General features: G+C 33.4%; 8 protein-coding genes, 1 long non-coding RNA gene, 1 other non-coding gene and 1 pseudogene across 13 annotated transcripts; 4 read left to right on the top strand and 7 right to left on the bottom strand.

Annotated features, from left to right (window-relative positions):
- Nucleotides 1-16,074: 16,074 nt before the first annotated feature.
- On the top strand, nucleotides 16,075-18,268 carry LOC121246975 (transcription factor MYB14-like). Its single transcript, XM_041145305.1, has 3 exons — nucleotides 16,075-16,301; nucleotides 16,484-16,613; nucleotides 17,317-18,268. The coding sequence occupies exons 1-3, from the start codon at nucleotides 16,169-16,171 to the stop codon at nucleotides 17,906-17,908; spliced, it is 855 nt and encodes a 284-aa protein (XP_041001239.1). The 5' UTR covers nucleotides 16,075-16,168; the 3' UTR covers nucleotides 17,909-18,268.
- A 4,066-nt stretch (nucleotides 18,269-22,334) lies between these two features.
- Nucleotides 22,335-24,529, bottom strand: LOC121247427 (annotated as a pseudogene). The gene is made up of 5 exons (XR_005937249.1): nucleotides 24,338-24,529; nucleotides 23,410-23,688; nucleotides 23,161-23,296; nucleotides 22,964-23,075; nucleotides 22,335-22,662 (listed from the first exon to the last, which is right to left on the bottom strand). The product of XR_005937249.1 is annotated as a malate dehydrogenase, cytoplasmic-like (transcript).
- An 88-nt stretch (nucleotides 24,530-24,617) lies between these two features.
- LOC121247426 (receptor-like protein Cf-9 homolog) lies at nucleotides 24,618-29,046 on the bottom strand. The gene is made up of 3 exons (XM_041145779.1): nucleotides 28,990-29,046; nucleotides 26,230-28,675; nucleotides 24,618-24,796 (listed from the first exon to the last, which is right to left on the bottom strand). The coding sequence occupies exons 1-3, from the start codon at nucleotides 29,044-29,046 to the stop codon at nucleotides 24,618-24,620; spliced, it is 2,682 nt and encodes an 893-aa protein (XP_041001713.1).
- Nucleotides 29,047-38,236: 9,190 nt separating this feature from the next.
- Nucleotides 38,237-43,544, bottom strand: LOC121246974 (malate dehydrogenase-like). The gene is made up of 7 exons (XM_041145304.1): nucleotides 43,366-43,544; nucleotides 42,242-42,400; nucleotides 41,939-42,114; nucleotides 39,308-39,585; nucleotides 39,061-39,196; nucleotides 38,864-38,975; nucleotides 38,237-38,554 (listed from the first exon to the last, which is right to left on the bottom strand). The coding sequence occupies exons 1-7, from the start codon at nucleotides 43,406-43,408 to the stop codon at nucleotides 38,460-38,462; spliced, it is 999 nt and encodes a 332-aa protein (XP_041001238.1). The 5' UTR covers nucleotides 43,409-43,544; the 3' UTR covers nucleotides 38,237-38,459.
- A 1,184-nt stretch (nucleotides 43,545-44,728) lies between these two features.
- Nucleotides 44,729-46,440, bottom strand: LOC121247425 (receptor-like protein 19). Its single transcript, XM_041145778.1, has 3 exons — nucleotides 46,388-46,440; nucleotides 45,797-46,289; nucleotides 44,729-45,556 (listed from the first exon to the last, which is right to left on the bottom strand). Exons 1-3 carry the CDS (start codon nucleotides 46,438-46,440, stop codon nucleotides 44,729-44,731), a joined length of 1,374 nt encoding a protein of 457 aa, XP_041001712.1.
- Nucleotides 46,441-48,142: 1,702 nt separating this feature from the next.
- Nucleotides 48,143-48,272, bottom strand: LOC121247927. The gene has a single exon (XR_005937328.1). It is a non-coding gene; the product is annotated as a small nucleolar RNA snoR80 (small nucleolar RNA).
- Nucleotides 48,273-56,715: 8,443 nt separating this feature from the next.
- Nucleotides 56,716-76,489, bottom strand: LOC121246973 (receptor like protein 27-like). The gene is made up of 2 exons (XM_041145303.1): nucleotides 76,337-76,489; nucleotides 56,716-58,737 (listed from the first exon to the last, which is right to left on the bottom strand). Exons 1-2 carry the CDS (start codon nucleotides 76,389-76,391, stop codon nucleotides 56,921-56,923), a joined length of 1,872 nt encoding a protein of 623 aa, XP_041001237.1. The 5' UTR covers nucleotides 76,392-76,489; the 3' UTR covers nucleotides 56,716-56,920.
- Nucleotides 76,490-91,655: 15,166 nt separating this feature from the next.
- On the bottom strand, nucleotides 91,656-96,140 carry LOC121245797. Its single transcript, XR_005937000.1, has 3 exons — nucleotides 95,900-96,140; nucleotides 91,868-92,281; nucleotides 91,656-91,782 (listed from the first exon to the last, which is right to left on the bottom strand). It is a non-coding gene; the product is annotated as an uncharacterized LOC121245797 (long non-coding RNA).
- Nucleotides 96,141-98,518: 2,378 nt separating this feature from the next.
- On the top strand, nucleotides 98,519-108,099 carry LOC121246257 (PH, RCC1 and FYVE domains-containing protein 1-like). 3 transcript variants are annotated; one of them, XM_041144365.1, is made up of 9 exons: nucleotides 98,519-99,028; nucleotides 100,333-100,419; nucleotides 100,827-100,916; nucleotides 101,056-101,142; nucleotides 101,233-101,337; nucleotides 103,416-105,458; nucleotides 105,590-105,736; nucleotides 106,650-107,116; nucleotides 107,532-108,099. In XM_041144365.1, exons 1-9 carry the CDS (start codon nucleotides 98,981-98,983, stop codon nucleotides 107,764-107,766), a joined length of 3,309 nt encoding a protein of 1,102 aa, XP_041000299.1. In that variant the 5' UTR covers nucleotides 98,519-98,980; the 3' UTR covers nucleotides 107,767-108,099. The 3 variants fall into 3 exon arrangements, with proteins under 3 accessions (XP_041000299.1, XP_041000298.1, XP_041000300.1); XM_041144364.1 differs by having other exon boundaries at nucleotides 103,389-105,458; XM_041144366.1 differs by lacking the exons at nucleotides 100,827-100,916; nucleotides 101,056-101,142 and having other exon boundaries at nucleotides 103,389-105,458.
- A 656-nt stretch (nucleotides 108,100-108,755) lies between these two features.
- On the top strand, nucleotides 108,756-116,102 carry LOC121246261 (putative E3 ubiquitin-protein ligase XBAT35). The gene is made up of 10 exons (XM_041144369.1): nucleotides 108,756-109,011; nucleotides 109,118-109,232; nucleotides 109,970-110,050; nucleotides 110,168-110,256; nucleotides 110,372-110,463; nucleotides 110,710-110,791; nucleotides 113,038-113,140; nucleotides 113,241-113,291; nucleotides 113,561-113,646; nucleotides 115,276-116,102. The coding sequence occupies exons 1-10, from the start codon at nucleotides 108,910-108,912 to the stop codon at nucleotides 115,948-115,950; spliced, it is 1,476 nt and encodes a 491-aa protein (XP_041000303.1). The 5' UTR covers nucleotides 108,756-108,909; the 3' UTR covers nucleotides 115,951-116,102.
- An 11,606-nt stretch (nucleotides 116,103-127,708) lies between these two features.
- LOC121246262 (protein LIGHT-DEPENDENT SHORT HYPOCOTYLS 4-like) lies at nucleotides 127,709-129,043 on the top strand. Its single transcript, XM_041144370.1, has one exon. The coding sequence runs from the start codon at nucleotides 128,251-128,253 to the stop codon at nucleotides 128,845-128,847; it is 597 nt and encodes a 198-aa protein (XP_041000304.1). The 5' UTR covers nucleotides 127,709-128,250; the 3' UTR covers nucleotides 128,848-129,043.
- The last annotated feature ends 465 nt before the right edge of the window (nucleotides 129,044-129,508 follow it).

Raw genomic sequence — 129,508 nt, 5'->3', positions numbered from 1 at the left:
CATCAATTGGAAATCATCAATCGACTATACGGAGTAAATTTTATTATTTAATTTATATAATAATTCTAATTCTTTTAATAAATAAATTTAATAAGTAAAATATTTAATTAAATAATATAAAGTATAGAGTCAAAATTTAAATTTAAGATCTTTACTTTGTTGGGAAGCATTTTTAATGGTATTATGGGAAGAATTTATCATGGAATCAGTATAGAGGTATTGATTTCGAATTTTAGGTTACGTTAAGAGCTGGGTGCAATTAAGTTTGTCTAAGTTGAGTTTAAATTTAAGTTTAACTCAATATCTAAATACACAACTTATAAATTATTAAACATCACTCAACTCATGACTTTTTTATACGTGAAACTCACAACCTTTTTTAATTTAAAACATCTTTACACTCGGGATCCATAATCTTTTTAAACTTCTCATAAATGCACCTAAACTCATATTAGGTAGGTCTAATAAAAATCACTTTACTATCTCAACTCACTACTATTTATAAAGAATTAGACTTATTTCAGTTTAGCTCAACATCCAAACGCAACCTAACTCTATACTATATTCATTTAATTAAATATTATACGTGTTAAGCCTACTCATTAAATTGGAGTCTGGCTCACACGTAAGAAGAAGTGTTAAGATAAGAGCTGAATAATAAAATTTCTTTCTTTACATCAATTTAAATTTTTGAAGAAAAATTAATTTCACTATAGCGGTCTAAGGACGGGCGGTGGCTTACCCATCAATGGCCAATGTGTGCACAAGATAAAACAAACAATCAAATAACAAAAGGTCATAGGTGTTTAAGGAGTAATGTTTATGTAGTGAAGGGGTGTCATAGGGATTATGAAGTGACTTAATATCCACTTCATGAGTTTTGATAGCTGGCCTATAAGACCAACCGTGGGCTACAGTTGGAGGCTCAGAGTGCACCCGATCTATGATTTGTCGCTCAAGGTAAACACTTTTGTTATGTACTTTGATCAAAATTTTCTAACAGTTTCAAAATTTCAATGCATGCAAAACCATATTTTAGGAGGAAACTAAAGAAGGGAAGAGCAAAATCAAGAGATAGAAAGAGAATCAATCAGGTCATCAAAGTGAACAAGATTTTGATGACGGAAGATCATCACCTTTGGGTTCTTACTACTGTTTCTCTAATTCATATGGAATTGTAAGAATCTTTTAAAGATGAAACTGTTTATCCTCAACTTTGGGCAAAAAGAAGTTGGGATTCTCAATTTCTTCAAGGATCATTCAAAACTTCAAATTAATAGACAATTAATGGGCTCAAGGTCTCGGGCCAGGAAAAACGGGGAAGATGGAACACAAATTCGATCCCACCTTGAATGTTTTGTTGGATCATCAATATTAAGCTTAGAACGGGCCTCCATCCTGGGCTTAATACTTTAATTCTACTAGTGTTGGGATTTAATACTACGTTCTACCACTTCATCGACCGATCCTGTCACCCAACATTTGTAGTTTCTTTTGTCCATTCTTTTTACTATTTATTGTAAAGTGCGAAAAGATATAGAATATATATATATATATATATATGAAAGATGACATATAGATGTAAGGAATGGACTAATTCTGCTGCTGGCATGGGAGATACTTAATTTATTTTGACCATTGCTATTAATATAAAGCTGGTCTTTCATCCCCACTTTTGAATATTCCAATGTTACCTTCAACCAATGGACGTGCTGCAGTCCGAAAAGGAACCCCAGCATAGTACGCACGTACGGTTGGATATATATGTGTGTGGTTGTCTGCAAATTGCCAATATATATATATATATATATATATAGAAAGATGAATTTATATATATGTTTCGATGCAAGTTAAGTGTTTTGCCGGTGACAGCATCAACCAAATATAACCATTAAAAAAAAAAAAAAAAGTTTATAATTTTGGGAGACGAGTTTGGATGGCTCGTGGAATCGTTCAACGTATACCCATTTGAAGAGGTCTGCATGTATGTCATGATCTGTGGGTCTGCAAAGTTCCAGACACTAATATAATGTTGGGTTTGGAGAACAAGCTAATTGTCACTCTCAGAAGTCACTGTTTCATTCACTTTGCTAATTGTCATACTACACCTACTACTTGATTCACGTACGCAGCACTCTCAACGTCACTAGTCTTGAGTTCATTATTTTGAACAAAATGGATCCTTGAAACTGACCTTGTCCCCCTCATCGGCAGGTATGCGGTGAGGAGAACTCAGGTGCGGGAAGAAGGAAAAAAAATGAAAAATAGAAAAAAAATAAAAATAAAAATAATTTTGTGATAACATGTCACTATGCCACGTAAGGTTGTTGGACATGATTTCTAGTAAGTTGGGATTTAAAGAAATATAAAATGCGTTAATCCAAACTTTGACATTATATACCAGTACCATCGAAAGTACTACTTAACAAGATTTTTATTTTAACTCCTTACAGCAGCATGAGAAGGACCTTCAGTAATTTAAAACATATTGTGTCGTGCATCAATAAATGAATATGATTTTCTTACATCAACGTTACCAACCCAATAGTTGTCGCCTTAATATTTACCATATTTTATAAATTATATGTTGAAAGTGACAAATTTTGTTATAACAAAATATCAAATCATGTTTAATTTAACATTAATATTTTATCTTTAGAGAATAGATTATAGTTTTGCTTACAAATTCTAATTAAAAAATGATCACCTTTGATGCAAGGTAACTCACCGGGAAGAAGAAAGGAAGATACCTGAATAGGATCATGTGACTCGGACAAGTTAAACACCTGTAATGTACGTAATCTATACCGCTGTCCCTTTTTTTTTTTTTTTTTTTTTTTTAAGGTTTCCTTCCAAAAGTAAGTTGTACTTGCCTTCGTAATTAAAAGGATGATTTATAATCTTGAGGCATACAGTATACCTTTATAAAAAAAAAAAAACAAAGACACATCTATATATAGAATCAGTACTCTTATTAAAAATATATATTATGAACGATATATTTTATTATTTTTAATTATACTTAATTAATGATGTACGTAGTACATGATTTTAAATGATTTCATGTGCAAACCACTTAATAGCAACGAGTACTTAAACTATTCCACGTAAAACATATGATTAGTAACGATAAATTTTAAAATAAATAACAGTATATCTCTCTATATATTTACACCATACTCTTATATATATATATATATATATATATATATATATATATATAATTCGGATTCAAGAAGTACACACTCTAAACTTCATGATTTATATTTTATTATGCAAAATGGAAAATGCTAGTTGAGCTAATAAAAGTGATGGATAAAAGTGACTGATTGACTTTTTTATTTTTATTTTTTTATTTAATAGTTAAGAAAGTGAATATTAATAAATTTGTATTTTTTTCTATTTTTTAAAATATTTAAAGATATATAAAAAATTATTAAAGAAAAAAGAAAGATAAAAAAGTGCTTTTGCACTTATCAGTTTGAATCTTGATGTCCTTGTAGCGCTATCCTATGCAAAATATCGTCCGTCTTTTAAGGAAAATGGTGGGCGGGATTATGATGTTGCTCTAATCCAAATTTGTGCCATGATCAGTTAATTACCAATCATTGAATTCACATTAATTCTTATAAGAAAGTTATATATGATTTGCATGGGTTTGTGGTAATGCATTATGTCTCCCTTTCATTTTCACTCTCACTCGTCTATTAATTCTCTTTCTTAATTTATCCATCGTAATTAATATATAAATGCATGAGATCATGTATCATGTGGCATTATTTAATTAAGACTAATGACTTGGTAATTAACTTCAGTACAGTATATAGTAGTACTGTCTCTTTTGTATTCATGTGTCGTTGCTTCATGGACAAGAATAAATTGCTTGACACGTAGAAATAAACTATGATGAAAACTAATAACGGCAAAAAGAAGAGCCGTAAAGGAAGAGGCATATCAATATGATGACTAATATATATATATATATATACACTAGATAAGAGCTTACGTGCAAGGCACGTATTTATTATTGAAAGTGCTACTGCATTTCTAATATGGTAGATATGAATTTTAAGATGTATATCAATTAAAACATAAAGATAATCATTAATCTATGCAAAAAATTTTACAAATTATTATAAATATATTTTAAAAAAAATGAAGAAAACAAAAAAGGTAAAATTATTGAACACATAACAAATCTAATATTTAAAATTAACTAATTATATTGAAATCATAATAAGACATGCACTGCTCCACTCGTTATAAGACCAATTAGACATGTACATAGTAATAACAACAACAACAACAATAATAAATGAAAATAAAATAAGATAATAATATTTTTAATTTTTCAGAAAACTACATAGATGTAAGCGTTATTGGAATGATAAAATGTAAAAAGAGAGTATTAATTTGAAATTTTAAAAAGTATAATTTTTTTTTCAAATGAAAATATTATTAATTTAAAAAGTGATTTATTATGATTAATTATTACGAGAAATAATACGAAGCAATTATTATTTTTTTGAAACGATATCATGTAGTAATAAAATATTATTCTTTAAATTTAAAGACAATATTTTTATTTTTTAACTTAAATATAATATTATTATTCTTTTTAAATCTGGAATTGCAAAATAAAAGTATGTTCTTATCAAAATAATTTTCAAATGATAAAAAGTGTTATTAATACTTTTAATAATATTATTAAAAATGCATTAAAAAATAGATTAATATGGAATGCGTTATCACAAAAAATAAAATAGTAAATATGATAAATTAAAGACTAATTATAAGTTGATGCAAACCTAAAAATAAAAATTTCATTTTGTAAAATGAAAATATTATTAGTCCAATGACTATGATTTATTTTTATGAATTACTACGAAAAATAATATGAATATAATTGTTAATTTTTCAAATGATAGTATATCCGAAACATACTATTATTTTAAAATCTAATTAGAAATATAAAAAAAAAATCCTAAGTTGTTAATTTGTTTCACAAAAGTTTAATAAACAAAAATCTTTAATTGAGATTATTTGTAAGATATTAATATTTATTATTATTATTATTATTATATTCTAATTGATATTAGAGGAACAAAAAATCTAATTATATTTTTAAACATGAATTAGACAACAATAACGTGATTATACAAATGAGGACAAAAGCATAGTTGTGCACATGCGCTGCGACAAAACCGGTTAAAAAAAAAAAAAAAAGGAAGAAAAACGGATGAACAAGAGTTACTGTTTATCATTGTTTCGAATCGATAGCCACTTTCTATCGGTAGCTGTGACCAAAGGAATTAATATTATAATCACTTTGAATAAGTGGGATCGATCGATGATGACTAGCTAAAGTACTGAGAATTAACAGTAAAACTTTACTTGTAAATTGTAATTAATTATACTCTGACTATATATTCAAGGTTAATGAAAATAGACCCTAGTTTATTATACATCTTATCCTGCAATTCTTCGATCCATATATAGCTCATAATCCACATTTTTTTTTATCAATTTCATAAACATTAAAAATATTTCTCAATATATAATCTTATATGTAAGTATTGTTTTCCATTTAATATATAGATGGATCATATATATTACTCTGCTTCTTTTTGGTAAAAAATTAGGATATAAAAAGAGGTAAATTTAATTATTTATATTTTATCTTAACATTCTTCTTCATATTTGGCCAGCCAGATCAGTACCTTTCAACAAGTGTGCTAACACGTAAAGTATTTAATTAAATGTGATATAATACTATGAAGTCAGAATTAAAATTTAAAACCTCTATTTTAATATTATGTGAAATTATCACTTATCTAAAAACTTAAGCCGATGACAATACATATAGATATATTTAATTATTTATATCTTCTCTTAATATAAATACAAGTAAATTCAATTAATCTTGAACTTTTGACCAATCCAATCGATCGTATGTGGACGTGTCAAATTAGCTAGTGTAGCAAATTATATAGATCAAGGCATATTCATCCAATGGGAAGGGGGAAGGTATCTTGCATGTCATGTAGTCTTTGAAGTTAGCTTGTGGCGCCGTCTTTGACTTTCAGGCTGCATCACGAATTCCAGTACATCAACCTAGCCAAAGGATTCGTGCATATATGTCTTTTTAATTAGTTTTAATTTGCTCTTTAAGCAATATCAAATTTTGACGCATGCATTTATAACAACGTGTGCGTGCATGTATTTTGACGCATGCACTAACAACAAGCGTATACGCAGCAGAAAAAGAAAAAGAAAAAAAAAAAAAAAAGCAACACGACGAAGCACATTTATATAGGTAAACTTTTCCATAAATTGAAATTAATTATATATGTTGATTGTTTTTAGTGTTTTCGTTTTCTGGCTAGCTGCTATTCGGAATTCTGTGCACAGGATCGAATATAAAAAACACAAGGAAGGGGCAGTATTGTTATATATCGTATATATGATCTGATTTCAACCTAAAAAAGTGGTTATTATACAGAAGACTAACACATGTTGACCATGACTTAGTAGCCTACAAGATTGACTCTGACCATTGTGTAGTACAAAATACCTACTCTCAATAGGAGTTATTCTACTCAGCAGCTGATGTATATATCACACACTTGCTAACGTGGATATTTATTTATTTATTTATTTTTCTTCAGCAGGTATGTGATGTAAGATTACTGAGTAATATTTTTCATTCCCAATTTTTAATTAAGCACTTGTAATTCTGTGAAGAGAAATATTTTATGTACACAAAATCTTACATGATAAAGTTTACACATTAACGTGATTTAATGTGATTTATCAAATTATATATATTTTTTTTAGTATAATATAAAGTAAATCTAACGTATTATATTAAATCACGATAAAAAGAAATTATCATCCTAGTGTAAAATTTTGGTATAGACCTAACATTTCTCTTTCGTTAACTATTCATTTGCTATAATTGACCCAATTATGAGTACTAGCGCACAATTAGCATCGGCCGGCCATTGATCAGGAGAATCAATAATTTCTCTTTATTTTTTGTTTCTCCTTCGTTGGGATAAGTTCTGCAATTATTTGTATGATATTTCTGATAAGATTACAGAGAAAAAGAAAATACAAACATAAAAGATTAGGGGCTAATTTAGGCATTAATGTAATTGATTCATGGGATCTTGTTTTGCATGCATGCATTATATATATATATATACACACACATTTCTCAATGAAAATCCTTAATTATGCTTAACTTGGTTTCTTTTTTTATTGCTAAGTTTTGTAAGACAATGTCAAGGGGCTCTCAAAATTTGAAAATATACAAATCTCACACAATTAACAGCTGATCATGACTTGTTACAACACATCTCTAAATCTGAATTTTCTGACAAATTGTCCCTAAACTATATTAAAATATATCACTTGTACACACACACACACATATATATATATATATATATATATATATAATAAAGACAACAATTGTCATCTACTAATAAAAAAAACATTGTTTTTTTTTTTGTTTAAAAAAAATATAGTAATCATTGGAGCCACATGCCAGTGCGACTTCCGCAACCAATTACACGGAAATTTAGTTACGTTTGGATATCAAGAGTATCTCAAGTATTCTTATTATTATTTTTTATTTTATTATTACTTTTCATCTACTTCTTTTACTATTTATTACTTTTTACCTACTATTCATTATTCTATTATTACTTTTTCACTAATTTTTTACTACTATTTACAAACATTCTCAACACTTCTCAAGTATTCTCACTATCTAAACGTAACCTAATTGATCTCGTGGCCGGAAAAGATTCGCTCCATTTGTGAAATATTTTTATTAGAAAAATGATAATTAAGTGAATTTATAGTTTAATTAATGCTTTGATCGATTGTGTTTTTTTTTTCTAAAAAAAATTATTAATAATTACAAAAAATTATTAATGAATTTATATATATTTTTAAATATTTTTAAATATTTAAACAATAGATAAAAATTAATAAAAATATACTTATCAGTCTTGCTACGTTCCTGAATATCGATATAGTAGGATTCTATATTTCACATACATGCATATGGTCGGTTCTACCTCTGCTCTTAATTGTGCATACTCTTATCTATTATTTCTTTCATTTCCTGCTTTATCCATATTATGTTATTTCCAGTTATATGCTTATATACTTCCAGTTATTTGGTCCTATTTATTTGATCTATCTTTGATCTCTTTCTTCTTTGTGTTTCATTATGTTGTCTATTCTTCTCATGCTATTATTATTTTGATAAAAAAATTCTTCTCATTAATTATTATTCACTATTTCACACTCTACATTTTATAAAAAATACATTCACATCTTATAAAAAAATTATAAATATGAAATGTGAAAAATGAATAATGATTGATGAATATAATTCTTCATATATATAATATATTATTTATATTAAATTCACACCTCATGCAAGCGATGCATATTATAATATGTATTTGTGTGCTGACTTTAAAGTTAAATAAACGGCCTCACTGAGCCTTGATCCCGACCGATTAATTTCCATGACCAACGTACTGTTTCCTTGATCGATGAGTTCAGTAAATTCAAAGTATTATATGTATGATTTTTTGGTCAATGGGACCAGGCTAGTACGCGAGTTAAGAGTCAAGACCCAATTAAATATGTCTGGTTATCAGTCTTACGATGACTTTATGAGGCAGCTGATGGATGGCCAAGCCTGCCGTCATAGACGACACTTACTTCGATTGTGTCCTTTTGTGCCTTTTTCTACCATATTCTGATCAAATGATTTAACGCTAACATTATAGGCACATGACTCACATGTATCTACTAAGTAGCCATTCTTTGTCATTAATTATTTTCTGGCCGACCAATCTTAATCCATTCCATATATATACTACTTTTGATCAATTTAATTCAAAAAAAAAAAAAAATTATTCACATCAATAACTATTTATCATTCTATACTTAACATTTTATATAAAAATAAATAAATAAATTGTCAAGTCATGTGTGACAATCTTGTAGCAAAACTCTTAATTGAAATATATATATATATATATACACAACTAACAATCTTAGAGACGAAATAATATCGATAAAGTGCTGTTTAATTTTATAAGAAATAGACTCGATTAATAATTAACGTGCTTTGACACAATTATTTGCAAACAAATATGCAACGAGTTACGAGTCAAATGTGACGCGAACGATATGAAAAAGACAACATTCAATAATCAAATTTGTCAATAGTTGTTTTATTTTTAAATTCGTGTGGAGAGTACGCCATTTATATTAATTTAATAATAAAATTTAATTAATAAAATTTAAAATTTATTTTTTAAAATAAATTATATCATGTAAACATTTCACTAGCTTACGTATTATATACCCAATAGTCTAAAAATAAAATTTTTGATTTATCAAATGCATTTGGGTCGGACTCAAGTTGAGATGTAAAAACAGTACTACTCAGATATAAGCCGGACTTGATCACGATACAAATTATTTATATTTATATACAACATTTCCAACGCACGGCCGATCCTGGCCGACCCAAATTCAGGTAAGAAAAATGTTACTACGCTCACTTAATTTGTCCGTTCATTGTGATATATTATGTATTTTAATTTTTTTTAATTTTTTACTTTACTTATTAGTTAAAGAATTAGTTAAAGAATTGACTATTAGTATATTGTTATATTTATATATATATATTTTATATATTTTAATATGATAAAAAATATGAAAAAAATTAAAAAATAAAATAAAATAGACCAACTTAACCTAACAATCAAATAGAACGGTGCTACTCATGCGGTAGTGTATGAGGGTAGCACCGCTCTTTCAGGTAATTTATTACTACTCAAGTGGTTTAAAAGGCGAAGGGTCTGTTTGAATATTAAGTTGAGTTGAGATGAGATGAGTTCTTTATGAATAGTAGTGAGTTGAGATGATAGAATAAGTATTGTGAACTCCACCTAATATGAGTTTAAATGTGTTTAGATGTTTGGATGAATTTAAATGTATTTATAAAAAGTTAAAAAAGATTATAAGTCTCGCGTGTAAATATGTATTAAGTTAAAAAAAATTATGAATTTCATGTATAAAAAATTTTGAATTGAGATAAATTTAATAATTTAAAAATCAAATATTTAAATATTAGACTTAACTTAAAACTAAATTGAATTCAATTAAGTCTAATCTCATCATTACGTATTTTTCTAATCTTCATATAAAATATAATAAACCATTTAATTTTTTCAAATCTTAATTCAACTTTTTCAAATTTCAATACAATAATAATATTAAAACATAATATTTTAAACTTTTCAACAAAATACAAAATTTTCATCACACTCCAAACCTGACATCATTCAACGGGTTATTTCCATTATTGTTTGTTTTTACTTTTTTTAATTAATTAAAAAAACCAGTCAAATTCATCGGCTGCATGGTGTGTACAGTCCGTGCACCTAGTAATTGGAGTAGGCAACCAAGTGGCATTAAGACAATATTATTAATATTAAATTCAACCCATAAGTCCACAATATTTGACCATCCAGTTCACATAGCGACGTACGAATACTGCATAGAAAAGAGTTTCACAAAAGTTAATTAATTAGGAATGTACGTGGGCTCTCGCTCTTTTAATGGCTGTGTGCTCAGAAATTGGCACGTGTAATTTGATTGATCCGACTAGTCAAACTTAAAGGCAGTACTTCTAAATGGAGTTTCTGGCGTGCAGGTCTCCTGTAATTTATTCGAAAGAAAATTGAAATTAAAACTACGTATAATAGAATTTGTAATTGATCTGTAATCGTTTTAAAAAATAATTAAATTTATTATTAAAAAGTTATTTTTTTTGTACGTTTCGTATTTATTTATTTAAAAACATTCTAATATTTTATAATTATAAATATCATTATTTTTAAATTAATTATAAAAAAAAGACTCTTTTGCAGGACTCTCGTGCATGCCTCCTCATTATTATTATTATTATTATTATTTTTAAAAATGCTTCACGAAACTTACCTAATCAAATATTACTATACAAATTATTTCTCAGCTTTAATTAGTTTTTTTAAGATGTGGTTTTCTTTATGAATATAAGGCTCCTTACATGTACACTCTTAACCAGGAGTAACTGTCTCTTGTTTTTTTTTTTTTTCTAAATTTTAGTATCTAGTATTTAGTATGGAATAAATAGGCATATGAAATGGTCATATATATATATATATATATATATATATATAAACACACAATATTTACTAAATATTAGATATTATTAGAAAATATTATTTATATTAACAAATATTTAAGGACTGATCAATTTATATATGTATTTTTTTTACAAGAGATCTTCAAGTTCGAACAGGTTCTTGCATTTTATTGTATGGATTAGTTAATTTCTTAGAATATATGGTACCTTTTGTAGGGTTTTGATTTCGAGATTTATGTAACCTTCAAAATTCTTTTCCCATTTGTAAAATGTATTATTATGTCATAAGTGAAGATCAATAAAATTGAGATTCTATTTCTTTTCTTTAAAAAAAAAAATCTAAATTCCTCTTTAAGCACCTAATTAAAACCATTGACATTAATAAATGAGAACCTTTGTAGTCCTACCCAACTTACGAGTTTGGATCACAAACTCATATCAACTCATCTTATCTAATCATTATAACTTTATCAAATTTCAACACAAAATATAATAAACAATTTAACTTTTTCAAATTCTAAAATAATAATAATAATAATAAAATAATATTCTAATAATATTTTATTCAACTTTCATCTCAACTCAACTCAACTCAATTTAACATTCAAACGCAGCTAATACTTGACACACCAAGATCATTTGGATCAATTGGCAATATCTTATTTCTCACTAAAAGAACCAATGAAAGGAATTCCCCTCCCCATGTATAAAAAAAAATAACCTCCTGACACATCACTAAACTATTTGTGACGAACTATACATGTTTAAGGGTGGCGATAAACCACTCTAAAGGTTGCCGATCACACACCAGCCAAATAGAGTGGCTGGCTACCCTGGGACGGCAAGCACACTCCTCTCTCTCTCTCATTAAGAATATGACGGTATCTCAATTTTATTTATAACTTCATTTATGACGGTGGAAAATCGTAGTTATAACTAGACACTGGGGTTACAGATATTCATAAAAAACAAAAACCTATGCATAAAAAACATAAACACCAAACCAAATTACATATATCTTGGGGGTTACAGATAATCAAAAAAATTAAAAACAGATAAAATAGAAACCTGCAAAAATGGAACAACATAAGCATAACAATTAATAAACAAGTTAATCAAATCAAATAAAAGCAATACCTCATGGCGAGATCTGCAAATTGGGAAAACCAAGTTGATCCATGTGAAGAAGGCCTCTTAGAGTACTGGTCAATGGGACTCGATCTGCAAACCAATCCATATTTAAACCCCTAACTCCCTGTTTAACAAGATAATCAACAACAACATTCTCTTCACAATAGAGGTACCCCTCTTGTTTGCCATGTGTCACCATGTGTGCTTGTGTGGGTATTCTTACCAGGGATTCCTCCTCATTTCTACCATGCTTCGATGTTGAAGATGATTACTGCGCCAATTGGGAAACTCATTCGGCTAGATAATCCAACTACAAGTGCTACAAGAATTGGTGGAGCAAAGGTTTGTCTAGAGGTCGATGTTTCTCGCGATCTAATCACCCACTTCTTGCTTGGATGCCCTAGCTTGCCTAGTAGTAGGAGACAGGAGGTGGTTTATGAGACTTTTCCTACTTTTTGCCGAAAGTGTAGGCAACAGGGTCATAACTTGAGAACTTGTAAAACGACCCATACTACTTAAAAGAGAACTATCACGGGGGATCAAGTCTGGGTGAAAAAGGGTGAGAAAGTGGTTTCAGGCATGGAGAATGAAGGAGCTTCGAAACCATTGGAGGTTGTTGAGTTGTCGGCAGGGCCTCAAGGCAACATGGGAGTTGTTAAGGTGGCCACCACTTTGGTGGCCCCTCCTGATGATAACCAGGCAGTTGTTGAGCATGATGGGAGTTATGTCCCACCACCTGTTGTTGGCTCTACATTGGATCATTGTGGTGACATGCAGGCTAGTGTAGAGTTGGCTCTCGAGCCACCTATTTCACATGGTGAGCAGACTATCGGTATCGATGAACCAATGGGTGGTGGTTTGTCTCATGGAGTCATCATGCAGCTTGTGCAGAATTGTAATAAGTCGAAGATGGTTGTTCAAGTCATAGTTGAGCCGTGCATCATGCAGGAAGGTTTTGTGACCGATGAGGGAAGGGGTGGAGGAAGTGGTGAGTTTAGATGGATCAGTGGAAAATGTTGGTAATGTGGGCTTTCCTTTTGACAGTGATGCTCCTAGAATTAATCCAGTTAAAGATGTTGTTTATGCGCAAGAAATTCCCACTGATTGTGAAGTCAAAAGATATAAGTTGAGGTCGAACTTGCAGAAGGACTATAGCACTGATTCCGAAGTTCCAAGAATTGCAAAAGGTACTTTCAAGAAAAAGAGTTCCACTAGGGCGGTAACCCATCATTCTAAACTTAATTTATGATAAGCCCTATCAATTTTTGGAACTTACGGGGTGTGGGTACGTCTCAATCTTGTTTGAGGAAGATCATTAAGAAGTATAGCCCTAATATCTTAGCTTTTGCTAGAAGATCGTTTCCCTAGTTTGTTGAGTAAGTTTAGATGTGATTTGTTTACTACCAATGAAGTGAATGGGGGGGGGGCGGGAGGGGGGGGGGGAATTTGGCTATTATGGAATTTGACAGTTACTGTACAAAGGTTGACTGCATCTAGCCAATTTTTGTCTGTGAAAGTTGTGGTTTGCTATACATGTGCTTTAAAGGATCACAACTGACTTAGTGCAATGGACAAGGCGGCTTGGCAAGAAAGTGGGCAAGGATAGATCATTGTTTTATTGACTCTAACTTTCTTAACTGTTTCCCTAATGTTTATTAACAGGTATTGGCTCGTATTACGTCAGATCACTGCCCCTTGGTGATTCAAATGGAAGAGGACCTTTTTAGGTATGACCCTAACCCTTTTCGATTCAGTTTATGTAGACTGATCATGCTGATTTTCTTAGTTTTGTGGAGAGGGTGTAGAAGCATGAAGGGATTGGATTTGGTCTTTATAAATTGTCTTTTAAACATAAAAGGGTTAAGGTTGCATTGAAGGATTGGAACCAACGTGTTTTTGGTAGGACTAATGTTGTTATCCATGATTCAGAATGTCGGATTGAGTGCTTAGAGACCAGTCTTCAGAATAATTTTAATGTTGCAGATGATTATGATCTCATGGTGTCCAAATTGGAACTTCAAACTTGGTTGGAAAGAGAGGAGACAAGTTTGTCTCAAATGGCCAAGAACAATTGGTTGAGAGATGGTGTCAAAATTCTAAGTTCTTCTATGCTATTTTGAATGTTAAAAAGCATTATCGGGTTAGTACTATGCGTTTGGCTGATGATTCCTCTTTACATTCTCCTTTTGATATTCATAATGTTGCAGTAGAGTACTTTCATCAATTTTTGGGCCATAGTAATAACCGTGATTTGCTTGATTTAAGTTCTTTAATTTCTCCTGTGATTTCTGATACTGAGAACCTATTGATTTGTAAAAATCTCCCTCTTGAGGAGATTAATGATGCTCTCTTTAGTATCCTCATTGATAATAGTCCTGGACCGGATGGTTTTAGTTTTTTTTTCCTTCGTGTCTGTTGGGACTTTATTAAGGAAGATCTTTTGTAAGCTACTTCTGAGTTTTTTCAATATAAGTCTCTTCCTAGGTTCTTCACCACGGTCCGCTTCTTACATTGTTCTGATTCCCAATGTGGATAATTCGTCTGGCTTTGATAAGTTCACACCAATTAGTCTTTGCTCGATTTTTTATAAGATTTGTGCTAAGGTTATTCTGGCTCGTATGATGATTATGTTTTCCAAGATAATCTCCCAAGAGCAAGGAGTTTTTATTTCTGGTAGAAGTATTTTTTTAAAATATCAGCTTTACTCAGGAGATGACGCATTATCGTAATAAAAAATATTTTGGGGAGCAATGTGTTGATTAAGTTTGATATGTCGAAAGTCTATGATAGAGTTGACCGAAATTTTCTTTTACATGTTTTGGGTGCTTTTGGTTTTTCGGATCAAGTTTGTGCTCAGATTAATCTTGTATTTCTCCGCCTTGGTGCTCTGATTGGGTGCTCTTAATAGCATGACAAACCGGACAAAAAAAAAAAAAAAAAAAGATTGCAATGAATCGTTGTCAATGGTCTCTAATATAATAAATAAAAAAATATTTACAAAGATTCCTATATTAATTTGTCGTTGCAAAGTATATAAACATTTATAGAACAAAAATAAAAGAATTTAAAAAGTATATGTCAAGTCATCGGCCTACTATATTTTTGGTGGTGCTACTCCACGAGGGGTGCTACCTACGGAAGCCACCGAACACCCATTTTTTTTCTGTTTTTTTTTTAATATTTTTTTAAACTCTTTAAATATTTTTAAAAATAAAAAATAACAAGCACAAATTCATTAAAAAAAAATTCTTTAACTATTAAGTGGTAGTAGTAGTAGTAATAATAATAATAATAATAATAATAATAATAAATTTAATCGGTGATTTTTATTAGTAGATTTTGTGGGTGAAAGTAGTCTTTTCTTTTTATTTTATGTTCTTTGGTACACAATTATTCTATAAAAAAAAGATAAACATAATCTTTGGTCTCATCGGCTTCCTCGTAGGATTTACTGGTCATTATATTGCGTTAATTAAAGAATTATCCGACGACTCCCCAGTCTTACCCATACTCATCAGCTGCTTACTAGCTATCATATTTTTTTAGTAATTTTTCATTTTCTTTAATGGTTAAGGAGAGAGACTTCTTCCTTCCTGGAAACTGCCAAGTGAGAAAGACATGTGCATGCACTTCTTCTTCTACTGGACCATTCAAGCGACTTTTATGCTCTGTGGAATATCTGATCTATAAATACCCAACAAAGACCTTGGGACATTTTGAGCTCAAGGATCCCATTTAAAAAAGAAAGTGAGCTGGGGATCAGTATTTGGAGTACTACAGATCAGTTAAAAGACTTGGAGAACAAAGATGGTGAGAGCTCCTTGCTGTGACAAGGTGGGATTAAAGAAGGGGCCTTGGACTACTGAAGAAGATCAGATTTTAATGTCCTACATCCAAAAATATGGCCATGAAAATTGGCGTGCGCTTCCAAAGCAAGCCGGTAACTACAAAATCCTGCCTGTTTTTTCTCTGTAAATATGTCTATAGATAGCCATATCTTTTTCAAGGATTCAGTACTGCTGCTCGTTTTAGGTGTATGAAATGGAAGAAGAGTAGTTATCTTAATGCTGTCGTAATGATCTTTATTTGTTTAATTTTTCCCGTTTTCTTTGTTTGGTTTAGGTCTGTTGAGATGTGGGAAGAGTTGCAGACTCCGGTGGATAAACTACTTGCGTCCAGATATAAAGAGAGGAAACTTCAGCACAGAAGAAGAGGAAACTATCATGAAATTGCATGAAATGCTTGGAAATAAGTATGTATCGATCGATGAAGAATTACCAACTTTAAGAAATTGCTCTATTTCTGGTGGTTTCATATATAATTTAATTGCTGCTTACATGAACCATTAAAGAAATCATGACAATATTTGACCATATTTCACTTTCAACATCTTTTCGAACATCGCCAAGAAAAAATTAAAATAAATCTAATTAACGTGTTTAGTCACTTTAAACTTGCTGGAGATTCTAAGGTGTGTTTGGCAAGTGAGAGTATTTGAGGTACTCTCACTACTATTCTTTATTTTATTATTACTTTTCACCTACTTTTCTACTATTCCTTACTTTTCACCTATTTTTTAATATTTTATTATTATTTTTTCATTACATTTTTACTACTATTCACAAACATTTTCAATACTTTTCAAGTATTCTCACTACCCAAACGTAGCTTAAAACGGTTTTGATCAAGTGGTCTTTTTAATTAATCGTTTGGAGGGTATGCAGTGGGGACTAGAAGCCATTGTTACCAAAAAAAAAAAAAAAAAAAAAACAAATCAAGAGTACTAGCTCTAGCTACAGCAATATTTTTGCTGCGCATCTGCGCATGCTCACAGCCATGCATTAATATAAACACATGAATGTCTATATATATAGTCTGTGCATAATTAAGAGAGTTAGAATCAAAATTATTGCATCATTGATTCATTAACGAAAATTATGTTCCTTCGTTTTCAGGTGGTCAGCAATTGCAGCAAAATTAGCAGGACGAACCGACAATGAAATAAAAAATGTGTGGCACACCCACTTGAAGAAAAGATTGAAACGTAATCAGGCCAACCCGGAAACAATCCTACCTACACCAACAAACCATTCCAATGCCTCAAGTAAATCACCATCCTCCAGCTTGAATCTTCCGGCCCCACATGATCAAGAGACGTCTGAGACTGATCCATCATACACATCATTGTCACCACAGACATCTTCAAGTGATTTTTCATCGGTCACAGATGCCTCTCTTATAACCATGGAACCAAACAATCAGTACATGGACCATATAATTGAGGTTGAAGATATGTCGGAAAATTTTCCGGTGATCGATTACAGTCTGTGGTCGGAATCACCTTTGCCCGAGAACATGACCAGCGTGCCATCTGATTTATTTGCAATTAGTGATCATGAATCACAAACGTCTCAATATCTTTTCAATTCAGTTGAAGTAGTGGAGCCAGGGTATGATCATTTTGGTTCGATTATTGATGATGGCATGGAGTTTTGGTACAACCTTTTCATCGGAGCAGGGGGTTCACCGGAATCATCGGAATTTTGAAGAGGCTTTGCTTTCTGTTTTGTCGGCTTGGAATATTTGAATGCCTTAATCTTTGTCACGTCTTTGACCGTTAATTGCAACAACAAAAGGACAGCAATTTAAAGGCAAATGTGTCTCCAAGTCCTAGAGCCAGAATTAATCATCCATTGACGAACTGATCGATCTTGGCAATGAGGTTAAAGTTGAAAAGTATCTAAACTGGTGACAGGAAGAGATCAGTAAACTACGTAAAAAAAAAAAAAAATGATCGACACAGAATCAATATCACTGTAAAGTGATAGAAGGAGTACTTCATAAGAATGGAGTGTATTTTTTTGAATTCTAAGATCTTTCATTGAACTAAGAAATTATGTTTCTTCAGTACCTTAGCCATGTCAATTCTTTTGATTAGATTTTAATATAATGAAGATGACAGCAATATATAATTATATTCTTACATTAATTTACATTAATTACCTTAGCATGCTGGCTGTTATTAGGCATCCCTAATTAATTAATTTCCATCGATGAGAATTAATTTTCGAGCAACTTGCTTAGTAAATTAATTACTCAAATGTGATATTGATCTCCCGGCCATAGTATGCCAAATCGGTTGAAATCAATTATAAATTAATGAATAATTTCAAGGCGTACTGGCTGCATGACTCACAACTTGAATAATACATATCAATATATAGCGCTATGATTGAGAATCATTATTTATAATCTTAAAAATGGGACACATAAGAAGTCATTCGTTATTCGAATATATGCCAATTATGACGGCCATGCTTGTTAAAAAGAAAATTAGAATAAATTAAAAGCACGCGTGTAGATGAAGATCAGGACTGGATTAAAAAATGTGCAGCCAAGAAATGGAGGATTAAAAAAGAAAAAGAGAAGAAGAAGAAGAAGAGAGATTTAAAAATGAGAAAAATACGGATATAATAAATATATTCTCATCGTATACTATATATGACAATTAAAGATCAGGTTTGAATAGTGAGATGAGATGAGATAAAAAATAAAAATTGAATAAAATATTATTTGAATATTATTTTTATTTTGAGATTTGAAAAAGTTGAATTATTTATTATATTTTGTGAGAATTTAAAAATATTATAATGATTAGATGAGATGAATTGAGATATTCTGTTAATCTAAAGAAGGCGTAATGACTTGCCAAACTTTTCTGATCCTTATGTAAAAGGGTGTACAGTATCTGTGATCATATAGAAGAAATATGTTGAATTAAAAATGGAGGCATTTAATTCAAAGAAAGTACTATGCAGTTGGTCATTGCATGTAAGCTGTACTCCACCTTCTAATTACTAGTTAGAAAAATAAATCGCTTTCTATTTTTTCTAAAACAATTTCAAATTTTCGAGCTTTCAATATTAATGCATTATTAAGTTCAAGGTGGTGAAGATCAAACGGAAAAGGACAGTACTACAGTTATTGCTCAAACATCCCGTTTGAACTTTCTGCTGTACGTGACATGTCATGTGTTTTAAAATCGTTTTATTAAAAAAAAAATAAAATTTTGAGCTTCCTGCTATTCGTGATATGCCACGTGTTTTAAAATCGTTTTATTAAAAAAAAAAAAAACTTTTGAACTTCTTGCTATATACGTGACAGTTTTAAAATCGTTATATTCAAAAAAAAGAAAAAAACTTTATCTCTCGCCCAACATCCCTTCCTCATTTTGTCTTTAAAAGTGAAAATCTCAAACCTGACATTCATTTCATCAGAGTTAGATGTTTGACCCCAACTGTATTTTAAAACCAAGAAAGCTAACCACTTTCTTTCTGGTGCCGTCTTCCGGTTCGTCTACTGAAGATGAAGAACAAAGGTTGAAGATAAAATGCTAATAGGTGGCTTTAATTTTTAATTTTTAAATATTTACAATATAACATTTCACATCAAGCAGAAGAGAGAACTGGAAGGGGGAGCGGAATACATAGCATTTTTTTTATCAGAAAAAGAAAAGATAAAAATTAGGGGGTGAAAAGTCATGAGGCTGTAGTAGTGGTGTACGTACTGTGTGGACAAACAAGCCATAGGAAGAACTTTTCACAAACCAAGTCAAACCTCCGTATATATATAAAAAATGATATATTTTATTAATATCCAGTGATATTTTACTAAGCACAAACCAAAAATACTCGTTGTCAGCCAAGATGGAAAAATAGTTAGAATGAGAAGAAAATAGCATTTTCCTTTTTTAATCTTCAGATATGTTCATCCGGCCGCTGCTTTCACGTACCCTTTCACATCGTTTACCGAAATTTTCCAGTCGTTGCTACTAATTGTCCGTGTGCTTCTTCCTAATTCTTTCCTTTACGTTTACTCTTCAACGATTTCTAAGTCTAGCTTATGTAGGGAGCGATATATGATACGATTTATCAATTCAATACAATCGAATAGATTTGAAATTAACGAGTTTGAGGTAGATGTTAAAGGGTTTGGACCGAAAATAGTTGACCCGTTAAATACGAGTCATAAACGGATCAATAACGGATCAATCAGTTTAATCCAAATCAATCTATTTTGATCTGTTTAGATTTTATTTCAACATTACAATTTTATTATTGTTGAGTTGTAATATTGATATTTCTCAGTATGCTTATGGTTTTATGATTGGGATTATAATTTTAGACCTATACTCATATTTGTTATTCTAGAATTTGTAATATTAGTTTTATTATATATTAAAATATTGATATTTTTTGTTACTACGTAACTAGTCTTATTTTTTTAAGATATTGTGGCTACTAACTAGTGAAATTACATATACATTTTAAGTTTTATGTGAAATGATGTTAATCAGGTCAAATAGATTATGCGTGTTAGTTTAACTCATTTACATAAAATGGTTTAAATAAGTCGTGTTGTATTGACTTATTTTTAATTAATTATTAAACAAATCAAAATATATTGACATGACCCTTATCTAATAGGTCGTATTAGAGTTTAAATATTTGACACGTTGAGTTTAACGGGTCAGTTGGGTTGACCTATATAGTCGTATGTTTATAACTTGATACAATTCAAAAACACGATTTGACACCTCTAAATTTACACTATATTTTTTCTTTTTTCTTTTTTCCTTTTTAACAACACCGATTACTCATTTCCTAAAAAAATCCTTTATAAAAATTAATACTATATAATATTTCTTTTATAAAAATTCCTCAAAAAAATATTTGTTCGCACTTTTCGAAAACTTTGGGGGTTTATGTACTTCAGCCTCTATTTGAGTTGTAAAAAGAGAAAATAATGAGGGAAAGAGAGAGGTTGATGACATAATAAAATACTCTTATCTAGTATGAACAGTAATTTACCAATTTTAGAGAGTATTTAAGAATTACTGTAATTCATATGTTGAGTTTTAGACTATTGGCTAGTCCAATATTAAAGCTTTTTGACAAATATAACTAAATTATCGATTTGTATTGACATTTAGTTAGGTCATTACCAATACTTTTAAAGGTAAATTTTAATAACAAGTTTTTATTTTTAATTTTATTTTTTATTGACATACTCAATCCATTATCAATATTGAAGCCTGTCACGTTAACTAATATAAAAATGTTATATTTTAAATGTTACTATAATAATTTTGATTCCTTAACAAATTATGAGTGTGTTTAATAGAGAATCGACTCGTAGTACTGCTGCGTCCGAGTCACATTTTAAGATAACTAATCCTACATTCCACACTAACATTAATTACTCAAATGTGATGATCTCCCCCATAGTATGCCAAATCGGTTGAAATCAATTATAAGTAATTATTGATTGAAGATCATTATGTTGTCTTTCATAATTATCCCTACTCTATCCTCTTTCACCATAATCTCTTAAAGACATGTTTGGGTAATGAGATGAGAATTTTATAAATAATAGTGAAATATTTAGAATTAAGATTTTTATTGAATTTTGAGAAAAAAAAGAAAGATAAAAAGTTGTATAAAATTATTATAAAATTAAAATATTGTTATAATATAATTTTTGTCTTAAAATTTGATAAAGTTATAATGATTAGATGAAAAAATTGAAGATTTGAAATTGAAAAATATTTTATATTTAAAAGATTTTAGAAATAAAATTATGAAAAGTTTTGATAAGTCCCGGCGTAGCGTTTTTTCACAAGTCCCGACATTTTGATCTCTTCTAAAGTTGCTTTTGCTTATTTATTCGAACGCACATTTCGTTTTAGGCCCACGTGAATAAATTATTGTTAACACCTTGGACGTCGGCATCCAATGGTGCTTCAGATAGGAATCTAGACAACTTCTATATCGAATTATATTTCAACTAGTGGCTAAAAACCATGACCATGTCCTCGTAATCAGGTTTAACAGTAATGCATGCAGGGAGAACCAATAATAAAAATAAAATAAAATAAAAAATTACATCTTATGGATCCACAGAGCCTCTTCCATACATTCAAATATTAAGTTGATAAAATCCATTAATTAGGATGATAGTTATAAATTCAAGCATCCAAGTAGAAATGCAAGCCGCAAAGAGTATAAAATACATAGAAGCAGCTTCTCCATCATTAACAGTTCCTCTAAATCTTTAACAATGGCATTATTCAAAACTCCAGCTACTTCAGTTGACACACAAGAAAGAGCCGGACGTACTACCACATTAGAGAAGGAACAAGAGCATTCAAGAGAGGCATGAGTAAGCCAAGGCCTTCTCCTCAGTGAGCTCCTCTGCTGTCAAGTCCAGCTTCTTCCTCGAGTATTCATCGATTGAAAGTCCTGGGCAGATAGAAGACAACAAGGTCAAGAAACAGGTTCGATTCTCCAAGAGAATCCTAGACTGAAGATTAACAAATAATGTAAATAATCTATTCTTTAATAGTTTGGTGCTTATATACTCATTAAAAAAATAGTTTGTTGCTGATCAAAGCCGTGAATTTTTCCCTACAAGTACAACTCAATATGAACCAGATTTATCTGTCATTCACGGGTAACGATGAAGCAGCACGAAGAACACCCCCCCACCCAAAAAAAAAAAAAAAAAAAAAAAACACAATTAGTAGTGCATGATGAAAATTACCCTGGACTATCGTCCACTCTCCATTGCGACAAGTGACAGGGAATGAATAAATGAGTCCGGCTGGTACATTGTATGAACCATCAGAGTATACTCCCATGGAAACCCAAGTGCCCTGAAATTGCAGAAAAAATGGTCATTGTGTAGGAAACGAACTTTTGCACATTATACAATCAAAGAATAGACAGAATGATACCAACCTCGGGGGTTCCAAGCACCCAGTCACGTATGTGGTCACAAGCAGAACTAGCAGCAGACAATGCACTTGATAGTTTCCTAGGTTTGATAATTGCAGCACCACGTTGTTGAACGATAGTTATGAATTCTCCCTTCATCCTTAGGTAAAGAAATTCATATCAACACTTCAATGAACTCAATACAAACATACTAAATTAACTATTTTTTTTTATAAGTAACAAACTAAATTAACTATTAATCCATTTTCATACCATGCATCATCATCAACAAGCTCGGGGACTGGCTTCTCTCCAGAATATGTTTTCACTGTTGCATGGCTGACATCAGGATACTGGGTTGATGAGTGATTGCCCCAGATAATAACATTTTTAACATCAGAAACTTGAACATTTAGCCTTTCAGAAATCTGGCCCAAGGCTCTGTTATGATCGAGTCTAGTCAAACAAGTAATATTTTTCTCAGGGATTGATGGTGCGAATTCCTTCAATATCAGTGCATTGGTATTTTGCTGGGTTGGCAACAACCAAAACCTGCATAGGAAGTAGAAGGAATCTAAACATTGTGCTTGCTCATTTTCATATACAGTCGTTGTGGGGACATGGAATCATCTGGAAAGTTTTACTTAGAACTTCAAACTAATTGGTTTAGTACATAACGAAATGTTCCATGTTCCCAATGGGGACAACTATAGTCTAGGCCAAGCATAGTCTATGCCAAGCATCATGACTTATAAAAATAAAAATTTGAAATTGCCCGACTCTAAGTGATGATTCTTACTGTTACTTACACCCAGTGGATCTTCAACCTAAAAGTTGACTCTCCACCCTGTGATTACAAAGGAAGGAGGTGCCATTCAAACTAGAGCTCATTGATCTAAGTGATAGATCAGTAGATGAAATCTAAACAGAAATAAAGCCATCTAGTTCTCATGGTGCATACATTCACACCTAAGTTTTTCAGAGCATTTTAGATTTAATATGTTACATGTATGGAATTAATTTCAGGATGCCAGTCAAGAAAAAGGGAAACAGAATTAAGGCATGATTTGATTCTAACTTTTATTAATCGTCATCCATGCAGCTTGAGGATTTGGGATTTAAAACGGCATAGACTATATGATAAGGTGAAGCAAACAAAAATAACTAAATTTTATTTCCTGCTCTTACAAATTTCACTCACCTTGCAGTTTGCAGCTGCATGCTTTTCAAGGGCAGAAGCCTGAGTCTTGTAAATTGACACATTTTTTGACATCACATCTTTCCTCTCCATGCCTTCTTTCCTTGGAAACCCACCAACCATGATTGCAATGTTAACCCCAGTGCATGCCTCAACAACATATGTTGTAGCAACAACATGTGCAATATATACCATATCGTACCTCGTACCCTAAAAGATCCTTAGCAAATTAAAAAGCAGTGTATGGCTCATGCTTAAGTGATGTCATCCACATTTGACAGATTTAAGAGGCCATAAACATACCTTTAAGTAGAGGAAATGCAGCATCCACCAACTCCATTTTCACCCCATTCAATGCCTCTGCAGCAGGTGGGATATCAAGCATGTGCAGGATCACAGGATGGTTGGGACCCAACATCACTCCCCTAGCAATCATAGGCACGAGAGCATATCCGATTTGTCCTGAAAGTCCAGCAACAAATCATCAAAATATAAATTGTAAAGAAATGCTGTATAGTGGATAACTACAAAATTAACCACATAAGAAGGAGAATGTGCTAAGGCTACATTTTCTATGAAGAGGATGACATAAGTCACAAAAAAAATCCCAATATTATGACTCATGAGCATGGTATTAACAACATGATATGCATCTTCAATGACTCGTTATGAAGATGTAGCTACAGCCAAAGAACGTGTTTTAAAAACACGGCTACAATGTGGACTAACCATTCATATGCCAATTCTGACATTTTATTGACTTAAACAAGAAATATTTAGCTCGCTCAGTATGTTATTGTGGAATGAACACTCTATGTGTGAGAATCAATATGAGAGTAACACTTTTATTCAACTATGGATAATTAATGGATTTGATTGTGGGACAGCCAATACCATAACTTCAACAATTTGGAAATTCAAAACACGCACTGTAAAAACTACCATTGTCACATAAACCAAACATGGTACCAAAAGCTTAGGTCCATATCAGCAAGTCAAATGACAAGTCCGTGAGGCGACCTGTGCAATACTTTTCTGCTTAAAATGGTTTACGTAGATGAGGTTATTTTTCTCTAACTAATTTTCACGGGAGGTGGAATCTTTTGTTCCATTTGCATTCAATAAGAAAAATGTAAAGAGTTGTTAAAATTATAAACAAGTTGTGAAAAGAATTATACATCTATTACAGCTACGGCTCTTTAATATTATCAAAGGCACAAAAAAGTTCTGAGAAACTCTTAACAAATTCTTATCAGATATGCCACAAAGCATTCGAAAAAAAAAAAATGAAAAGATTAGGTAATAAAAGAAAATGATTGGTTCAATCTTTTGTATTTCTGTACAAATATCTGTGAATGGAGGAGGTGGTTCAGACAAGGTGCAGCAGAGTACAGTAGTAGTAGCTCAAGATGAAGATGAATATGAAGCTCAATTCTCCAGATTAACAGACTAACACTCTTTATTTTATCTTAGGTATATCTGTGCACATTACCTCTCTCTAATCATCATATACAGAACCCAAGTGTAACGATTACTATTAATTGGAATGGAAATACACCAGAGCTGGGCATGATCTCTGCTTTCACTGCCATAAATCTCTGTGGTTAATTTTCTTTCACAACACTTGTTTTATTGAGAGCTTGGTTGGAAAATACAACAGATTCTTTTCAGTACAAACATCTATCCATGGCCCTTTCCTATAGCATCTAAGAGGAGGGGGGGGGGGGGGGGGGGGGGGGGGGAGAAGGAAATAGAAAAAGAAAAGTAAAGCCACAATAATAGTACGTACTACAGACATTGTGCATGGAAACATTCTTATATTTCATTTCTGTGGCCCCTCCAATTCACCCTTGTTCGGTTCGGCTGCCCAATTGCAAACGTCTTCATAAACCAACCATACTTCTTTGTGATTACGATTTGCCCAGACATAGCTCCAAACAAGAATCCACATCCATATCCAATCGCGACTACTTTCCAACCAAATTCAAATGAGAATTCTGAGTTGTGGCTTGAAGATGGAGGCGGTGAGTCCTCAGGATTCCCACATTTCTTTGACAAAGGACTTCCACATAATTCAGAGTTCTCACTAAACGTACTGTTGTCGAATGTGTCGAATTGTTTCCCATGTGGTATAGGTCCTTCCAAACGATTATGGGAGACATTAAAGTATGAAAGGAAAGTGAGTTCCGTTAGTTGCAAAGGGATCGCACCAGACAAATTGTTTTGAGACAGATCCAATGCTTCTAGCCTTGTCAAGTATGCCAATGTAAATGGGATAGGTCCTGTGAGAAAGTTTGAGGAAAGGTTGAGCAAATTAAGTCCTTTCAGATTCCCCACCACGTCTGGGATTTCTCCTTCAAATCTGTTGTTCGAGAGATCAATAGCTATGAAGAAATCAGGAACTTTATGGTATACAATTTTCGTGCCTTTATTGATCATTGTCATTGAGTAGGAGCAGATATGGTTCATTCTATCTCCTGCAAGTGTCACTAGAATTTGGTTTTGCCCTATGTACTTCAAGCTCTCGGCATCGACGATTTGCATGGCTTTCCAATTTTGGAAGTGTTCAGAGGGCAACTTGCCGGTAAGATCATTATTTGAGAGGTCAATGATGTGCAATTTCGGGAAATCTAAATTGCTATCAGAACTTCCTATTGTACCATAGAGTTCATTAGATCTCAAAATGAGAATCCTCAACTCTGGAAGAATGCCCAACCAGGAAGGAAAAATATCATGAATCTGATTGTTACCAAGATTAACAGCTTCAAGCTTGGTACAATTTGCCAATGATCTCGGTACACGCCCCTGTAAATGATTTTCGCTGAAATCAATCATCATCAATTCGTTTGCTTCACCGCAGATCCGAGGAATGGTTCCATGAAAGCTATTGTTGTGTAGATCCAATTTTGTGAGAGAAGCACTCAAGTTGCCTAAACATTGAGGAAGATTGCTACTCAAGTTGTTGCTTGACAAATCGAGCTCAGTTATTAAACTTAGATTGCAAATCAAATGTGGAATTTCTCCGGTCAGTCTGTTGTTTGAGACCGTATAGAAATCAATGGAAGGTGGCGGGATTGGCAGTGACCCTTGAAGCATGTTAGAATCAAGCTTTAGTGACTTTAGATTAACGTAGGGGAGTACAACCGGAAGTTGGTTGAAACCGGTGAGAAAGTTGTTTTCCAGATCTAAAAGCCAGAGAGTTTCTATACTTATATTCCCCATCCATTTTGGAACTTGGCCGTGAATTTTGTTTCCACGAAGATCTAATAGCTCCAGCTGATCTTGGTTCCTCAGAAACTCTGGGAACTCACCCAAGTCACAATCAGCTATAAATAATATCCTAAATTTTGGAAAAGTTGAGTTGGTACTCGGATTTGTAAGCAATGAAATATCGTTTCTAGATAACTGCAATTCAACTAGCTTTCCGAGTCTCAGAAACAACTCAAACTCCACCCTGCCACTCAAATAGTTATCATTGAGATACAGAGTTTCAAGATTTACAAGCCTAGATATTGACTGTGGAATTGAACCGTGCAACCTACTTGATTGAAGATCTAAAACAATTAGATTGGTAAGGTTACCTAGTGAAGATGGTATTTCTCCATAGAAGCTCGTGTTTCCAAGTATCAATAAATTAAGGGGGCTGGTTCTGTGAAATTCTGGGATACAGCCCTTGAGGTTTTCATTATCCTGTATATTAAGACGCTGAAGCTTAGGTAGATGGAAAATTCCCACGGGAAACTCACCATGCAGGTCACACTCACTTAGAGATAGAACTGCTAAAGAAGATAAGTTTGCCAAGATATTGGGAACGTTGGATGATATGCCAACCTGTTTAAGAGATAGTACTTTCAAGTTTGTGAGGTTTTGAGCTATAACTGTTAGGCCAGATTCTTGGAGCTTCAACAACGGATTATATGAGAGACTCAAGAAAACTAACTTGGAGAGCTCTAAGATTTCTGTAGGGATTTGGCCAAAAAATACAGAGTTAGCGAGGTTGAGATTTGTTAGCCTTGAAAGCTGCCTAAAACTAGTTGGGAGTGGAGAACGCTTAAAGTGATTGTCGGCTAGATTTAAGCTCTCGAGGTGAGCAAGGCGGAAGAGGCTGCTATTGGAATTGAGAAAACCTTTAAGACAGCTACTACTGAGATTGAGGCCGATGACATGACCAGTGTCCTTATTGCACTCTACACCGTCCCACTTGCAGCAATCACTGATTTGATCAGGCTTCCACGATAAAACTTTCGGATAAGCAGAGAGATCTTCGGACGCGGACCGATTGATGATGAAGCTTTCCTTGAATTGCAACAAGGCAAATCTCTCATCATCATGGCACAAGGGCTGCACGCCAGAAGAAGAGGCAGAAAGTATAAGATAAAACATCATCAATGAAACAAGAAAGCGCACGATCAAGATGATGAGAGGAAAGGATAAATCCTTTGTCTAAAATATTGGAGCTGGGGAGAGATCAGAAAAGAAATGGAGGAAATGAATTTTAGATGATTTCATTCATTCAACGAGTAGGTGCTGAATTTAAACTAATCTTGAATGAGTTGGCAGGGGACCATATGTTTAAATTAGTCAAGTCGTCATCTCGTGTGCATGCTAAGCTATCTCACTTTCCAAGTCAAGTGATAAAGAGTTCAAAAACTCACCTTCCAAGTCAAGTCGTTTCCGTGAAATTGAAGGCTTGTGAAAGTAACCGTCGGCATTGCATGAACCGCGTGATGATCTTTCTCTCTTAGGAAATATGACGAATTAACTAAAGAAGTTCTGAATCCGTATGGATTCACACTTAGAAGAAAATGAAAAGTACAACTTAATATTATAATTAGAGTTTTTTCAACGTTCATACAGATTGTAAAATTTAGCAATTGGCAATTAACTCCGTAAAAAGGCCGTTTGTCACTTGACGAAGCCTTTTACAGTCCGCAAATCAAAACTTGACATGTGCCGTTCCTATTAATTTTTTTTCATTTCAATTTAGAAAAAGGAAAATTTTCTTGTAAGAAATTTCGTGCATCAAATAGCGCACCAATATTAAATTAAGGTATTTATTTAATAAAAAAATATAAATTAAAGATGAAAATAATTTTTATGAGACAGATGACCTTATTTTGCTCTCAAAAAATTTTTTCTTTTATTTTTTTTGTAAAAAAAAAAATTATATGAGTGTTTGTACACGGTTTGATACGTCAAAGTATTATGAAAAGTTAATTAAAAAATTATTTGAATTAAAAATATTATTAAGAATATGTTGAAGTTAAAAAAAATTTAAAAATCTGTTCAACTTAAAAAAAAAAAAAATCATTTTAATTAAAAAATTCAAAAAAAATTATGTTTAGCTGATTTTTTAAAAAGAAATCTGGTTTAAGTAAAAGAATTATAAAAATATCGTTATCTAAAAAAATGTGAAAAGTCGTTTTAACTAAAATTCCTTATAAAAATAGGTTGTTTAAAAAACGTTTAGAAAATCAGTTTAATTAATTTAACCAAAAAAATCTGTGTGAATAAGAAAATTCTGAAAAAACAGTTTCACTAAAAATTTAAAATACAAAAACTACTTGAGTAAAGCCTAAAAATTATAAATATTAAATAAATTCTAAAATAAAGAAAAAGAAAACTCTGCACGGTGGAGAAAAGAAAACTCAGCACGGTGTAGAAGTTTTGAATTAAAATGATTTTTAATATAATTTTCTAGTTAATATATTTTTGTGGTAATTTTGTGATTTGTTATAGTAATTTATGATGATTTTGTGAAGAGTAATACTGTGAAGATGTAGAGAGAGGCGAAGAGAGAGGCGAAGAAGGAAAGTATAAAATAAGATTACTGTTTATCGGATGATAGAGACTTTTAATTATAAGGAAATATATAATGAGATATTTTATTATCCATTGATATTTTACTAAGCACAATTAAACCAAAAATACTCGTTGTCAGCTAAGATAGAAAAATATGTTCATCCGGTCGTTGCTTTCGCGTACCCTTTCACATCGTTTACCGAAATTTTCCAGTCGTTGCTACTAGTTGTACGTGTGCTTCTTCCTAGTTCTTTCCTTTACGTTTACTCTTCACGATTTCCAAGTCTAGTTTATATATATATATATATATATATATATATATATATATATATATTTCAAATCTAGTTTATATAAGGTGGAAATATATGACATGATTTGTCAATTCAATATAATCGAATAAATATGAAATTAACGAATTTGAGTTTGATGTTAAATAGTTGGGATCGAAAAGAGTTGACTAATTAAAACACGAGTCATAAACGGATCAATAACGGGTCAATTCGCTTAACATGAATAAACCTATTTTGATTCGTTTAGATTTTATTTCAATATTACAATTCTATTATTATTGAGTTCTAATATTGGTATTTTTCAGTATGCTTATACTTTTATAGTTGAGATTATAATTTTGGACCTTTGATCATATTTGTTATTTTAGGATTTGTAATATTAGTTTTATTATATGTTAAAATATTGATTTTTTTGTTACTAAATAGCTAGTCTTATTTTTTTAAGATATTGTGGTTATTAATATATATAGATTATAACTTTCATGTGAAATTATATTAATTAGGTCAAATAAGTTATTCGTGTTAGAGTAATCCATTTATATAAAATGAGTTTAAATGAATCATGTTGTATTGATATATTTTTAATTAATTATTGTACAAGTCAAAATGGATGACATAATAGGACACGTTATTTAATAGGTTGTATTAAGGTTTAAAAGTTTAACACGTTTACCTTAAGGGATCGAGTTGAGTTACCTAGATAATCGTATATTCTTAACTTGGTACGAACCAAAAATATGATTTGACACCTCTAAATTTCATTATAAGAAAATTTTTTATTTGTAATCATATATTTTCTGTGAAAATAATTATTTCCTGTTAAAATGAGTGTTTTTATCGCAAATAATTATTCTCGTCGTAAATAATCTGTCACAAATGCTCATTTTTCTTATAAATTTACACTACTTTTTTTAACAATACCGATTACTCATTTCCTAAAAAATTCCTTTATTTATAAAAATTCCTCAAAAAAAATTTTTTTTTTTGCACTTTTCCAAAATTTTGGGGCTAAAGTACCCCCAAGTAACCATGTAGTTCAGCCTCTGTTCATTTACTCTCTGAAAGGAAAATTTTAATAGCAAGTTTTTATTTTTATTTTTATTGACATACTCAATCCATTATCAATATAGAAGCCTGTCACGTTAACTAATATAAAAAATTTATATTGTAAATGTTATTATAATCATTTTGATTCCATAACAAATTATGAGTGTGTTTAACAGAGAATGGACTCGTAGTACTGCTGCGTCGGAGTCACATTTTAAGATAACTAATGCTACGTACCACACTAATATTAATTACTCAAATGTGATTATCTCTCCCGCACTATAAGAAATTAGACATTTTTCAACACTCAAAATCGTCGCAAATATTTTTAATAATCACTGCATTTGATCATTTTCGATGATTTTCCATGAAATAAAGGCGCCACTTCTAATCAATTTCAGCGATAGGACAAAATCGTCAAAAAAGCTACTATTTCCGACGATGTTAGTCCGTAGCAAATGTCCCAAACAACGATGAAAATGATGTTTATGTTTACCATTAAATCGTTGAGAAAAATCAATTGCAGCGATATATATCGTTGCAAAAGGTTACTAAATTGCCAAAAACGCTTTGATTTTTTTCCAGTGGTTATGAATTATTGTCGCAATTATGCATTCCCAACGGGTAATTGTCGCCGAAATAGAGCTTTTGTGACGATAAGTTATCACTGCAAATAAGTTTAATTGATAAAAATAAATTCTCGGCGAATTTTACTCGTCGGAAAAGGTTTTTGACAAAATAAAAATAAAAATAAAAAACAAAAACATAATACATATAAAAATATAACACATCCAAATTAGGAATCTCTCTCTCTCTCTCTCTCTCTCTCTCTCATATTCATGATAGGGGGTACCAATAGATTAGAGATCCACAACTACCATCTCCATAGTTGCACACAAGAATGGATAAACCTTTTGTACAATCCTTTATTAGATGTACACTGCAACTAACCAACCAAAACTGATCTAAAAAGATATTTCCTCACCATAATATTAATCCAACTGACTTCATTCAGGCCCTGGATTTGTATTAAAATGTAATTTTGTGCGTAGTATCTTTAACCAACATGTATTCATCTAAGTGATGACACTTTAAAAAAAAAGATTATACAAATAATCTACTTGGTGGTTCGGGAGGTCCTAAAATGTAAGATCAACCAAACCAATTATTCAAAATGTATTTATGCAGTTTCTTTCTTATTGGTTTGGCTTTTACGTATTAATAGGGTAATTTGACCAATTGTCGTACACCCTAAACACTGAACACATTCTAGTGTTAGCTTGGTACCAACTTTATTTATATTGAAAAATATGGAATATTGCAAGTATTGAACAATATGAGAAGTCGGTGTTTAATGTTTTCAGGTTATCTCATTGGTTGAAGAATACCCAAATTAAAGACTATTATGAATATGGTATACAAACAATGGATCTGATCAAAGAGATCATCATAAGTGTTGGCTTTAATATGATTATGTTGTAAAACTGAACAAAACCAAAGAAATCCTTCCCAATCAGCTCTTCCAGGATCATCAAGATGTCATGGCTTCCATGAACAAAACCAAAGAAATTCACATTAAAAAAATAATAATATCTTATTTATATTTTTGCAAGCAAGTTATCTTATTGATACAATCAAATTGACTAACCTCTTATGCACTGCAAATTACAGCCCAACTAAAGAACTACATGATAAACAACTTACAACAATATAGCATAGGGTTTAATGCAATCATCCGTGCCCTGGTCATGGGGTTTCATACCATTGCATAATGAGTAGGGTGAGTTTGCTACAAGAGATATGTACATCAGACAATAAATACAATTCAAAGGGCTCGTCTATGGCTACATCTGAAACACAATTTCTGTACAGGATTCTAAGATGTTTGAACTTTGATTCAGTTGTTGAGCAATCTGGTTTGACGTGGCCTTATCATTGGTTCTATAATCAACACTATACAAAGGAGAACATTTGAATGGACTCTGTTTTGCTTTTTGACATAATCAAAGTTGCAGTACCTCACACTCTGAGCCAAAATTTTATTAGCTTATACAGTGCGAAAATGTCACGTATAATTAGACAAAGAACTTTGCAAATTAATGCCTTTGGCCGGACACAACCCAAAATACGGCACCAAATCTATGCAACCATTTATTATGCTCTCAAGGTGAAGAAATATACAAGAAGGAAGAGAGAGCTTTCACGACTTACACGTCAATCTGGCCAGGCATGACAACAGCCTCTCCATAATCAACTACATGTCCCTCCTTGGAATTCCAATGTCTATCCTCTTCTTTAACAATGGATACAATCTTCCCTTCCTTTATTTCAACTGCCCATTTACAGATTTCATCAAGAAAACTGTATTAACTAAGTGGTTGAATGATAAGCCTAAAAAAATCTTGGTTTAACAAAAGTTCAGTAATGCTATTTCATGAATCATAATCTTTGCTTATCAACTACCTCCTCTTGTCCAGGTGATATGTCTCATCTGCTTGTAGTTCTAATTGCTTTACTTTTACTGTATGCATAACCTCTGTGGAGATACATACTATTGATAAATACCAGGTTAGGGTCAAGTATGGCTGTTGTCTCTCTCTTTTGTTCAGACATGGTCTTATATAGTTACTTATAGTTAAATTTGAAGCTATACCACAGCGAGTTATAACCTTTTTTTCCCATTTTTCCCTTTGGTCTAGGGAAGAGACAAGGACTGCATGCTGGTGTCATATGTTAGGTCAAGTGAAAATCCAAGGCATACTGGTGACTTTAGAGAAGTTTAGTCATTTTGGAGGAAGCTGTCATTTCTAGATTTCATGTCCTACATGAAATCTAGTTTACTGGTTGCTGTTTGAGGCATCTAAATTCTGCTGTACTGGCTGAGATACTTTTTGACGCGGTCTCGAACAAGGTAAATAAGTGACTAAGGTGATGAGAGTTGAGAGGAAGGAAGGTTGAAGCTATCAGGCTGAATATTTTTCTTGCTACTGCAATAAGATTTTCTGCTGCTATTGTCCATGATGTTGCTGCCTTATTTCTACTAGAGGTCGAAATGGTGACTTATTCCACTTCTCATGGTGGCCTAAATCATAGTTCTACAAGTGACAAGTGACTAGAATAGAGGACAAGTAAAGATAATAGAAGATCAAGCTGAAATGAAAGGTATGCATGTGACAAGTACGCAGCTGAGTTTTCTGTTTTCCTTTGATGTTTCCCACTACCATTTGGTGAAACTATAAGCTTCTAATGTGTCTTGTTCAATCATGGCTAACAAATAAAGTGATGATGATGAAAACTAAAGGAAATTAGTGAGGCTGAAGTTTAAAAAGTAGATCTGAAGGTATAAAATGCTTACCGCAGCAAGCATTGATTCCCTCTGTTTTTACTTGCATTCTAATGTTGAAAGCTCTTAAATTTGCAGCTATAACTAAAGATTTATCATATAATAGTCACTCTACACTTACTTAAGAAGAAAGAAAGAGGATTTGTTTAAGAGAGAAGGCCTTAAACCATCGGTTTGGAGCTTACAAGGTGTAGGTATGAAAGCTGAAAATTCCTGTTGCAGCTGTTGCATATTTCTGCTATTGTTGCTGGCATAAGGTTATGGTGATGAATCTCACATTCCAACACTTACTATATGTTGATGGCTTGAAAAGAGGAAAAAAACCTCATTAAAAAAAAGAAATGAAAAGAAAAGTTTCTTCCTCTAATTTTCTAATGCTGGACAGCATTGATACATGATAAGTGTCAATTTATCATTTAAAAGTTCAGAAAGAGAAGATAATAAATATATGATCCAAAAATCTCTGTCATGAACTCCTGGCAGAACAATTTCTGATTTTCTTTTTCATTTCATGGTAAAACCAATGTAAAACTTGTTCACACAACTCAACTCATTTTCTGTCTATTCACACATTAATACAGAGAAAACACCTAATATGCATGCGGAAAATAAACATATGGAAGGGATATCCACATACAGTGCATGGCATAAACACAAGAAGAGTTTATTGTGGAGTGATGCATAACAATGTAGTCTACAAGTTCCTGGATAATCAAGACTCAGGCCATACCTCTCACCATAGATCAGAAATTGTCTACCTATATCTTCGGATGCAAGGATCTACAAAATACACATATATATTACAAGTTATAAAATAAAAAGTACTTATCAGGAATAAATAAATAATATTGATGTAGAAGCATCTGTTGCCACTTGCACATTAGTATTATTGCCTATAAGAAATCAAATTCTCAAGGAATAAATAAAATAAAATAAAACAAAATATTTACCTGCTGATCCTTGAAGACACATTCTCGGATGACATAATCACCACTGGTATGTTTCTCAGGGATGAAGACTCCTGCAAAATGGGAAAAATCCCATAAATGAGAAAGACCCATGATAAAGCAAACAAATCTTTGGGAACATCATGAACCTGACTTGTTTGGGTGAAAAGTTGGTGTGAAATATGCCAAAGAGATTTTTATTTGAGCAAGTGCTGACACAAGGACCCAGATGGCAAATCTTCAAAAGTATATCAATTTGGAATGCAGAATTTCAATTTGGAAAGAAGACAAAGCAATATAAACCAAAAGCCTAACTTGATTTCCCTGAGCAAATCATAGCCTGTCATGCCACAACCCCACCCCAAGTTTTTGTTAATAATATTATGACTTGTAACATGAGAAGCAGTATGATTATCTGGTATGTGAAGTTGTGAACAGTCATTTGTGTGTACAAATACTCATAAAAGTAGTATTTTCATTATTCACATGAATAGATATGGAGGTGTTTGAAATACATTCCAAGAGCACTAAACCCATAATAAATGTTATAAGATTTCTTTCTAGTATTTAAAGTTCTCAAGAATTTAAACCCATAATATGATATTAAATCAGCTTGTCATTCAAATATAAACCATTGATAGCATTCATATATTTATATATTATCAACTACATTCATATATTCAATTTGATTTATTTCTATGACTGATTTGCTTTCCATTGTATTATCACTATACATTTCACAAAAACTTTTAGACAAAGAAAGGCCAACTCATTGTATTCTATATCAAAACATTTGATTACAAATCAGATGCAATTTTCTGAAATAAATCACTCATGAATGCAAAAAGACGGAATCTGAGACTGAATATTGTGTCATGAATGCTAAAAGTAGATTTTTTCATGTGGACACCAAATTTATTTTCTTTTCCGAAGGTAGTGTTTAGATTTACACAACTAAGACTGTACAAATCATTTTTCATATATTGGCAATCTGTCACCAACTCATCAATCACATGGAATTAGTAAAAGTTTTTTAAGTAAAATTTGGCATTTTCCGATCCATCTGTTTTTCTATAACTTAACTCATATATATCTTAATTAATGAGCATAAAAATGGCCATTTATGTCCTGCTCACCTGAGAGGTTAAATGACAACTTCAAAGTAGTTTAAATGCCACATCATAAAGAGTTAGTAGTTTTTATTAAAAGAACTCGATTGTTCTTTTTTTTTTTATTACACCTTAGGTACATGAAGAAGAAGTTGATCATTTCGCCAAAATATAAATCAAAAGGCTTAATACATGTCAAGGAAGTGCCATAAATCAATGAGACCTTTAAGATAAACGTCAGACTGCTCTTACAAAGCAAACATCCATGCATGCAATGAGTGTTGTTCTCATTAAATTTCTGTACGTGCCTTCTCATACTAATTTATATATAGGAGTATTTATAGCCATTTATAACTTAAAATTCTCAAAATAGATAGTCCCAATTAATGAATGAACAAATTAAATTCATTGGCAACTGTAAGTGCTTGATGAAAAAGATTGGGAAAGAATATGTAAAAGATGTATGCATGTTCTAAAAGAAAAAGGATAATGCTCAACACCTGAAGGTTAAGTTTAGAGAGAATTTCCTTCCTCTTAAAACTGTGTCAGTTTTAAGCTCGATCACATTAATGGGCGCAACACATCTGTACAAAATCTAAACCAAAGAAACTAAGAATCTTAACATAATGCAGGGAAGGTTAACGTGCTGTGAAATTTCGCGCTAGCGACAAGTCTGAGAAGGTTGGAAAATGAAAATTATATATGGAAGCTAGCAGGATCGAAAGAGTACATGTTGAAATCGGTTGAAATCAATTATAAATGATTATTGATTGAATATCACTATTGCTTTTGCTTGTTTATTCGAACGCACATGTCGTTTTAGGCCTAAGTGAATAAATTATTGTTAACACCTTGGATGTCGGCACCCTATGGTGCTTCAGATAGGAATCTAGACAACTTCTATATCGAATTATATTTCAACCAGTGGCTAAAAACCATGACCATGTCCTCGTCATGCTAATCTTCCGAACCCACCAGCTCTTCCCTTTTACCATCTGCAAAGGGCCAAGTTGATTCTTTTCGTCAATTAAAAGATCGCCACATGACATATTGGAATTGATGATCTGCAATGCGAACAGCCGAAGTGCACGCAGAATGTCTATTACACTATTACGGTGTGTGACCACAAATTCTAAAGAGGGTTGTTGAGTTCAGAGCCGACGAACCATGCTAGAGCTAATAGCCTTAGATTTTTTGGTTATTTCGTCATGTTTACATAATAAGAAACTTCAAGACTTCAAACCAAAAAAGAAATACAGTAATAAGAATAATAATAATGATCAGGTTTAACAATTATGCATGCAGGGAGAACCAATAATAATAAATAAATAAATAAAACATTACATCTTATGGATCCACACAGCCAAATATTAAGTTGATAATATCCATTAATTAGGATGATAGTTATAAATTCAAGCATCCAAGTAGAAATGCAAGCCGCAAAGAGTATAAAATACATAGAAGTTCTCCATCATTAACAGTTCCTCTAAATCTTTAACAATGGCATTATTCAAAACTCCAGCTACTTCAGTTGACACACAAGAAAGAGCCGGACGTACTACCACATTAGAGAAGGAACAAGAGCATTCAAGAGAGGCATGAGTAAGCCAAAGCCTTCTCCTCAGTGAGCTCCTCTGCTGTCAAGTCCAGCTTCTTCCTCGAGTATTCATCGATTGAAAGTCCTGGGCAGATAGAAGACAACAAGAGTCAAGAAACAGGTTTGATTCTCCAAGAGAATCCTAGACTGAAGATTAACAAATAATGTAAATAATCTATTCTTTAATAGTTTGGTGCTGATATACTCATTAAAAAAAATAGTTTGTTGCTGATCAAAGCCGTGAATTTTTCCCTACAAGTACAACTCAATATGAACCAGATTTATCTGTCATTCACGCGTAACGATGAAGCAGCACGAAGAACACCACCCCCCGCCCCCCCAAAAAAAAAAAAAAAAAAAAAAAACACAATTAGTAGTGCATGATGAAAATTACCCTGGACTATCGTCCACTCTCCATTGCGACAAGTGACAGGGAATGAATAAATGAGTCCAGCTGGTACATTGTATGAACCATCAGAGTATACTCCCATGGAAACCCAAGTGCCCTGAAATTGCAGGAAAAATGGTCATTGTGTAGGAAACGGACTTTTTCACATTATACGATCAAAGAATAGACAGAATGATACCAACCTCGGGGGTTCCAAGCACCCAATCACGTATGTGGTCACAAGCAGAACTAGCAGCAGACAATGCACTTGATAGTTTCCTAGCTTTGATAATTGCAGCACCACGTTGTTGAACGATAGTTATGAATTCTCCCTTCAACCTTAGGTAAAGAAATTCATATCAACACTTCAATGAACTCAATACAAACATACTAAATTAACTATTTTTTTATAAGTAACAAACTAAATTAACTACTAATCCATTTTCATACCATGCATCATCAGCAACAAGCTCGGGGACTGGCTTCTCTCCAGAATGTGTTTTCACCGTTGCATGGCTGACATCAGGATACTGGGTTGATGAGTGATTACCCCAGATAATAACATTTTTAACATCAGAAACTTGAACATTTAGCCTTTCAGAAATCTGGCCCAAGGCTCTGTTATGATCGAGTCTAGTCAAACAAGTAATATTTTTCTCAGGGATTGATGGTGCGAATTCCTTCAATATCAGTGCATTGGTGTTTGCTGGGTTGGCAACAACCAAAACCTGCATAGGAAGTAGAAGGAATCTAAACATTGTGCTTGCTCATTTTCATATACAGTCATTGTGGGGACATGGAATCATCTGGAAAGTTTTACTTAGAACTTCAAACTAATTGGTTAAGTACATAACGAAATGTTCCATGTTCCCAATGGGGGCAACTATAGTCTATGCCAAGCATCATGACTTATAAAAGTAAAAATTTGAAATGGCCCGACTCTAAGTGATGATTCTTACTGTTACTTACACCCAGTGGATCTTCAACCTAAAAGTTGACTCTCCACCCTGTGATTACAAAGGAAGGAGGTGCCATTCAAACTAGAGCTCATTGATCTAAGTGATAGATCAGTAGATGAAATCTAAACAGCAATAAAGCCATCTAGTTCTCATGGTGCATACATTCACACCTGAAGTTTTTCAGAGCATTGTAGATTGAATATGTTACATGTATGGAATTAATTTCAGGATGCCATTCAAGAAAAAGGAGGGCCATATTTCTCTTGTAATCCCTTCCAAAGGGTCGCAGTTTTGGTGACTTATAATGAGATGCATTCTGGATGTCATTGATCATTCTAAGTGGAAGTCAAAGGAGGGTAAGGCTTCATTTTGGTTTGATAAATGGTTGGGGGAGGAAATACTTGCTACCAACTCTCTTGTCACGGCACCTAATTTGAAATTCAAAGATATTTGGCTTGAGGACGGTTGGGACCTGGAGCTGCTACATCGATTGGTGGGAACCCAAAAAGCGCAAGAGATAGTAAATACGGTTGGTAGCCAGCAGAATGGAGAGGATATTCTTATTTGGTTGCCTAAAGATGGAAATTTCTCTACTAAGAGTGCTTGGGAGTGCATCCGAGTTAAAGCCCCAAAAATCAGATGGATAATTGGGTTTGGCATCCGTGCCTCCCAAAGAAGATGGTAATCACAATGTGGAAAAGTTTTAATAATGCTCTTAGTCTAGATGATAGAGTAAGATGACTGGGTATTCCTCTAGTTTCCAAGTGCAATTGTTGTGTGAGAGGCGCCTATGAAGACTTGAATCACGTGCTAGCCAATGGGGAAGTGGCGCAGGCCATATGGAGGAAATGTGCTGTCCAGGTTGGTATACTGAGATCTCAGTTTAGCACCTGGAAAGAAACTGTGTGGGCATGGTGTAACAGAGCCTCCAAGTCAACTACTAGAGGGCTACTGATTGGCATAATTCCTACCATTGTCACCTGGGTGCTTTGGCTTCGTAGATGCAAGGTAAGAATGGAAGGAGGCTCCATTTCTGTGGAGGAGACTTGGAGGACTATTCACTTCTGGATAGTTAAGCTAAGTGAAAAGCTGCGTGCAACTAAGCCCTTATCGGTTCAAGATGAAAAGATATTAGAAGATCTGCAAATCCAACCGAAAACCAAAGGAGAAAAAAGGTGCAGGTTGTTTATTGGCATCGTCCTATCCATGGCTGGCTTAAACTCAATGTGGATGGAAGCAGTAGAGGAAACTCGGGGCAGGCAGGTGCAGGGGAATTCTACAGGATGCCGCAGGTAATATGATTTTCGCTTTTGCCTCTCCACTTAATCATGGCACAAATAACTATGTTGAGTTCAGGGCACTCCTCCTGGGAGTGTGGGAAAGGAAAATCTGTCAAAAAGGTTTGGACAAGATAGAAATAGAGATGGACTCTTTAATTGTGGTAAAGTGGTTTAGAAGAGCAAAATGCCCAATTTGGTACCTGGTAGACTTTTGGGAGGAGTTGATGGCCTTACAAAGAGGCAAGATGTTTTCAATCCAACATGTTTTCAGACAAGCCAATGCCCCAGATGACTTCTTGGCCCAGAAAGCATCGGAAGAATTTGCAGGTCTCTGGACTGAGATGGCATCCATTCCCCCTCCTTGAGGTGGTTGATTAGGACAGATAAACTTGGTCTCCCTTATATTCGAAATGTGTCATAAATGGCTTAGCCTTAGTGCTTTGATAGAATTGATTAGCGTGGGTCCTGTTTTGTAATGTTTAGAAAGTCCATTGGAGTCATAGTGCATGCTCTGTTTTGTTTGGGTCTTAGTGTTGGTCCTGTAACTTGGCCTCAGCGTGGGTTCTCTGCTTTGTAGGGGCCTCGTACGCTGAGTTTTAAATCAATAACGGGTGGAGACATTCTCATTTTTGAAAAAAAAAAAAAAAAAAAAGAAAGAAAAGAAAAGAAAAAGGGAAACAAAATTAAGGCATGATTTGATTCTAACTTTTATTAATTGTCATCCAAGCAGCTAGAGGATTTGGGATTTAAAACAGCATAGACTATATGATAAGGCGAAGCAAATCCTATTGAAAAACAAAAATAACCAAATTTTATTTCCTGCTCTTACAAATTTCACTCACCTTGCAGTTTGCAGCTGCATGCTTTTCAAGGGCAGAAGCCTGAGACTTGTAAATTGACACATTTTTTGACATCACGTCTTTCCTTTCCATGCCTTCTTTCCTTGGAAACCCACCAACCATGATTGCAATGTTAACCCCAGTGCATGCCTCAACAACATCTGTTGTAGCAACAACACCTGCAATATATACCACATCATACCTCGTACTCTAACAGATCCTTAGCATATTAAAAAGCAGAGTGTATGGCTCCATGCTTAAGTGATGTCATCCACATTTGACAGATTTAAGAGGCCATAAACATACCTTTAAGTAGAGGAAATGCAGCATCCACCAACTCCATTTTCACCCCATTCAATGCCTCCGCAGCAGGTGGGATATCAAGCATGTGCAGGATCACAGGCTGGTTGGGACCCAACATCACTCCCCTAGCAATCATAGGGACGAGAGCATATCCAATTTGTCCTGAAAATCCAGCAACAAATCATCAAAATATAAATTGTAAAGAAATGCTGTATATTGGATAACTACAAAATTAACCACATAAGAAGGAGAATGAGCTAAGGCTGCATTTTCTATGAAGAGGATGACATAAGTCACAAAAAAAATCCCAATATTATGACTCATGAGCATAGTATTAACAACATGATATGCATCTTCAATGAATCGTTATGAAGATGTAGCTGCAGCCAAAGAACGTGTTTTAAAAACACGGCTATAATGTGGACTAACCATTCATATGCCAATTCTGACATTTTATTGACTTAAACAATAAATATCTAGCTCGCTCAGTATGCTCTTGTGGAATGAACACACTATGTGTGAGAATCAATATGAGAGAAACACTTTTATTCAACTATGGAAAATTAATGGATTTGATTATGGGACAACCAATACCATAACTACAACATTTTGGAAATTCAAAACATGCACTGTAAAAACTACCATCGTCACATAAACCAAACATGGTGCCAAAAGCTTAGGTCCATATCATCATTTTAATCATCTCTCTCTCTCTCAATTTTGTTTTCACAAAATAAACCAAAACTTAATTCTTAGAATTCGGATCGCAAAGAATGCAACTGAACCAACAATATTTACACCAAAATTCAGACCCCTAGTAACTCTGTCCAGCATAAACAGAAAATATAAAAGCAGTGTTGTAGAAATTCAATCACGGGAACCGGATTTACTTTTTTACTTCTTTATTTATTTTATCATAACCAAAATAATCAGCACCTATCTTCGCACACACTGGACCTATCTTAGATCATCATGTACCAGATCTAAACCGCTTTCCCAACAGGCTAAATTGGATAAAGAACAATAAAAACAATAAAAATTCGGATAATTTCTGATCGAATCGACGAAGAAGATGAGAGTTATGGATGTGATACAATAGAATAGTGATTATAAATTTGATGCAGTACCTGCGGCTCCAGTAACGAGAACGCGAACTGGTTCTTTCGCCATTTGATCGAGATCGAGGGTCCGGACTGGGGTAGGAATCGGTTTCAACGGACGAAGCGAATCGGGAAGAGAAAAAGCAGCGAGGTGGCGAGAGTGAGGCTGAAAATGAGGCTCAGATCTTATTTATGTGTGGCAGTGTTATTGTTACTTGTCAAGGGGGTGTTGATAAGCGCAAGTGCATGGGGTTAAACGACGGCGTTTTATTTCTGGTAGGAGAACAAATGACGACATCGTCGTTTATTTATTTATTTATTTATTTTTTAAAAAAGTAGTGGTAAGAAGGGCGTGGAGCGTGCAGCGTTGGATGAATATTCAGTATTGATGTGACTTATGATTGGTCTATCATAGAAAGTTAGGCTATTTTAAAAAAAGAAGCCAAATGGCAAGTACGCGAGGCGACCTATGATTTATGTAGATGAAGTTATTTTTCTCTAATTAATTTTCACGGGAGGTGGAATCTTTTGTTCCATTTGCATTCAATAAGAAAAATGTAAAGAGTTGTTAAAATTATAAACAAGTTGTGAAAAGAATTATGCCTCTATTACGGCTACGGCTCTTTAATATTATCAAAGGCACAAAAAGTTGTGAGAAACTCTTAACAAATTCTAATCAAATATGCCACAAAGCATTCCGAAAAAAAAAATGAAAAAATTAGGAAATAAAAGAAAATCATTGGTTCAATCTCTTGTATTTCTGTCCAAATATCTGTGAATGGAGAAGGTGGTCCAGACAAGGCCCGGCAGAGTACAGTAGTAGTAGCTCAAGATGAAGATGAATATGAAGTTCAATTCTCCAGATTAATAGACTACCACTCTTTATTTTCTCTTAGGTATATTTGTGCACATTACCTCTCTCTAATCATCATATACAAAACTAAAGTGTAACGATTACTATAAATTGGAATGGAAATACACCAGAGCAGGGTATCTCTGCTTTCACTGCCATAAATCTCTGTGGTTAATTTTCTTTCACAACACTTGTTTTATTGAGAGCATGGGTGCAAATACAACGAATTCTTTTCAGTACAAACATCCTATCCATGGCCCTTTCCTATAGCAGCTAAAAAAGGATAAAAACAGAAAAATAAAAGTAAAGCCACAATAATAGTATGTGCTACAGACATTGTGCATGTAATTATTTATTTGTTATGGAAACATGCATGTAGGATTATACTTTATTTCTGCGGCCCCTCCAATTCACCCTTCTTCCTGGCTGCCCAATCGCCAACGTCTTCATAAACCAACCATACTTCTTTGTGATCACGATTAGCCCAGACATAGCTCCAAACACGAATCCACATCCATATCCAATGGCGACTACTTTTCAACCAAATTCAAATGAGAATTCTGAGTTGTGGCTTGAAGATGGAGGCAGTGAGTCCGCAGGATTCCCACATTTCTTTGACAAAGGACTTCCGTATAATTCAGGGTTCCCACTAAACAAACTGATATTGAATGTGTCGAATTGTTTCCCATGTGGTATAGGTCCTGTCAAACGATTATAGGAGACATTATAGTGTGAAAGGAAAGTGAGTTCTGTTAGTTGCAAAGGGATCGCACCAGACAACTTGTTTTGAGACAGATCCAATGCTTCTAACCTTGTCAAGTTTGCCAATGTAAATGGGATAGGTCCAGTGAGAAAGTTTGAGGAAAAGTTGAGTAAATGAAGTCCTTTTAGATTCCCCACCACATCTGGGATTTCTCCTTCAAATCTATTATTCGAGAGATCAATAGCTATTAACAAATCATTGACTCTTTCATATAGTGTTTCTGTGCCTTTGTTGATCATTGTCATTGAGAAAGAGTAGGTACAACTCATGTTATCAGAGGGCATGGCTAGAGTTTGGTATTCCTTCACGTACTTTAAGCTCTCGGCATCGACGATTTGCATGGCTTTCCAATTTTGGAAGTGTTCAGAGGGCAACTTGCCAGTAAAATCATTATTTGAGAGGTCAATGATGTGCAATTTCAGGAAATCGAAATTGTTATCAGAACTTCCAATTGTACCATAGAGTTCATTACATCTCAAAATGAGAATCCTCAACTTTGGAAGAATGCCCAACCAGGAAGGAAAAATATCATGTATTTGATTGGTACCAAGACTAACAGCTTCAAGCTTGGTACAATCTGCCAATGATCTTGGTACACGCCCCTATAAATGATTTTCGCTGAAATCAATTATCATCAATTCGTTTGCTTCACTGCAGATCCGAGGAATGGTTTCATGAAAGCTATTGTTGTGTGGATCCAATTTTGTGAGAGAATCACTCAAGTTGCCTAAACATTGAGGAAGTTTTCCACTCAAGTTGTTGCTTGACAAATCGAGCTCAGTTATTAAACTTAGATCGCAAATCAAATGTGAAATTTCTCCGGTCAATCTGTTGTTTGAGACCTTACAGAAATCAATGGAAGGAGGTGGGATTGGCACTGACCCTTGAATCATGTTAGAATCAAGCCGCAGTTCCTTTAGATTAACATAGGGGAATACAATCGGAAGTTGGTCGAAACAGATCAGAAAGTTGTCTTGCAGATATAACCTCCAGAGAGTTTCTGTACTTACGTTCCCCATCCATTTTGGAACTTGACCGTGAATTTTGTTTCCACTAAGATCTAACAGCTCCAATTGATCTTGGTTCCTCAAAAACTCTGGGAACTCACCCAAGTCACAATCAGCTAGTAATAATTTAGTAAATTTTGGAAAAGTTGAGTTGGTACTCGGATTTGTAAGCAATGAAATATCGTTTCTAGATAACTGCAATGCATCTAGCTTTCTGAGTCTCAGAAACAACTCAAACTCCACCCTGCCACTCAAATAGTTATCATTGAGAGACCAAGTTTCAAGATTTACAAGCCTTGATATTGACTGTGGAATTGAACCATTCAACCTATTTGATTGAAGATCTAAAACAATTAAATTGGTAAGATTACCTAGTCAAGATGGTATTTCTCCTGAGAAATTGCAAAAATCCGCAATCTATACAACCAAGGACTTGAGGTGACCAATCGAATCCAGTATATAGCCCTTGAGGTTTTCATTATCCTCTATATTAAGACGTTGAAGCTTAGGTAGATGGAAAATTCCCACAGGAAACTCACCATGCAAGTCACACAGGCGTAGAGATAGATCTGTTAAAGAAGATAAGTTTGCCAAGATATTGGGAACGTTAGATGATATGTCAACCTGGTCAAGATATAGTACTTCCGAGTTTGTGAGATTTTGAGCTATAACTGTTAGGCCAAATTTTTGGAGCTTCAACAACAAATGATATATGAGAGATCCAGGGAAACTAACTTGGAGATATATAACTTGGAGATATATGAGAGATCCAGAGAAACTAACTTGGAGGGCTCAAAGATTTCTGAAGGGATTTGGCCAGAAAATAAAGAGCAAGAGAGGTTGAGATTTGTTAGAGCATTGGCAATGGCCTAGGTCCAAATTTTAGCTAGAAGTTCAAATTTTGACTATAACTTTAACTTTTGGCTAGGTGCATCCACGTTAGACTAGCCATCTTAAAGTCAAAATAATAATATAATATTATATATTTTAATAATATTTTACATTTTTTTTTGTATAATTTGCAAATACACTTCATATATTAATTAATAATTTACATTTTACTTAAAATTATTGTTTCCCAACTATTTGTTTCCTCAACCTAATATTAACATTTCATACTAATATTAACCAAGGTATTTAACCACATCCATTATAATATCACTTCCTATAAAATTGCAAGTGTAATCAAATCTCACAATGAATCATGTAGATATGGACATTAATATTGTGAGAGAGAGAGATAGAGACCTGTTACAAGACTTTCTTGCTCAAATAAATACAACAAAATAATGAAGACACAATTTATGGACATCAAATAAATACAAACACATTCCTAAAGGGCATTTGGTATCTTCCAAATAGAAAGTTATTTTTTAATGATCTGATGAAAAAAAAACAAATGGACTTTAGGTGAAGAAACAGCACAAAAGAAACAAATAAGAGCTCCACTATAATACAATAAGACACTTGATTCACCACTAAACTGCATCAAACAACCACCTGCATCCACTTTTCTAGGACTATCCAATATAAATGGCAGCATATTATACACCAAACAGACACCAATCATTCACCAAAAAAAAAAAAAAAAAACCAAATCTTGTTGAAGATTCTAGCAATGAGAGAAATGTGAAGTAAAAAAAACAACCAAAACGGTTGTCATGGCAGAGTCCAAACTTAGTCCAAAACATAACCATATTATGCATCTCCATAATACTATATCAGTGGAGTATGTGTGTCCTTCTATGCTAAAACATAACCATACACAAACCATACACAAACTAGAGTCCAAACTTAGTACAAATACAAAAGAGTCACATTCAAATTTAGCAACACAGTCCCAAACTAAGTGCAAATACAAAATAGGCCCATACAAAAGAGTCCCACAGTCCCATTGAAGTCCAACAACACAGTCCCATTCAAGTCAAAAATTACCAACTGTCCACAAATTATATACCAAAAGAGTCAGAAAAGTTACCAAAATAATTCACAAACTTCTTGTTCTGTTTTGCAAAGAAAAACAGCAACTTTGCAAAACAGCAACAAAAATAAATTTCTTGTTCTTTTTTGCAAAGAAGAACATCAAACGTATTTTATTCATCATCTATTTTGCAAAGAACAGCAAAGTAAACTCTGTTTTTGGTTGTGGAGTCAGAAAAGTGTCTTAATGATGATAACAAATAATATATGTGGTGTTTTCGGGATCAAATAGTATTGAAAGAAACCATCGATCAGGATAGCCACAAACATTATATGTAGCATCCAAGCTATTACCCACATACATATACTACTACATACACATATAAATACACCCTAAAGCATGCTTACATGAAATGAGAGAGCAAACAATAACAACAAAGTGATAGAAAACTAAATATTGTATAGCAAACAAAAAAAAAAGCCTTTGTAGTTTTGGACAATGAGCAAGCTGTCAATTAGCCTTTGCAATTGGGATACATTGCGAAAATTTTGTATCTTTATTGAAAATCTATTAATGAGGTATCAATTCCATTGCAGCTTGATATGCTACAGGAAGAAAATGGAAGTTTACTCGAAAAGGTGATGCCAACATCATTTTGCACTTCGTTTTTGCTTGTAGTGCAAATATGTTTTACTCTAGCTTGTAGTAAAAATGCTTTATTTTAAGGAGAATCATATTTTACTCGTTCACATCAAACCAATTCTCTTTGGCTCTTGGTTAATGTTTGGAGAATGCTGCAATAATAATCTCCAAATTATCTTTATGATAAAATTGAGCACTTGTCATGTGAATATTACTGTTGCAGCAGCATTCATTCAGCAAAAAAGATGTTATTTTGGGCAGAAAATTATAGTGTCCCCATGGTCTGTGAAGACTCCCTAATGCTACGAATAATGGACATTTTTTAAATCTGTTTTTAGGTGTACAGAAGGGTATGCCTTTCAGCATCAACAAGCCTGGTTTTCATAAGAATTTTACAAGTCAACTTCACAGATGGCATTCACCTTATTGCACGTATTCTAAAAGATTGCCAATTACTCCAATAGGTCCAAATCAAAACCTTGAATTAATACAAAAACAATAACAGCAAACAATACAAAACCAAGTATTGTATAGCAAACAGAAAAAAAAAAAAAAAAAAAAAAAAAAAAAAAAAAAAAAAGAACCGAAAAAAACTCAGCAAGATAAAAAGCTCATGGAAAGAGCCTTTTTATCTTCAACTCAATTTGGGTATATGGTCCTATTTCTAACACTTAATAAATTTGAGAATGTATGTTGAAACTATACTGGAAAATGACTAGTAAACAGAGAGAGACACGAGATAAATCAGCAACACAAACTTCAAAAATTGTCAATCTGAGAGGAGGTTTGGCTGGACGGGATAATAAACAACTGAAGAAAAATCAGAAGCACAAACTTCAGAAAAATCAACAACACCAACTATAGAAAAATCAGCAATGATAATAACTAGCTTACCCAAACAAATTCATACCCATTTCAGAAATTCACACATTCATACTCAAATTATTCAATACAAAGCTTACCCAAATAAACTTTTGGTAGTTTTACCAACCCAAACCGAGAAAGAGTGCTGCGTTGTTGAGCCAAACAGATAGAGAGAGAGGAAATTGCACAACCGTAGAAGATCGACCTAGGAATGAAGATAAAATCTATTGAGAAAGAGAGAAGAGGGAGAGACAAGCGAGAGAGAGAAGAGGGATAGGAGTTTCAGAAAAAAAAAATGGTGGACTGAGAGAAGAGGGAGAGACGAGCGATGGAGCGAGGGAGAGAAGAGGGAAAAGGGTTTCAGGAAAAAAAATGGTGGACTGAGAGAAGAGGGAGAGACGAGCAACGAAGCGAGGGAGAGAAGAGGAAGAAGGGTTTCAGAAAAAAAAAATGACGAGAGAAAGAGGGAAAGATGAGAGATGAGAGACGAGGGAAACACGAGGGAAATGGAAAACACGAGGGAAAAAGAGAGGGGCAGTTGGACGGATAGTAATAAAATATTCATTTGATCATACTACAGGAGCTTGCCAACAATGACGAGAGAAGGAGATTTACTGTAGCATAAATTAGAAAATTATGGTTTTGCCGATTCCAATGCCAGAGATTTTATCTCAAAATCAGATGCAAATTAGACTTGGACTTGGCAATGGCTAGTCCATTGCCAGTGCTCTTAGCCTTGAAAGCTGCCTAAAACTAGTTGGGATTGGAGAAGATTTAAAGTGATTGTCGGCCAGATTTAGGCTCTCAAGGTGAGAAGGCGGAAGAGGCTGCTATTGGAGTTGAGAAAACCTTTAAGACAACTGCTACTGAGATCGAGGCCGATGACATGACCAGTGTCCTTATTGCACTCTACACCGTCCCACTTGCAGCAATCAATGATTTGATTAGGCTTCCACGATGAAACCTTCAGATAAGCAGAGGGATCTCCGGACGCGGACTGATTAATGATAAAGCTTTCCTTGAATTGCAACAAGGCAAATCTCTCATCATCATGGCACAGGGGCTACACACCAAAAGAAGAGGCAGAAAGTATAAGATAAAACATCATCAATGAAACAAGAAAGCACGATCAAGATAAAGAGAGGAAAGGATAAACCCATTGTCTAAAATATTGGAGCTGGAGGGAGATCAAGAGATCAGAAAAGAAATGGAGGAAATGAATTTTAGATGATTTCATGCACTCAACGAGTACGTGATGTATTTAAATTAGTCTTGGATGAGTTGGCAAGAGACCATATGTTCAAATTAGTCGAGTCGTCTTGTGCGCATGCTAAGCTAGCTTACAATATATGCTGATAAAGAGTTAAAAAAAGAAAAATATATCCTTACTACAGTAACTTTTCTACAACTTTCTAATAAAATAATTTTTTTTAAATATTTATTTTAGTTTTAATTTTGATTTGACGTGTTTAAAATTTGAAAAGTTATATTTTAGAATTTTATTTTATCAAAAAGTTGTAGAAAAAATAAAAAGTTGTGTATGGCTATCATTTCTCTTGAAAAAACCTCATTTCCAAGTCAAGTCATTGCCGTGGCATTGAAGGCTTGAGAAATTAATGGCCGTCCTCGTCACATGAAACACGTATATCAATTTTAACAATTTAAGATTTTTTTTCTTCAAATAAAAAAAAAAGATAATACAATTTTATTGATAAATCCTCAATTTTGACAGAAGAATACCTTATACAAATAGAACAAATAGGTTACAAAAGAAATCTCAAAACCAAGCTCTTATGAAAAATATTATTGAAAAACTCCAGATAAAAAATACGACATAGTACTGCTTAAAGCTAACAACATTATAAATTAATAACGAAAGTTAGGAATACCTGCATGATCCAAAACAAAAAGGCCAACCATATCTTTGGGGAGCTCAAAACCGGAGGAAAAACTAGCAAGACTGTCCGCTAAAGCACTTACTTCTTTGTAGATATGATTAATACTAAAAGGGAGGACATTATTAAAATGAAGGATATCGTCCTAAATATCAGTATAAATCCAAGGGGATTAAAAATTATTATTAAACCAATTTACAACACGAAGAGAATATATCTCCGCAATAAGATCCTAAATACTAAGCTGATAGCATGAGATCGTTAATATTTATCTCTTAGGAAATATGACCAACTAAAGAAGCTGTGAATCACGTATGAATACTAACCTCATTTGTTTTTTGAGATGAGTTGAGATGAAAGTTGAAAGTTAAATAAAATATTGTTAAAATATATTTTTTTAATATTATTTTTATTTTAAGATTTGAAAAAGTTGAATTAAGATTTGAAAAAGTTGAATTGTTTATTATATTTTATGTAAAAATTTCAAAAAATTATAATAATTAGATAAGATGAGTTGAGATGAACTATAAAAACAAACGAGACCACATGTCATGGGCTTACTCCATTGAGCCCGTAGGCGAGGAAGGACTTTGGTCCCGTTAATATTATTCCAATTTCTTTTCTCTCAAAATAAGAAATAATCTCTTATTGGTACCAAACATCTAGATGAGATGTGAATTTTATTAATATTAGTGAGATAGTTTGAGATAAATATTTATTAGGTTTTGCGCAAAGAGATAAAAAGTTGAATAAAAAATATTATAAAATTAAAATATTATTATAATATAATTTTTTAATATAAATTTTATTTTGAGATTTGAAAAAATTGAATTACTTTTTAGTTTTTGTTTGAAAACTTAGAAAAATTGTAATAATTAGTTTGAAAATGTTTATTTTTTAATGATATTTGAAAATAAAATGAGATGATAATTTTTTAAAACCCTAAAAAAAAATAGCTGACCAAGGATGCTGCATCTTTATGTTATCATTCTCTAATGAACAACAATATCCTAATTATACTTCAAAAAAAAAAAAAAAACCAATATCCTAATTCCTAATTTATTTTTAGTGTTAATTGCAAATTCACTACTTTGATTTTCGCCCGTTTGCAAAAAACTCCCTCGTTTTTTTCAACTTGCAAATATTTATACATAAGAGCATTTGTATTGATCTATATATATACATATGTAAAATTATCTCTTTTGTATATCCATTTTACCATTCAAGTAAAATTTTTATATTAACTTATGTATATTTGAGACAAAATAATAATAAAATATTATTATTTTATTATTATTAATTTTTTATATATTTTTTACAATTAACATCCATTACATATATTTGACATTAAAAATACAAATACAATAATAAAAACTATATTTTTTTTTATATACTATATTAAAAATATAATAAAATAAAAAATATATATAATATATTATAATAATAAAATAAATGTGCAAGTGAAGATTTGTTATGTTGTTGAATAAGAGAGAAAAATAAAGGATTGTAAAAGAGAGTGGGAGGAGAGAGAAATAATGATTAAAATATGATTTATAAGATGAATAGTAGTTATCCAAATTGAATAAGAACTGTTTATAGATAGTTAAATATCTGGATATGCATAAACCAATATGAAAGATTTTAAAATCATATTATACAAATATAACTTTACATATATATATGCATAGACTAATACTAATACTCTTAAATTTTAAAATTTTACGATTCGCAACTCCTATCAAAAAAGTCGTTTGTCAGATAACAAAACCTTTTACCAGTGACACATGTCAGCAAATCAAAAGTTGACATGTGCGTTTCTATTAATGTTTTTAATATCAACTTAAAAGATTATAAAGAAATGTAATTAAACAAACTGGTTTAAATTAAAAAAAAAAATAGTATAAAAATATGTTTAAGTTAAAAAATCGATTTAAATAAAAAATAATTTTTAAAAAATCTGCTCAACTTAAAAAACAACGAAAAAATCACTGTAACTAGAGAAATTCAAAAACATTACCTTTAGGCTTCGTTTGAAAAGTAGATCCATCTCAACTCATCTCAACTCATCATTACAATTTTTTTAAATCTTAATATAAAATATAATAAACAATTCAACTTTTTCAAATCTTAAAATAATAATAATAAAAAAAATAATATTCTAACAATATTTTATCATCTCAACTTAACTCAATTCAATTCAGTTTAACATCTAAACGCACTCTTAGCTGATTGAAAAAACTGGTTTAACTAGAAAAGTTTATAAAAACATCTTTATCTAAAAACGATGTGAAAAGTTAACTAAAAATGCTTTTAAAAAATAGGTTGTTAAAAAGTTTAGAAAATCAGTTTAATTAATTTAACAAAAAAAATCTGTGTAAATAAGAAAATTCTGAAAAAACAAATTCACTAAAAATTAAAAAGACAAAAACTATTTAACAAAAACCTAAAAATACTTTATAAATATTAAATAAATTCTAAAATAAATAAAAGGAAAACTTGATTTTTTCGATAATTTCCTAGTTAATCTGATTTTTTGATATAATTTTCTAGTTAATGTATTTTTTTTTTAAAAAGTCAATTTTTTGTTTAAGTTAAAGTATAACTAGAACTTTTTGTAACTAAGTTATAAAAAAAATAATAAAAAAATAACTCTTTGTAACTGTTATAATATTACAAATTAATCAGAGTATACTTTAACTTCATTTCTCTCAAAATAATAAATAATACATTAATGGTACCAATCATTTGATCAATAATGATTTTTTAAAAGGAAAATATCAGCTTATGGTTATTTATGACTTTATATATGATGAAGATTAGTTTTTTAATTTTGAAATTTATTTATAATTAAGTGACATATTTGCATTGATTGATTGTAAAATAATTGTAAAAAAACTATAAGTATATCATTGCCTTTTAAAAAAAAAATTCTTAAAAAAAAATAGCTTTCCAATAATGATATAAATAACTTCCTATCCTTGAGACCAAGTATCCCCTCCTCGACATCATCTTCTCCTAGCTTCTTCATCTTCTTGATATCGAATGATCATTTGGTTTTTTACAAACTAAACAAGTATAAGATATATATATATATATAAAACTAATTACAAATGAGTTCATGGACACATTAAAGAATTAACTAATATTATTTTTAATCTATTATTAATATAATATTATCTGGACCTACAATTTTATACACATAATCATATGCTCATGTGTCAACTATTACATTGATGAAAATTTTGAAATTCGAATTGGAAAAAAAAAAAAACCTAATAAAATAAAGTAAACTATAGATACTCAATACATGTAATATTATCCATATTTAGGATAAGTTTGGGATTGAAATGAGAAGAGAATTTTGTGAATAACAATAAAATAGTTTGTATTTAGTAGTGAGATAGTTTGAAAAGAAAACGTTGAATAATTTCTTTTTATAAAATTAAAATATTATTTTAATATTATTTTTGTTTGGAGATTTGAAAAAGTCTAATTATTTTTTATTTTTTGTTTGAAATTTTTAGAAAGTTGTAATGATTAATTGGAAAGTATTTATATTTAAATGATGTTTGAAAAAGAAATAAAATGAAATAAGATAAAAATTTTGGGATGAAAACTATTTTTCCCCTTAATATATACACATATTTAACATGATTTCTTTTAAGAAGAGATGGAATTTGATGAGTTGGTGACGTGGCAGCAGATAAAGAAGCACGCCAATGTCTCAACCCAGTTTCTTTTGAGCTGCAAACCGCCATCATGGCATCATCAATCTGATCGCTTACTTCCCTCTCAATTCGCCTTTTCTTTCTCTCTCTCCCCCGATTGCATTGGGTTCATGTTCCTTTTGCACGACCCAAACTGCTCAATCTCTCGGAGATCATATACCTATCTCCTGATAAAATCATGCATTGGTCATTCATTTTTTAACGGATCGACAAGATACTCCGTTTGAATAAGTCAGTGATCTTTGAGTTTTCAATCTCTATTGGTAGTTTCTTTTTTCCATTTGTCCCTCATTTGGCAATCTGATTTTGAGGGTGTGGGTAATTTTGATGAGAGGCCACAACAGGAGAAGAAAGCATATGCATCTATGAAGATTGGGGCATGCAAGTCGCCGCCGCATTATCGCCTGATGCAGTTATCGCTTGAGCTTCGTCCTGATCGCCTTCCTAACAGTCTTTTCAGATGGAATGGCAGATCCTGCTAGCCATGGGAAACATGAGCAAGACATTGAGCAAGTCAGTTTTCCTTCGCTTACCCCTTATTATTTGTATCTTTTCTCAAGTCTTCTATTTGGTTTAGAGAAATTTGAGGGAGTGGTTCTCTTCCCTATTTTATTGTATCAAGAAACAAAGGTTTTGTGAAACATTGTTGAATTTTGTAACTTGTTTTTTTAGTTTGTTAGGTGTTTTTGTTGAAGGGATGTCAATTAGTGAATGGGAAAATAGTACTCTGGATCGAATGTCTTTCATGGCGTTGTTTTTATTAACATCAAATTATGCTCATAACGGAAGATTTTGATGGTGTATGTTGGGCTTGTATAAATATGTGGTCAAAAGGGATTTTAAATGAATAGCACGACACGCCAAGGATCAAATTTCTAGATGATACTTGTTTAATACATACAAGCCAAAACAAAAGGATATTGGAAACGAAAATGCAGAAGGTAAAAGGATATGAAAATATTGGACAGTTTCTTTCCTCAAGCAATTAAGGCAAGGCAGGTTGAATGAAACCCTGGCTACAAAGTTAATTTTTCTAGCAAGGATTGAGTTTTGAAATATATTTTCGCAAATAACTCTTAGATCTTCATGCTTAAGTTGTGAAGATTATCAAATTCAAGTTAGCATAGAGTATGCAGATGCATTTTTTCTTAGAAGTCATTAGAACGTATAGAATTTCTCTGAATTTAACTCATCTACAATGAATATTTTATGGTTAAAGGAAGTACAGGAACCAAGATATATGGATTGTATATGTAGGCCAAAGATATGTACAGTGGAATTTCACTTTCCTAATTGTAATGCAACATTGACTATGATGTAGCTGAGAATTACAATTAATGGGGATAAAGTAATTATAGTTGTGACTATGGAACCAAAGATGAAAGATGGAAGTACGAAAGCCTTCTTGGATTTATACGTGTCTTAGTCCAAATATCTGTGAATGAAGGAAGTGGTCCAGACAAGGACCAGCAGAGTACAGTAGTAGTAGCTCAAGATGAATATGAAGTTCAATTCTCCAGATTAACATACTACTCTTTATCTTATCCTAGTTATATTTGTTTGAAATTCTCTCTTTGTATATTGTGCTACGTACGTGCGCATTACCTCTCTCTAAGCATCATATACAGAACTCAAGTGTAACGATTACTATAAATTAGAACAGAAATACACCAGAGTATGGCATCTCTGCTTTCACTGCCATAAACAAGACTTGTTTTATTGAGAGCTTGGTTAGAAATACAACATATTCTTTTCAGTACAAACATCCTATCCATGGCTCTTTCCTATAGCATCTAAAAGAGAGAAAAAAACAGAAAAAGAAAAAGTAAAGCCACAATAATAGTACGTACTATAGACATTGTGCATGTAATTATTTATTTATTATGGAAACATGCATGTAGGATTATACTTAATTTCTGCAGTGCCTCCAATTCACCCTCCTTCCTAGCTGCCGAATTGCAAACGCCTTCATAAACCAATCATACTTCTTTGTGATCATGATTTGCCCAAACACAGCTCCAAACACGAATCCACATCCGTATCCCAACGCGACTACTTTCCAACCAAATTCAAATGAGAACTCTGAGTTGTGGTTTGTTGAGTTGTGGCTTGAAGATGGAGGCATTGAGTTCTCAGGATTCTCACATTTATTTGACAAAGGGCTTCCGCATAATTCAGGGTTCTCACTAAATGAACTGTTGTTGAATGTGTTGAATTGTTTCTCGTGTGGTATAGGTCCTTTCAAGTGATTCTGGGAGACATTAAAGTGTGAAAGGAAAGTGAGTTCCATTAATTGCAGAGGGATCACACCAGACAACTTGTTTTGAGAGAGATCCAATGACTCTAGCACTGTCAAGTTTGCCAATGTAAATGGAATAGGACCTGTGAGAAAGTTGTGGGAAAGGTTAAGCAAATTAACTCCTTTTAGATGCCCCACCACTTCTGGAATTTCTCCTTCAAATCTATTTCTCGAGAGATCAATAGCTATGAACAAATTTGAGACTTTTCCATACACCATCTCCATGCCTTTGTTCATCATTGTCATTGATAAAACGTAGTTATCTACAATAGCACCTTCACCTGGAAATGCTCTTACAGTTTTTTGTTCCTCCATGTACTTTAATTGTTCGTCATCAACAATTTGCATGGCTTTCCAATTTTGGAAGTGTTTAGAGGGCAACTTGCCAGTAAGATCATTATTCGAGAGGTCAATGATGTGCAATTTTGGAAAATCAAAATTGCTATCAGAACTTTCTATTGTACCATAGAGTTCATTAGATCTCAAAATGAGAATGCTCAACTCTGGAAGAATGCCCAACCAGGAAGGAAAAATATCATGGATCTGATTGTTACCAAGCTTAACAGCCTCAAGCTTGGTACAATTGGCCAACGATCTCGGTAGACGTCCCTGTAATTGATTTTGGCTAAAATCAATCATTCTCAATTGTTTTCCCTTACTGAAAGTCTCAGGAATGGTTCCGTGAAAGCTATTGTCCTGTAGATCCAAAATTGTGAGAGAATCACTCAAGTTGCCTAAACATTGAGGAACAAGGCCACCCAAGTTGTTGCTTGACAAATCGAGCTTAGTTATTAAACTTCGATTGCAAATCAAATGTGGAATTTCCCCGGTTAGTCTGTTGTTTGAGATTGAATAGGAAGCAATGGAAGGAGGTGGGATTGGCACTACCCCTTGAAGTAGGTTATCATTAAGCAGCAGATGCTCTAGATTAACATAGGGGAGTACAACCGGAAGTTGGTTGAAACCGGTGAGAAAGTTGTTTTCCAAATCTAAATGCATGAGAGTTTCTATACTTTTATTCCCCATCCATTTTGGAACTTGACCGTGAATTTTGTTTCCAGCAAGCACTAATATCTCCAACTGATCTTGGTTTCTCAGAAACTCTGGAAACTCACCCAAGTCACAATGCTCTAGACATAATATCCTAAATTTTGGAAAAGTTGAGTTGGTACTCGGATTTGTAAGCAACGAAATATTGTTTCTAGATAACTGCAATTGAAATAGCTTTCTGAGTCTCAGAAACAACTCAAACTCCACCGTACCACTCAAATTGTTATCATTGAGAGACAGAACTTCAAGATTTACAAGCCTAGATATTGACTGTGGAATTGATCCGTGCAAACTATTATATTGTAGTCGTAATCCAATTAGATTGGTGAGGTTACCTAGTGAAGATGGAATTTCTCCTGAGAAATTGCAATTACTCACTGTCAATTCAACCAAGGACTTGATATGACCAATCGAATCCGGTATATAGCCCTTGAGTTTTTCATTATCCTCTATATAAAGACACTGAAGATTAGGTAGATGGAAAATTCCCACGGGAAACTCACCTTGCAGGTCACACTCGCTTAGAGATAGAATTGTTAAAGAAGATAAGTTTGCCAAGATGTTGGGAACGTTGGATGATATGTCAACCCAGTCAAGATATAGTACTTCCAAGTTTGTGAAGTTTTGAGCTATAACTGTTAGGCCAGATTCTTGGAGCTTTAACAACAGATGATTATATGAGAGATCCAGGGAAACTAACTTGGATAGCTCAAAGATTTCTGAAGGGATTTGGCCAGAAAATACAGAGTCACTCAGGCTGAGATTTGTTAGCCTTGAAAGCTGCCTAAAACTAGTTGGAAGTGGAGAAGAGTTAAAGTCATTGTCGGCCAAATTGAGGTTTTGGAGGTGAGCAAGGCGGAAGAGGCTGCTATTGGAGTTGAGAAAACCTTTAAGATAGCTGCTACTGAGATCCAGGCCGATGACATGACCAGTGTCCTTATTGCACTCTACACCGTCCCACTTGCAGCAATCACTGATTTGATCAGGCTTCCATGATGAAACCTTCAGATAAGCAGAAGGATCTACTGATGCGTACTAATCAATGATGAAGCTTTCCTTGAATTGCAACAAGGCAAATCTTTCATCATCATGGCATAGGGGCTGCACACCAGAAGAAGAGGCAGAAAGTATAAGATAAAACATCATCAATAAAATAAGAAAGCGCACGATCAAGATCATGATGAGAGGAAAGGATAAACCCATTGTCTAAAATATTGGAGCTGGGGAGAGATCAAGAGCTCAGAAAAGAAATGGAGGGAAAGGAATTTTAGATGATTTGATCATTCACTCAACGAGTAGGTGATGTATTTAAATTAGTCTTAGATGAGTTGGCAGGGGACCATATGTTTAAATTAGTCAAGTCGTCGTCTCGCGTGCATGCTAAGCTAGCTCACTTTCCAAGTCATGTAATAAAGAGTTAAAAAAGTCACTTTCCAAGTCCATTCTTTTCCGTGGAATTGAAGGCTTGTGAAAGAAATGGTTGGCGTTGCATGAACCACGTGATGATTTGGCCAATCATCATTTGCCTCTAAATAAGAACTTATAAAGATATTTCTATCTTAGGAAATATGACAAATTAACGAAAGTGGCTCTGAGTCACGTATGGATTCAAACTTAATATTATAATTTGAGTTTTTTGAACTTGTAATATTCATTCAGATTGTAAAATTTAGCAATTGGCCACTTCCATAAGAAGACCGTTTGTCACATGTCAGCAAATCAAAACTTGACATGTGCCGTTCCTACTAATTTTTTTCATTTCAATTTAAAAAATTATGAAAAATTAATTAAAAAATTATTTGAATTAAAAAATATTATTAAAAATATGTTTAAGTTAAAAAGATAGATTTAAATAAAAATATTTTGTAAAAATCTGTTCAAGTTAAAAAAAAAAAATTATTTTAATTAAAGAATTTAAAAAAAACTATGTTTAGCTGATTTTTTTCTTTTTAAAAGAAAACTGGTTTAACTAAAAAAATTATAAAAATTTCGTTATCTAAAAACGTTGTGAAAAGCCGTTTTAACTAAAATTTCAGCTTATAAAAACAGGTTGTTTAAAAAACGTTTAAAAAATCAGTTTAATTAATTTAACCAAAAAAATCTGTGTAAATAAGAAAATTCTGCAAAACCAGTTTCACGAAAACTTGAAAATACAAAAACTACTTAAGTAAAGCCTAAAAATACTTTATAAATGTTAAATAAATTCTAAAATAAAGAAAAAGAAAACTCTGAACGGTGGAGAAGTTTTGAGTTAAAATGACTTTTTATATAATTTTCTAGTTAATGTATTTTCAAAATATTCTATTTTTTAAGTTAAAATATTCAAAAATATAAAATAAAATTAAAATTTTAAAAACTATAATAAAACCAACCTGCGCGAGGGAGAATTGTTTTTAACTTTAGAATTTATTTGATATTTTGGAAGTATTTTCTTAGGCTTTAGTTAAAAAAAATTTTGTCTTTTAATTTTTATTTAAATTGACTTATAGGATTTTCTTATTTACACAAATTTTTTAGTTAAATGAATTAAACATATTTTCTTCAATTCTTAATTTAAATTCTGTTAAAGTTCGACCTAGATTTTTTAAATAAGTTTTTGTGAAAATAAATTTTTAAGCCTTGTTTAGGTAAAGAGGTTTTTATAATATTTTAGTTAAACCGGGTTTTAAACAAAATTAAAAATAATTTTTTTAAAAAATTCTTCTTGTTAAAATAATTTTTCTCAATTTTTTAAGTTGAACATATATATTTTAAAATTTTATTTAGTTAAATTTATTTTTTAATTAAACATATTTTCACAATGTTTTTCTAAAGTTGAAATTAAAAAAAAAAAAAGAAAAAATTTATCCTATCGTGGTCACGCTTTGCTTGGATATATATGTTGATAAAGAGTTAAAAAACCTCACTTTCCCATGTCAAGTCGTCTCCGTTGCATTGAAGGCTTGTGAAAGTAATGGTCGGCGTCGCATGAACAGCGTAATGTTTTGGTCAATCATCATTTGTTTCTAAATAACAACATTAGTCTTGGATGAGTTGGCAAGGGATCATATATATGTTGAACTTTAAATTAGTCAAGTCGCCGTCTCGTGCTAAGCTAGTGTACAATATATATTAATGGATGATATGTACATAACATTAATCCAATCGTGGTCACACTTCGCTTGGATATATGTTGATAAGGAGTTAAAAACACTCACTTTCCCATCTCAATTCGTCTCCGTTGTATTGGAGGCTTGTAAAAGTAATGGTTGGCGTCGAATGAACCACGTAATGTTTTGGCCAATTATCATTTGTCTCTAAATAACAACATTAGTCTTGGATAAGTTGGCAGGGACCATATATATGTTTAATTTTAAATTAGTCCAAGTCGTCATCTCGTGCTAAGCTAGCATATAATATATACTGATGGATGATATGTATGTAACATTTATCCTATCGTGATCACACTTTGATCAAACATATGTTGACAAGGAGTTAAAAACACTCACTTTCCCATCTCAATTCGTCTCCATTGCATTGGAGGCTTGTAAAAGTAATGGTTGGCGTCGAATGAACCACGTAATGTTTTGGCCATTTATCATTTGTCTCTAAATAACAACATTAGTCTTGGATAAGTTGGCAGGGACCATATATATGTTTAATTTTAAATTAGTCAAGTCGTCATCTCGTGCTAAGCTAGCATACAATATATACTGATGGATGATATGTATGTAACATTTATCCTATCGTGATCACACTTTGATCAAACATATGTTGATAAGGAGTTAAAAACACTCACTTTCCCATCTCAATTCGTCTCCGTTGCATTGGAGGCTTGTAAAAATAATGGTTGGCGTCGAATGAACCACGTAATGTTTTGGCCAATTATCATTTGTCTCTAAATAACAACATTAGTCTTGGATAAGTTGGCAGGGACCATATATATGTTTAATTTTAAATTAGTCAAGTCGTCATCTCGTGCTAAGCTAGCATACAATATATACTGATGGATGATATGTATGTAACATTTATCCTATCGTGATCACACTTTGATCAAACATATGTTGATAAGGAGTTAAAAACACTCACTTTCCCATCGCAATTCGTCTCCGTTGCATTGGAGGCTTGTAAAAGTAATGGTTGGCGTCGAATGAACCACGTAATGTTTTGGCCAATTATCATTTGTCTCTAAATAACAACATTAGTCTTGGATAAGTTGGCAGGGACCATATATATGTTTAATTTTAAATTAGTCAAGTCGTCATCTCGTGCTAAGCTAGCATACAATATATACTGATGGATGATATGTATGTAACATTTATCCTATCGTGATCACACTTTGATCAAACATATGTTGATAAGGAGTTAAAAAACCTCACTTTCCGGTATCAAGTCGTTTCTTTGGCATGAACCAATGTTTTGGTCAATCATCATTTGTCTCTAAATAACAACTTAATTTTGCTCTCCTAGAAAATATGACCAAGTAAAGAAGCTCTGGATCACGTATGGATTCACACTTGATATTATAAAACTTAAAAATTTCTTCTTATATACAGAGTTTTAGACATCATGCAAACTTGATCGTTCACTAAACTCTCGTAAATGTATGATATTATTCCAATTTCTTTTCTCCCGAAATAAGAAATAAGCTATTTTAGGTACCAAACTTTTAGCAATAACTTTTTAAAACCCAGAAAAATAGCTGACCAGGAGGGATGCTAGCTATATCTTAATGTTCTCATCTTCTAATGAACAATAATATATATCCTAATTTATTATTGAGTAATAATACTCATCATTCATTTTTTTTATTATTCTTTCATCATCCATTAATTAAAAAATTCAAAAAACAAATATGTTTAGCTGATTTTTTAAAAAGAAAACTGGTTTAACCAAAAAATTTATAAAAATATCGTTATCTGAAAAACATGTGAAAAGTCGTTTTAACTGAAAATGCTTATAAAAATAGGTTGTTTAAAAAACGTTTAGAAAATCAGTTTAATTCCTAAAAAAAAAAAAAATCAGTTTAATTAATTTAACCAAAACAATCTGTGTAAATAAGATAATTCTGAAACAGTTTCACTAAAAATTAAAAATTCAAAAAACTACTCAAGTAAAGCCTAAAAATAATTTATAAATATTAAATAAATTCAAAAATAAAGAAAAAAGAAAAATCTGCACAGTGGATAAGTTTTGAGTTAAAATGATTTTTTATATAGTTTTCTAGTTAATGTATTTTACAAAAATCGATTTTTAAGTTAAAATATTGAAAAATATTAAATAAATTCCAAAATTTAAAAACTAAAATAAAAAAATATTCTGAGCAAGAGAGAATTGTTTTTAATATGAGTTTAACCCAACACAAACACGACATGAAATTAACAGGTTTGGGTTTGATATTAATGGGTTCGGATTAAAACGGTTGATCCGTTAAGATATGCTTTAAAATGAGTCAACCTACTCAACCTGAAATCAACCTGTTTTGAATCTTTTAAATTTTATTTCAAAATTATAATTTTATTGTATATATTTGAGTTGTAATATTAGTATTTTGTCAATATGCTTATGTTTTTATTATTGAGATTGCAATTTTAGACCTATGTTCTTATTTGTTACTGTAGGATTTGTAATATTAGTTTTATTATATGTTAAAATTTGAAAAATATTTATATTTTTTGTTAATAGGAAGTTTCTTTTAAGATATTGTGCCTACTAATAAATACAGCTTTAACTTTTATGTGAAATTATGTTAATAAGATGAAATAGGATATGTGTGTTAGTTCAACTAATTTATATTAAACGGATTTAAATGAGTTGTATTGTTGACTTATTTTTAATTAATTATTAAACAGGTAAAAATGGGTGACACGACACGTTATGTAAATGGGTTGGGTTAGAGCTTGACATGTTTAGCTTAACGGGTCGGGTTGGGTTGATTGATCTATATAGTCGAATATTCATGACTTAACACGACAAGAACACGAACTAAAAATACGATTTGCCACCCGTAGTTTTTAACTTTGGAAGTTATTTAATATTTTGGAAGTGTTTATCAGGCTTTAGTCGATTTTTTTTTTTTGTCTTTTTAATTTTTATTTAAATTAATTTATAGGATTTTCTTATTTACTCAAATTTGTTTAATTAGTTAATTGAGTTAAACAGATTTTTTTTTAAATTCTATTAAAGTTCGACCGAGTTTGTTTAAATAAATATTATTTGTGAAAATAAATTTTTTAAATCTTGTCTAGGTAAAGAGGTTTTTGTAATTTTTTAGTTAAACCGATTGGAAGGGATATTTGGGCGCTTCGGTTGCAAAGCCTATGACTGGAAGGCAGGCCCAACTTGTTGCCTTGACCTGTAAGATTTATGGCCCAAGACCACATGGTAGATAACACTACTTGCAGGGGGATAATGCCCACAGATTGAGGTAGTTATCCTAGGTAAGATAACACCTATAAACCAGGACAGTTATCCCCTCCTCTTATTAAGGGATCATTAAGGATAAACACAAGAGACTAGTATTATTGATGTCCCCAACACTTCAGTGTGCCTTTATAAATAAGCCTATGGAGGTAACAAATGATCACTTAACTTCTTAATATGCTTACACTCAGGCTATTTATCTAACTTAGGCATCGAAGTTTCTCCTGGGCGCCCCGTGCCGACCCTTCATTTGTTATAGGTCATTCGAGTGGTTGGTATTGTGAAACACATCCTTTACAGTGGCGCCGTTTGTGGAATCTCTACAGACTTCAGCATGATTTTTGCATGCAACATACTATGCGATCTCATGCAACCCGCTATCAAGAGATGAATATGGCAGAGGTAGAAATGAGATTTGCAGAGATTGATGAGAAGTTGAAAAAAGCGATAGCGGTTGTCGAGTAGTTACAAATGGAGAACGAAGAGCTAAAGTGACAGAATGCCACTGCGCCACCCCTCCAAAATGGGTAGGTAGAAGGAGATGCACATAGTGTGGGGGGAATGAATAGTGAAGAGTTGGAAAAGAAGAGACTACATGACAAACTATGCAATCTCGTTGACAAATACGAGGAGATGGCAAGAAGAATGAGAGGATCTTCTTCGGTGGAAAACTTGCTTAACCACACTGACATTCCTTATAGTGAGAAAGTGATGACGGTGCCCCTCACACCTAAGTTTAAGGATCCTCAGATTGATTTGTACGACAGGGCACGAGACCCTATGGATCACCTTGAAAACTTCAAGGCGCACATGACTCTCCATGGCTTTCCCTGAGAGGTGGCTTGCCGAGCTTTCCCACTATCATTGAAAGGGATAGCACGGGGTTGGTTCGGGACCTTGTGCCCTGGGTCCATTGGTAGTTTTGAGGAACTGGTCAAGCAGTTCCTTACACAATTTATGGCAAGTACGAGGAGCTGCAGACCAGCCGCTTATCTACTAACCTTCAAGCAAAAAGAAGGGGAGAGCCTAAAAGCCTACTTGACACACTTCAACAAGGAGAGACTGACCACAGACGACTAGGATGAGAAGATCACGCTAGCTGCCCTTTTGGGGGCATTTCGCCTCTTAGCTCGTTTAGGCTGAGTTGGCCAGGAAAAACCCCTCTACCCTAAGGAAGTTCATGGACAGAGCATACGGCTTTGTAAATGCTGAGGACACATTGCAAGCTTTCTTAGAGCAAAGGACACATGGTTCTAAAGACAAGAAGACTGGACAGGGTCATCAGGATGAAAGGCGTGAAAGGTACTCCAGTTAGTGAGACCAATGGCATTGCGTCATTCACAACAGTCTAAGCGTGTAGGAAAACAACCAGGGAACAAGAAAGGAAGAGCGCCCGTCAGTAAGGGGGCAACGCTACTGCAAGTACCACTAGTCTGACACCCACTGGAAAGAAGATTGCTCTACGTTGAAGAAGAGGGTCGCCAGTCTAGCGGGTCGCATGGAGCTTGAACGAATGTTGGCTGACTACAACAAGCCAAAGAGAGAAGAAGGTCATGAACGTGAAAATCGATGGATCAGAAGTCCCAAATGCCAAAGGTCGGAGAGGGAAACAAGACACAACACCCCCCGACAAAATACTGAGAGGCATTAAAGCAATTGCTGATCAAGCAGAACTTGTGTGTCAACCCGGAGGCAAATAAGGTACGTCAGAAGAGATGGTTGTTTCGTACAAAGACGTGCACGGTCATAGCTGAGGAAATAGACAAACTCTTAGCAATAGGGTTCATAAGAGAGGTATACTATCTAGAGTGGCTCTCCAATGTAGTGCTAGTCAAGAAAGCTAATGGGAAATGGAGAATGTGTGCAGAATTCATTGACCTTAACAGAGCCTGCCCAAGGACAGTTTCCCACTTATATGAATTGACGTCATCATAGAAGCCACTACAAGGCACAAAGTTTTGAGCTTCATGGATGCTTATTCAGGGTACAATCAGATCTGAATGAGTAAGCAGACGAGGAGAAGATGACATTCATCACCGATAGAGGCCTTTTCTACTACTGAGTGATGCCCTTTGGTTTGAAGAATGCCTGAGCGACATACCAAAGGCTAGTAAATTGGATGTTCAAGCGTCAAATTGGCAAAACTATGGAGGTATATGTCGACAGCTTGTTAGTGAAGAGCAAAGAGCTTGCTATGTACCTAGCATACCTCAAAGAATCATTTACAGTGCTACGCAAGTACAAAATCAAGTTGAACCCAGCTACGTGCGCTTTTAGGGTCAACTCAGGCAATTTTTTGGGCTTTATAGTCTCGGAGAGAGGCATTGAGGCAAACACTGAGAAGATTGACGCCATCTTAAATATGGCACTGTAATGGAGCATTAATGATGCCCAACGACTGGCGGGAAAGGTGGCCGCCTTAAATAGGTTCGTGTCAAGGTCCACGGCCAAGTGTCTGCCTTTCTTTAGGGTCCTACGGAAAGCACATCCATGGAATGAAGAATGTGATCAAGCCATCTTGGAGCTAAAGTATTACCTGGCCAACCCGCCCTTACTAAAGTAGCCCAACCAAGGGGACACCTTGTATGTGTACCTGGCAGTGTCCACTCATGCCGTCTCAGCAGTCCTAGTCAAAGAAGAATGAACAATACAGGCGCTAGTTTACTACAAGAGTCATGCACTGAGGGGTGCCGAGGCAAGGTACTCGTGGATGGAGATGTTAGCGTTTGCACCAGTGACAATCGTCAGGAGGCTGCGGCAGTATTTCCAAGCCCACTCTATCAGTGTATTGACAAAGCACCCCCTTGGGAGAATACTATAGAAGCTGGACAACTCAAAAAGACTGGTCACGTGGTCAATGGAACTTAGCAAGTTTGATATCGAGTACATACCCAGGAGTGCAATAAAAGAGCAAGCCCTTAGCGGGGTAGGGAAGGATTAAAATTGGCCACACACTAACTAGCAAAGACCCCCAGTGGGGTAGGGAAGGATGAAAACTGGCTAGCTGCCCACATACCATGAGCCAGCGAGGTAACAAACCACGTGGGCTTATAATGTGCAAAACTAGTTAATTTCCTATGTGCGAGCATAAATAAAATTAGTAGGGTAACTGGAAGAGATATTTGCCACCCTCCCCCTCCCCCTGGTTGCGAAGCCCACGACTGGAAGGAAGACCTAACCTGTTGCATTGACCTTTAAGATTTATGGCCCAAGGGCCCACGACCACATGGTAGATAACACTACTTCCACGAGGATGACGCCCACAGATTGAGGTAGTTATCCTGTGTAGGATAACACTTATAAATCAGGACAATTATCCCTTCATCTTATTAAGGGATCGTTAAGGATAAACACAAGGGACTATGATTATTGATGTCCCCAACACTTCAATGTGCCTATATAATAAGCCTATGGAGGTAACAAATGATCACTTGACTTCTTGATATACTTACACTCATATTATTTCTCTAACTTAGGCATTGGAGTTTCCCTTGAGCGCCCAGTGCCACCCTTTTATTTGTTGTAGGTCATCTGAGTGGTTGGTGGTGTGAAACATATCTTTTACACTGGTTTTCAAAAAAAAAAAAAAAAAGCTTAAAGATAATTTTTTTAAAATTATTCTTGTTCAAGTGTTTTTTCTCAATTTTTTAAGTTGACATATATATATTTTTAAATTATTTTTAGTTAAATTGATTTTTTGAATAAAATATATTTTCACAATACTTTTTAAGTGTACTACTACGGAGACTGATGAAGAACCAAAGATAGTTGACCGATAAGTGCAAATGCACTTTTTGTTTTCCCTTTTATTTCAATCATTTTTTATATATCTTTAAACATTTTTAAAAAATAAAAAAAATACTAATTCATTAATAGTCGCTTTCTTAATTATTAAATAAAAAAATAAAAAATAAAGATTTCAATCGGTCACTTTTTCTATTCAAATAGCATTTTTCTTTTTTAAAAGTTGAAGTTAAAAAAAAAAATTGATAAAGATGATATAGGTCATCTATATTAATTGATTTACTGACATGTGTCACTCACAAAAGGTATCAAGTTATTAGTTGACTAACGGTATTTTTATGAAAAATTACGAATTGCAAAATTTTGAAATCTTGAGATAAAACGTCGTCAATAAAACAAGAAAATGATCAATAAAACCATTATCTAAAATACTAATGTTAGATACAGTTTAAAGTATGTAAGTATCGTGAAATTTTTTTAAAAAAAAGTGAAGTTTAATATATATTTTTTTTCATACATTTCATTTTACACATTTTTTTAAAGAGATTACGTGGCATTTGTATACTTTATGACTGTAAATATTATTTCTCTATCTAAAATATTGGAGTTGGAAAGAGAACAAAGATCAGGAAAAAAAATAGAGGAAAGGAATTTTAGATGATTTCATTCGCTCAACGAGTATGTGATGTATTTAAATTCGTCCTGGATGAGTTGGCATGGGACCATATATATGTTTAACTTTAAATTAGTCAAGTCGTCGTCTCGTGCTAAGCTAGCATATAATATATATTAATGGATGATATGTACGTAACATTTATCCTATCGTGTCCACACTTCGCTCGGATATATGTTTATAAGGAGCCAAAAAACCTCACTTTCCCACGTCAAGTCGTTTTTGTGGCCTTGAAGGCTTGTGAAAGTAATGGTCAATGTCGCATGAACCATGTAATGTTTTGGCCAATCATCTAAGCTAGCTTACAATATTATGACCATATGTAATTTCTGAATAAGTCAAGTCGTCGTTTCATGCTAAGCTAGCTTACAATATCACGACCATATGTCATTTCTGAATAAGTCAAGTCGTCGTCTCATGCTAAGCTAGCTTACAATATTAATGATGGTTTATATGTAGGTAACACCTCGGGAAATCTATTCTCCTATCATGTTCACGTATTCTCACTTCGCTCAGACATATATTATATTATGCTGATAAGAGTTAGCCAGTTTTAGATATAAAAGTATTTCATTTAATATTATTTTATTATTATATTTTTTTTTCAAATTCTCACATAAAATATAATAAATAATTCAATTTTTTCAAATTTTAAAATAATAATGATATAAAAAATAATATTTTAATAATATTTTATTTAATTTTTAACTTTTATATCAACTCATCTCATCTCAACCCACCATCTAAACCAATGCACCTTACAAAACCTCACTTTCCAAAGTCAATTCGTTTCTATGGCATTGACTGCTCGTGAAAGTTATGGTTGTCGTCACAACCACGTAATGTTTTGGCCAATCTTCATTTGCTTCTAAATAACAATTTAAGATATTCATGTATTTCATAAAGAAATGACTTATGCAATCTCTTGAAAAAGAAAGAGAGATAGATATGTAAGGAAATCATGAATCGCTTTAAGATTTAGGTGTCTTTTGGATATTGAGGTGATAAATTTATAAATAATAGTAAAATAATTTGTACATAATAATAAAATATTTTGAGTTAAAATATTTTAAAAGATTTTGAGAAAAAAAAACTTGAATAAAAAAATTATAAAGTAAAAATATCGTTAGAATATAATTTTTTAATATAAATTTTGTTTTGAAATTTTTAAAAAAAAATGAACTGTTTTTTTATATTTCGTTCGAAAGTTTGAAAAAATTATTAGAAGGACAAATTCATCCCTAGGCAAGTTGAACCCAGTCCGATTATCAGAGTCAAGGCACAATGTTGACTCTCTGTACGGTAAGGAGAAGGCTTGGGCTAGCATGGGAAAAGATGAAACAACCCCTGTTAAGGCATGCCCTCGGCCACACCACATCGAATGATTAAATTTAAGTCGAGATCTCTGACAAAGAGCACCACATTAAATTCGATGCGACATCGCCCTTAAACGCAAAGGCTCAAATGGGTCGAGAGCAAAGTTTTAAAATCCATTCCGGTTGAAGTATTTGAATAGAATATTTTGGTACCTATGTTTTGGTAAACTATTTTGAAATAATCGTTATATAAATAATTATATATATAAACTATATTTTAAAACAATGAAAAATAAATTAACAAGTTAAATTTTTTAATAATACTTAAGATTAGGTGATCTGATTTAAGGATTAAGTATGTAATGAATTATTAATTAGCATCTTATCAATACCTCCCAAAATTATTTGACTTGAAGTTGGAAGACCTGAATGCTTAATAGTCTTCTTTCCCTCTCTCTCACACAAAAAAAAACCTCCAGATATGATTTTTGCCGAATCTCCCTCTCTTTTCCTCTTTTCTTAGTTTATTTTTCTTCATTCAAAGTTAAAAGAGTCAGATTTATAATTTTTCGACAACTCTTGAGAGACATACATAGTACAAGAAGACTCTTAAATTACAAATCGTTTGGATCATAGTGGCGATTTTGCAAAAATCATCACACATGGTCCTCATGGGCCGCTCACAACTGCGCGTGATTCTCACGCGCTGGCACTTTCGGTAGTTTTTCTCGCCACACGCACAAGATCACCAGAATCGCCATTACCAGATCTTTCAGATCTGCCTTTTGTGGTTGAAAAGTGAAAAGCTTCATGGCCGTCACAAATTTGAAGTCTACTGAAGTTGGTTCAAACTGTAATCCGTCATTTTTCGTTCTGATTTTCTTTATTGTATAGTTAAAATTAAAAAAAAAATAAAAAAAGAAAAAAAAAAGTTCGTCTCTTGGACGGTTTATTCGTAGAGGTTGAGTCATCTCTTTTTATGAAGGTTGATGTTGAGTCTCTGTTTAAGCAGAGTGATGTCTCTTGGATGTTTATCTATAGATAGTATCGGTAATAGTGAAGTCCAGATCAGTCCAGTAGTGTATTGGTGGAACTCCAAATAGTTGATATGAGGATTGCATGTATCCAATCATGCATGTAAGTTTCTCTTGAAAAATGAATGATGATATTTTCCTTAAAAAAAAAACAGTCTTAGGAAACCTCTAGGTTCTTTTTATTTCTCACTTTTCTAACTTTTTGGATATGACTATGGCATTTCAGTATTTTGAAAAACCAAAATGAGAGAGAGAGAGAGAGAGAGAGAGAGAGAGAGAGAGAGAGAGAGAGAGAGAGAGAGAGAGAGAGAGAGAGAGAGAGAGAGAGAGAGAGATTAGGGATTAGAAATTTACACTCAAATAGGATAAATTCAGAAAGAAAAAAATAAAGAGAAAAATAAGGCATCGTCGAGTAGAGAAATTACAGATTACAAATTTGATTTGAAAGAATAAATATGTTTGCTCACATCTTATGAATGGAAGGAGTATTTGAGGTGACTTTTCATGGCAGGGTAAGAGAAATAGAAATATCAAAAGTAAAAGTTTGTCTATTTTTTCAAAATATTTACCAAACTGCCATTATCTTTAAATCCAGAACGAAATATGTATTTCAACCTAAACATCGAAATCCAGTTGGAATGGACTGGAACAAGTTGAAACAGCTAGAATTTGAGCCAAAACGGAAAAAACCAGTTATCTCATGCCGATTACTAATCCGGCAAGAAATATTTTGGTCATTCATACCGGAACGGAACGTAAATAAAAACAATGGTCTAGAGCCCCCAACAGGGAGTACTTCATTAAATGCGATTGTATTTTATTTTTTTACCAAAACTAGTGTTTCATGTTGGAGCCCAATTGTGATGTGGCCATAGCCAATTGTCGGGCTTGTTTGGAAGATGAGATAGTTTCATCTCATCTCATCTTATCTCATTTCCAAACATTACTCAAACAAAAAAAAAAAAATTCAATTTCATATATCTAACTTTTTTATCTAATCATTACCTAATCATTCTAATCTTTCCAAACTTTAAAATAAAACACAAAAAATAATTCAATCTTTTCAAGTTCCTAAACAAAAATAATATTAAAAAATTATAAGAGAATGAAGACAGAAACATGTACGTGCTTTCTGTATTTGTTCAAAATTTTGAACTAACACAGAAGGTCTTTGGTAATTGCTGTCTGTTTGCAGATTGAACGCACAAGGAATTTAGACAACAATCTTTTTATTTACTTACTTTTAAGTGTGTAGGACTTGGAATTCAATTATGGCATGTGAAAGTGATAATGTGCAAAAAAAAACTCGGGTTGTGGGTTTTAAACCCAGTACTCGGCCCGAGTGTATTCAAGTATTGTTATGCGGGTATTGTCTCAGGTTTATTCTAGGTTAGAACCCGATTATCCGAGTTTCATACCGGACTGAAAAAAAAGCACGGCCCGGATGAACAGTCTTAAATAGAAATATCATTCATTTTACTCAAAATGTATTCTAATTGTTACCTTTTTTTTTTGGGCAATACGAGCTCAGAAGTATCACTAAATTCGTCACTTAGCCTTAAACTACAATATATTATTAATATATAATAATATCTATTTATGAGTGATAGTTGTATCCATTATTATTTGTATATAATGATAAAAACCATATCATATATAAAGTCAAATATTATAGGATTCTCTTCATTTATGAGAAATACTACTAAATCATAACAGATGCGATATTTGACCTCTAATCTTAATAAAGCTAATTACCATAGATACGTGCTATATACATAATGTTGAAATTTAAATATACAACAAACACCATCCCACCACGAGGAAACCTTTGGATACGAAGATGGATCTCCAGATGCAAACTGATAGATGATTAAGCTTTTCTTGAATTGTAACGTCAATAAGAGAGAACGACGTAACAATACGTCATGTTATTGTTATGTTTAGTAAAAATTATAAGTATAAATAATATTGTTATGTTAGCGTTTAACTCTTAGATGAGCATTTCATCTTCGTTTGCATTCAAAATTCACATCAATTCATCTCATTATTATAATTTTTTCAAATTCTCACATAAAATATAATAAACAATTCAATTTTTTCAAATTTCAAAACAATTTTTCTAAATTTTTACACAAAATATAATAAATAATTTAATTTTTATTATACTATTCACAAACTATCCCAACTCATCTATGAATTCAAACCATATTTGAACTTTGTTCTCTTCTCAAGTCAAGGGTCATATTGATCTTTTTGCTGATCTGTGTAATAATTTAAGATAAATTAATTTTTAACAGATATAACAATCTAAAAGGTCCGACTCACATATGAATTTAAACTACCAAAGGCAAAGGCCATTTAAAGTATAACCAAAACTTTTTGTTACTGTTATAATATTACATATTAATAAGAGTATATATACTCCAACTTCGTCTCTTTCAAAATAATAAATAACATATTAATTGTACCAAACATCTAATAGTGATATGTATTTTTAAAATGAAAATATCATCTTACAATTATTTTGTAACTCTATAAATAGGTAAAAAATAATTTTGTAAAATTAAAATTCATTTTTGATAAAGTGACGTGTTTGTATTGATTAATTGTAAAATAGTTTTAAAAAATTGTTTGTATATCATTACATTTATTAAAAATCTCGAAAAAATAGTTTTCTAGGAATGATAAATTATTTATCATCTCATCTACTTATAAGCAACTACTTTCTATTATTGTATTTATCCTCCTAGCTTCATCTTCTTGTTATCGCATCATTTGATTTTTGTACAAACATAAATAGATAGAAAATAATAATTGATTACAAATGAGTTCATGGGCAGACCCGATTTTATTTTTATAAATAGAAAATTATAAGTAGATGTTGTACTATTATAATACTATTGGGAGAAGTTGCATCTAAATCAGCTCTACTCCGTTAATATATAACACATATTTAACATGATTTCCTTTAGAAGAAATTTGTTGAGTTGGTGACGTGGCAGCAGATAAAGAAGTGACCCAGTTTCTTTTGAGCTGCAAATTACCACCATCATGGCTTCGTCAGTCTGATCACCGCGTACTTCCTTTCATTCCTCCTTTTCTTCCTCTCTCTCCCCAACTCTCTCTCCCGATTGCATTGGGCTCATGTTCCTTTTGCACGATCCAAAAACCGCTCAATCTCTCGGAGATCATACATCTACCTCCTGATAAAATCATGCACGGATAATCTATTTTTTTACGGATCTACAGGATACTCCGTTTGAATTTATCGGTGATATTTGATATTTGAATCTCTACTGGTGATTTCTTTTTTCCATTTATTCCTCATTTGGCAATCTTGATTTTGAGGGCAGTGAGTAATTTTAATGAGAGGCCAAAGTAGGAGAAGAAAGCATATCATATGCATCTATGAAGAGTCGCCGCCACGTTATGGCCTGATGCAGTTATTGCTTGAGCTTCATCCTCGTCGCCTTCTTTACAGTATTTTTAGATGGAATGGCTGATCCTGCTAGCCATGGGAAACATGAGTGAGACATTGAGCAAGTCAGTTTCCCTTCACTCACCCCTAATTATTTTTATCTTTTTTTCAAGTCTTCTGTTTGTTTTAGAGAAAATTGAGGGAGTAGTCTCCTCCCCAATTTAATGAATCGAGTAACAAAGGTGTTGTGAAACATTATTGAATTTCATAACTTGTTGTTATAGCTTTTTTAGGTGTTTTTGTTGTAGGGGTATGAGTCTTAGTCCAAATATCTGTGAATGGAGGAGGTCCAGACAAAGACAAGCAGAGTACAGTAGTAGTAGCTCAAGATGAAGTTGAATATTCTCCAGATTACCAGACTACTACTCTTTATCTTATCTTAGATATATGTGTTTGAAATTCTCTACTTCTATACAGAACTCAAGTGTAACGATTACTGTAATTGGAACGAAAATAGTAAAATACACCAGAGCAGGACATCTCTGCTTTCACTACCATAAATCTATGTGGTTAATTTTCTTTCAAAACACTTATTTTATTGAGATCATGGGTGCAAATACAACATATTCTTTTCAGTACAAACATCGTATCCATGGCCCTTTCCTATAACATCTAAAACAGGGGAAAAACAGAAAAAGAAAAGTGAAAGGATTGCCACATTTTTTTGACAAAGGGCTTCCGCATAATTTAGGGTTCCCATTAAACGAACTGTTGTCGAATGTGTCGAATTGTTTCCCATGTGGTATAGGTCCTGTCAAAAGATTATGGGAGACATTAAAGTGTGAAAGGAAAGTGAGTTCCACAAGTTGTAGAGGGATCACGCCAGACAACTTGTTTTGAGATAGATTCAATGACTCTAGCCTTGTCAAGTTTACCAATATAAATGGGATAGGACCTGTGAGTTGTTGGAAATGTTGAGCAAATTAAGTCCTTTTAGATGCCCCACCACTCCTGGAATTTCTATTAAGATCCAAATCCTCCAATTGTTCTTGGTTCTTGAGAAACTCTGGGAACTCACCCAAGTCACAACAAGCTAGATATAACATCCAAAATTTTGGAACAGTTGAGTTGGTACTAGGCATTGTAAGCAATGAAATATTGTTATTAGATAGAAAGAGGTCATGGAGGTATTTGAGTCTCAGAAACAAGTCAAACTCCACCGGGCCACTCAGATAGTTACTCTCGAGACCTAGAATTTCAACATTTACAAGCCCAGATATTGATTGTGGAATTGAACCGTGCAAACTATTTACTTGAAGTTGTAAAAAATAAAGATTGCTAACGTTACCTAGTGAAGATGGTATTTTTCTCGAGAAATTGCATCCAAACTCATTAAATTCAACCAAGGACTTAAGGTTACCAATTGAATCCAGTAGCTCACCATTGAAGTTTGTGTGTGCAAATCGCAATGTCTTGAGGGGGCTGGTTTTGTGAAATTCTGGTATACGACTCGTAAGGTATATATTTCTCTACAGATAAAGATGCTGAAGATTAGGTAGGTGGAAAATTCCCACGGGAAACTCACCATGCAAGTCACACTGGCTTAGAGATAGGATCGTTAAAGAAGATAACCTTGCCAAGACATTGGGTACATTGGATGATATGTCAACTTGGTCAAGATATAGTATCTCCAAGTTTGTGAAGTTTTGAGCTCTAACTCTTAGGCCAAATTTTTGGAGCTTCAACAATGGACTATAATAGAGATCCAGCGAAACTAACTTGGAGAGCTCTAAAATTTCTGAAGAGATTTGGCTAGAAAATCTAGAGGCAGAGAGGTTGAGATTTTCTAGCCTTGAAAGTTGCCTAAAACTAGTTGGGATTGGAGAAGATTTAAACTGATTGTTGGCCAAATTCAGGCTCTTAAGGTGAAGAAGCCAGAAAATGCTGCTACTCGAATTGAAAGAACTGTAAAGGCAGCTGCTACTGAGGTCAAGGTCGATGACATGATCAGTGTCCTTACTGCACTCTACACCATCCCACTTGCAGCAATTACTGCTTTCAGGCTTCCACAATGAAACCTTCGGATAAGCAGAAGGATCTACCAATGCGTACTAATCGATGATGAAGCTTTTCTTGAATTGTAACAAGGCAAATCTCTCATCATCATGGTACAGTGGCTGCACACCAGAAGAACAGCCAGCAAATATAAGATAAAACATATCAATGAAACAAGAAAGCGCATGATCAAGATGATAAGAGAATTCAAGAAACCCATTGTCAAAAATATTGGAGTTGGGGGGAGATCAAGAGATAAAAGAAATGGAGGAAATGAATTTTAGATGATTTCATTCATTCAAGGAGAAAATGTATTTTATACAGTTGTTAGAGCTGTAGTTATGTTTTTGCTACCCCAATGGATTTTGTAAAACCCAACTTTTTGTAAAATTTAAAAGTAATAGAACAGAATATCCCTCCAATGTATTATGTATTTCACACTATTATTGAGTTTGCTAAAGTATCACCTCTACAATTAATGGATATTGTAGACAAGTGTATAAGTCTTTTATTCATTTTTTCTCTCTCTCTATGCTTTCTACTTCTTTCTTCCCGAGGGGAGATTATTTCGTTTCAGCCCCAATAGATTTCATGTGCCATCTTCACTTCCTCTGAAGACTGGTTCTGCTCTTCAACCCAAAAGGAGGCAACGATTGCAAAGTGCCGAAAAACAATACAGCTCAAGCATCTAATTCCTGAGGTAAATTCCTAAGCTCAAGCTTCTCCCTTTTCGAGTGGTTTTTTCTTGGATAGATTTGTGGATGGTCTGATATATAGGGTACATTTTGGATTTTCGAGCATTTTTTTCTTGGGTAGATGAAATTTCTTATCTTTCAATTTAAATTTTGGTTTGGTTTATAAATTTGAGTTAAATTAAAACAAAACATAATTATTACATTGTATATAGGGAGATATTACAAATATCAAAAAGATATGAGCATATAATTAGTAGTTAGAGAAAATATTTGAAATAAATAAAAAATATTAAAAAGTATAATATTTAAATAATATAAAGAAAAAATAGATAAACTGATGTATGACGTAGTGTAAAAGTTAGTATGTAAAATAGAAAAAAGTGGGTTTTGATAATGTATTTTAAAGGATAGGATAAAGAAGCCATTGTGAGTGCTCAAGCATCTACAATGGTTCCTTTATATTATCCTTTAAAATACTTCACCAAATTTCATTTTTTTTTTATTTTACATACTGACTTTTATAATATATCATACATCAGCTTATCTATTTTTTCTTCATATGACTTAAATAATATTTTTTTAAACATTTCCTTTCTACCAATAAATTTATAATATCCATATATTTTTTTATATTTGCAATATATTATTATATACATTGTAATATAATTCAGTCCTATGCACACAAAATAAAATTTATAAATCAAGTAAAAATTAAAAATAAAATCAAAATATAAACAATTTGGATAAATAATATTTCCAAGATATTTTTTAGAAAAAAATAAAATAGAGGTGTTTTGAATGATGAACAATAAAAAGAATTTGTATTAAAATATAAAAGTAAAAGGAAATGAGAGAGTAAATGAAGTATAGATAATAAAAAAATTATTTGAAGGATGAACAGTACCCATTATATGTAGTGGGTTACTATAGCAATTTGTATTGTACATGTTCTTTAAAGGTAAAAACATGATATATGCTGACATGGAGGCCGATTTTTCTCTCCTTTGCTAGGGCTTTTTTCATGTCAAATGGGGTTGTTGCTGCGCCTCATGGTCATGTCGTGTGGCCCTTCGATGGCTGCAGGACGGGGGGTGTGTTGCTGGGGGTCAGAGAGAGGGGTCAAGCAAAGGAGCTGGCAATGATGGGGGTGGAAAAGGAGCGGGTTCTGCAGGGGGTGGACGCATGTTCGCTCAAGCCCTTCAACGACCTCTGCCGACTGCCAAATTTAGGCTGCCTTTGAGAAAACCTGAATTGATTAAAGGGGCTCTGGGATTTGTTCTCTAGGATGTGGAGATTGATAGGGCGGTAGAGCAACTGAAGTTTGCTTTGGTGCTAAAGTTTGTGTCGAAGAGGCTTTCCATTGATGTGATGCAGTTACAGATCTTCAAGACTTGGTGTTTTACGAAAGTCCCAATGATTAGTTTTATGGATGAGGTCCATGTTCTATTGCATTTTACAAATGAGAAGGATTACTTGCATGCTTGGGCGAGGGAAGGAAGGATGGTTGCATGATGACAATTTTGTTTGTTTAACTGGTCGGTGGAGTTTGATGTAAGTAAGGAGCCATCTATTGCGCCGCAGTGAATTTTTTTGCCTGGTTTGCCTTTACATTTATACCGTATGGATTGTCTGTAGGTTTTGGCATCTCAGTTTGGTAGATTCCTTGGATCTAACAATGCGACGTTATATCGAACAATGGCTATTGGGGCGAGAGTATGTGTGGAAGTGGATCTACAAGATGAACCTGTGGATGGTTTTCCATTGGTAATTGGTCAAAAACAGTTTTGGCAAAAAGTCATGTATGAGAAAATGGATTTTTACTGTAAGAAATGCTTTCGGCAAGGGCATACGGCGATCATGTGTCAGTTTGGTGAGAAAGCATGGGCCAATATTAGCAGAAAGGAGGGGATGCAAGGACTAGGAAATGAGCGTTGGAAATGGAGAACGCTTAAAGTCATTGTCGTCCAGATTGAGGTTTTGGAGGTGAGCAAAGCAGAAGAGGCTGCTATTGGAGTTGAGAAAACCTAGAAGACAGCTGCTTCTGAGATTGAGGTCGATGACATGACCAGTGTCCTTATTGCACTCTACACCGTCCCACTTGCAGCAATCACTGATTTGATCAGGCTTCCACGATGAAACCTTTGGATAAGCAGAGGGATCTCTGGACGTGGATTGATTAATGATGAAGCTTTCCTTAAATTGCAACAAGGAAAATCTCTCATCATCATGGCACAAGGGCTGCACACCAGAAAAAGAGGCAGAAAGTATAAGATAAAACAGCATCAATAAAACAAGAAAGTGCACGATCAAGATGATGAGAGGAAATGATAAACTCATTGTCTAAAATATTGAAGCTGGGGAGAGATCAAGGGATCAGAAACGAAATAGAGGAAATGAATTTTAGATGATTTCATTCACTCAACGAGTATGTGATGTATTTAAATTAGTCTTGGATGAGTTGGCAGGAGACCATATGTTTAAATTAGTCAAGTCGTCGTCTCGTGTGCAAGCTAAGCTAGCTTACAATATATGCTCATAAAGAGTTAAAAAATGAAAAATGAAATCCTTACTACTCCTTTGCAATTCTTCTACAACTTTCTAATAAAATAATATTTTTTTAAATATTTATTTTAGTTTTGATTTTGATTTGATGTGTTTAAAATTTGAAAAGTTGTATTTTAGGATTTTATTTTATTAAAAAGTTGTAGAAAAAATGTAAAGGAGTAGTAAGGATTACATTTTTCATTGCTTTTGAAAAGTTGTAAGTTGTGGTATAGATATCATTGCTCACGGAAAAAAACCTCATTTTTCAAGTCAGGTCATTGCCGTGGCATTGAAGGCTTGAGAAAGTAATGGCCGTCGTCGCCGCATGAAGCACGTATTCCAATTTTATCAATATAAGATTTTTTTTAAATAAAAAAAGACGATATCTCAATTTTATTGATAAATCTTTAATTTTAACATAAAAATATCTTATACAAATAGAACAAATGGATTACAAAAGAAATCTCAAAACCAAGCTCCAAACAATATTATTGGAAAACTCCAGCTAAAAAATACGAGATAGTACTGCTTAAAGCTAACAACAATATAAATTAATGACGAAAGTTAGGAATACCTGCATGATCCAAAACAAAAAGGCCAACCATATCTCTGGGGAGCTCAAAACTAGAGGAAAAACTTATCGTGCGGCCTTGAGCTCCATAAGTAGCAAGACTGTCCGCTAAAGCACTTACTTCTTTGTAGATGTGATTAATACTAAAAGGGAAGACATTATTAAAATGAAGGATATCATCCTAAATATCAGTATAAATCCAAGGGGATTAAGAATTATTATTAAATTAATTTACAACAAGAAGAGAATATATCTCCACAATAAGATCCTGAATACTAAGCTGATAGCATGAGATTGTTAATATTTATCTCTTAGGAAATATGACCAACTAAAGAAGCTGTGAATCATGTATGGACTCACACTTACAAGAAAAAGAAAAGTACTACTTAATATTATAATATAGTTTTTTTTAATCCGTAAAAAACTCAAAATTTCCTCCTTATATTCGACATCATGCAATCTCGATCGTTCACTAAACTCTCGTAAATGTATGATATTTGTTGTGGACGTGTTTCGCACTCCTGCGAACACCTTAAGCAAACCTACACCAATGAACACAGAGAAGACTTGAAGGGTATGAAACACCTTTGATATTTAAGTTAGATGGCTTGTATTACGCCTTTACAAATCCAATACTCGAATAAACTTATCTCGATTGAATTTCCTCTAATATCTATATATATTATATATAGACGAAGATGACTCGTTCTTGTTCACACAAAACCTAATTCTTTTATTCAAATTGTGTCCTTATTATTTAAATTCTCCCTTTATCTAGCCCCAAGTTATTGTCTGAGAGAGCATTTGAATTCTCATACTATTCGGAGAGCGGCGGGTGGTCTGGTCTCCTTATACTAGTAGTGCTAAAAGATCTGGGGCTTATCTCGTTTGTTTTTTAGATGAGATGAGATGAGATAAGTTGAGATGAAAGTTGAAAATTGAATAAAATATAGTTAAAATATATTTTTTTAATATTATTTTTGTTTTGAAATTTGAAAAGTTGAATTGGAATTTGAAAAAATTGAATTGTTTATTATATTTTGTATGAAAATTTCGAAAAGTTATAAAGATTAGATGAGATGAGTTGAGATGAACTGTAAAAACAAACAAACTTGTGTCATGGGCTTACTCCATTGAGCCCACAGGCCTTTGTAGCGTGTGGGTAGGCCCGTAGGCGAGGAAGGACTTTGGTCCATTTAATATTATTCCAATTTCTTTTCGCACAAAATAAGAAATAATCCCTTATTGGTATCAAACATATGAGAATTTTATTAATAATAGTAAGATAGTTTGTGAATAATAGTGAGATAGTTTGAGATAAGTATTTATTAGGTTTTGCAAAAGAAAAAAAGATAAAAAGTTAAATAAAAAATATTAGAAAATTAAAATATTGTTATAGTATAATTTTTTAATATTATTTTTATTTTAAAATTTGAAAAAATTGAATTACTTTTTAGTTTTTGTTTGAAAAGTTAGAAAAGTTGTAATAATTAATTTGAAAGTGTTTGTATTTAAATGATGTTTGAGAATGAAATGAAATGAGATAAAATTAGATAAAAAAATTTTACAAACATCCCCATGATAATTTTTTAAAACCCTGAAAAAAATAGTTGACCAAGGATGCTGTATCTCTCTAATGAGCAACAATATCCTAATTATACTTAAAAATAAAAACAATATCCTAATTTATTTTCGTATTAATTGCAAATTCACTACTTTTTAGCCCGTTTGCAAAAAATTCCCTCGTTTTTTTCAACTCGCAAATATTTATACATAAGATTTTAAAATTTTGCAATTGGCAACTTCCATAAAAAATTCGTTTGTCAAATAACAAAGAGAAATGATAGTTATAGTTATGAGTGTGCAAGCACCATCCAATCATTTTGAAAAAAAAGTGAATAAATACGGGACTCACATGAAAAAATAATAATTTTTTAATAATAGACCTTACTCTTTTTTAAAGCGACTGCATGACGCTTGCGCACTCCACGACTGCATGTAGCATTACTTGATAACAAAACCTTTTACCAGTGACACATGTCAACAAATCAAAAGTGGACATGTGTCATTTCTATTAATTTTTTTAATATCAACTTAAAAGATTATAAAAAAATGTAATTAAAAAAACTGGTTTAAATTTTTTTTAAAAAAATAGTATAAAAATATGTTTAAGTTAAAAAATCGATTTAAGTAAAAAAATAATTTTAAAAAAATCTGCTCAACTTAAAAAACAACGAAAAAATCACTTTAACTAGAGAAATTCAAAAACATTACCTTTAGCTGATTGAAAAAACTGGCTTAACTAAAAAAATTTATAAAAACATCTTTATCTAAAAACGATGTGAAAACTCATTTTAACTAAAAATGATTTTAAAAAATAGGTTGTTTAAAAACAGTTTAGAAAATCAGTTTAATTAATTTAACCAAAAAGAATCTGTGTAAATAAGAAAATCCTGAAAAAAAATCACTAAAAATTAAAAAGACAAAAACTATTTACCCAAAAATACTTTATAAATATTAAATAAATTCTAAAATAAATAAAAGGAAAACTCGATTTTTTAGATAATTTCGTAGTTAATCTGATTTTTTGATATAATTTTCTAGTTAATGTATTTTTGAAAAAATCAATTTTTTGTTTAAGTTAAAGTATAACTAGAACTTTTTGTAACTCAGTTTAAAAAAAAAAAATGGAAGAAGAAGAAGAAGAAAAAAACACTTTTTGTTACTTTTATAATATTACAAATTAATCAGAGTATCCTCCAACTTCGTTTCTCTCAAAATAAGAAATAACACATTAATGGTACCAATCATTTCAACAATGATTTTTTAAAAGGAAAATATCAGCTTATAGTTATTTTATGACTTTATATTAGATGAAGATTAGTTTTTTAAAATTGAGATTTATTTATAATAAAGTGACATATATGCATTGATTGATTGTAAAATAATTGTAAAAAAAACTATATTATTGCCTTTTTAAAAAAAAAAATCTTTCAAAAAATAGTTTTCCAATAATTATATAAATAACTTCCTATTCTTGAGACCAAGTATCCCCTCCTCGACATCATCTCCTCCTAGCTTCTTCATCTTCTTGATATTGAATGATCATTTGGTTTTTTACAAACTAAACAAGTGTAAAATAAAAAAAATAATAACTAATTACTAATAAGTTCATGGACACATTAAAGAATTAACTAATATTACTTTTAATCTATTATTAATATAATATTATCTTGACCTGCAATCTTATACACATAATCATATGCTCATGTGTCAACTATTACAATGATGAAAATTTTGAAATTGGAATTGGAAAAAAAGAAAAACCTAATAAAATAAAGTAAATTATAGATACTCAATACATATAATATTATTCATATTTAGGACAAGTTTGGGGAATGAGATGAGAAGAGAATTTTGAAAATAGCAATAAGATTGTAATGATTAGTTTGAAAGTATTTATATTTGAGTGATATTTGAGAAAAAGATGAGATGAAATAAGTTGAAAATTTTGGGATGAAAACTTTTTCCCCTTAATATATACACATATTTAACATGATTTCTTTTAAGAAGAGAGAAAATTTGATGAGTTGGTGACGTGGCAACATATAAAGAAGCGCGCCAATGTCTCGACCCAGTTTCTTTTGAGCTGCAAACTGCCATCATGGCTTGATCAATCTGACCACTTACTTCCCTCTCATTTTGCCTTTTCCTTCTCTCTCTCCCTCCCTCTTTACCTCAATTGCATTGGGTTCATGTTCCTTTTGAACGACCCAAACCACTCAATCTCTCAGAGATCATAAACCTATCTGTGATAAAATCATGCATGGGTCATCCATTTTTTTATGGATCGACAAGATACTCCGTTTGAATCAGTCAGTGATCTTCCATTGTCAAATAGGATCCACTTGGTCATGTAGTTGGCTACTAGCAAAGTGACGACCAAGGCGTCGTTGTGGGGGTACAAAACCTCTTGGCAGTCTTCGTCTCCAATTGAGATGGTAGGGGTGGAATTTAGTTTAGGGTGTTTAGGGGGCTTATCTGCCATATACACCTCGTGGTATCTTGTTGTGCGAGTGTGAGCCTTTCTGCTGGACGCTGTTACGCCCCCGCTGGCGAACCCTTCTGCTATGGTATGGATCTCCCCAAGAGGAGCTTGGTCTTGATCACGTGGTTGTCGGGGGTATTGTGTCTCCGTTCCCTCTCCCATTTTTGTCGTTTAGGACTTGTGCTTCGTCTGTGTTCATGTTCACGACCTTCTTCTCTTCTCGGTTTGAGATACTTGACCAACATTCGCTCAAGCTCCCCGTTTTCTGCCCGCCCTTTTTTTCAAAGTTGAACAATCTTCTGTCCAGTGGGTGTCCGACTGGTGGTACTTACAATAGTGCTACCCTCTTCCCAGCAGGCGCTTTTCCTTCCTGGTCGCCTAGTCATTTTCTTGCATGCTCAGATTATTGTGAATGAGGTGATGCCCTTGTTCTCGCTGATTGGAGTACCTTTCACGCCTCCCATCTTGATGACCCTGCCCGATCTTCTTGTCTTTTGCACTATTTTGGTTTTTCGTCTCCGACTTTACTTCCTGCTTCCTTGGCTCCAAGAGAGCTTGTAATGTGTCATCGATATTAACGAAGTCGTCTGCTTTATCCATTAACTCCCTCAGGGTGGAGGGGGTCTTCCTAGCCAGCTCGACCATGAACGGGCTCCAAGGCCATATGCTCCCAAGAGGGCGGCTAGCGTGATATTTTCATCTTGATCATCTGTGGTCAACCTCTTTTTGTTGAAGCGGGTCATATATGCTTTCAGGCTCTCTCATTCTCTTTGTTAATGGTTAGTAGATAAGCGGTTGGTCTGCGGCGCCTTCTACTTTCTATGTACTGCGTCAGGAACTACTTGGTCAGTTCTTCGAAACTACTAATGGATCTCAGACGCAAAGTCTCGAACCAACCCTATGCTATCCCCTTTAACGTTAATGGGAAAGCACGGCAAGCCACCTCTCCAGGGAAACCAATGAGAGTTATGTGTACTCTGAAGTTCTCCAGGTGATCTACAGGATCTCGTGACCCATCATACAAGTCGATCTAAGGAACCTTAAACTTGGGTGGGAGAGGCACCGCCATCACTTCCTCACCATAAGGAAGGTCGATTCAGTTAAGCAGTTGTTCCACGGAAGAGGATCCTCTCATCCTTCTTGCCATCTCTTCATACTTGTCGACGAGGCTACGCAATTTGTCGTGTAACTTCTTCTTTTCCAGTTCTTCACCATGCATGCTTCCTACACTATGTGCATCTCCTTCCACTTGCCCATTTTGGATAGGTGGTGTTGCGGCGTTCTACCGCTTCAACTCTTCGTTCTCCTTCTATAATTGGTCAACCACTCTCATTGTTTTTTTCAACTTCTCCTCAGCTTCTACTAGATTTGCTTCTACCTCTGTCGCATTCATCTCTTGATCACAAGTTGCTTGAGATCACGTAGTAGTTGGCATGTGAAAATCACGCTGAAGTTTGTAAGAGATCTTACAGACAGCACCACTGTAAAGGACGTGTTTCACACCACCAACCACTCGGGTAGCCTGCAATAAATGAGAGAGCAGTATTAGGCACAAGGGGTACTCCAATGCCTAATTAGAGAGATGCAGTCTCAATATAAGTACGTAGATAGATGATGAATAATATGTTACCTTCATACATTATTTATAGAGGTGCTAAGAAATACTAAGGACGTGGATGATTATTAGACCCTTGGATTTATCTTGAGTGATCCCTTAATAGAAGAATGAGATAACTACCCTGAATTATGGGTGTTATCTTATTGTAGACATCACGCCGTGGGCTCTTGGGCTATGAGTCTTCCAGTTCTGGGTCCGTAGACTGAGTCTAGCCTCCAGTCGCGGGCTTTATGTCAGGGGCCCGAATATCCCTTCCACTAATAATCCTTTACCCATATATAAAAAGTTTTCATGCCGGAGGTTGAGGAAAAATTCTCCGCTCACTTGCATGCCCAGTCACGCCTGACGCATGATATGGTAAATAAAGGCTTAACCGTTGAAGCACTGGTCCTTGTTTGGAATGAAACGGTGCCACCATGTTTCTAGTCAAGTCGTCTCATAAGCTTACAAAATTAATGGGACCAATAACTGTCTTGTTCTCGACGTACGCCTCACTTCGCTCGGATGAAAATAATCGTTAAAAATCTCATTTTCAAGTCAAGTCAAGTCGTCTCTATGTCATTGAAGGCTTGAAAGTAATGGCCGCTGTCGCATCAACCGCATAATGTCTTAGCACCGATTCGATTTAAAGATGAGTTGACATGATTTTATGTGTTAAATAAAATATTATTAAAATATTATTTTTATATTATTCTTGTTTTAGGATTTAAAAAAATTAAATTATTTATTATATTTTGTATAAAAATTTAAAAAAATTATAATGATGAGATGAAATGAAATGATTTTTATATCCAAACGGAACCTTAACCAATCATAAATGACTGTATAAAACCATATCATATATATAGATATATATATATATATATATATATATATAAAGTCAAATATTATAGGATTCGATCTCTTGATCATTAATGAGAAAGAGAAAATATATTTATAACTTTGAATTGTGCAACTACTGCGTAGTTATTTTAAAAAAAGTTAATAAAACATGAGACCTATATAAAAAGAATTAATTTTTTAATAGCGGATCCCACTATTTTTAAAAGCAATTACGCAGCGTTTGCGCATTTTATTATTGTATATAGAATTACTCGTGCTAGAAGCATTATATTTTTTTCAACTTTTATCTTTCATCTAAAATCATCTAATCTCATCTCTAAATCCAAACCAACCCTTAAATCAAGTTTATAGCTAGGGATTTCATTCATAAATTTAAAATCATGTTAAGCCAAATTTGTATATGGTTTGACGTTCAAAATAACATTGTCATTCACAAATAGTTTGGCAAGAAAGTTTGAGATTTGTTTGCCTTGAAAGCTGTTGAAATGAGTTGGGATTGGAGAAGACATGCTTGAACAATGAGATGAGGTGATAATTATATGAATAGTAATAAAATGATTTGTGAATATTAGTGAATTGATTGAGTTAAGATATTTTGAGAAATAAGAGAGAAAAAGTTGAGTAAAAATATTATAAAGTTAAAATATTATTTGAATATAATTTTTGTTTTAAAGTTTGAAAAGGTTGTCTTGCATTTTGTATTTTGTTTAAAAGTTTGAAAATTTTATAATGATTAGATGAGAAAATTGAATATTTAAAATTAAAAAATATTTTGTACTTAAAGGATATTTGAAAAATAAATTATGAAAAATTTTGAGACAAGAAGAAATGAATTATTTATCCCCAAACATTGCCTTAAAGGGCTAGATTACACCTCTCGAAATAAGCAAGATGGAAGAGGCTGCTATCGGAATTGAGAGAGCCGTATAGGCAACTGTTATTGAGGTCGAGGCCGATGACATGACCAGTGTCCTTATTGCGCTCAACACCATCCCACCAGCAGAAATCGCTGCTTTCAAGCATCCACGAGGAAACCTAATTTAGATGAGCAAAAGGATCTCTAGAGGCAGACTGATTAATGATGATTAAGGCTAAGGCCCTGTTTGGATTGAAAGATAAAATGAGATGGTTTGTGAATAGTAGTGAGATTTATGAGTTGAGAATGAGTTGAGATGATTTTTAAAAATTTTGTGTGTTTGGATTGGAAATGTGATGAGATGGTTTTAAGTTGTTGGAGAGGAGATAGATGTGGGTCCCACAAGTCATTGTATAGTATTTGTAATAATTTTGTTTTATTTATAAATATATTTATAAATAAGTAATAATAATTTTTTAAATTACATACCCAATTTTTTTTATAATATAATTCATAATAATATTATAAGAAGACAATATTTTTATAAAATCTAATTCTATAAAAAAATATCAAATAAAAATATATTTTATTTACAACATTCTTGAATAATTATGAAATATTTATAAAATCAATTTATTTATATTTTTATTATTATAAAAATTACGTATTGAGCAATAATTTATTAAAAGAAATTTGCGTATAGAATTGAAAAAATAAGTAATCTATCACAACACCCACGGTAAAATAAAATTTTACGCCTCATATATCATCAAAATCTGAGGAGAAATATTACATAAATTTCAATAAATCAAAATATATATGGAAAATTTAAAAAGTTTGAATAATCAAACTACACCCTTACAATCACATTATTTATGATATGGAAAAAGCTAGTTTGCCCACCAATTGTTACTGCTCTACTTGACCGCTCGGGAAAAAAATGATTTTTTTTACTTAATGATTAAGGAAGTGATTTTAAGTGTATTGGTGTATTTTTTTTATTTTTTAAAAATATTTAAATATATTAAAAAAATGTGAATAGAAAAATAAAAAAAAAAAAGTTGCAAAAAACAACTGTCAATCAAGTAGAGCAGGCTACTCTAGGCGGCAGAGTAGCCCGACTCTTATGATATTCATGTCATTATGAGCAATTTACCATTCACTAACCGCTTCTGGCTACCCACATAGAAATGACAACATTATCCCTGATTACAACCATAGCTTGGGTTGATTCCAACGTCATGTTAAGATGACGTGCTGAAACTACAGCGTCACCAACCGCACGACCATTCGGATCGAGCCACATGTTCCTACACACTTCGAATAAGAAGTTGTCCGACATCATCATTCTAATAAAATTATGTAAAGTACAACATACAGTGATTAGTAACCCTTGCCTCCCAACTGAATATGCAAACATGAGTCTTAACAATCTAAACTGTGATTTCAAGACCCCAAATGTACATTCTATTATGTTACAAATGGTTGAATGACATGATTTAAATAATCCTTACACCCCCTAAATCTCCGCTAACCCTGACGGTCACTTATATGATATCTTTCTTTGGGATAGGGGGCATAAATCCCCAAGTACATGGCAACGCTGAATCGACTAGATAATGATGATTTGTTAACCTATTAACAACAAAAACATCACTAACTTACCAACCATTCCTAGAAATATAATAAGATACATATAAAGACAAACAACTTTTTAATAAAAATAATTAAATAATATTATATGTTTACTGTCCAAAGGCCATGGAAATTGGTCGCGGGCCTGACTCAATGCATCGATGAATATCTGTGTATCATGCGCGGTTTCCTTCCAACCAGTGTACAAAAAAGTGAACTTCATATTTAAGTCACATACACACAAGACTTTTGGGCAACTAGTCCATGCCGGTTGCGAAATGCCTCACATACCTCTTCAAGTACAATAGCATTGATGATGGTCCCATCAATCGCACCAACGCATCGCTCCAAATGAATAAACCATCTAATTATGCTTGCGTACCTTCAAATAAATAATTTAAACAAAACTACTGCATAATCCTCATTATAATTTATTATGTACGATAAAGTACTTACCTCAAATCAATGATAATTTCTCGGGTTGGCTGTGATTGTTGTGTGCACTTCGGATGTGTGTGTTAACTTTCTTTATATGCCGGTTAATCGTTTCTGTTGAATGTTGAAACCGCTAAGCCACAATGCGTTGTTCTTCTCCAAGCGCCACTATCGAATTGAATATGCCCATTTGTTCCTCGATGGTCACCCATTTTCTAGAATCCCTCAAAAACCCATTGTTCCGTTACAAAGAACATAATGCACGGAAGGCATCAAACTCCATTCGGAATAACTCGCGACAATTTTTCGGATTTCCATTCAAAACTTTAAGAATATATTGATGTCCCCGTAGGCTGAAATTATGTTGTGGCTGTCTAAGATTTTGTCTCTGTCGACGACCGAGATTCCCAACAAGGTCCATGATCCCAACCGTGTCTTCTGCAAATTCATCACTACTATCAGTCGCACCCCCATCAGGGAAGATGTCGTACACATCGAGGTTCACGTCCATCAAGGAGGTTCCCGCCGACCAATTCGCATCATCCATATTCTACCACGTTCTACTATGATGTCCGACCAAAATAGTTAGGAATTAGAATTTCATATATTGATAACATTATATTTTAATACAAAAAAACATTACTCTTTTATTTTTAAATTCTCATCAACCATCCAACATATACTTGGTAAGAAAAAATATTAGTCATAAATATCGCACTTAATACCACATTCCAGTGATCATGGAAAAAGCTTAACACAACACAATTACCAATAATATAAACTTATCAAACCAATACATAATCATCTCATGAAACAAATAAAGTAGCAGTCACGGAGATAAAGTAATAAACACGGAAATAAAGTAGCAGTCACGAAAATACAAGTAGAAGGAGTGGAAATAAATAGATGATACGGCAATTATTATGCATGCTTATCAACAATTCCGAGCCCAAAGTTCCCTCCCGACGGGATCCAATGACAAGAAGCATTACCGCATATCAAGGTCACATAACTCCTTTATTGCATGATACCATTGTGGGCCCTTCAGTCTCGGGGAAATCTCGCTGAGCAATATCATACAATGACTAATCGGATTGTAACCTCCATCGCTGCCCTCACTAGGTTGTGATCCTTTACTGCGCGCTTCACTGAACCCATAGCTTCCCCATCCTCATACCGCTTACGTCGCGCGATCTGCATGCATTTAACCTCATCCAGGCACATAGAGATTTCTTGATCGAGTGGGCTCATTTTCTCTTTATGCCTACGTGATGAATGTGCATCTACACAGCGTGAGTGTGACCCCATCCCCATCAAAACATCAATGTCATCAACCTCAATGCGCGATCCCTATCGACTGCCCAATGCGAGAGCACACCGAGCTCGCATCTTCGAATCAAGCCGCCACTCCTCATCACTATCTGAGGGCAGGTGTGTTGCAAGGTCCTGTATGTAACTGAAACACCGAATATGGTGCACAACTCCTCATACTTTGGTAGGCCAAATGTCCAAAACCTCCCCCATTTATTTTTGACCTAAAATTTTCATAATACACACATGTCAATAATAAAGTTGACACAAGAAAAATTTGATAATAAGGGCACAAGTTAATTACCTTACCCTGATGGCATTTTCCTAGGCCTCATCGCTCCCCACTATCGTCTTTGTGTCGAGATCCTAACTCATCCCAGTTTGGCTCATTAGATTGGAAAACAGACGTTGTTGGGCCTTCAACCTCTGGATTTTGTCCCGAATCTTGCTCGCGTCAAACACCCTCACACAAACAGCGGTGAGCCGCTTAGCATAAGTAGTATGCTCTCTACTCATGATATTGCCAGTCCTTAATCTACAGTGAATGACGTCCTAGTAAAGCATGTCAATGAATACCTCCTCCATGCCATCGCTCCAAATTTCATGATCATGACTCGTGTTTTCCAGATCATCCATGTATAGCCAAGAAATTGATAATACGGCAATGCAAGTAATTGTTCGTAAAATATGCAAAATTATAACCTCATGTCAAGTAGAACAGTTCTTTTGATAGGTTAAACATGAAAAACATAAATATTACTTATAACAATGTATTAAACATCATAATAAGTTGAGTACTAAAGCAATGCATTAACCTCAATATTGTATCCTACATCATAATAAGTTGGGTACTAAAGCATTGCACTAATTACGTGCATCACATTAATTACATGCATCTTCCTCAATCAAACTAAAATAAGAAAAAAACAGTATTGAGTAAATTAAACTCAAACTGACAACCAAGTACATGGCCCATGAAAAAAGATTATGAATAAATAGGATAAACTTGACAGGAAGCTGACTAATTAGGACCATCATATTTTGGTAGCTTTTAAGTAATGCATAAAACAACTTGAACTATGACTCAATAGGCTCTGGGATTTATATATAGCATTGCCAAATCAAATAAAATTCTCTAATTCATCACAATAAATTTTGACTTGGGTGCTGCACTTGACTATAAATAGAAAGTCATTTGGTTTAACAAATAGAGAGGGTATCCAGAACTGGTAAAATCAAGTCGACAGTCATACATTCTAATGAAAAAAAAAAGTTTTCACGCAACATTTTATAAGACCAGTCACATTACATCTACTCTATTTCACTAGACGTAACTTTATTCATGAAAGCAGCCACATTCAAGTACAAAAAAAAAAAAAAAAGCCACATTCAAGTATGCATGCCAAAAAAAAAAAGTTCATAAATGTAAAACAATATAGCAAGTAGTACCAAAATCAGAAAATGTATTATAAAGAACTAATACAAGTAATGGGTGTAGAGTGAAAATAGTTCATACATGTTGCAATGCACACAGTGATGGATAAGAGCGTAAGTAGTAATGCTATTAGAACATAAAAGACCAAAGTGTATTAAGCTTAATATAAACTAATTCAAAAGTACATATAAAAACAATAAGGAATAAAAAACTGGACTAGAAAGCTGCCTACTAATCAAATGCTCTATGTGAGAGGAGTTGTTGCCTACTAAGCAATGACACTTTTCCCAATAATCTGAGGGGGTAAACATAATGAAGGTTTCGCTGAAATCCTTTCGGGACTTAGTTAGGCATAATTTGCAATTGTCAATTTGTTACTGAAGCTAGTCCACACCAAAAACTAATACATGAGTCTTAACACATTTTATACTTCATATGTTATGTGGAATGACCTTGTGGAAGATGATCCGGTGTTTTTTTTATGTGGTGCATATGTAGGGAAATGAATAATTAGAGTTTCCAAGACTCTGCGAATAATAGATTACCTAATGGTTGTTCTTGTTCAATACACTCTATGAGTGGATGGTAGCCACTCTGTTTCTCTAGCTTCAATTTTTGTGATTTCTTATCTACAAAAGATTTGTCTTCTTGCATATAGGTGTATTTTTCATGCTTTAATTATCATGCTTTATGCAGTCTGTGCCTGATGTTGCTTGGGGGAAACGCTCCCGTGTGATATTGAATGTTGGATGTGGAGTTGCTAGTTTTGGAGGCTATCTCTTTGATAGAGATGTACTCACTATGTCATTTGCTCCAAAGGATGAGCATGAAGCCCAAGTGCAATTTGCACTTGAAAGGGGAATTCCTGCTATGTCCGCTGTGATGGGCACAAAGAAACTTCCATTTCCTGGCCGTGTTTTTGATATTGTCCATTGTGCATGATGTAGAGTTCCATGGCACATAGAAGGTATTCCAATGTTTTAATTTGATAGTGGTGATCAAATGAGCTCAACTCAAGTTTGGGATATTTGTTAATGGTGTTTTTGTGTTTTTTCACACTCTAAACTTGAAATCTTGTTTAATTATACTTTTATGTTTTGGGGTCTTGAAACCACCTGCTTTGATATTCTATGGGGGGATCCACTTGATATAGTCCTTTGTAAGTTAACTTAATTACAATACGCATGTAACTTCTTTTGGAGTTAAATCGTGTGTTGCATCCTGGTGGTTTCTTTGTTTGGTTTCCTACTCCAGTTTATCGGAAGACTTCTAAAGATGTTGAAATATGGAGTGGTAGATTATTTCTGAATCCCCGACATAGCTTTAATTAATTGATGGAATCTAACTTGTCCATTTTGTTGGAAATTTTTGCAGTGATGAAGGATCTAACAAAAGCAATGTGCTGGGAACTAGTTTCGATCAACAAGGATACGTTAAATGAAGTAGGTGTAGCTACATTTAAGAAGCCTATTTCTAATGAGTGCTATGAGAAAAGATCACAAAGTGAGCCTCCTATCTGCCCAGAGTCTGACAAACCAAACGCAACCTGGTAACCTTTCTCATTACCCGAGAGATGAAAATTATATCTTCTTTCCAAATGAAAATTTTTGTAATTTATTAGCATTCCTGAAAATATTTTGAGATTGGTTTTGGGTTTTATGAAAGCGAGTAGAGAAATTTTATGAATAAAAATTTTTGTAATGTAGTTTACATTGGTGTATGTGAAAGTGGGAATTTAGACTTGAAAAGTTGTATAGATAAAAATCTTTGTGAGATATGTTTTTTTTGTTTTTGTGTTTTTTCTTTAACCAAAACTTAGGCAAATGATTAGATGAATTTGTATTTTGGAGAGATTTTTTTTGGGTGTTTAAAAGATGTTTGGATTGAAGTTGATTTAAAAGCATTTACATTTTGTTTTTCCTAAAGGTTTATTTGCTAAAGATTTATGTTGGTTGTAATAAAAGTGATTCGCTGTGGTTAGGGCCGAACCAACTCAATTATTTGTTTTCAAGTGTGTGATGGAAATCCTCTATGTTTCTGAGTATATGCAAGAAGACAAATCTTTTGTAGATAAGAAGCAAGACGTTTACTCTTTTATGATTTTTGAGTATGTGCAGGAAGACAAATCTTTTATCAACCCAATTATTTACTCTTTTCTTTCTGTCATTAGGTGTATTTGTGGTATACCCCCCTTTATACTCGAACTATGTCTTTCTATAGTTTTAAGGGCTCTCTAATCAATATTCTTATTTCTAGCTCATTTACAAGACTGTGAGCTCTCTAATTTGAAATTATGAATGTACATTTTAGAGGTAGACTCTAATAAGAGAAATGTTCTCTATCCATATTCTAAAAATCTCAACAAAAACAACAAGGATATTCACATCTTTGTACTTTCCTAAAAAACATTTATGTGAATTAATTAGACAAGAAAACATTTTCAACAATTTCCTTATGCAACATCAAACCATAGACATCACAACATATCAACAATTTCATTATGTAACATCAAAGCTTAGACATCCAACATATTCGTGTATTGCGTAAGTTAATAAAAATTTTATCGAAATTAAATTCACATATTTGGAAGGACCGTGTCCTTGGAGCCGTGGTGGTGATAGAATGATCCCGTCGGAGTTTATGGCTAGATCTCCAAATTGAGGTGCGGTGTTCGCAATAAGTTGGAATGGTGAGTTTCATTTGTGTCGGCATGCATGAATTTGTAATGAAATGTGGCGTATAACACTCCAATTTCTACACTGTTTTGAGATTCCGAAAATCTCAAAATCCTATTGGCTACTGAGTAGACTTTGGGTCAGGGGGCAGGGGCATCTCTGGCTAGACAAGCTAAGGTAAGTGTATGGAAATGGGGGCAGTCTTGGAAGAGCTGGGTCGAAGGGATTTACTAAGCACGCGTTCAAGGGACTTGGGTTATGGAGTTGTAGGTGTCAATGCATTTGCAAGAGCTACTGCCTTCCAACCATGATGTTGAATGGTCTGTACGGCAATTGCAGGGGTGCTTCAAATGCTCCTCGTTCGGCTGCAGAATCAGCATGCAACGGATTGATAGAGGCAACGATGTGGTGGATTTGAAGGCACAAGGTGGGGTCTACCCTGAAGACTTTCTATGCGTAGATGATAAGAGTGGGTGAGGGGTAGTGAATTTCTCATTACTCAGCCCGTGAAGCTTTCTGAAAAGCACTAGGCTTTTGAAAAGTGTTCTCAATCCAACAGTCACTTGAGTGGCCTTTTTGTTTTATTTGAAAACACATGAAATTGTCTCAAGTCCCTCTTCATCAAGCGTTTGGATAAGAGATGAGTTCTCCGTACAAGCAAAGTTGAGATAAGATGAGATGATCTCAAATCTATATCCAAGGGCTAAGTTTGGATTGAGAAACACTCTCAACCCATCTCATCTCATCTCTTCATTACAATTTTTACAAATTTCCATATAAAATACAATAAACAATTCAACTTTTTCAAATTCGAAAACAATAATAATATTAAAAAATAATATTCTACTAATATTTTATTCAACTTTTAAATTTCATCTCAACTCATCTCATCTCAACTCACTATCCAAACCTAACCTTGCTTTTCTTGAATTGCAACAAGGCAAGCCTCTCACCATCGTGCCACAGTGGCTGCACACTGGAAAAGAGCCAACAAGTACTATAAGGAATAGTAATGTTATACACTACACTCATATTCATTTTTCATCTTATTATATAAGATGTGATACATTTATCAAAAAGATAAAAAAATAAAAAAGAAGACGATTAGAGAAGTAATAAACATATAATGTAATTCTCCAAATTTAGGTTTCATTCACTTTCACAAAACTTTTCATCTCATCTAATCATTACAACTCTCTTAAATTTCCATACAAAAATTCAAAATTTAAAATTTTCAAATCTCAAAAAAAAAAAATAATATTAAAAATATATATACTAACAAAATTTTATCTAACTTTTAACTTTTGTCTCAACTCATCTCATCTCATCTTATTTTATCGGCAAAAACAACGAAGTTAAACACCCATATAAGCATTTTATAGAAGTTAAACTAGTAGTTTATCATGCTCTCTTGTTCTCTTCTCAAGTCATTCATCATCTTTTTGCTCTAAATAATAATTTAAGATAAATTATTTTTAATGGATATAACAATCTAAAAAGGTTCGAGTCACATTTGAATTTAGAGTCGGTTTGGATTGGGAGATGAGTTGAGATCATCTTATTATTATTTACAAATTTCAACTCACAAATTTTACTATTATTTACAAACTATCTCAACTCATTTCATCTCATTATCTCTGAATCCAAACCTGGCAAACTACCAAAGGCAAAGACTGCTTAAAGTATAACTAGAACTTTTTGTAACTAAAAAAAAAAAAAATTAGTAAGAGTATACTCCAACTTTGTTTCTCTCAAAATAATAAATAATACATTATTGGTACCAAACATTTAAATAATAATTTTTTAAAAGGAAAATATCAGCTTATAGTTATTTTACGACTTTATATTAGATGAAGATTAGTTTTGTAAAATTGAAATTTATTTATAATAAAGTAACATGTTTGTATTGATTAATTGTAAAATAATTGTAAAAGATCTGCAAATAAATCTTTGCCTTTTCTAAAAAATCTTGAAAAAAATAGTTTTCCAAGAATGATATATTATTTATATTTTTTAACAAAATATAAGCGACTTCCTATTCGCTGAGGGAAAAAAAAAAAAAAAATTCCTATTCTTGAGACCAAGTATCCCCTCCTCGACATCATCTCCTCCTAGCTTCTTCATCTTCTTGATATCAAATGATCATTTGGTTTTTTACAAACTAAACAAGTATAAAATAAAAAATAATAATAACTAATTCCAAATGAGTTCATGGACACATTAAAGAATTAACTAATTTTATTTTTAATCTATTATTAGTATAATATTATCTGGACCTACAATTTTATACACATAATCATATATATATGTTGGCGTGTCAACTATTACAATGATGAAAATTTTGAATTTCGAATTGAAAAAAAAAAACCCTAATAAAATAAAGTAAATTATAGATTTTCAATATATATAACATTATCCATACTTAGGATAAGTTTGGAGAGTAAAATGAGAAGAGAATTTTGTGAATAACAGTAAAATAGTTTGTATTTAATAGTAAGATAGTTTGAGTTAATATTTTATGAAATTTTGAGGAAGAAAGAGAAAAAATTGAATAAAAAATTATTATAAAATTAAAATATTATTTTTATTTAGAGATTTAAAAATATTTAATTATTTTTTATTTAAAAGTTTAAAAAAATTATAATTTTTAATTTAAAAATATTTATATTTAAATGATGTTGGAAAAAGAAATATGAGAAAATAAGATAAGAATTTTGGTAGGAGAACTTTTTTCGCTTAATATATGCACATATTTTACATTATTTCTTTTAAGAAGAGAGGAAAATTGATGAGTTGGTGACGTGGCAGCAGATAAAGAAGTGCGCCAATGTCTCGACCCAGTTTCTTTTGAGCTGCAAACCGCCATCATGGCTTCATCAATCTGACCGCTTACTTCCCTCTCATTTCGCCTTTTCTTTCTCTCTCTCCCTCCCTCTCTCCCCCGATTGCATTGGGTTCATGTTCCTTTTGCACGACCCAAACCGCTCAATCTCTTGGAGATCATACACCTATATCCTGATAAAACCATGCATTGGTCATCCATTTTTTGACGGATCGACAAGATACTCCGTTTGAATCAGTCAGTGATCTTTGAGATTTGAATCTCTACTGGTGGTTTCTTTTTTCCATTTGTTCCTCATTTGGCAATCTGATTTTGAGGGTGTGGGTAATTTTGATGAGAGGCAAAGGAAGAGAAGAAAGCATATGCATCTATGAAGACTGGGGCACGCAAGTCGCCGCCGCATTATCGCCTGATGCAGTTATCGCTTGAGCTTCGTCCTCGTCGCCTTCCTAACGGTCTTTTCAGATGGAATGGCAGATCCTGCTAGCCATGGGAAACATGAGCGAGACATTGAGCAAGTCAGTTTTCCTTCGCTCACCCTTATCATTTGTATCTTTTTCTCAAGTCTTCTGTTTGGTTTAGAGAAATTTGAGGGAGTGGTTCTCTTCCCTAATTTATTGTATGAAGTAACAAAGGTGTTGTGAAACATTAATGAGTTTCATAAGTTGTTGTTTTAGTTTTTAGGTGTTTTTGTTGTAGGGATGTCAATTAGTGATTGGGAAAATAGTACTCTGGATCGAATGTCTTTCATGTCGTAGTTTCTATTAGCATCAAATTATGCTCATAACTGAAGATTTTGACGGTGTATGTTGGGCTTGTATATATATGTGGTCAAAGGGATTTTAAATGAATAGCACGACACACCCAGGATCAAATTTCTAGATGATACTTGTTTAATACGCACAAGCCAAAACAAAAGGATATTGAAAACGAAAACGCAGAAGGTAAGAGGATATGAAAATATTGGACAGTTTGTTTCCTCAGGCAATCAAGGCAGGTTGAATGAAACCCTGGCTGCAAAGTAAATTTTTCCAGCAAGGATTGAGTTTTGGAATATATTTTCGCAAATACCTCTTAGATCTTCATGCTTAAGTTGTGAAGATTACTCAAATTTAAGTCTGCATAGAGTATGCAGATGCATTTTTTCTTAAAAGTCATTACAACGTATAGAATTTCTCTGAATTTAACTCATCTACGGTGAATATTTTATGGTTAAAGGAAGTACAGGAACCAAGATATAAGGATTGTATATGTAGGCCAAAGATATGTACAGTGAAATTTTACTTTCCTAATTGTAATGCAACATTTACTATGATGCAGCTAAGAATTACAATTAATGGGGATAAAGTAATTATTGCTGTGACTATGGAACCAGAGATGAAAAATGGAAGTACGAAAACCTTTTTGGATTTATAATTAGACCAAAAAGGTTAACAGCCCACACATAAATGCAATGGAAAAATAATTTGGGAGAACTACCATTTGGAAATGACAACATCTCCTACTTCTGTAATGGATTAGCAAAGATCAACAATAAAAATACTTCTGAAATAATTATTGTACTGATGTTTTTATTTCTTTTACTTACCAAGACAAAAGAAATTATTAATAGAGGGTCCTACGTATGTGATCAATGACTGTATCCCTTAGGAATATTTTGTGTGTATTTGATGTCCCACTACTAATTTGGATTACAGCATACTGTTTCACTGATCTAGAGCTGTCAAAACAAGTGATTTCTGGAAGTCACTTTTAATAAAGCATTGGATGTCTCAGTCTTTTAACTATTTTTGTATTTTAATTTCTTTCACCTCTTTTGAAGGCGCTCATTGCTTTGAAAAAAGGCACTCAGTTAATAAAGTATAGCCGGAAAGGGAAGCCTAAGTTCTGTCCCTTCCGAATTTCAACGGTGAGTATTTTCAATGCTTGTGGATGTTTTTAAAATTCTTCATTCTGGACAGATATCCCATGCTATAAGCTACCTTCAGATGAAAAATAAAAGCAAAAATGATAAGATTGTTATCGGATAGACGACCCTTTTAAAGGGGGGCTGAGGGTATATTATGTATTGGAGCAAGATGTTTGCTTGACGATGACTTAAATATAATTTATGCTAACTGCAAGTATATGTAAAGTATTCTGTTTGTCAGATGCTGTATATATGCAGAACAACAGTAGGTTTCTTGGATAGTTATACTGAGACGTGTGCATATGTTCTCTGTTCATCAGCTTCATTTCTCCAGTACTATGGATAGTCATGATGTATCTCTCCAGTGCACTGTGTATGAATGACTTCAAATTTAGTTGTATTAACAGGATGAAGCAACACTTATCTGGTACTCACATGGAGAAGAAAGGAGTCTGACATTATCTTCCGTTTCACGGATTATTCCTGGACAGAGAACTGTGAGTTAAAGAGTTATATTTCACATTAAGTGATCATATACAGTCATAATTCTCCAAATCATTTCTTTAGAAATAATTCGTGGAGAATTTTGTTTCCCAAAGCTGGGATGAACTAACTTCTATGTGCAACTTTTTACAGGCTGTTTTTAGACGATATTTGCGCCCTGAGAAGGATTACTTGTCATTTTCACTTCTATATAATAACGGTGAACGATCACTGGATCTGGTTAGTAACAATCAATTATTTATTTTGATGTGTTTTATTTCAGTTTGATGAAAAGTTTTAATGCAGATCCCTGACTTTTCATATTTATAGATTTGCAAAGACAAAGCTGAGGCAGAGGTATGGTTTGCAGGCCTTAAGGCATTAATTTCTGCTGGACAACAGCATTGTAGACGGACTAGAAGTGATATTCCAGATGTGAGTTCCCATTCAACAGAGTTCCATATATGAGCAGTAATTTTTTTTTCCTTCAATATGCACTCTGTATGATTTTCTTTACCTTGTGGACGTAATGTTTCTACTTTTGCAATCTATTAATATGGAAATATTCATGCCTTGCACTTAATAGTGATGTGTTTCTTTATGAGCTTGTCAAAGAAGAGCATAACTGGAGTATTAATGTTTTTTAAAGCACTCATTCTAAGATGCATAGTGAACAACTCTCTCTAGAGTATAATCATAAATATCAAATAACAACAACAACAACAATAACAATAATAATCAACAACCTTTGAAATGACCATATTCTTACCTTTTTATAGGCTCACAATTGAAGACTTCAAAATAAAATAGAATTCTAAAATTAGTCCTAGTCAAACCCTAGATTAAGGCTAATCTATATAATGTCAAAATCTTAATAGAAATTATCTTGTCCATAGAAGTCCTAAGTATCTTTCTCCTAACTAGGTGTTACCTCTTGTATACCCCTTATGTACTTGGGCTATACCTATTCTTATTAATAAAATCATTTACCTATAAAAAAAAAAAAGTCCTAAATATCTGAAATACTCATTAAAACTCTTAACTGAAATTACAACTCTATCAGAATAAAATTAATGCAGCCATGTTCGCTCAACTGAGACTTGAGTGAGGTCTTGAGTGAGCTATCTGGTTGGTTCTCGTTCAACAGAACATCAGGCTAAGGTTGAGCAAAGTCTTATGTTGACTGTGCGATTTCTTCCACTTTCAAGCCATTCTTGTCCTCTAACCCTTTTATGCTCCTGATGGACATGCACCCTGCATCAAGCAATCTAGTTGGTAATCTTCAAGAATTAGTATGTTTTGTTACTTGACTTCAATGTTCCGGTAGACAAGAAACTGAATTTTGTGAGGCAAGTTGATGACACTCGAAACCAAATCCTAGATTGTATACTCTAGATCTGTGATTCCTCCTCCCCCCAACCCCCCAAAAAAGGAACATTGCATTGACCTTTCTTGAGGTTTTGTGAAATTACAACCATTAAATAAACTAACTGAATCTATTGATGATATGGAAATAAATAGAAATTCACTTAAGCAACAAATACTACTGTTACCTTTACGAGTTCAATGGCAACTAATTTATTCTTAGCAACCATTACACTGACCATTGAGGGTCTAGATTATTTAAGAGGGCTTGCTACATTGTTCTCTTACAAACACAATGCTCCTCATTTAGTTTTGAAGTTTTGAATTATTATTTTTTTTTTTTAATAAAATTAGATTTGAGTTTTCTTAAGCATTTTTGCTTCCCCTGAGGGAGAACATCTTTTTTGCAATTAGGATATAAATTTGAAATAAATGGGCAATTACAATAATTGCAGAAAAAAAGTCTTCCTCGTTGCTCTTTTATGTGTAAACCATGAAAACAAGTTGAAAGGCTTGATTTTTAATGGTTCGAGGATGATTGATGTATAATGTTTTCCTATTCATTGGAGTTTTGGTGTTTAATTTGAAATAAGTAAGAAATGCAGTATAGTGTCATGAAACCTCAACGGAGGTCAATGCAATTTTATGTAAGAAAAATAAATTAAATAAATTTTGAAATTGTCTTTAATCTAGTACTCCAGGCCAACTCAACTGATATTATATACTTTTTCTTTTTTTTTAAATGAATAAGAAAATTTTTATTGAGACAAGTAACAAGGCAAAGCGAAGTACACAAGAAGTATATGAATACTGAACCTAATTACAAGTCAAGAACTAGAAAAAGAAACAAGAAAATCATGTTCACTAGTTCCATTAAAGATAATAGCCAAAGCCCACTGAAATAAGGTATTAAAGAAAAAACATCTACTATTATATACTGATTGACATATTAATTTTGTTTGATGATTTATTTTGCATAATAAATGCATTTTATGCAACAATCTTGACATGAATGTGAGGAATGTATACAACACATTTTTGGCTCAACTATTTTGAACATTTGTTTCGTATATAGACATTTTGTCAGAACATCTAATTTAGTTTTTTTGTTTCTATTTTAGCTCAATAAAAATGGTGACTTTATTCAGGATGGTCGTCCTTCTGCTGCAACGCTAGACTTCACTTCAAATATTGCTCGAAGCAGGGCATCTCTTGAGTGGAATTCCTGTGAATCTCCATTGAATTCACCAAGCTCAGATGTGGTTTCAGTACATCCAAATATGCAACTAAGAACAAGTTCTGGAGATGGTGTCCGCTTTAGTGTTTCCAGCACTCCTAGTTGTTCTAGTGGAGGATCTGGACCAGATGACATAGAATTGTTGGGTGATATTTATGTATGGGGAGAGGTATTGTGCGATGGGATTTTACCTGATGGCTATGTGAGCCCAATTCCTTCAAAAACTGATGTGCTGACTCCTAAGTCCTTGGAGTCTAATGTTGTTCTTGATGTTCACCAGATTGCTTGTGGTGTGCGACATGTTGCCCTCGTAACAAGGCAAGGCGAGGTTTTTACCTGGGGGGAGGAATCTGGAGGAAGGCTTGGTCATGGGATTGATAAAGACTTTAGTCATCCTCGTCTTGTTGAGTTCCTAGCAGTTACTAATGTAGATTATGTTGCATGCGGAGAGTATCATACATGTGCTGTATCTACATCTGGTGATTTATTTACTTGGGGTGATGGTACCCATAATGCCGGACTTCTTGGTCATGGCACAGATGTTAGCCATTGGATACCTAAAAGGGTTACTGGCCCGTTAGAAGGACTTCAGGTTTTATCTGTTGCATGTGGCACATGGCATTCAGCATTGACAACTTCCAATGGAAAATTGTTCACATTTGGTGATGGTACATATGGTGTTTTGGGACATGGAGATCGCAAGAGTGTTTCATATCCAAAGGAGGTCCAATCATTGAGTGGACTAAAGACTACTAAGGTTGCATGTGGAGTATGGCATACTGCAGCCATTGTAGAGGTCGTGGGCCAGTCTGGTTCAAATGTTTCATCTAAAAAGTTGTTCACCTGGGGTGATGGTGACAAACATCGTTTGGGCCATGGAAGCAAGGAAGCTTATCTTGTCCCCACCTGTGTCTCTTCACTTATTGACTATAACTTCCACCAGCTTGCATGTGGACACACACTGACGGTTGCCCTCACTACATCAGGCCACGTGTTTACAATGGGTGCCACTGTATATGGTCAGCTAGGCAATCCATGCTCTGATGGAAAGGTACCTTGCTTGGTACAAGATAAACTAGTTGGTGAATTTGTTGAAGAAATAGCTTGTGGGGCATATCACGTTGCTGTACTGACATCTAGAAGTGAAGTATACACTTGGGGTAAAGGTGCCAATGGAAGATTGGGACATGGGGACAAGGAAGACCGCAAATATCCAACACTAGTAGAAGCCTTAAAAGATAGGCATGTAAAGAATATATATTGTGGCTCAAATTTTACTTCAAGTATATGCATCCATAAATGGGTATCTGGAGCAGACCAATCAGTCTGTTCTGGTTGTCGGCAGGCATTTGGTTTTACTAGAAAGAGGCACAACTGCTATAATTGTGGACTGGTGCATTGCCATGCTTGTAGTTCCAGAAAAGCATTGAGAGCAGCATTGGCTCCAACTCCTGGCAAACCCCATCGTGTATGCGATGCTTGCTATGCAAAACTTAAAACTGCTGAGACTGGTAACACATCTAACGTGAGTAGAAAAATTACAACCCCTCACCGTTCTACAGATTCCAGGGAAAAATTAGATAGGGGAGAGGTGAGGTCTTCAAGGATTTTGCTATCTCCCACTTCAGAACCTGTCAAATATCTTGAGATCAAGTCAGAAAAGCCTGGGAGTAGATCTGATTCTCCTTCTATAGGCCGGGCTTCTCAAGCTCCATCACTCTTACAACTGAAAGATATTGCATTTCCAAGTTCGATTGTTGCTCTTCAAAATGCTCTAAAGCCTGTAATGCCATCATCATCTAATCCCACTATTAACTCAAGACCTGCTTCACCATACTTGAGGAAACCGAGCCCTCCACGCTCTCCCACCCCGACATTTTCTAGGAGTCTTATTGATGGTCTCAGGAAGACAAACGAATTCCTGAATCAAGAAGTGTCAAAGTTGCAAAACCAAGTACAAATTATGTTCCTTTTGCAATTATAACATTCTTCTTTGCATCCTTCTATTACTTTATTGGTATAAATTGCGAGGTTGTCCCTCATATATAGTTTCACAATTCTGTCTCATAATCTCCTTCACTTCAGGTTAAATATTTGAAGCAAAAGTGTGACACGCAAGACGTGGAACTTAAGAATTTACACAGAAATGCTAAACAAGCTGCATCATTAGCTAAAGAGGAAGCTTCCAAGTGTAGGGTAGCAAGAGAAATTGTCAAGTCTATTGCAGAACAGGTATTTTAATTGCTGAATACCATTTCTCATTCAGATTGATGGGTATGTTCCAGGGTGGCCCAGTTGTAATAAAAAAAGAAGTTATGAGCATGATTTCCTATATGATGGGAAGTTTGCATATTATTGGAAAATTTAGTAAAACATGGATTTGTCTGCCTTTTCCACTTTGTAGTTAACAACAGCTGGAAAATTCTACTATTGAAAAAATCATTAAAAAGGTTCAATGTTCTCTGACACATGTGAATATGGAAATCCTTTTCTTTGTTGATAAATATATTTAATAAAAAATCTTCAAAGTTTTTCTTTTTAGCTTATCTGTTTTGCTGACTAGCTACAAATGAGTAAAAATTATTGAAGGGCACCAAAAGGGGTGAAGCACAAGGCAGGGAGTATATAAAGGAAAGGGAAAAAGAAAAAAAAAAAAAAAACAGGAGAGGAAGGAAAAGTTATAGATGCACACAATTATTCAATACAATCAGATCCAAACTTTGTAGTCTTAATATCTTAATAATATACACAATTGGTGTTCTTATTAGCTCCCTCCCCCTATGGAACAGAGACGTTAAAAATGGAAGTGTTCGCAACACATACCGATTGATATTTATACAATCTTGCAACATGAAATTCCAGAAAACAATCAATAGTAATATAGTCTAAACTAGCAGTTCAACACTATCAAATGCTCTGGCCCAAATGTATATATATTATATCTAAAATCTATCAAATACAGGTATTGCATACGCGGTAAGCAAGTTGGCCAGGTTATTGTTCATGGTTCATTTGTAAAATCTGACTGGCATGAATCATTATTGGTGACAGAAAACTATGGATGAGATGATAATTGCATTTTCCCTCCCATATTGATTTACTTATTACTAAATCATTCTGCTCATGCTGCACTTCATGATTTCAGCTAAACGAAGTGATAGAGAGGGTGCCTCCATATGTTTCTGACGATGAAACATTTAAAACAATTCATTCTCAAGTTGAAGCTTTTCTAACCACAACTGCAACATCTGATATATCTTCCTCCCTGCCCATAAGCTTAGAGTCAGACCAACAATATGCATCTCATAAAACATCCTCAGTCAATGAGTCTTCTAAAATACAAGAAAAAAGAATGCAAGACAGCATAGATATTGCAAGAGTTATGGACTTGTCTGTGGGTGGGAGAAATACTCTCCAGGAGAATAACAGATCATCGACTTCTAATACAATCGGTGCTCTATCTCACCAAAGCTCAAATACTAGCTCAAGATCTGAACTTTCAACAATGAGGAACGGAGAAAAAGAAGTTATTGAACAATTTGAACCCGGTGTCTATGTTACTGTCATTCTACGTCAAAATGGTGCAAAGATTTTCCACCGAGTGAGATTCAGGTATAAATACTTCATCCAAAAAAAATAATGATAATAATTTACTTTTACATGGAGTGTGTGAGTGTTTGCCCGCATGCCTACATTCGTGCTTGTATATATTTATGCATTTGTGGTTCTCAAATGTTTCATTTGCATCTAGACCCTCTGCGTTTGCATGTCTCTACCATGTAAGCTAGACATCCAAAACTACAAATTATATTGAACATTTTTTTTTCCTGTCACGTGGACATGGTTGTCATGTATTGGGCTTTTGTTTGAGCATAGAGTTGGATATATGATCAATCCAGACATAGCTCCGTTCGGCAAGGTATTGCTCGTATTTGTCTGAGCCTGTGTTTCCAACATTTGAAAAAACGAAAGGGCAAATTGCTGAAGTTAATGCGATGCATATTAATGACTTCAAACCTTTTTGCAGTAAAAGAAGATTTGACGAACACCAGGCGGAGGAATGGTGGAGTAAAAACAAAGATAGAGTACTTAGGAGATACAGTCCACCAACAGCAAGCCCTGCTTTGATGGGATCATCCAGCACTCAAGCACCTGCTGATGAAGGATCATCCAGCACTCAGGCACCTGCTGATGAAGCATCATCCAGCACTTCAGCACCTGCTGATGAAAATAATGAGGCATCAGCATCTTCCGAAACTTAGTTTCAGCTCCTGCCATATATGTGGTGAACTGCCTTGGATTAGCAGCATTAAGTATCCACAGGGTTTAAACATATCCATGCTCAGAACAAATTAGGAAGACTTTATTTGAGAAGAATGGTATAGCTTAACTGTAATTCTTTCATTCATTTTATTCTTTAATTTATCCCCCAATATACTAATTTTGATAACCAGTGTTTACCATTAAGGTTGTACAGTAGATGAACTTCCTAGGATTTTCACAATGCCATTGTAAATCCTGTTCGTGTTGTTTTATCCAAGACTGAAGTATGTGTATTGTGTGCATCATTGAACAGCAAATCCCCTGAGGTGTTGGTAGATGCAGCTATCTTCCACATTTGAATCTGGTATTTCTGGATTCCAAAGACTATCTTCTTATTGTAATGCCAGTATCGTTTAATTGCATCCCTGACCTCTTGAATGCAGGAGGCATGTTCCACATTTGTTTTATTCCTTTATTATTATTATTATTATTTAAAAAAAAAAACTATTTAGAATAATCACTATTCCACATCCACGTCATATGAAAAATGTCTCACACTTCAAAAAAAAAAAAAAAAACTGTTAGATACGAAATGAAAAGGCCATTAATGACTGAAATATAGTAAAATTCACAAATAATACCTAAATGATAAGCAATGAAATAATTATGAAATATTAAAAAGTAGGTGACAACACCAATATCGAAAAGACATGCATTAATTAATTAATTAATTAATTAGAGAAGTGAAAGGCCAGAAAGAGTCGAGACTAGAGATGGACCTCAACTAATTGTATCGGTGGGCAATTGGGCATAGGCCCCATGAAACGAACCACTCAATAACACCAGCTAACTACCCACCGATCTCTGATGTGTCCAAAATCCATTATTTCAACTACATTCCCATCCGATTATTATTATTATTATTATTTTAAAGTAGTGTTTTTAATGAGTTTTTTTTAAAATAAATATTTAAAAATTTTTAAAAATGTTTGAATTGAAAAAAAAAAAAAAAACATTTTGCTCTGTAGAAATCCTGTTAGTTCTCGGTGTAATAATCTCTGTACTTCAGGATCCGTTTACTTTCCTGGAAAATCTATTTAATTTTCCTTCAAAAACTGTGATTTCACGCTGTTGTTTTAACAATGGGACAAAAGCAATCCAAGGATGAGCTACTCTACCAGCAAGTCAGTTATGGCAACGCTGAGAGCATCAAAGCCCTTTACAGAGAAGGTGCAGGCCTCGAGGTACTTCCTCGAAAACAAAACAATTCGATCATAGTTTTCATCGTTATTGGTGGTAATTTTGGAAAATATCTGTAACCGGTACTGATTGTTGTGGTCTTCGGTTCAGTGGATTGACTGGAATGGAAAAAACCCTTTGATTGCCGCATGTTTGAATCCGGAGCTTCATAATGTTGCAAAAACTTTGATAGAGCTCGGTGCCAATGTCAATGCGTATCGGCCCGGTATCTTTATTTTTTTTTTCTTTTTGTGATGTATACGCGCTTTCTTCGTTGAAATAATGGAATTTTATTTTATTCTTTTGGTTTTATTTATGTTGGCTACATTTGATAAACGAAGAAAGCGATGCTTAATGAAGCTTGAAAGAAATGGTATTTTGGGTTCTAACCGTATGAGAGAACTATGCCTAGTTTGTTTATCTCATGTGTTCTTTTTTTGTTATTTTACTGTTGTTGCTACCATGCAAGACAAATTGGTTGAAAAGTGCTAGTTTCCTACTTTTAACCTTAATTTATGTGGGGAGAAAAAGGACATCTTTAGGAGTTAATAACATGTGCTTGCTTTTCTTAATTATAGATATTTATATACTATAGATGTATGCATGTGTGTGGGTGCGCGCGCAAATGCACCAGATTCATTATCAGTTCACTTCATCCGTCATTTCCTACTTTATATACAAACTATGCTTAGTTTGTTTATCTCATATGTTCCTTTTTTGTTATTTTACTGTTGTTGCTACCATGCAAGACAAATTGGTTGAAAAGTTCTAGTTTTCTTACTTTTAACCTTAATTTATGTGGGGAGAAAAAAAGACATCTTTAGTGCTTAATAACCCGTGCTTGCTTTTCTTAATTATAGATATTTATATACATATAGATGTATGCATGTTTGTGGTTGCGCGCGCAAATGCACCAGATTCATTATGAATTCACTTCATCCGTCATTTCTTAATGTGCTGTAGGTCGTCATGCTGGGACTCCTTTACATCATGCAGCTGAAAGAGGCCTTGAAAATACTGTGAAGTTATTACTTTTGCATGGGGGTGAGTTATACTGTGAAATTGTATCCACTATCTAATATTACTTTAGACTGAGAAATATGATGTTTCCTTCCATATTCGATACGCTACAGTAAAAGATCATTTCTCTAAAAATTTCAGCAAATGCGCTGTTAATGAATGATGATTATCAAACTCCTCTTGATGTTGCTAGAGCCAAGGGGCACAGTAATGTAGTCCGCACTATTGAGGTCAACTTAAAATTGTGCTGTAATTTCATTCTAGTATTGTATGAAATTCAATGTTGGCAAGAATTTTCCTTTCCTTCTTCTAATCTCTAAGCATGTACTTTTCTGTTGATCTTAGGACCATATTTGCTTATTCTCTGGTTGGCTGCGGGAGCTTTATGGGCCAGGTTTTCTTGAAGTATTGCCACCTCAATTACTCTCCCGAAAAGTGTGGGTTTCATGGAAAATTTTGGTTGTTTTTTCTTGTTTTTCTTTACGCATTTATCTCGAATGTCCCCCTCTCCTGACCCTGTTTACTATTGCGACAAGTCGTCTTAATACTTAGTAGTATCATTAGATGGCTAGGCTTGGATTGATGCAATTTTTACTCTTACCTCTTTTTCTTCGGGTAATCTATAGGAAATTGTTCTCACCAACTCAACACCTATATGCCTGTTATTATTGTATTTCTTTCAGTTGGGCTGTTGTTCTACCCTGTGGTTCACGTAATCCTACAAAGCCTTTCAAGTTGGAGCTTTCCATATATCTTAGTTTGCAGGTATAATAAATTTTATTAATCATTCTGCCAAGGAATTTTATTCATATATGATTGGTTTAGGCTTTGTTATAGGAATTGTTGTAGATAATTTCTTAAGCTCTAGATCGACTCAATGCTTCAAAACTTTTAACACTTCATCTTTGTCTTTTGTAAGTTCATCTTGTTAATGTAAAATTATAGCATTGGCATATTCTAATGAAAACAATTAGTCGAATTTAGTTGTAATTGCTTTGAAAATAGTTTGATTCGAAATTGGAAACAAAAGTTCAAGTCAAAATGAGTTCACTAGACTCGTGAGATGTTCGGTCAAGCAAGAATTACATTTTTCTTCTCGCTAGACATGTGTAGCGATCCAGCAAACTTGCTCACTAAAAAATTGTCAGATGTCTCGGTCAAGTGAACTAACTCGCTAGAATGCCCGTGAGATGTCACGCGCATGCCCGAGTTTGATTTAAACAAGGTTTCCAATTCCCAGTTTGACTCTAATTTGAGCCCTACCTCTGAATGGTTAATGATGCATGATTTTCTAAGGTCTTGGGCATTATTTCCAAAACCCCATTTTTTTTTTTTTTACGAAAAAAAACACTATGGGAATTGAGCAGTAAAGCCAAATAGTTCTCTCCCTATACACAAACCGTTACCCTATTCATCTTTAATCATTGTTTTCTTTGAGAGTCGGTGAGCTCATTGGTGCTGTTGTTGAAGTTCTACCAGGTCTAACAAGTTTGTTTGTTATAGAAAATACCTCTGGAGCTGCCCCTGATGCAGAAATCAACTAGGTCACTTGTGAGAATTGCTAGTCAGGTTTAGAGTCAGCAAAGGCTTTGCAATTATCTAAAGTTTATTGTAGTCATTACTTTTATGGTGGATTTATAGGTGGTGGCTGAATATCTAGAGTGGTTTTCCTTTTGAAGAGTTCTTCAAAAGTTTTCAATTCGTGAACAAAATTTTTGCATTCCTTGTTTAAATATTTTGATTTGTTGGGTTGCAAATTGTGCCCTACATTTATTAAAATACCTATTTACCCCGTTAGGTGTGTTCAGGATTCATGCATCTGAATTTTTCACGTTTAGTCTTCTATTTCCTCATCACAAATCAAAAGTTTCTTTTCAGTTCCGGCTTTGTTTAAGGAATGAAACTTAATTTTCAAGCTCAATATAATGGTTCTAAAAGATAAACATTATTAAATTATTTGGGTTCTTTTTTGCTCTCCCATTTCCTGGAATTAGAATTGTGGAAAAATGAAGCTGTTCAATTATTCTTGTAAGATGATCTCTAGTGCTAACATTTCTCTCCAATGTGCTCTTACCTCCCGGTCTTTGACTTCAAACTGATAAATTGCAGAATGTTTGCATTTTATGGGTATTTCTTTCCTAACCGCAAGGTATCTCACTCTTATGTTACTCCCACGCTGTGGCTTTTCCTCCTGGATCTCATATACATCCAACTCTGGTCCACAATTCTGCCTTTGTTCTGCCACTTCCGTTTCTATCCATGTTGTAGTTAGTCTGGTATTATATCAACTAGTCGTAAATCTGCGCAATGCACAAGCCAGAAACTGAAGGGTTTTCTTTCAATTATCTGAAGAGTAGAGGACAGGTTTTTTCTAATAAGAAAGGCTTAGAAACCGAAGAGTTTATCACATGAGAGGAAAGGCTTTTTCCAGCAAGAAGAGGGGAAAAGTTGGGAAACAGAAGGTTTCTGATAAAAAAAAAAAGGAATAATTAATAAAATTTATGAAAAATGGTTGATGACATAGCTCATTCTGTTGTGAAGGCATTGCTTCAGCATTCTATATAGGTAATAGATCGCCACTTATCAGTTCCCTTTACTGGTAAGAGGTGCCAACACTGGGGCCGATGATCAAACCCATCCAAGATGCCCTTATAATGATGGGCAAGTTCCCAGAAATTTATGAAGCACTATTGCTCCTGCTTCTTATTTTTCACTTTTTATTGTGTACCATCAATCAATTTAAGTATACCTAATTTGAGTCTTGCTAATATAATAGCCTTCACGGTTTTATTGTAAAATTTCTAATATATTAGCCTTCATGGTTTTATTGTAAAATTTCTGGATTTAACCATTTAACTTTTACTGTTCTGAAGTGATAGGCCTAATACCTGTTTGCACTGATAGTTGCAAATTTTATGTGTCTCACATTATCGTGTTTTGCCTCTTTTGTTTACTAATGGATCGCTGGATTTTTATGGTCGTCTTATGTGGTGTTTCTAATGAGTGAGCAGGATGCACGGCCATTTACAATTATTGCATTATGGAAAGCCAATTTGGAAGAACACAATCTTCACCAGTCTGATCCTTCAGTGATAATACATGATACAGCTACCAGTAATTTCTCATTGATGAAATTTTGCTTCAGGGATCTTTGATTTGATGTCACACATTCCCTACTGTTTAGATCTTACTTTAATTTCATGTTCATGCATAGTCTCAAGAGGCAGGAGGCGCAGGCGGAGGCGGAGATTTCAAACACATAAGCGTAAGTATACTGATTGTTAAATTATTTGAACCTATCCTGAAACCTCAAAGCTTAATAATTAGTTGCTCTAAGAATATTACCGGTAAGAGAATTCTAGAAGCAACAGCATAAGAGATTATGTATCCTCTGTTTAAAGTGTAGTAGAAGCTGGGAAAGATTATGTATCCTTAGTAATCTTGCCTAGCCAGGGTAAAATTGAATCTTCTTTTCTATTTCTCTTGATGTTATGCTTGAGAATTAGCAGTTCAATTAGCATGCTTCATTTTCAGAAACACACCTTAAGCTTGCACCTGTGAGTGAAAGTGACAAGCAGCAACTTCAGTGGTTTTGTGATGCATGCAAAGGAATTTCACAGGTACCTTGCACACTTTTCTTATGGTGTTATTTCTCCATTTGATGTGCAGAGCAAAAGCAGAACTCATGCATGACACTTACACAATTATGAGACAATTTTGTTGGAAAAGAAAATATTTACCACCTGCTTTCATCAAAAGCAAATTTCTTCCAAGTAATTTGCTTACATTAGTGTAAATGTGGAAGCACCTTTCCAAAGTCTAAAAGATTGATGCTTTTCCTCTGGGTAAGTTTCCCTAGATAATAATCCTAGAAATAACCTGAAACATTATAACCATAAGCAGGTGTAAGGCGCTGGATGTTGTGGTAAGTGATGGAAGTATTCCTTAATGAGGTCATACACTATATATTACTTTGTGTGATGTTCTGCGTGACAATTAGTACATACAATTAGTATTGTGGCCTATATGGCATGTGACATGACTAACATGACCCAATATAAAATAGACTTAACCTAAGTGTCCTTTGTGCTAGCTTCACTATTGGGTTCAGCGGCAATGATTTGGCATATTATACTTAAAGTGCCTTCTTGGCCTGTAAAAATCATGCGCTGCGGTGGCGGCGTAGCTGATAAGGAAAACTGCAATGTCCAGGGGCAATTATACCTTTAATTGTGAACATTTTACAGTGAAGATAAGATACGCTAACTCGTTGCTGAGGAGTCTGTGCACCCTGGGATTAGCCGGGATGCTGTTTCTGGACACCTGGTGCCAAAAAAAAAAAAAAAAGATACGCCAATACACACCCAAGCGCAGGTTTGGATTTGAAGATTAAGTCTATGGAGAAAAAAACTCGCTATTATTTTGTTTCCCTCGCATAATTGATCTTTCATTTTTCTCTTTTTTTTAAGTGAGGCCTTTCAATGGATAATAGGACATTACTTCTTTATCATCTGCCTTAAGTTAATGCTTTCCCTGGTTTGAATTCAATTTCAGCCTAGAAATGGCTTACTTCTTTTTAATTGGCCTTTCATGATTCCGTGCCCATGAAGCCTCACCAATTTCCTTGTATAATTTTCTTTGGAAATTTCTTATCGATAGAAGTTACTGAGTTGACATGTTCCCACTACTTCAATTATTTGGCTCTCTGGCCCATGCAGGTTATAAATAACTGATAATCATTACACGGTCAGACAGCTCAAAGTTCAGCTTGGCTGGACTTGTTTAGTTGTTTATTCCTCCACACATAATTTGGCTAAAATGGTGTAACATTTGGTGTTTACATGTGTGTGTGTGTGTGTGTGTGTTCACACCTTTGCACATATATTTATTAAATGAATTAAGATTTAGAAATATGGTCATGTGGCAGCTGTACTAGCAGATTGGTTGCTGATATACATATCCTAGCTTGCTAACGAGCCTCTCAAAGTACTACACTGTTTTTAACTTTTTTATTCCCTCTAGTCACAGATTTTTAATTTCTGAATCAGTATAAAGGGCAGTAGCTGACTAATTTAATAATTTTCACCTGGATGAGAACTTCAACATATTACTCAGCATATTTCTGCTCAAGATATGTGAAATTTGCCTTGGTAACTGTATGGAGACTCGTGTTTGATAGATAGCTATAAGGATACTTGAACGCTTGGGGTTTTTTCCCTTTTAATGAATAAATGTTTGGAACATTTCAGGTAATGCATCCTGCAGTTTTGCATAATAATCAGACCCCAGTTGTTCAGGCCACTGCACCACCAGCCGCTGAAGATGTGGAAATGATAATGGCTGTCAATGCCTCAATTCAGTCAGCTATGCAGGAGAGACCATCGCTTCTTGATGCCAACCAAAGCTCAGAAGCAAGCTCATCCATTCATTGGAATAACTTTGTGGACACAAATCATAGCGGCTTGCATGTAGCAAAAGCACCTGCTCCAAATCTAACTAGTTCTGAGTGGCCAGTGCGTGAAACTACTAGCCCTGAAGGCAATTCAAGTCAGCAAACCCAGAACCACGACGGCATTACTGCAACTCAAACAATTCGCACCCCAGGTTCAAGCCCATCAACTCCACCAAATGCTGATGAGACTATGGGTGATGGCCCTATTCGTTACCCATCAATTGATTCTACTTCTGTGGAAATGCCATCCCCAAATTTTAAGAATGTACCTGCTAGAGTAGGTGAAAAGAATGATGATGGAGGTTCTTCATCATGTGTGATATGTTTGGATGCTCCAATTGAGGGGGCATGCATTCCCTGTGGCCACATGGTTGGATGCATGTCTTGTTTGAACGAGATCAAAGCCAAGAAGTGGGGTTGCCCTGTTTGTCGTGCCTTGATTGACCAGGTTATAAAGCTCTATGCTGTTTGACTATTGAACCAGAATGTGGAGAAGCTCTAAATGGTCCGTGTGGGCTTTGGACACACCTTAAATAATTTTGTTCATGTGTTTCTATACTGTATGAAAGGAAAGTTCCTTACTTCCTAAATAATTAGGGACTCCACCTGAGGGTTTTTTATATATATTATTGCCTTGCACTGGTCTCTGAAACATCACTTGCCTTTTCTGCAGCTTTGGTAAGCTACATGAACTTTGATCTAAATCTTCTGTAATTTTTTTAACTGAGGGCAAGCTTTGAAGTTTAACCGATTTGGATACAATAAGGCCTCAATTTATATTATCTAATCATTACAATTTTATCAGATTCTTATATAAATATAATAAATAATTCAATTTTTTTAAATTTTAAAATAATAATATTAAAAAATAATATTTTAATAATATTTTATTTAACTTTTAATTTTTATCTTAATTCATCTCATCTTGACTCACTATTCAAATCTCACCTAAACCAATTAAAAGTAATATATATGGTTTGTGGCAATGAGGTGGTAGTAATATTATAGTGAGACTTTTGGAGGTGGTATTCTATTTCTAAACCCAATAAATGAAAAGTAATTTTTTCAACTGTTCAATTATGCAGATGAGAAAGAGGTTTGCAATAAGTGACAGTTGTCAGAAGTAATACGTACTGTATATCTCGATGTTATGACTCTTGAGGGAAAACGCATGTAAGAGCAAGGCTGCCTACGATTTACTCAACTTTAATGCTTGGTAAATGAATAGCCAATTTACTGTTGGTATTGAAGCCGATGAGATGAGTTCAGAGCATGATTGGGTTACATAAACACAAGAAGCTAGGTTTCCTAAAGAGAATAGTTTCTGTGCAAGATTCTTGTGTAGCAGTGAGATTGAGAATATTGAGATTGAAACCAGTAAGATTGAGATTTCTGTTCAAAAACTGTAGCCAAAACTACTTATTCACTGTGCAGTTTCAATTTTTAGAGCCGGTTGCTGCGCGCATTTAACAGTATGATAACAACAACGACAATGACATCGACCAAGAGCACGACCACGACGGGGTCTATGTCCTTAGGGGGGTCCCCGAGTTGCTTTCTCCAGGGCCACGCCCACTTTACGTGTTGTTGTTAGAACTTTTAATTAAACACAGATTTCAAAGCACACATACAGACTCAATATTCTTGTAAATTTAAACAAACGGTAACACCAAGTACTTCCCCTTTTAATAAGGAATTCCTCCATTGAAGCTATATCCAAGGCTCTTATGGACGTTGAGCTTCGATTCCCTGTCAAACCTTAACCCACCAAACGTTTTAAACTCTCTGCAAAGTGCAGCCCCTCGTGAGGACTAAAATTATTTCTAATCTTATGGCGATATAGAGCAAACATTAGAGTCTGATTCAGGCACCCGATTAGCCTTCATTGCCTTAAATGTTCACTACATTAATGAGTAGTACACTACATGACTGTGCACAAAAATTCCTTCCAACATAGCCTTATCTAGATGGTAGCTGAGGGCCACAACAAAACAAACCATGACAGACTGATCCGAAGGATGGATGGTTACTGTTTCGGATTTAAACAGATCGAGATGACGTTGGATTTATTCCCATGCACTTCCCCAAAAAAAAAAAAAAAACAACAAATAAAAGAAAATATATATTTACAAACAGAAAAAGACGAGAAAGAAAGAAAGCTGAAAACAAAAACATTGATTTGACTCATAGCAAACCTTAGCTGCTTCCTCTTTTAGGCTTTACAGGAAGTGATGCAGAGCATGGGAAACAAAATTCATGGTCATGTCGGTGGGTCTTAGGGTACCCTAAAATCTTAAAGCCATAACTTTCTTTCACTTTCTATGATATCTTTCCACATCATCGTCATCATCAAGTGGTATAGCTAGCTAGCTCTTTAGAATGGCAGGTAGGCATCCTCGTACTATATCTATCAGCGAGTGTCTATGGCGGATTTGGTTAAGTTTACTCAACAGAGAAGTCTGATCCATTATTGACCGAAAAGTAAGATCAATAATTAAGTTCTGAAAGAGAATAAACTTAAGTTATCGGCAACAAGTATGATTAGAGTGTCTAAAGAATGCAGTAGGGGTTGGGGGTTGGGGGGGGGGGGGGGTGGCGGCCATGGAACTCCACTGCTGCAGAAGTGCTGTTACTTCACAGAAACCTAGCCTTATAGCTAGGGAGGATCAGCTGTGTAACTGTAGATACTCTTTTTCGTTGTCAACCACAAAAAGCATGAGGATATCTTAGTCATAATCTTAGAATGTTTGAGCTGTCGACAAATCAAACTGGTCTGATCTGAGAGGTCAACCAATTGAAACTCTGCTTTTCTTTTAAGCCCTACATATCCCCAACAGATACTGTACTTTCACCTAGCTTTTTTTTTTTTTTCATTACAAAACACTTCATGGATAATATTGCTTTCTTCAGATAATTTTGATGTTAGAGCATTTTCAATATTGGACAAATATAAATTCAAATTTTAGCTAATATTACATGAGTTTCTATTTATCTATTTTATTTAAATTTAATTCTCACATTAAATTATTCATTATATAATAATAAAATATTATTAATTTAATAATTTTTTATTTAATTTATTTTTATCATAGTTCTATCAATTAAATGTTAATAATAATTTTATTCTAATTAAATTAATATTAATATTTATCACATTTATTAAGTATTAAATTAATATTTAATATTAATATTAATAATTATATTCTAATTTGATTAATAATTAATATTCTAATTAATATTAAATAATTTATTTATTTTTATCACATTTTATATTTAATAATAATAAATCGAATCAAATTTCTTAATTACAAAAAACACCTACATATTTGGTGAGAAAAGTGAGAAATGAATATTATAGTATTTAGATAAGTTATTGTCCACCCACATATTTGGTGAGTTGCTCATGTAGTTAATGTCTAAATTTATATAGACATGTCTAATTCAATGTAGGGTGTTTTAAGTGTCTTGTTAGCTAAATTTGGTTAAAGTTGGATTTTAACCAAGTCTATGAGAGTGCTTTTAGGCTTATTTTTGTTTGGCATGGAATTACTATCTTTTTTATCTATGGATAATGTCAAATTATCTAAAATTAAAGTACAGATCGATGAAGGGATCCGGATACCAACAAATATTTTAAAGAGCAATTACATTAATATAAATTCTTTTTACTAATATGTTTTGAAACAAAGATATTTATATAAAGTGATATCACTTTTATAAGTTAATATATAAAAATTCTCTTAATTTAAATATATTTGTATAAATGATTGTATGTCTATGATCATTTTCTTTTTTGATTTGCAGTACTCTTTGAAGAACTAATTGTAAAAATAAGTTTATATGGCATTTTCTTCCTAGGAATTAAGCTCATATATTTCTCACTCATATTTATAAATTTTAATTTTGACTTTATGGTACTAGTTTAATTTTGAGCCCCTCCGTTAACGTGCGTCATGATTGTTTATAATGTCATTTTACATCATTTTTTCGTCCGAATTATTGACTGTTTTGGGTGAGCTAGGAAGATATATAATAAACTACGCCAAAAAGTTAAAATAGCATCGGATATATATACCAGTTTAGAATTTATGGATGTAAGTGAAAAACGAAGATAATTTGCGAAGGGAGTTATATATTATTTACCATGAAATTATTAAACAATAAACAAAAGTAGGCTATGCATGCAATAGAAAATAATAGAGAAAAGATATTTGTAACTGTGAATTGTGCAACCGCCTCGTAATCGTTTTGAAAAAAGTAAGTAAAACATAGGATCCACATGAAAAGAAATTAATTTTTTAATAGTGGACCCCCCTCTTTGTTAAAGCAATTACGCGGCGTTTACGCACTTTATGATTGTATGTAAAATTACTCTAAATAATAATCAATATATAATGTTGGTCACACGATCATCGAGTAGTTCATAGGGAAGAAGCCCTTTTCCCTCCCCGTGAAATGTTCTTTGTTTACAGATCATCAAGACTCAACAATAATTTATGTCTATAATTTCTTAGTTCCATATATAATATCAGTCTGCCGACCTTTTACACTACAATTATGAAACATTAATGTGAAAGTCACGAACAGATCAATCCCTGATGAATTCCCCACTTAATATGTAGTCCACATGATATATAGGATTGCTCAGTCCTTAAAACTATACAAAAATATTTATACGGCCCGAGAGAGAACACATGCAAATATGGCATCTAGCTAATTCTGATCATGAGCAAGCTACAAACGTTATAAAATTTATTCTTCATCTTAAATTTTGTTATATTCAAACATACATGTTGATGCGACTTAATCTAAGTAACTATGATATTCTATATATCTAAGCAGTAAATATTTGAAGCCATTTAAAACATGTCACAATATTACTAAGTGTGACAAAAGATGAATGATGAAACATGAAAGATAAAAACTAGCATTAATCTTCTTTAATTATATACTAGCTTGTAATAACATGCGCGCCTATCTCCTCTCCTTCAATAATTAATAAATAAAAGCCTCATTAATTTTCAGTCCAACAAAGACCTCCGGCCAAAGCCCAAAACCTTATATCAGTACTAAATCTCTCAAAATTATCTTCCCCTCGATCCTTATTGTTTCCTTGAAAAAAAAAAATTAAGATTTTGATATAGATGATGATTAGCTTGGGTAGTACCGATCAAATTAAGTGCTATGTATACACGTTGGAAATTATTTAGTCGATTTAATTTACCCAAAAAAAGTAAATAAAAATCTCATTTTTGCCTTAGTTTTTTAGTGTTTTACTTAAATTTTAGATACCCATTAGAATTATATTCGCCCCGGCCTTCCCCTAATAGGAAATGATCTGGCTTGCTGATCACTAAAGTACCCTAGCTTTCATTCCTGATTTCTTTGTATCTATCTGATCAGCTTCCATGAGCCGTGAACTTGCGATGGCAAATTAGGCTTGCAAGTCATATAATATAGACTTGACTCGATTGGGAAAATTATTCGTTATAATAGGAGTGAGAAACTGGCCGGTGATGATCAAATTAAATCATGATGATCTGCATCCATTTTCTCCGGCCGTCTTCATCAATAAAGTCTATACGTAGTACGTGCGTGTGTAAATTTCCTCATGTGTCATTGAAATAGATCTTGAATTTCAATAATAACATAAAAACTCGACAAACAGTAGTAGTACTGATTACTGTCTTCAAATATATACGGCGGAGATCGACAATTAATTTGTTCCATCATTTAAGGAAATTGAGTGCAAGCGAAGGTTAATGTTTGTGAGTGTCACGACTTTTGGGGTTTTGAAGTTTTACCATGAAGCAGCATGCATTATTATTAATTAAGCCGCTAGTTGTTGTCCCCAAAACGAGAGGCAACGTAAAAAGTTAGCATGCATTCGAGACAGTCGTACGGATAATGGTCAATGAAAACTGCATATATTTATGGTGACATGGCCATCTTCTACTGGTTTATTAACTGAGTAATTTCATTCACTGTGGAACTGAGATTCCGCTAAATAATTGCAAGTAAAACAACAGTAGTATTCGTTTACTTCATCATGTTGGGACTTTAAATGGCATGAGTACTGTTTTGGTTCACCGCTAGCTTCAATTAATTAATTAAATTTATTCCAGACGACCGAAATAATCCATTCTAATTTCCTCGTTACAAGCTTAGGAATTAAAACAATGTTTCAGTCTGTCAAAAGCAGAGCTAGCTGATCATGATGTTTTGCACATATTGTCTCAAATTTCAGAAGAATTGGGACGTCAACATGATCATGATATCCCTATAATATATGCTATGTATGCCGGCTAATTTGCTTTTCTCGATCGTCAGCGAGTAAAAGATCAGTCGATTATTAAAGGCAAGCACTATGCGGGTAGGCTAGCTTAATTTGCCTGTTTGTTGTCCATGCAGTACTACTAATATGCTACTACCCGGATCTTGTTCTTGCATATCTATCTTGCTGTAAAAACTGATACTGTTATTCATGTTAAGCCCTTTGATTAATAAAGGATCGTACTAAATCGAATATTAAGAAAATGATTAATTAGGGTATAATTTGTTAGCGTGTAATCAAAGATATTATTCCACTGTGATCGATATTCTTTTTGGGGGAGCAAAAAGAAGAGAGAATATATAATTAATTAGCTTGCCTGGACTTCATAATATAATTTCATGACTTTGCAATTTGATTAATTTGATTGTGTAATGATCCATGTCATTACACACGCTTGTGGGGTATGATTATGTTCGTTGGGCGCTTGTGAATTGTTCAGACAAGAATTTAATTAAGCTTGAGTAGCGTATCTAGCGCCAAAAATGTTGTCCCCTCGTACATTTTAAGTGATCCGGTAATATTACCTTTTTTTCCATTTTTTATATTTTTTATATTTGTATTTTCATTAATTGTATTGAAAATTATCATATATAGTCGGATAAATGCTTTAGTCATGAAAAGATTTTATAAAAATAAATTTGCAAATCGACGTAGTTTGCTGTAGTATGTCAGATTGTAAAATAGATCTAACGTATAGCATGAAGTCACGTTAATTTATGAATTTATTTTTATAAAATCTTTTTATAGATATAACACTTCTGTGTTATGCATAGACCACATCATGTCCATCTTACCTGTTCTGTTAGCAATGGTTAATAAATTAGGCTTTTTTCTATTACTAATAATCTAGTCGCCAGTTTTGTTAGATTTTCGTGTATTGTTAATATAGCATTAGCAAACTAACAGAATATATAGGCCAACTTGCATGATGCTGACTAGACCTGCAGGTTGATCTTATCACTAGTAAGTTTTGTAAGGAGTAATGTTAGGTACAAGTCTTAAATGTACAAATTTTGTAAAAATACGCATTTTGTAAAAATGTGGGTCCCATCAACAAAAAATGAGTTTTTCACTTTTTTTTTTTTTTTTTTTTATGGTAGAATCTACTTTTTTATAAAGGACTTGCACTAAATTTGTGCATTTGAGACTTGTATATATTATTTCTCTTTTGTAAATAATAGTTCCTCTTTCTCTAGAAGGAGAAAGTTCCGCATCTCTCAAAAAGCAAAAATCCCTCGCAATTTCTATCATTCTGTTCTACCAGAGATCCTCCTCTTCGTTCCACTTTTCCCACCATCTTATTTATAGATTTTCTCCCTAAATTTTTTAAGTTTTCCTATCCACCGATTCAATCTAGGCCCAATCCACTACTTTTTGGCAACCGATTGTCTACACGCGTCTCTCCATGCAACTCCTCAGAATCGTGACTAAAATCTTGATGCATGGCTCTCACGCACAGCTTGGCTCGCGTTGCTACGTTGAAATGTCTCTGACGGCTACATGCCCCATTTCAATAGTTTCATCATTCTAAAATCTATTCAATCTGACCCACTCTATCTTACTATGACCGGCAAGTGATATTCACGCTCCATTATAGGCGAGCAAGAAGAAATTTGGCCATTGACCGTTCGGACTAGTCGATGTCATTTATCCCATTATATTTTTGCTTTCTCTAATCGAAGATTTTGAGACCGAGGACATCGATTTCTTTCACAAATATCTTAGGCCAAAAACTATAGTGCACCACCAACAACCACCAGTCTTGGCGGTGGCACCACAGTTTTACCAACAAACTGTAATAACCCTAATTTAAGACAACGCCACCAATTTTTTTACACTTCTATCATCCTCTACTTATTTGGTCCCCCCCACTTTGTCATCCCAAAATTCAATATATTTTTCACTTTTGCATTATATTAATTGTTATAATGGGATTTTTTTAGGAACCTGCCACCCCTTCTCATCTATGTTGATCTATTTATGTTAATGAAATGTTGCTTGATTAGAAAGAGAAAAAAAATAAAAATAAAAAGTTATGTAAAAAATATCTTCTACTTTTAACATTATTTTATTTAATTTTTAACTTTTATCTAAAACTATTTTATCTCATCTCACTATCCATACCCCACCTTATTATATAAAGAAAGTAGAGAAAAATCTCTCTTCGTCATCATGACCCGAAACCAATTGTCATGAAATATTACAAGGTACTGTTTACTTCTATAATAGTAATTTAGTAGCGTGCAAGCAAATTGGCGATTCTGGCGCATGGTGTCTGATCACGGAAATCGCTTTCAACCCTTCTCATACTAAGAAAGGAGCACGAGAAAATTAATGGAGTACTACTGGATGGTAGCATTTTCCAACGCAAAGCGATCGAGTTTTGTTTTTATTATTTTACTTCGTCATGCTCACGGTCTAGGGTAAAGAAAAAATCTGGAAATTATTTGGCTAGCCGGCCAATTGTGTAGAAATTCAATTATTATTTGATTAAATAAATATTTTATAAAAAAAATTATAAATATATATTCACATAGATTTTTATATTTCATAAAGTGGGGAGTGCACGCCATGTCATGTGTACCATATCAAAGTTACATATATACGTGATTAATTTGATTGGTATTAGAGATCTTTTATTTATATTTTGAGCAATTCCTTTTTGGAACGGAAATTCCTACGTTGTGAACTTCTTTTATATTGTAAAACTCTAGTGAACTTTAGTGAAGTACTTCTTTATCTGTTTCGTTTGTGTAAAGTTATTTTGTCGGCCGAAAAGATCTATTATTTATGGGCTCAAGCAAATATTAATTAATAAAATCTCTAAATTACAATAAATATAGTCTATTTTGTACACGATCGAAGAAAATCTGTGCATACAAGTCTTTACATTTGAGGGGACGCCTAAATATATATATCGGCTTTAGAATTACGCAGAGACTTTGCATGGGTTGGGAACAAACCTTTTCTAAATACTGATCAAAGTCGACCCCAAACTCAAGTGATCTATTAATAAATCATGATCCCTTGGCCATCCCTTTTTCTTTCACTCAAGATTTGGGATTTATATTTTTTTTTTAACTTTTAAGAATGGATAAATTTAAAATAAATGAGTTATGCTATAATTTATAATTAAGTCTGATACTCATGTGTAACGCATTATTTACTGCGAGATCTATTATATATACATTCAAAAGTTAAATTACCAATACCGGCATTTTCATGTAAACTAATGTGACATGCATGATTACACATCAACAATGCATTTCATAGTATATATGTTACAAAAAAAAATTGTAAATAAATTTATTCTGAATTCCAGCACCGCAAGTATTAATCCCATGAGCAAAATTACTATAGGCCAATTGCCACTTCTTGCCTTACAATTTAAGTCAGACTGATATTGCTCTTTTTGCCTCGTCATGAGGCAAGAGCTTGCATAGATGACAAGAGGTGTTTAGGGCTCGTTTGGGAAGGAGATGAGAATTTTGTAAATAATAATGAAATGATTTAATTTAATATGTTTTATTAAGTTTTGAGAAATGAAATTAAAAAGAAAATTGAATAAAAACATTATAAAGTTAGAATATTGTTAGAATATAATTTTTTAATATTATTTTTGTTTTGAGTTTTAGATAAATGGTATTATTTTTTGTGTTTTGTTTTGTTTTGAAGTTTGAGAAAATTATAATGATTAAGTAATGATTAAATAAAAAATTTAAAAACTTGAAATTGAAAAGTACTGTATGTGTTTCATTGATATTTGAAAATGAAATTATGAAAAAATTTGTGATAAGATTAGATGATATCATCTCACTAATTCCAAAACAAGCCATAAATTGATTTATGTTGAAAAAAAATTACATTGAAAGACTGTTATTATACAAAGCTTATGTACATGACGGGTTTATTAATCTTCACGCAAGTAATGATATACATATAAAATTTTTATAATTATTTTTTAAATGAAAGGCCGACGGTTATATAATTTTCAAGATTTAAAGAAAAATACTAATTTAGTAGTAATTTGTACGAAATGACATCGTCAATTTAGGAATATACTAGTCTTACCATTGGTTTCTACCGCTACTCTTTATTTTATTTTTTTATTTTTTTTACTTAATGATTAAGTAAGTATTTTTTAATAATATTATGAATTTTTTATTTTTTTTAAATATTTAAATGTGTTAAAAAAATACATGTAAAAAAATACAAAAATAGAAAACAAATTTCAAAACCACTAGCGAGATTCACAACGGGAGCTCTCAGCGGTGGGAATAGCACCACTCGTCAATTTATCACATCACTTCGTCAAAAAAATTTATTTAAAATATTATTATTCTCTTACAAGGATGATTACATCCCTCTACCAAGCAGGTGGACCCAAGAAAACAAAAAATAAATATGAATCATGCATGCATATGTCACATACCACACAATTAATTTATCTTATGATATACACACATAACTATCTTTACATGAAGTCAATATTCATATCATGAATAAAAAATATTTATAAGAACTTGAAATGGACAGTAGTACAATTTTTCTTTGTGGAGTACCACTAGTATTGTAATTTATTTCATTTTTTTCTCTGTGACATGATAAGAAATATCATGTCATGATACTTGTAGTTCTACAGAGGAAAAACATCATTTTCTGTAACTAGAGATTCTAAAATACATCACCACCATGATATATTTACAATTAATGGCATGGGCATCCTCTCTTTTATCTTCAGAGTTGAGAACTTGAGACCCACCATCAACCTATGGCCGTGATGTGCAGTGATCTTACTGTTTCAAGCAACTGAGGCCAAAACGAGAAGTAATATACATCAGTTATTATTTATTTTTACATTTTATATTTGATAATTTTTTTTTTTATAAAATATGAGATTTAAGATAATAAAAGATGACCGTTGAAAAGAATTTTTTTCATCTTACCTTCATTCAGTGTGGGAAACAGAATCGATTTATACAGTTTTGAATAGTTTCACGTACTTTTATAAAAAAAAATTAATAAATTTTATATTTATAGAATAAATTTTATATTTTTACTGTAAATCTCAATTTTTTTAAGAATATTTCCCAAGCATTGTAATATTTTTGGGTGTGAAATATCATAGGCAAGTTAGTCCCGAGATGAAGGGTAGATTGGTCATTGACAAAAAGGTGTTGTCAATCAACGCAAAAAGAGTGAAGAAACAAAATCATGTTATTCCCTCATTTTTAAAAACAATAACTTTGTCTTGTCCCCATCCATCAACTCTCTCTCTCTCTCTCTCTATCAAACTCTTTCAAATTCCACAAATGCTCTAAAGAGCTTCCTTCCACTTCCTAATTACGATTTAAGATCTAATTACCCTCTCTGTCTGTCTTCCTCTTCCACCACTCCCTTTTTCTCGGGGAAGAAAAATAAAAGGAAAATACTCTCCCAGTCTCTCAAAAATATTTTTCAGATATCTCGTTTATCAGATGAGATAATTATTTTATAAATAATAATAAGATAATTTATAAATAATAATAAAATAATATAAATTAAGTATGTTTAAAATTTTGAAAAATAAGAAAAAAAATTTAAATAAAAATATTATAATATTATTTTTATTTAAAATTTAAAAATACTTAATTGTTTTTATTTTTTATTTGAAAATTTAGAAAAATTATAATTATTAGTTTAAAAAAATTGTAATTATTAATTTGAAAATTTTATATTTAAATAATGTTTAAGAAAAAAATAAAATAACAAAATAAGAATTTTAAGATTGAAATATATTTCCAAATAAGCCCCAACATCATAGGCCTTTCATAGTTTCTAGGATTGATCAGGGAAAAGATTCAAAGAACCTCAAACCAAACAAAGATTAAAAAAATACCTAAAATTAATGAAATTAATACATATAAAAAACGTAGTGTTGCTAGCCCTGCTGTTATTTTCTCCTCCCTATATATCAACCCCGTCATCATGATCTTCTCCCCTACCCCGAGATCTTCCTTTCTCACTCCATGTATAGCTCTCTCTTATTCTGTCTGGCTGGCCTGCCCGTCTCTCTTTCCCTCGGCCATGAATGATTGATATCCAGTCCTGCTGAAAATTTACTCAGTGATCAAAGACGTGTTTTTAGATGTTCCATTTCTTCAAGAACGGTGCTGACACCCAAAACTTGTAGTAAGATAGTCTTATCCCAGATCTTAGATCTTTAGCACCATAAACGCACATCCTCTTATCAACTCCATCATCCCGGCCTTCTGCTTTATCTCACTCTTTCTATTTTAAACTTATTTCCTAAGAACTTGTTTGACCCCAAGAAACCTACCTCTCATAACCAAAAAAAAAAAAAAAAAGGAAACCCTTGTCTACCCAGAATATTAGGAAAATAAAAACCTAATCTCACTACCAGAACTTGAAGATCCAAGAAAACAGAAACACTTTCATATGGATTCACTTCACGAATTTGGCACCTCGAACACAGACGACGGCCCGAGCATCAACTTCAGCACCAATACCATCATCACAAACGTCCCAACTACCCCCACAAGCAACACCGTAGGATCATCCTCGTCTTCCTCGCCATCCTCAACCCTCAGCCGCTACGAGAACCAGAAGCGCCGTGACTGGAACACCTTCGGCCAGTACCTCCGGAACCATCGCCCACCGCTCTCTCTCTCCCGCTGCAGCGGGGCTCATGTGCTTGAATTCCTCAGGTACTTGGACCAGTTCGGGAAGACCAAGGTCCACACCCAGCTCTGTCCCTTCTTTGGCCACCCAAACCCACCTGCGCCTTGTCCATGCCCACTCCGCCAAGCCTGGGGGTCCCTCGACGCCCTCATCGGCCGCCTCCGGGCCGCCTTTGAAGAGCACGGTGGCAAACCCGAGGCGAACCCGTTTGGAGCTCGAGCGGTGAGGCTCTATCTACGTGAGGTTCGTGATTCGCAGTCCAAGGCAAGGGGCATTAGCTACGAGAAGAAGAAGCGCAAGCGCCCCCCGCAGCCGCCAACTGCATTGCCACCTCCTCCGAATGCGAGCCAGTAAGATCAAACAATTCTGCATGACACCATGTTGATGGGAAATCGCATTATCTCGTAGTAGAGTTCGAGAGCCCTTACCTTTCATTAGTCTTTAATAAGTATTTCTAATCTTTTATATTACATTCCCTATGTAGTACAGTTATCTTTATGTCCTTGTTTCTGAAACTACGCTTAAATTGGTGGGTATTGAATTATTGCTACTCTTTGATTCCGTAATGCAAACAGTAATGGTAGTATTAATAGTAGTAGCACTAGTAACTTCACCAAAAAGAAGAAAGAAAAAAACACAACTGTTGCAGCAGTAGAAGCAGTAGTTGTAGAAGTAAAGTATCTTACTAGTTTTAGTTTACAGTCTAGTTAACATCCAATTTGTTATAGATGTACTTGACAGGTTATCTATGACAAGTAATAGATTTGCAGATCATGTTGTATGTCTTTTTTTGAGTGTTTCTTCTTTCTTTCGTTTGCATTTGTAGTCCTTTAATGGGTATTGGCAAATCATCCATTCAGCTCTTGAAAAGAGTGGATATAACTTTGCAAAGATCGTGTGTCAGATTTGTCCAGCACTAAACTTCCCTTTTTTTTTTTTCGTATCATATATGTGGGGCAGTTTGCATTTCTCCTTTTGCCTCTCCCTATAAATTAACTAGCGCTTTTCCGATGGA

Source organism: Juglans microcarpa x Juglans regia, chromosome 1S, assembly GCF_004785595.1.
Source record: "Juglans microcarpa x Juglans regia isolate MS1-56 chromosome 1S, Jm3101_v1.0, whole genome shotgun sequence".
NCBI classification, from domain to species: Eukaryota; Viridiplantae; Streptophyta; class Magnoliopsida; order Fagales; family Juglandaceae; genus Juglans; species Juglans microcarpa x Juglans regia.
This window is presented reverse-complemented; position numbering and strand designations above follow the sequence as displayed.

Bases quoted from the DNA above. Each gene is read 5' to 3' on its own strand.
- LOC121246257 (XM_041144364.1), top strand. From the start codon at position 98,981: ATGGCAGATCCTGCTAGCCATGGGAAACATGAGCGAGACATTGAGCAA. The intron at 100,420-100,826 runs GTGAGTATTTTC...TTGTATTAACAG, and splicing joins GTCCCTTCCGAATTTCAACG to GATGAAGCAACACTTATCTG. The intron at 105,737-106,649 runs GTATTTTAATTG...TCATGATTTCAG, and splicing joins TCAAGTCTATTGCAGAACAG to CTAAACGAAGTGATAGAGAG.
- LOC121246975 (XM_041145305.1), top strand. From the start codon at position 16,169: ATGGTGAGAGCTCCTTGCTGTGACAAGGTGGGATTAAAGAAGGGGCCT. The intron at 16,302-16,483 runs GTAACTACAAAA...TGTTTGGTTTAG, and splicing joins TGCGCTTCCAAAGCAAGCCG to GTCTGTTGAGATGTGGGAAG. The intron at 16,614-17,316 runs GTATGTATCGAT...CTTCGTTTTCAG, and splicing joins CATGAAATGCTTGGAAATAA to GTGGTCAGCAATTGCAGCAA.
- LOC121247426 (XM_041145779.1), bottom strand. From the start codon at position 29,046: ATGCCGACGGTTACTTTCACAAGCCTTCAATTTCACGGAAACGACTTG. The intron at 28,676-28,989 runs GTGAGTTTTTGA...TCTGGCGTGCAG, and splicing joins GAAACGACTTGACTTGGAAG to CCCTTGTGCCATGATGATGA. The intron at 24,797-26,229 runs GTTGGTTTATGA...CTGGACTTTCAG, and splicing joins CGTAATCACAAAGAAGTATG to GACAAATCGGATATGCTCTC.
- LOC121246974 (XM_041145304.1), bottom strand. From the start codon at position 43,408: ATGGCGAAAGAACCAGTTCGCGTTCTCGTTACTGGAGCCGCAG. The intron at 42,401-43,365 runs GTACTGCATCAA...CTGGATTTTCAG, and splicing joins TCTCGTTACTGGAGCCGCAG to GACAAATTGGATATGCTCTC. The intron at 39,197-39,307 runs GTATGAAAATGG...TCTTTACCTAAG, and splicing joins CTTGTTGCTGATGATGCATG to GTTGAAGGGAGAATTCATAA.
- LOC121247425 (XM_041145778.1), bottom strand. From the start codon at position 46,440: ATGAAAACCTCAAGGGCTATATACTGGATTCGATTGGTCACCTCAAGT. The intron at 46,290-46,387 runs GTTGTATAGATT...TCAATCAAATAG, and splicing joins TTGGTCACCTCAAGTCCTTG to GTTGAATGGTTCAATTCCAC. The intron at 45,557-45,796 runs GTCTCAAACAAC...AATCATTTATAG, and splicing joins CTTCCATTGATTTCTGTAAG to GGGCGTGTACCAAGATCATT.
- LOC121246973 (XM_041145303.1), bottom strand. From the start codon at position 76,391: ATGGTGAGCTACTGGATTCAATTGGTAACCTTAAGTCCTTGGTTGAAT. The intron at 58,738-76,336 runs GTTTGGATGCAA...TTGAATTGACAG, and splicing joins TCCTTGGTTGAATTTAATGA to TGAGTAATTGCAATTTCTCA.
- LOC121246262 (XM_041144370.1), top strand. From the start codon at position 128,251: ATGGATTCACTTCACGAATTTGGCACCTCGAACACAGACGACGGCCCG.
- LOC121246261 (XM_041144369.1), top strand. From the start codon at position 108,910: ATGGGACAAAAGCAATCCAAGGATGAGCTACTCTACCAGCAAGTCAGT. The intron at 110,464-110,709 runs GTGGGTTTCATG...TATTTCTTTCAG, and splicing joins CAATTACTCTCCCGAAAAGT to TTGGGCTGTTGTTCTACCCT. The intron at 113,292-113,560 runs GTAAGTATACTG...CTTCATTTTCAG, and splicing joins GAGATTTCAAACACATAAGC to AAACACACCTTAAGCTTGCA.